Raw genomic sequence first — 144,179 nt, 5'->3', positions numbered from 1 at the left:
CTGCTCTACCTTACTCAGTCCCCTAAGGTACTTCTCAGCAAGGTTCTTCTGTTCAGCTCTCCCTTGCTCAGACCTCTTAGGGAACACTCAGCAAGTATTGTTTTTTGGTTTTTTGTTTTGTTTTTTTCCTGCTCAGTCCCCTAAGGGACATCTTAGCAAGGTTCTTCTTCTCTGCATCAGCAAATGAAGATCTTCACACCAAAGAGTCTTTGGAGGAAGAAATTTATTTGGGAAGGAAGAGTCCAGGAGAGTGGCTGCCTCTGCCAGGATGGGAAAGGACAGTCGGACAACTGACCAGGCAAGGTGGTTTATATAGGATTTCTTAAGGGCAGAGTTTCTCCAGGGAGAAGATTTTCTGTCCAGGGATTGGTTGGGGTTTTTTTTTTTTGCTCAGGGATTGGTTAGTTTCATGTGTCAGGGGCAGAGATGGCTCTGATTTCAGAACCAAACTGTTTCTTTCACTGCCCTTTCTTAGCTTTTTGGCTCTAATTCGAAAGCCAGAGCATATTTCTTTCACTGGCTCTGATTCCAGGGACAAAGTGTGTTTCTTTGTCACTGGTTTCAGAGTCAGGGCGTGTTTCTTAGGTTCTGGGTTCAGGGATAAAGTGTTTCTTTCACTGGCTGGGTTCACAGATCAAGGCTGTGTTTCTTTTACTGGTCCTGGGCTCCAGGGTCAGGGTGGGTTTCTGTAGCTGACCCTTTTCCCCTACAAGTGGGGCAAATCATTACTGCCTTAGAAGTTGAGGGATATTTTGAATATCTTAATGTCTGAACTTCCCCAGGATATGTCTACTGATGGGACACTTTCCATGGGGGAAAGCAATTCTTTTCTCTCTCATTTCCTGATTTAAAGAGAACCAAAATCCCTTGCTCTTCCTCTGTCTCTGGTAATTCTTCAGGCTCTGATACGTGCTGCGTCCTGGCATTTTTCTTCTATCTTCCCACTTGTATTCTACCCATCTAGTACTGATGAGCTGTACCTTTGTGCCAGCTGTTATCTGTACAAACAGCTGGCCAGGAAGAATCTAATCCATCCTAGATCTTTGTCAGGGCAATTCTTTGTAAAGGACAATTTATGAGGAATGAAGAGGGCATCTCTAAGAAAAAGAACAAAGTTTAATCCCAAAGAAAAGAAAATGAGATATACAGTTGCCTTTTGGCTTAAAGGAATTTAATGTGACTCTAACAGTTTCAGTATCACCCTACTTTATGTTCCCCACTTTATGGCATGATGCCTACTTTCTGCTCGGGTGTAGTGAACACTAGTCATGAAATAAAAGGAGAGTGGACTATGTCATGCTTTCCTGATATTTGGATCTTTCCTAAAAGGACAGAAAGATAGAGAGGTAGTGGAAAATGGGGCAGGGGGTTATGAAAATATTGCTACTATAGGGACCACCATTTATTGTCCCAGAGAAAAGGACACAGCCCAACCCAATGTGCAAGACCCAAGCCAGGATAAGATCAGCTGCCTTCTCTGTGGCCTGTCCACGTGGATTTCTGGGACTGGACTGGGTACCAGGAATGGAAAATGCAGTCTCTGCCTGGAAAAGTCAGTCCAGCTCCAGGTAGAAAGTGTTGTTTCAAACACTTATTCAGTTTTCAAGCAGAGTTTTTATTTGTCTTGTTATAGAATGAATTGCATGTTCTTGTGATATATATATATGTGTGTGTGTGTATATATATATATATATATATATATATATATATATATATGTATGTATATATATATATCCCAAGCCCATTACCCAGGGCTGCCTTTCCCACCTCTTACACAACTGCAGCAGCTGGTCCATGGGAGGATTCAAAGCAAAGGAGTCAAAGCTGGGTCACTCATACAGATTCTTCTTAAGACATGTGAATTGTAGGCAACAAATCAAAGTTGAAGAGAGTATCTATCAAAATAGACCTGAATTGAATACACATTTTCCCTGGTTACCATTTGGGGGCTTCTAACCTAATTATTCTGAAACTTAGTTCCCACTTACAAAATAAAGGCAAATGGCGTCTTCAGAGAATGATCTGTCACCCACTTAGCCACCTCATTCCTCTAGAAATGAGTTTCACCATCACAGATTATTATGTCAGTGGAATAAAGATTCACATGGATGTACGTAAGAGTGTCAATAGATGAAAGGGAGGCTTGAAGAACAAAGGGGGGTTATGGGAAGGAGGGAGAAGAGAAAAAAAGAGTGGATGTGGTCAAAGTTCAATAAATGCTTGTGTGAAGATGTCCTTATAAAACCCATCGACATAATGGATACATGACAATAAAAAAGAAAGTCTTTGTTCTTGTTTGGGGGTTTTGTTTCTAGCTTTGGTTTTGCAACCATCCCATGGCTAATTCAATCTGCAGAAGAGAAAAGACTCAAAGGGCTTAAATTCCCTCCTATGTACCCTCAGGATAATGCACAAAGAGAAAAAATACATCTCCGTAGTGCTGACCTCAGTATGCCCTTAGCATTGCCCCTCTACTCTCCTGGGCAAAATATTCTGTAGATGATACCAGTGAGTGCCTCAGAATGCCTGAAGAGGGGAGGAAAACAAGGGAGGCCCCGAATGCTGTGAAGCAAATGGAAGGGGGTATTAGTGTCCATCTTATAGGTTCATGAAAAAAACTGTCGTCCATATATCTATCTATCCATCTATCATCCATCCATCCATCTCTCTGCCTACAATATGTGTTTCATACATAACGTAGAATGATGTATGGATATATATATTTTATGTACAATATTTATAATAATATAGACATGAGTACATAGCAAAAATATTCATTAAACAAATGGTAGTTGTTACATTTTATCATTCTTACCAAGATGGAAGTTAACATTTACAAATGACGGTGTCCTTAGAGGTGGATTCATGTATATTCCGCATTGCTAGTTAATGCTGGCTTTCCCTCTGCTTGCCTTGCAGTTAATCTTCAGTAGAGAACACATAATCTACCTCTCATATCCTCTAACTCTGGAAGCCAACTAATAGGGCTTCTCCAGCCGCCTCTGGGACCTTCCTCATGTGAAACTATTTTTTACTTGGGATATCCTATCTGAGCTATTATTATTACATTTTTCAGTCAAGACAGATAGTTAGCTCTCACTCTCCTTTCAGTTTGGGGTTTTGGTGATTGAGACGCAATCAAACCCAGAGTGAGTCCTTAGTCCATCAAACTGTCAACAACGCCTCCGCAAGAGCTGGAAACAGAGAAAATATTATGCCAATAACGGTATGTATAAAGAAGGGCTCTCTTTATTGGTAACATCTGGCATGCTTTGTCAGAACATTCTAACCATGTGGCCAGGCGAGTATTTACTCTGATAAATGAGAACCAGCGTGACTGTGGGCACACATAGGGGCTCCCCATTCCCCACAAGAATCGTTCCAGCCCTCCATCCAGTAGCTTTCTTCAAGATTTTGTCTTTCTTCTATAATTTCAACCACATGTCTTTCCAGGTTGGGAGCTGCCTACCTCCCTACAAAAATCTACATTCTGACAGAAATCCCAAGGCCTGGGACAGGAAGTGAGTTCAGGATTCTACTTCTCTCTTACAAGCATTGTTCTGACTAATGTCAACTGCCATTCTGTCTCACCTCCAGCCAAACTCCCACAGACTTTGGGCCTGCCTCCTTCCACATCCTCTTCCTCAGGATTCAGCTACCATAATGGATACGTTTAAGAAAGTCTCTATTTTCTCTGTTCATCCCTGGCTGAGGGTCAGAAGATCTGCTTTATGTTTTGAAAGGGTTCATTTTGATGACTAGCTGGAGGATCTGCTGTAAGGAGGTGAGGTGTATGTGTCTGCTGCTTTAAACCAGCAGAGAGACGAGGGGGCTGAGAAATGATCAGAGTCAGGGTGCATTTCTAAGGAAAATTTCTGGTACAATTGAATGGTGAATTGGTTAATGAGTTATAAAACATAAAATAATTATGAATAAGAGATAATTCAAGGATGGGGACTGAACATTTTATTCATGAAAATGTAGAAATGGAGATGAGGGTGATAAGTCAGTGGATAAGAGGGTCTGAGCGTGTGCCTGTCAGCCCAGCACTGGGAAGTGAAGTCAGGCAGATCCCTAGAGTCAGCTAGCCTAACTGAAATGCTGGGTTTGGGGTTCAGTGAAAGACTCTATCTCTGGACAATAAGGCACAGAGCAGTTGAGAAAGAAAGACATCTGACATCCTGCTCTGGCCTCCCCATGCACGCACACAGGTTCACGCATTTGCATACTTGTGTGTATGTGTCACACATCACACACACACACACACACACACACACACACACACACACCATTCAAATGTAGAAGAGAAAATGTCATTTCTCAGAATGGGAGGAATAGAGGGGAAACAAGCGGGAAGGATAATCAGGAGCGAGGCTGAAGTCAGAGATGCTCACAGCACCTGAGACCGAATGATGATAACAAGGCAGCTGGACTGAGCAAAGCCAAGGGCTAGAGTTCAAGTTCAGTGGTTCTTAACATATGAAACATGAGACTAGAGGCTATCACTTAATAGGTGAATGTGGTGATATTGTGTCCCCCAATATATTGTGCACCCTAATAAACTTATCTGGGGTCAGAGAACAGAACAGCCACTAGATATAGAGGCCAGAAAATGGTGGCACACACACCTTTAATCCTAGCATTCTGAAGGCAGAAATTCATCTGAATCTCTGAGTTCAAAGCCACACTGGAAACAGCCAGACATGGTGGCACATGCCTTTAAGCCCAGGAAGTGATGGAAGAAAACAGAAAGGTATATAAGGTGTGAGGACCAGGAACTAGAGGCTGGTTAAGCTTTTAGGCTTTGGAGCAGCAGTTCAGCTGAAATCTATTTGGATGAGGACTCAGAGGCTTCCAGTCTGCAGAAACAGGATCAGCTGAGAAGTTGTCGAGGTGAGATTAGCCATGGCTGGTTCTGTCTCTCTGATCTTTCAGAATTTACCCCAATAGCTGGCACTGAATTTTTTATTAATTAGACCTTCTAACAATTCATGCTACAGGTAAGTAAGGACAGAGCATCGTGCCCTGGGTTACTCTAGAGATGAAAGACCTGTGAGGGGGAAGCAGTGAAGGGAGTGGAACCATATCCAGTGGATTAGGAAGTATGCCAGAAAAGGCGGGGGCAGGGCTAGCACTCAGGAAACCAAACTGAACAAGGGCAGTGACAGTCTGTGTCAAATGCTGCCCTGAGAAGGGCAGAGGAGGACTGGAAATGACATTGAACTTCCTAGAGATGGTCCTGAGTGTTTCTCTGGGACACTTTGGCAAGGAAGTGGAGGCAAAAGCCTGATGGAGGTGTGGGTTGTACTGGTAATAGGAAGGACAATTCTAAGATTTGTGTCATGAGCATGAAAGGTAGGAGACGTTAAGTAGAGAAAGGTGGCAGGTCAAGAGGATATTTTAATCCCCTATATCTTTTGGATATGGAGGGAGTGAAGGGGGTTATGGCATGCTTACCTGTGAATGGATATCAATTAACAAAGAGGGAAATTGGGGTACTGGAGCAAAGATGAGGGAGATCTGATGGGGATGCCATAGCCCTACTTTCTCATTCATTAAATGGTATGTTCTATATTCTAGAGAATTTTGTACACACATACAATGAAATATGGTTATATCTACCCCCCACTTCTCTCCTCAACTCTCCCCTTACTCCCCTCTTGCTAAAATTTCTTCGTAGGGGTATAAACCATGTTCACCCCTTCTCCTAAAGTCCCAATGACCAACCCAGGCACAATTCCACCAAAGTTCACTCCAAGGAACCAATAGGTTTTGTTCTTACAGAGCAATAGGTGAAGAGTTAGAAAATGTGAGCACTCCTCGCCCATCCAGCCAAACCTGAAAGTCTTAGCCAGCATAGATGAGGGGCTCCCTGTAGCCACCTAAAGGGATCCACCACTGTAGTCTTCCCATGGCTTTATACACTCCAGCCCTTCCCCCAAGTCATGTGCTGGGTTGCCAAGTCTTAAGGAGCAGCTGGATATGCAGGAAAAATCTTGTGCCCTGCTTGGTTCCTCTATGGGAAGGGTGATGTGTATACCACCAATAAGCCCAGCTGGCATAATGTTTTGCAAGAGAGCATAGCTGAAAGCCGTAAGATAGCAATTGCTTAATTCAGAGAATAGTCACTCAGAACATCCCCAGCATATCTCCTCCCAATTCCATGTCTTTTTTTTTTCTTTTGATAACCCACTAAATCTGCTATCCATGTGTACATGGTAAGGGACCACCCACTGGGAATCCTACCAAGGGCCATATCTTCCAAAAAGAATGTTTCTCTATTCTCTAGCAACTATGAACTGCCAATAACCCCTCAGTAGGGGGTTGACCTAGAGATCATCTACCACATCTACACTGAAATTTTGGCTGGCTCAGTATTGTACAGGCCTTTTGCAGGTAACCACAGATGCTGTGAGCTCATGAGCACAATCACCAGGCCATGTCCACAAGACAACTTTTCACAGCACTCTTCTCCATCCTCAGACTCTTGCGTTCTTTCTACTTCTTCCAGGTTGTTCCCTGAGCCTAGGTTGTGTGAAGCTTTGTTATTGTTGTTGTTGCTGTTGCTGTTGTTGTTGTTGTTGGGGGTGGGATGTTGATATAGATGTCCAGTTTAGACCTGAGCATCGAGTCTCTTATCCTCACCACTCTGACCACTTACACATATCTCCACTGACTGTGGCCTTTCTGCAAAATGTATCTTTTCTAAGCAGAGTTGAGAAGAGTCTGGGTCTATGTGCATTAACATAAACATTTAGAAAGAAATTTGACAACATGACCATTTCACAAAAGTCATTTTTATATCTAAAAATGTTTAAGTGAACATTTCCAGTACATGAAATTGGGGGGGGGGGAGTTGTAAAATATGCCTATCCCCCTCCTAAAAAAAACCATTTACTGTCTAATAGATATGTCCCCAACACCATAAATGGAGAAAGTATGTGATAAATTTCATAAAAGAGACCCAAGTGTCCCATCATAAGCACTGGGTTCCAAAAAGATGGCTCATGCACTAGGAACAGGTTCTGATCCCACTGCCTGGGGGCCCCCTAAGCAGTTCAAGCCAAACAACCATCTCACCTATCCAGAGGGCCCAGTCTAGTAGTACCCTGGGGGCTCCTCAGCTCTTGGTCCACAGTTCATGCTTCTCCACTAGTTTGGCTGGTTGTTTCTGTACTTATGTGCCACTTCTTATTTGATTTTTCTTTTCCATTGATTTGGGTCATGAACAACAAACTTATTCAAGAAAAATCTGAGACTAGCCATTATTATGTGAGGCATTGATTATTCAGTAACCTTGTTGTAAAATATATATATATATATATATATATATATATATATATATTAGATAGAAATTGTTGCCAAGGACAGAACCCAAATCCAAAAGTAGGAATTATTTTAGGTCACAAATAAGGGGTAGAGATAGAAGAGGGAAATGGGGAAATATTTTCTGAACACATGCCTTCATCAAACTGCAGTCTCAGCCACGTACATGGTAGACTATTTAGTGTCCCTGGAAAGAAAAAGGATATAGGACATTGCAATGTTCCTTGACTCCTTGACTCTCCTCAGCCAGGTGCTGATGAAACATACTTAGAGTGGGCAAGGGCGTCTGTGGGCCACTCATACTTCTGTCCACCTGTGCGACCTTGCTAACTCTCCCAAGCATTCAGCTTAGCATGTGTCTCTTCACCATCTCCGCTCTACACAGCCACATCAGGTGCTTTGTGTCTGGCCACTGTGTCGCAGGAATCTTAAAAGGTCTTGTTAATAAAATCAAACCTGAGCCAGGTATTGGGGTGAATGCTGGAAGATCAGAGAAGCACAACAAGCCACAGCCACCTCACCTCAACAATTCCTCAGCTGATCCTGTGTTCTCAGACTGGTTGCCTCTCAGCCCTCATCCAGAATGAATCTCAGCTGAACCACTGCTCAAAAGCCTGGATGCTTAACCAGCCAAATGCTTCTAGTTTCTGGTCCTCACACCTTATATACCTTTCTGCTCTCTGCCCTTACTCCCTGTGATTAAAGGCTCACTTTTTGGGATTAAAGGTGTGAATCACCATCCCTGGCTGTTTCCAATGTGGCCTTGAACTCACAGAGATCCAGAGGGATTTCTGCCTCTGGACTGCTAGGATTAAAGGCGTGTGCTACCATTGCCTAACCTCTATGTTTAATATTGTGGCTGTTCTGTCTCTGACCCCAGATAAGTTTATTAGGGTTCACAATATTTTGGGGAACACAATACTGCTACACCACTGTTTGGGCTAGAACCCTAGAAGAACCCTCAATAAGTCAGAAGAAGGCTTTACTAATTTCAGGTTTTCTAGAGTCAACGGTTCATTTAAAAATAATATGAATGTGTGGTCATGGCCTAGTGAGCATGGCTTCACTAACCAAACTATGAAGAAGAGATTTCCTTTGTGCAAATTATCTTTAAGATGGAAAGCAGCTATTACAGAACAAATAGAAATTATTATGTATATGTTACAATGCATAAATTAATTCATCCAACCTTGTTTCCTGGGTATGTTTTCCATTGTGACAGGCACCTGTCTCTCAACGTTCTTCATCATCCCACTAGGCAGTCACTTCGCTGTTTTTTGTCCCGGAGTACTTCCAAGTCTTTGTCGGCACCAGCCAATCCTGACAAGTCAGCCCTCTCCAAGGTTAAGATAATTGACTCCCCCATTAGAAAGTTAATCTGGATTGTTAACTGGATGGGATTTAGAATCACCATGGAAACACACCTCTGTATGTGTCTATGAGGGTGCTTCCAGGAACCTTGAACAAATGAGGGAAGATTCACAGTAAACATGGATGGTCCCATTAGTAGGTTGGAGTCCTGGGCTGAATAAAAAGAAGAAAGCCACAGCCCTTGTTACCATCGAGCCTATACAGATGTCTGTGATCTATGCCGCCATCAGAGGCCATGTTGATGTCATGGGTCCTTGCTACCACTGAAGGCCATGTAGATAGATGTCAGTTGTCTGTGCTGCCTCCTGAATCCATGTCGACATCCGTTGGTCTGCCATTGGGGACATGTTGGTGTCTGTGGCCTGTGTTGTCTAGAAGGCTAGTTGACATCTTTAGCCTGTACTGCCACCGAGGGCTATGATGGTACTGTGGCCTGAGCTGTGGCAGAGGACCGTGTTGATGGCCATGGTCTGTACTGCCACCAGAGACCATGCTGAGGTCCATGACACATGCTAATGCTGGAAACCATGTAGATGTCTGTGGTCTGTGCTATCGCCAGAAAACCATGTGTATATGATCCATGATTTGTGCTCCTGCTGACTGCAAAGGACAAAGAAGCTGCTTTTGCGATTTATCCATGATTGTGGACTCACAATTGAGATAGAGGGACATATAAGGCTTCTGTGACAATCCCTACTCCCCCTTCCATCCCCCCCCAAAAGAAACAGTCTAGATAGAAAGCCAAATTACAAATTGTGATAAGGATGCTGAAGTGTAGCTCTACATAATTGATGGATTCTGGCTGGGGTGCTGGTGAAGGACTCAGTTTTCTTTAAGGGACTGGCCATTGGAAGTTTGACCATGCTCCAGTGAGTGTATGGGCAACACAAATTGAACTTGATTTTGGTTTTTTTCCTTCCTTCCTTCCTTTCTTTCTTCCTTCCTTCCTTCCTTTCATTCTTTCTTTCCTTTCTTTTTTCTTTCTTTCTTTCCTTTCTTCTTTCTTTCTTTCCTTTCTTTCTTTCTTTCTTTCTTTCTTTCCTCTTTTTTGGAGAGGAGGTCAGAAGAGTAGGAGGGCAGGTCTGGGAGGGATGGGAAGTAACTGTGATTGGGGTGCATGATGTGAAATTCCCAAAGAGTCAATAAAAATATTATGGTGGTGGGGGGGAGGGGAGAGAAAGCAATTAAGCATTCCATAGAGCATGACCCTGACTCTGCTCTGTGGCTGAAGTGACAGTGTGAGCACCTGCCTCGTGCCCCATTCACCATGACAATTGTTCCTTCAGACTGTGAACAAAAATAAGCTCTCCTCTTCTTCAATCGCTTTTGCCATAACACACCTGGAAAAGTACTTAACACACCTGGAAAAGTACTTAATACACCTGGAAAAGTACTTAACACACCTGGAAAAGTAACTGACACACCTGGGAAAGTACCTAACACACCTGGTAAGGTGACTAGAACACTTGGAAAAGTAACTAACACCCACCAAGCTCAAACATTGACCCTCTTTGTTCTTCTCACCTCCATGCCTCATGAGTCTTAGCAAAGAACACTGGCCTCTTTCTTTTAGGCTGTGAGCCCCATCTCCTAGGTCATCAGCAATAATCGTAAATGGTGCCCGTCATCATCACAATTTAGAAGTCCTATGAGATGGGTGGAGCTTGCATTGTTTCTGATTTACAGACGAGAAAACTAAGCTCAGTCCTGGTTAAACAGCCCATCAAAATTGCCCACAGATAGAAAGTGATAGCTCCCTGGCTGGACCCTAGCTCTTGTCTGTGTCCTGTGTGTTCTCTGGTGCCCCGAGTTCCCTCCACAGAGCACTGCTGAGTGGACAGCTGTCTAAAGATAATAATTGCACACTTCTCAGAGTACCTCCCAAAGCACTTGTGAGGCTGAGGCAGGAGGATTGTCATAAGTTTGGGGCTAACACGTGCTACAGAGGGTTAGGTGATCCAGAGCTATAGACTGAAATCTTGTCTCAAAAACATACTCCAGATTTTAATTTTCTATAACTTCTCCTCTGTTGTTTCTGGCACTCTACTACCACAGAGGAATGTTTTGGAAGAAACGGAGCTTTTCCTCCATCCTTCAGCCTCAGATCTAAATGTACCAGGATAGTGCTGTCACCTCTGAGGACCCTGCAATAACGGAACTAACTCAAACTTGGAAGCCTAACACACCTCTTTCAACACCATTAAGTCGCTTAATGTTTCTATGAAGACGTGAAGTTGTGTTTAGTTGCACACTCATCCACATGTGTGCATGCATGTACACTCGGAGGTGAGAAGACAGTCTCAGTTGTTCTTTCTCAAGTGCTACCCACCTTTGGGTGCAGGGCAGAATCTCCCGTAGGCCTGGAATTTTCCTAGCAGACTATGCTGTCTGGCCAGCAAGCCCCAAGTGTCTGCCTGCCTCCCTCCCTGGTGTTAGACTCTCACAACTAAACCACTATGCCCTGCTTTTCAACCTGTGTGCTGGTGGACCAAACTCAGGTCTTGTGCTTGTGGCAAGCACTTGGCCAACTGATCGATCTCCCGAGCCTGAAAATTGAGTTCTTGGTCTGTAAAATGTGAGTGTTAGGCACATGACACACTTATTGTAAAGATATTTAAATAGTATACATAAAGTACCTAATATATATATATATATATATATATATATATATATATATATATATCTGACAGTTTTTCAAGTACACATAGTTAAATGTGGCATCAGGGTCTTAGGAGTTTAGATTGGATTGTTCTGCCACTCAATAAAAAAGGTAACTGCGCTGCTCATTAATTTTCATATCTATGAAACAGTGTCATAATATTATCAATACTATCCTCACAAACAAGTGCATTAATGCATTAAAATTTGTTCCTAGAGCAGGGAGGGGAAAAAAAAAAACAGCTAGGTGATAGCCTCAATTATTATCATCACTTCTGCCACAGGATGAGCTCAAGGCATTCATCTGTCCAGTATCTCTTGATCCTTCCAAACATCCAGCATCATAGGCTGATAGAACTTCCTCATGATAGAGTGGACCAGGACATCCAGAAGAGAGCCCTGAAGATTAAAAAGAGGGGGGAAAGGGGGGGTATCCAAGAAGTCACAAATGCAAATTCTGTCGCTTCCACACTGTGGTACCCAGAAGATACCCTCTCTCCAGTAGGTGCTGAGGCCCACTCCTGGGAAGGAAGGCTGTGGCTGCCCTCTCCTCCTCCTCAAGGCACTACACAAACCTCCTTTGCCTCACCAAACCATATACCTGCTTGCTGCTGGACCCCGACATCCATCATGGACTGCTGCTCTCTTTCCACCGGTTTCTGTCACTTATTTCCCTCCCAGAGGACACACGGGCTCTGCTCCTCATGTGTGCAAATGCAATCTGGCCTTTCTGATGATTGGAGAAAGAATGGGGGTTCAGGTATGCCCTTATATAAAGTACTAGAACCCCAATACTTTGCAACACTGCACATAATTGCTCCGGGAAGAGTGTTGGGGGAGAGCACTTCAGGCACTGGCAACAGAGAAGCAGCACCCACACACCCCTCCTTCTCAACATAAAAGAGGACAGTCAGGTATCCTTCATGTCCAGAGAACAGAGGTCAGCCCCTGAGTGAGGGAGGTCACTGTCGAAAATGGGCTTCAGGGCCAAATAATGTCCCTCATGACATTGGTTTGTAGTGCAGAACCAATTTGAAAATGTGGCATGATCAGCAGTCTGGCCCCAGGAGAGACCGGGACCAGTGGAGAGGGGTGTCATAAATCAAGGCTCGGTTGCCCTGAGTGGGAGCCCCGGTTGGACCAGGCCAGGCAGCTGTAAGGCAGGATTGAGATGCATTGGCAGAGCTGTGACGGTGACCCCCAGACTGAAATAATTGGGGTTGGGGGAGGTGCATCACGGGTCAGACTGAGGGGTTGTGGAAGAATATAGGGGGGAGGGGGGCCAAGAGCTTTCAAAAGACCGGCTAGACAATGACAGGCTTTGGTCAGAGTAATTATCTGCCATATTCAGAAGCACTGAATTCACTTTTAAAGGAAACACACGCATGAACACACACACACACACACACACACACACACACACACACACACACACACACGAGTCACACAAATACACAAGCACAAAAGGAAGGACAACCCTCTTGAGAGAAAAATCAAGTACTACTACTGTACTGCAAAAACAATAGATCCCTGAGGGAAAGGCTATTGAAACTTAAGAACTTCATTTCAAAGCAAACAGTGCCCTCTAGCGGCACAAAGGCCACATGCAGGTGAAGTCAAACAAAAGAAGTTCCAGAGGATGTGACCCTGGGCTTCGGATGGCAGGTAAAGGGAGATCTCATGTACTTCCTCTTCAACAGGGAGTCCATCATCCTGTTGTCTGTGCGGAGTAACTGCAGATACTATGAGGAAGCCTTTAGCTGAACACAGTTGTCAATGGAATGCTGTCATGGGAAGTTTCAGTAAAAAAATATAAAGAGGAGACTTGGGGACACTTTGTAACATAAGAAATATTTTTGAAGCCTATATTTTGGAGGCATTTGGTCAATTTCCTCAATAAATCCGAATTCAAAAATCATCTCACAAGCACCAGACAAACTATAAAAGGCCGACGGGAGAAACGTCAAAACAGCGCTCCAGTCAGTGAGTTCCTACCATGAGTCTCTCAAGAACCAGGATCCTCTCCTGCTCCTAGCTATAGTGGCCAAAAGTCCCAGACCCCTCCTTACCAATGCCTCCCTCACCACTCACTTCTCCACAGCTCTCCCCCTAGGGCAAGAAAAAGACCACAGCTTCAAAAAACCAGATGTGACCACCTCAAATTCAAATCCACTGGCATCAGGCCACATGCACGGTGATCTGAGCTTCAGCTGTGTTGTCACAGAGAAGTCATGGCTGACGGTGACCTTCTTCCTTCTGCTGGTGGGAGGCGCCAGTGACAGGGTTGTAGGTGTTTTAAGTTTATGTCCAACAAAAGGCACCACCCGCTCTTTCCTTTGCACAGGGAAACAGCAGAGGAAACAGCCAATAATCTTCTCCTGGATCCACACTGCATAGCAGCCACTGCTAAACGATATACCTGAGTCATTATCACTTGGCCATCCCTGAGGGTCACCATCATCATCTGAAGAATAAACCCAAACTTCTCAGACATGTAATGCTCTTTCAATCCATAGACTGCCACACCTTCTATCTCACCCCCTGTCTGGAGCGTTCTGAGCCAGGCTGGCCATTCACTTGCCTCTCCAAACACACCACAGAGGCTTTCTCCCTTACTGCCTCCACTGGGGAGACTATTTCTACTCTTATACTATCTAAAGTTCATATTCTACCATCTTTCTAGGCCACACTCAAGACTCATATTTGCTGTGACTTCTCTAGCTATTCCTAGCCCTTGATGATATCTTGACCAGTTTGGTCTCCGGAGTGTTGTGTAAACCTAGTTTTGAGTGCTATGATTGAACTCAGAGAGCCCAGGACCTCACACATGCTAAGAAAGTGCTCTGTCACTGCTCAGCCTCATTAATTTAAAAATTAAAACTATATGAAGAATGACATACATCTCCAAGTATTGACATGGAGAGAAGACTGCTTCATTGGAGACATAAAGGAATAAATATGATATGTATTTTCTAAGCCATTTCTGTTTTTGAAAAGCAAATATACATATATACATCTACACACATCTATACACACACAGTCAAAATAGACAATGATGGTCAGGAATTTCCACTTTTTAAACATTCTGTGTTGTTTGACTTTTTTCCACTCTGTCTGTATACACTTTTTGATTTCAGGGAAAAAAATGACATTTTTTCAAATAAATCAACAAACATTCACTGCCAAGCATTGATTTCATTGTTAGGAGGGCTCCAGGGTGGTCTCAACTTTCTACAGAATTAACATCTGGGAGACAACCCAACAGAAGACTGAGACAGGAACATGCAAAGAGCTATGAGCTTAGGGGTCAAAGCCAAAGGAACTTTGAGACACAGACAGCCAGCTTTGTTGGAGGCAAAGCAACCAGGCCCAGGCTGAGGAAAACCACAGCAGTCTTGACATGGAAGGGGAGTGGGTGTCTACTGATTGAAAAGTAAATATTGGGCATTCTTGGTGGAGGGAAAACATGCACAAAAACCAAGTGGCGTTTGCGTGTTCCTTGTCTAGAGATAAGCAATTTGTACGTGCAAATACAAAATACAGGGTCAAGGAACGAAACAAGAATCTAGAGTCCAGAGCAGTGGTTCTCAACCTTCCTAACACTGCAACCCTTTAATACAGTTCTTCATGTTGTGGTGATCCTCAGCCATGATTTTTTTTTGCTACTTGATAACCACAATTTTGCTACTGCTATTAATCATAGTGTAAAATGTGATATGCAGGCTATCTGATATGTAACTCCTCGTGAAAGAGTGATTCAACCCAAAGGGTCTCGACCCACAGTTGAGAACCACTGGCCTAGAGTCTCATTTCTCTCACTTTACTATGTTATTCTCGATTGGGGGAGGAGGGATGGTCAAGGACACGACTATCACACGGGCCAGGATCTTAAGGTAAAGACTGCTGTGCCAGGAGATCAGGTGCCTTCCTGGGTCACTGCTCTACCTTATTTCTGAGAGTTCTCTCACTGAACCTGACAGGCTAGCTAGCTCCCAGAATCGATTGTCTCCTCCCACTGGGGAGGAGGCCCTTTTACACAACCTTAGATGGTAACTCCAAGGGCCCAGACTTGCAGTGACCACCTTCCCCAATGAGCCCTCTCTGCAACCCAGAAACTCATTCTTTACACAGCGGCAAACAACAGACAGTGTGAAATGTGTGTGCGATGTGATCATTGATTTCTTGGTACTACTGTTGAATTATTTCGTATGTATGATGGCTTTTCTGCATCTGTTGCATATGCCTCAGTCTCCAAGTGAGCCACAGAGGCAGTTGGAAATCTGTGCTCAGTCAGAGCAGTGGCAGAGACCTGAGCACATTTTTCACGAAAAGAGTGGAAAACTGTGTTGATATGGAGTGTAAATGCTGTAGGCAGCCTGAGCTCAGGACCATAGCATTTATTTCTCAGAGCTATTTTCTGAGTGATCAGTGGAGAAAACTCCACTGCGTTTTACCTTCTTCTTCTTCTTACCCACCCCAGTCCCCAGTGGGACACTCCCCCCTCTCTCCCTCCCCACCCCACCCCACAGTGGCAGCTTTTGTGACTGTGCTGCAGAGATGGCAGCTTGGCCCAGGGAGCATCCACATGGCTCCCGAAGATAATACCTCAAGCAGGAAAAAAGACAAACTGTTTTCCGCTGATGGCAATGTGTACAAGCCGGCTGAGCTGCTTGGCACAGCCCCTGCAGCTGTGTATTCATGATGTTACGCGTAAGCCAAAAAAAAAAAAAAAAAAAAGAGGGGGGGGCTTTGAATGATGTATAATCAATATAGGCTGAAATTTGGTTGACCCACTCAAGTATTTGCCTGTCTCTGCGTATCTGCTCTTAGAGAAGGGGCTGCTGGGCTGTAGACGGAAGCCTCCCCCCTCAAAAAAGTTTAAACACCCACTGTGTAGAAAAACAGCAACAGATTCTGCCACATGTGGTGTCGCTTGGCTGCGTTTCCCATGCGTGCAGGATGATTTCTGCGGCAAACCTTCCCAGTGGGTGGAAGGGAACCAGACATGCCGCTCGCTCCCACTCTAGAGGAGGGTGGTGGGGCAAGTGGGCTCTGGGGTAGAGAGTGGAACTATTCCACGGAGTTGAATTTAGATGAAAACTGGGAGTCGTGGTGCTGATGTAGTCAAAGAAACAACACCTGCCATCACAGAGCGCTGGCCCCTCACCCTCCAGTCTTCTACACTACCAAGAGCCTAAAGCTAAGCCAACCAGACCTCCAATCACTCTGTCCTTCCCTCCTTGGACATTCCCATGAGTGAAGGCCTGTGACGACAGCTAGGCTCTGATTACGTTGTCTTTTTTGCTTCCTTCTTAAGGCACCATGCGATGAATAGCGGAAATTGAACCTAAAGTTAGCACAAAAAAAAAAGGGGGGGGGGCGACCTGGCCATATTTGGCTACTTTGTCTTAAAATGTGGGATGAGGCTGAGTTACACGAAGATGGTTCTAAGGGCTGGAGAAAAAGGCTGAATGGGTGAATGTAAGCATGAGGATTCCACAAAAAACAGGCCAGGTGGGATCATTGCCTATATATAAGCCCAGCACTGTACAGGAGTATCACTGGGACTTGCTGGCCAGCCAAGCTAGCCAATAAAACGTGCTCCCCCGACCTGTGAACGGCCATGCACAGGGGCGGAACCTGTACACACAGGACATGCAAGCTGACCCAACAGCTCGGCATCCTTCTCCTCTACTGCACTCTTCTTTTGCCATCTCTTTATTTAGTCTGCAGGCCTCCAGGAAACATTCAATAGTCAGGACTGGAAAGGAGAATGGAGGTGACGTAGCAGAGCCGTCATCTTTAAGGAAAGTAGATTGTTGAAAAAGTATGGGACTTGAAAAAGCTGCCCAGCTGGTGAGTGGCAGCATGAAGACATGGTTATGAACCATTTCTGTAACGGTATCCATGCCCCGCCCCCATGCCGTCTTTGGGGAATACTTTTGGAAACACGCTTGCTTTCATTGTCTTCTAACAAGTCACTGGATCCATACTTCAGAAAGGAAGTGCTTCCGATATCCCCGTGTGGTGAACAGCTTTCTGCATCTGGAATACTATGGAGTCATTCACTTGGAATGGATTCTGGAATAAATTATCCAATTTTGGTGAAGTGATTCCTCTCTGAGTCTCTTCTGGGGCTCAGATTGGAACATGTATTAATTATTAAATGGTGCAGTTATATCATGGATGTGTTCCCTGGCTCCTAAATATTTCCCTACAAACAAACATCCAAGGTGTTCTTCTAATATAATCATCTCAAAGTTTATTTTTAAAAAATGGTTCATTGATTACAGATAGACTCCTAGAGATCAGCAATCAGGTTAACAATATTTAGCAGAAAGGAATATTTAGCAGAAACAATATTTAGCAGAAAGGAAGGGGCGGAGGCCTGGTGGGAAACAAGGGTCCCTAAGGGCTCCAGTTCCATCAACTTTCACTCTGGAGGTAATTGTAAAGCAAACGAACTCTCCTCTTGTTCCAACTGAGGAGTTAAGTGAGCAAAATTTACATGTAAGAAAAGAGAAAAGGGGGTCACCCAGCAGGAGCCCTTTCTCTGCCCTGAATCCCAGTCAGGGTGTGTGGTTTTTCACTCTGTGCCCACCAGAAGTGTTTGGGGGTGACACACAACTCATCTCTCTAGGTCCCAGGAACTTGGACATGTTAAGCAAACAGAGGAACAAGCTGCAGAAATTAGCCGGTCTTCTGACACCCTTGATGAGTTTGCAGGTGCTAAGGAGACAAGGGCAAACACCCCAGCAAACACAGGCTATGAATTCTTGGTTGATGAGTCGGGGTTCATTTATTTAGCACGGCTGTCCCCGGAGATGAGAACTGTCCCCAAAATGATCCCCAACAGCAACAAACTGAGAGAAAAATCACTGAATCCATTCACTCTTCCCAACCTTGTCTTGGATGACATCAGCAGCCAGGAAAGGGGAAGACTATGGTCACTCAGGATAAGAAATTCAAATGAAAAAGAAAATAAAATCCAACAGGGTCTCAGCAACTAACATAATTAGTCAAGTGTTCACTCAGTGAAAATTCTTGAGTATCTACTAATGTTAAGCAATCATTGGAAATACATTGGTGAACAAACCTAGAAGCATTTGCTAACTAGTGGAGGGGAGAGACCATATAGAATAAATGTAAAATATAAATGTCTGATAGGTAAGTCTGAGTAGGCTGGACCAACGAACTGCAAACTTTCAGCAAGTCAACATGAATATTCCAAGCCCACATCCCATGAAGCCAATCTCCTCCAGCCACAGCTATCCTCCCTATCAAACCTTCATATCATTGTAGAGAAGCAAAAGAGGGCTGAAGGGTGATACTGTTAAGAGTCAGGCCCAGAATGTCTTGAGATGCCTCTGTTTCGTCTCACCAAGCAAACAGCCAGCGCCTGTTAGTCTCTAGAGAGACAGAAAAACAAGAAAATACATGGGCATCTGAGAACTAACGGTCAATGCGTGATTATGGAAACTGGGGCATCAGAGATGATAAAACTTGGGCTTTTTCAGAGGAAAAAAAAGCACAATTAGCTTCTAGAATTCTGCCTATCTTAGCAACAGTGGGTGAGGGAGAGCATCCTGTTTCCTAGTCCACTCATCCTCTGAGTGACAGGGCTACTGAACACTATCCCAACATACATATGCCTTCTGTCAGACTATTCCCATTGAGTAACTCTTTTCTCATGATTTAGATTGAGGTCTCCCTCTGGACCCTAACTCTCTCTCTCTAGTTACCCACTAGATCTATAGATTACTTGCAGATTTTTTTATATTGCACACATTGGCCAGTCTGAACTCAATGCCACTCTACCTAGGGAATGGTGAGCAGAGGACTCAGTTTCCCCTCTTACACTTCAACAAATTCATCTCTGCCTTTTGTTCACACTGTCTCCCTAACCTAAGATGGCCAACTCTCTCTCTCTCTCTCTTTCTCTCTTCTCAAGTCCTACATTAAGGCTGTGAATGTTCGTGCCTACTTACTCATGGCAGATCAACTAATTTATTATGACAATTTTTCCAGAATATTTTGATTTCTTCTTTTACCAGAAAGATGTCAACTCCTTGAAGAAATTGGAACAGACCAGGACTCTCCCTGCTCAGTCCCACATTGCCCTCACTGGGTTTTGTGTGAGGAATCAGCTCTCCTGAGCCTCCAAGGAACTCCAAGTCTCTTCCCTCAAGAGACTCTGGAGAGTGAGATGTGTTGGTATTTTTCCCTTAAACCGAGAAGCTTCAGAATATCCCAAGGTCAAGAGTGGAACAAAAACAGAATCTGATAAAGAAGGATGTTATGAAAAGTTGCCACACCTGAGCTTTGAAACTTGTTAAAACTGGATTCTGACGTGGGCTTTACTTTGCTAGTTGGGTGCTCATGGGTAGCTGATCCTTTTTTTTTTTTTTCTTAGTTTTGATTGTCCCTTTGAAAAGTATAGTGGTAGCATGTGTTGTTTGGGGATATATTGAGGGTTACAGGACATCTGTATGAAGTTTCCAGTACTTTCCTACATGGAGACAAAAACAATGAAGTTGTTCCTTACTCTTCCCGCCTGCCTAATGCCATCACAGCACAGGTCCTGCTTGCTTCCTTTTGTGCCTCTCTGGTTCTGGTGAAGAATGAGAATTCTGAATGCCTGCTGAACTCCCTATGGAAATTCCTCTAGCACAGAAGCTGATGCAATACAAAGCATCTCTCTTGGACAGTGTTTTCCTGTCAGGGGGTCACAAAGGTCAATGGCTTTTCAGTGGCTCAGAGTAAGATCCCCATCTAATCCCTTGTGGCTCCTGTGTCAGATGACAAGATCCAAGCCTCAGTGAAGAGCAGCCACACAGTGTAACCAGAAAGTTCTGAACTACTGGTGTACTTTCTTTCTTTCACTGAGCCTACCAACATTGTTGGGAACACCTGGAAAAAACGTAGCTAGCCCAGTAGTGCTTTGAAAGCATCAGTTCATAGGTAGATCACCTATTAAAACTGCACATTCCAATAGTAGGGAGAGAGACTGGCTTTCTAACAAGTTCCCAGGAGATGCTGAGGGTCCACTCTCTGAGAGACAGGACAGTGGAGGGTACAGTCATTGACATTTCCCCACACTCCTGCCCTGTGATCCACTTGCAAGCTAGTGGCCCTCAGAGACAATGTATTAATGATACTGACAATTTCTCTTTAGGAAGACTGAGATGGACCAAATATCAGACATGGGGAGCTTCACATGCCTCACATCGATACTTTCTGAGTGATGACACTGTCCTCCCCTCTACAACTGTGCCTTCTTTAAAGGCAACTGTATCATCTCCATGATATCACATGTTCATCATTTTTCAAAGTGCCTGTCATATATCTAGTAGATTCTCAGCAAATATTTATCAAACAGAAATGAATTCCTCCTTGGCACGCACTGAAATGCCTAGTGCACACAGCAGGCACTCAATAAAAGCTTGTTGAGTGAATTAATAAAGCTGGAAAGAAGTAATGACTGTGGTGCTGGGTAGAGGAAAATGTTATTTCTCATCAAAATCATCTGAGCAAGATCACCTCTTAGAGCTAGATGGGCACTGAGGGAAATAGCGCTGATGTTAGACAAAGTCCTTGGAAAGCAGTAGGCCTTAGCTGACAATCCAAATTGGTTTGGGTACCATCTGGTGCTATGATTGAAGCATTTTTCATGCTCACTAATAAAGAACTCAGGCTGGCTTTGGGGAGGCCTGGGTCAAACCAGTGACTTCTGAGGTATAAGCGTGGAACTAACTAGCTTGTGGTGGTTGCAGAGGGCTGGGGACCTGGGCTGAAGTTCCACCTGCCCATCTCCAGGAACTTAGTCTGTGAGAAAACAAAGGCGAACCCCAGGGAGTAGCTCCAGAGCCTCAGCTTTGTGTGGAGCCCTCCAGGGAGTACCTGACTGTGAGGCTGGAACCAGTGAAAGGCTCCCTTCTCTATATTTGGCTCATAAAAGAAGCCCCGTGGCTTGAGTCCACCAGCTTCCTACAATCTCCCAGAACAGAACAGCTCCGAGACCTGCAGACAGAGCTGCCAACGCTAAGAACAAAAGATGGCTTGCATTGCTGGAGTTGCACGGGATGTAGCCTAGGAGCTCTGCTTTCATTAAAAAAAGAAAAAAAAGAAAGAGAAGAAAAGAGCATTCGGAGTCTGGGATTCACAGGAATAGAACAGAATTATTATTCTCTATGAGGAAAACCGGGGGGTGCTGGAGGGCAGATCCCAAGCAGAAGTATGTTTAAAGACACAACAGCTTTCAAGTAACAAGGCCTTGGAGGTCTCTATCCGCCTTCCTTCCATCTCCACCCTTGTTTAAAGACATTCCACAGATACCTGCAGAGGTCATCTGGGCTTGTCTGAGCCCTCTTGTTTCCCTGTGTTTTAACTTCTCTCTTTGCTCTTCGTCTGGGGTGAGCTAAGGCAGGGGACTGACTGAAGACAAAGAGATGGATACAGATAAGAGTGAAAGTCATTCTTAAAGTTTAATGAGCAGCCCCAGCTCAAGGTCAATGAACAGCCGTAGCCAGCTCAAGTTGAAGAATCCCCAAATCCTGAATCTAAAAATGGTCCAAAATCTGAAACATTTTGGGTATTGTATGAGAACTTGGAAAGCTTGGGGTTTCAATGTTTGAGATTCCGGAAACTCAACCAGTAAAGTCCATATAAAAATGCCAAAATTTTGGCCAGTGAGGTGGTTAAGCATGTAAAGGTCATTGCCATCAAGCCTGACAATCTGAGTTCTGTCCCCAAGCACTCACATGATGGAAGGAAAGAACTGGCTCCCAAAAGTTGTTCTCTGGCCTCTACATGGACACCAGACTCTGTGACATCATTGTATTTGCACACAAAATACAAAAGTAAGTTAACATGCAATTGTTTTATTTTTTAATCTTCCATTTGAAAAACTCTGAAATCTAAAGCACTTCTGACCCCAAGTACTTCCAATGAGTGCTACTTGGTCTGTGATAACTAATATTAATTACCATGTCTTTGATCACTTACCATGTGCCGGAGTTACTCACAGTGCTTTGCCTGTGTTAAGTAATTGCTATCCACTCCATGGGGGGAAAGGAGGGTGTATGTAAAAACCACTGACATTTTAAAGATGAAGAAATTATGAACTAGAAGGGCAAGTAACTGTCACAGATATTTTTTAAAGTAAACCATAAAGCCAGGATTGAAAGCCAATCACTCTGACTCTAGGATCTGTCCTAAACAATGTGTTGTCTCTGTGATGGAACACCACCCCTAGACACCTACTTCTGCTTTGTGTGTGGAATCCATTTCTCAGGCACATTGCCCCGTGTCTCAAGGGACACCCCACCCAATAGCATTGATCTACCATGAAAAGTTCTGTGCTATAGGGCAGGGAATACAACTTCTCATCTCCTCTCTATGCCCCTACAACCACTCCATCTTATCTCCCATCCAGTCTACACTACCCTCTCCCCTTCCTGGTTCCATATATTTTCTGTACTTCATTTACTCTCCTGGTCATTTTATTTTACTGTCATAAATCTATGTGATTATTCTCACATTTTACTGACACCTAAAATTTCTCAAAAAATAGAGAGCATGTAAATATTTAATCTACATTTCTTTCTACAACATACCAGAGATAATGGATAAGCTTTTTCTATATATTCCTTCTAGTCGCCTGACATCAAGTAAAAAGTGACATCATGTCAGTGGCCTGTGCTGCTGCTGAGGCTATGATGATGTCCATGGTCCATGCTGTGTGATGACTGTGGTCTGTGCTACCACTGGAAGCCATGTGGATGTCCATGGTCTGTGCTCCCACAGGAGGTCACGTTGATGTCCATGGTTTATATTACCACTGAAGGCCATGTAGATGATTGTGGCTGTACTGCCACCTAAAGCCATATTGATGGCCATGACCTATGCTGCCACCAAGGGCTATGATGGTGCCATGGTCCAAGCTTTGGCCAAGGGCTGTATTGATGTCTGAGGTATACACACCTGCAGGGTGTGTAACAGGGTCCCACAACAATTCCACCTAGATTGTGATAACACCACTAAGCTGACATATACCACCCACAGATCAGCTTTGGACAACAAACTTCTCAGGACAATTTAAGATATTTTAATATAAGTTTTTTTATGACTATGAGGTATGTCTACCCCTGGCAGCATCAATCTACTTCAGAGAAGATAATGGGCATTGAAGAAATTCCATATTGAGTTTGCTTTCTTTGTGGCAAAAATTAGGCACTGGGCAAGAAACTGCTCTTGCCTCAACTGCTGATAGTATGCTGTCCAAATTAGAGAAGCAGGACACAAAAGAAGATGCCTGCTGAACTTTGAAAAGAGAAAGTAGGACAGACTTTCAAAATTCCCTGCTTCTCAAAAATGTCTATCAAATATACCAGGCCTGTAGGCCAAAGATGGATGCCCCAACATTACCGAAGAACCTAGGGTTACTGTCCAGGCAGCCAGATGTCTCTGTCATTAGGTAACATTTCATCCTTCTGGGGACTTTGATGGAGTTAAAGAGTAAATAATTAGACTTAAAGTTTTCTGTAGTTACAATAAAAAGGTAAATTAGATATGAAACTTTAGACTTACAAATATAAGAAAGATAATAGAAGATTTTCTTTGCTTTTGCCAAATACAAATGGACTGGATATTGTAACTGTAATTTTTACTTGATAGTTGTTTTGTTGTATATAATTTTACTATTTTAAATTAAAACCTTCCTTTTTATTTAGACAAAAAGTGAGATAAGCTGTGGAATAATCCTTTTGTACATTGTGTAAATTATGCTGTGATTGGTTTAATAAAGAAGTAATAACAATACTGACTGGTCAATATCTGGACAGAATAAGTTTAGGAGAAAAAAAACAGACTAAGGGTACTGGGAAGAAGAAGGAAAGAGTCAGAGGGTCTCCAGCCAGACACAGAGGAAGCAGGATGTGTACAAAATGAAGTAACAAGCCATGGGCCACATGATAGAATTTGGATAAGAAATATGGGTTAATTTAAGTTTTAAGAGCTAGGTAGTAATAAGCCTGAGCTATCAGCCAAGTATTTAAAATTAATACTATCTCTGTGTGGTTATTTGAGAACTGGTGGGTGGGAAAGAAAAGTCCACCTGCAGCTATGTTGATGTCCAGGAGCCTTACAGCTGCAGGGAGCCTATGTTTCCACAAGAGGCCATATTGATGTATCTGCCCTGTGTTGCATCCAAGGACCATATTGATGTCCATAGTCAGTGTTACCACCAAAGACCATGTGGATGTTCATGGCCTGTGCTGCCATCAAGAGCCATGATGGTGTCTGTGGTCTGTACTACCAGTGGAGTCCATACTGAAGTCCATGGTCAATGCTGTCACTGGAGGCCATGTGGATGTCTGTGGTCTGTGCTCTCTCCAGAAACCATGTAGAAGTCCATGATCCATGCTGCTGCTGACTTTAAAGGGCAAAGAAGATTCTTTTTGCAGCGGTATTGATGACTGCAGATTCACAGTGGAGAATGAGAGACATAGAAGGCTTCTGTGACGACCTCTCTCCCAAAAGAAATAGTCTAGATGGGAAGCCATTGAAGACAATTCTTAACAATTGTGATGCTAAAGTGTAGCTCTTCCTAGTTCATTACTTCTGCCAGAGGTGGGAGTGAGGAAGGATTCAGTTTTCTTTGAAGGTCTGACCTCTGGGAGTTTGACTGTCCTCCAGTGAGCACTAGGGCAACAGAAAATGGACTAGGAATTTTGTTTTGTTTTGTTTTTTTCTTTTCTTTCTTTCTTCTTCTTTTTTCTCAGAGGAGGTCACAAGGGTGGGTGGTAGACCTGGGAGGACTGGGAAGTGAGTATCATCAGGATGCATTATGTGAAATTCCCAAATAATCAATAAAAATACTCTGTTAAAAAAGTGACATCATTTAAGCTTCAGGCATCATAGAGGTGCTGGGATGGGTTATGCCATGCATACTAGGAACATAAAAGGGGTCTGAGAGGATCACCAAGACATTGAGGTCCAGGGTGGACTCTAATGTATCCCCATTACCTTGTTGTATAGGAACTCAGGCTTCAGCAACTCTTTTAGGAAAGACATACTACTCTTGATTTTCAAAAGTGAAAAATGTCAACCTGGTGGGATAGAAGAGAAAAGAGAAGAGGGGAGCACTTGGAGCACTATGTCCAGACAAGTACCACTCCTCAGAAATGCATGCAAACCTAGGAAAATGGAAATGGTGAACATGTAGTATTTTAGCTCTATTCCCCAACAGCACAATAGAGATAGTGAAAAGACAAATGAACAAACAAAACTACTTTAGTCTCTTTCAGTTGAATCTCCAACTCTTTCATCTTGCTCAGCCTTCAGGCTCATGCACATCTCCTATGTAAGTGTGTGGTTCATCTCATAGCATTTGGCCTCTTAGGTATCACTAAAATGGGAAAGTGGCCTCCTTGGATGTTTTCCCTGTGTTTGGCTTCTAGCCCAAGTATTCTGCTTTAACTTTAAGACCAGGAAGGTATTCTTGTGTATGTCCCTCTGGCCTCAAACAAGCCCCTCACTTACCCATCCCTGTCTTTGTTCAACCCAGCATCACTAAGAAAGGTGTGATAAAGATGATGTGGTTTCCTTAGTCACTCTTTAGTGGCAAGTTCATTTTTTTATAATTGGTCAACTCTGAGATTTGGGAACTAATGTTTCAATTCTCTTTGCTATCACAGTGATGTAATGATCACAGACAAGGAGTTAATACAGCTCCTGGTCATGTAATTACATTGATGATATTCTCCATGTTTCTTCCAATCCTCCAATTTTCTTCTTTGCACAGGTTGTTTGCTTCTTTAGATTTTCCATTTATAAACCTTTACAATCCCCCTACTGCTTATAACTATTTTCTCCAAATTTTCAGGCTCAGTCCCAGTTCCAACTTAAAGGAAAGGAGAATGGAAACACTGTAAAGGTTAGAAAACACAAATGGAAAGTACCGTAAACCAATGATGGCTTGAAAGCGATTGTGAGTGAGATTCTGTAAGTCTTGTGAGATTCTGTAAGTCTTGGGACACTCTCTAGAACTACAGCTTGACAGGAAACAAATCAAATCAGTGTTGCTTTCACTCAGAAGATCAACTTGCCTCAGGGATCACAGCAACCTTGGGCAATCTCAGACATGGGCCCTGTAGCTGTGCAGTGTATTGGAGAAGAGAGGGGAAATAACCCATAGCACTTGAGTCCTAAATCAATTGCCTCTTTGGGATTTATTGTTGTTGCTCAACATTCAGGTTCATGCAAGACTCCTAAGAAGGTGTGTAGGTGAGCTCATAGCATCTGGTGTCCTGGATGTTGTGGCTATATATATGCTTCAGAAAGGGCTCCTGGGAACTGATTCTGCTGTAAAAATAAAGGAGGAGGGGATAAAGAAAACCAGAACAAACAAAGAAAAAAAGCAAGAACCTACCCTTCAACTTTTGCTGTACTCTGACAACAGGAAAAAGAATTATAAGACAAGATGATATTAGGAAAGGAAGCTAATACAGACACCTACCCTTCAGGGTATCTTGGGTTCAGGAGTCATTCAGTTTAACTCCTTGCAATACCTCTATTTGCATTATTAGATTATTAGAAATTAGAAATGTGAATATGCCATGTAAGACAGAGTAAGATTTGTGCTCAAAGAGAGGTAGATAGGAAAGGAGCCTCCAACAAGTAAAAGATCATTTGTGTATAGCTCTATTCAGCTCTAAAGACTAATCAAATTATGAATCTGGAGGAAGAGAGAAGGAACTGGGAAATGCAATACGAAATGGGGCAACCCAAACCCAGAAAGACAAATGTTTTAGGCTCTCTCACATATGAAGATCCTACCACTGAAGTTTTTGATTTTTGTGTTTAAGTGGGAGTGAGTATCTGTAGAAACCAGGCAACAAGAAAGGAACCATGGGATTGGGGAGGAGAGAGTAGTGAAATAACAGTGATTTTTTTTTAAAAAAGTAGATGGGAAAATACTAGGGGGAGAATAATTTGAATGGGGATAGTGGAGGAGATAAAAGAAATGGAGGGGTTGGATGGAGAATTATCAAATACTCCGGACACATGAAAAAGCTATATGGAAATTAACTTCTTTGTAAGAGAACTAAAAAACATTTAAAGAATTTGAGTGGAAGTACCCTGCAGGAGAGGACTACACTGTTTCCCATAGTCATAGTTTTTTGGTTTTGATTTTATTTTTAATGAAAATCTCAATGCCAGATGAGATACTTTCCCATGTGTTATTGGTCAGGGAGCCAACAGACACTCCCAAAACAATGGCAGTTATTGCCGCTGCTCTTGGTGATCCACCAGAACCAGATGGGAAGACCCTATTGCTGGAGACAACACACACTTGGGATATAGGACAAAGAGAAATCAAACTAGAACTGATCTGGACTTTTCCTCTGTATGTTATAGTTCATGGGCCAGAAAGGGCTATGCATGCAGCTGCAAGGAAGGAAATTCATCAACAATCTTGCCTAGCTGTGGAATGTAAATGCTATGATACTAAGTGGTCAGGCAAGCTCCATCCACTGATGCAATAGGTGCATGATTATTTGGTGGTGGGATGGGGGGCAACCAACTGCATTCTGGTTAGATAAGTTTACTCTGTTGGAAGGAATACATACCTGGTACTTTAAACTTAGTCAAATGCTTGTGGCTGTGGAGGTCACAGCCCCTAGGAGAAGAGGGTTTTAACTAATGATACTTTGCTAAACCTCTCATTCTAATAGAGGAGAAAGAAAAGAAAAAAGAAAAAAAACCCAACAATCTAACTAGTGGGTCAATCAATAAATTTAAAGGAGTTGGTAAACATTTCTCAGTAATAATCTTTAATGGAAATTTCTCAATTTACCAATAAAGAACACGGAGTAGCAGAGTGGATTAAAGAACAAGTTCTGATTGTCTGTTGTCCTCAGGAGACACACTTCATTTGCAAGGATACCTACAGACTGAGGGTCGGGGGATAGAAGTCAGTCTATCAAGCAAAGGGAAACTGGCCTGGCTGGTCTGAAAGCTGATGAAGTGGATTTCAAACCAAACCTAATCAGAAAGATAAATCCACCACACACTGACAGAGGAAATAGACCCTCAAGAAGATATAATAATTATATATGCACAAGAAGCTGAAGCTTTCAATTCCACAAAACAAGTACTAGTGGACATAAAAATGACAGACACTTCCTAACACAATCTTATTGGGTGGTTTCAATACCCCACTCTCATCTCTAGATAACACTTCCAAACTAAAATAATTTAAAAAGAATCCTCAGAATTAAACAACACCAAAGAAGGATCAAATGGACTTATTAGTTACACATAGAATATTCGTTCCAAATGTTACACAATACATGATCTTTTCAGCAGTACATGAAACCTTCTCTAAAACAGACAGCATTCTAGGTACAACCAAGTCTTACCAAAACCAAAAAGGATCATAATAATATCTATTGTATTTTCTCAAATCACCACAGTATAATAAAACTAGAAATCAATACCAATAGAAAGTGTAGATGCTATACAAATCCTTGGACTCTGAATATTCTTGACAGTAGTTCCCCCATGTAAATCATGGAGGAAATTTTAATATTGTTAATCAAATGAAAATGAACACAACAAGTACCTGAACCTTCAGGAGATAGCTAAGGCAATTCTAAGAGGAAAATGTATAGCTCTGCATGCTTACATTAAAAAATGAGATACATCTCCAATAATCTACTGACATGTCTTAAGGTCATAGAATAATAAAAGTAAGCAAAACCTCCATGTGGTAGGAGGCAAAATATAATGAAGATCAGAGCAGGAATTAATAAAATTGAGACTACGAGATCAACACCTAAGATTAATCAAACAAAACATGGCTCCTTTGGAAAGGTAGGTTACAGCAAATCTCCACCCAAGCTAAGCAAAAATGACACAGAAGACTCGGGTTATTAAAGTCAGATGTGAATGGAGGGATGATCCAACCGATTTGAAAGAAATCCAGAGGCTTATTAGAGAACTTTTTGAAAACTTATTTATAAAAGAATTGGGAAATAGAGGAGAAATGGATGGATTCTTAGATACACATCACTTGCCAAAATTAAATCATGAAGATGCAAACTACTTAAGAGCCATAATAAGTAGTGAGATCATTGAAGCATTAATTTAAAAAAGAAAAATCTCTACAGAGAAAAACCTAGGACTTGACATATTCAATGCAAAATTCTACCAAACTTTTAAGGAAAAGTTAACATTAATACTCCTTGAACTTTTCTATATAATAGATGAGGAAAGGACTTTACCAAACCCATTTGCAAAGCCATTCTTGTCCTAATACCAAAGTCAGATAAAGAGTCAGCAAACAACACTGCAGGCCACTTTCCCTGATAGAATAAATGAAAAGTTTTACAATAAAATGTTTGCAAGTTAAATTTAAAACCACATTAACATCATACACTGTAATCAAGTTGATTTCGTCCCAGGGATGCAAAATTGGTTCACCATAGCCTGTTCAAAAAATGCACAGCACACAATAGACTTAAGCAGAGAAATCATATTGTCATCATTGTCGTCATCATCACCATCATCTCAATAGACAGACGAGACCTTTATGAAAATTATTTCTTCATGATAAAAGCCAGGAAAAAACTAGGAATGGAAAGAGCATATCTGATTGTAATAAAGGTTATAGATGACAAATCATAGCAAACATTATCCTAGGACTTGACATATTCAATGCCAAATTCTACCAAACTTTTAAGGATAAGTTAACAACAATACTCCTCAAACTTTTCTATACAACAGACAAGAAAGGGCCTTTACCAAACCCTTCCTGGAAAAAAAAGGAAAACATTTCCAGTTACCGTCACTGCTCTTACTCACGCTAGTACTCAAAGGCTTAGACTGCAAAATCCAACAAGAGAAAGAATGAAAAGGAACATATATGGGACAGAATGCAAACTATTCCTCTTAATAGATAGCATGATCCTGTACCTTAAAATACCATGAAGACTCCACTAGAAAACTCTTAGACCTGAAACTCTTTCAGAAAAGCGTCGGGATGCAAAGTCAATATACAAAAAAAAAAAAAAAAAAAAAAAAGTAGTTTTTCTTTATATCAATAATGAACTTGCTGGGAAATTGGCTTTAAAAAGAGCTAGAGAGAAACCTGACAGAGGAGATGAAAGAGCTCTGCAATGACAATTTTTAAGACAATGACCAAAGAAATGGAGGAAGACACCAGTGTCAGCCATGGCTGATCGTGGTATAAAGGTATAAAGCTCCTCTTCACTTGGGTTGAACAATGACGATTTCTAAAACTATAGTAATTTGGTTGCCAGATCTTAAGTAACTTCTTTCTCTGTATCTTGCCCTCCATTCTCTATTGAAGCCTAGTAATGGCTGCCAGGAAAGGTATTCATCAATGTCTTACATTCTCTAAGTCACCACTCACTTTATTGGCTTAGCTACTCTAGTCACACACAATGGCCAGCTGCATCCAGTCCTCTTCACTCTTTCCCCGTCTTCTTTTTTTGTCCTATAACTTTGCCCAGCCTGTATGAAGATGGTGAGTAGCCTGGTTTCTTGAGCTGGAGAATTCCCTTTTGCATGGAGATCTTAAGTAGGAAGTGATCTTTAGAATATCAATTCACTCACCTATATCTTTACAAAGACTCTTAGAACATTCTAGCATTTCATTTAAGACCCTTCATTTTTTCCTCTTCTCACCCCATCTGTGGTCAGGTGTATCACTGATATCAAAGTCAGAAGGTAACTCAGAATCCTTTAGTTCAATTTCCCATTTGTTGGTAAGGGAACTGAGACATAGCAAGCTCTAGGAGCCAACTCTGGGCCAGCAGAGGCCACACCTGTAAGTCACACTCCAGAACTTCTCATCTCACCAAGATGCTCCTTAAGAAGTGATTTCTTCATTTTTCACCGTTTCCACCCCAGGGCTAGTGTTCTCATCAGCATTGTTAATAAACTTTGGAAGCATGCCTGGCATGCTATGGAGTAATGGCTTTGTGAAGCAGCACCTTCCTTTAAGCCAATTTCCCTTTAAAGAGTAGAAAGTCTACTTGGCTCTCCTCCAAGGATTCTTGGAATATTTAATCCAGTGGGGTACCCAGAAAATAATGTCCAAGCCATGCATTAAGCTTGCTAGCATGTAGAATGAAGGGTGGCTCGCTAATAAATACTAATGATTGTATTGAATGGTCTCCTGTATATGTCTTTGAAAACAGATGAGGTGATGCCAGCCTTTGCCTCCTTGAAGTGGGTTAGATACTAACTGGCTTGGGAAAATAGAAATTACAGTGGTACATTCAAACAAAAAATGTTTTTTTTTTCTCATTTGTGAATGTTAGCTTTGAATCTTTAGATGTGTGTACCTTGCCTGTTACAGACTCTTCTCAGAGCCTAGCCAGGTGTCCCCCTCTACAGTTGTTTCAAGTTACAGCTTTTACTTTTTTATATTCTTATTCCAGAAGCTTCTTACTTTGTCATCTCAGGACTCTCCTGCCTAGGTCAGGAGATCACCAGAGCTAGTCTTCCATGTGATTAACTCAGTTTTCTGATTGGGAATTTGGCTACATTAGCTTAATTCCTTTTGTCATATAAGGTAACCTTTGTGGGAGTGACAGTCCTCCTTATTTACAGGCTCCACTCTACACAGAGAAGAAGTCACACAGAGCATGTACAGCACAGGACAGAATTCTTTGGACCCTCTTTAGAATTGTGCCTATCACAATGCATATGTATCTTAGCTTCCCTTCGAATCTGTAAGATTCTCCATGTCATGGATCAATTAATGAATTAATGAAACACTAATTGAAATGAGTTTTCCCCACTTTTAATGTCTCTAGTTATCAGTTTATATTGAGACACTATGGCACAAACTGTAATTAAGCATAGATCTTCATTTTAAAAAAAAGGTAGAAAAGGTAGTTTGTAACAATGATTTGTCAATATGGCTGACACTTTTAGGAAGTGAAATTATATAAAGCCAGTATAATGACTAATTCTGACTCCAAGATAGCCTATTCACCAAGTATTTATGGGTTAACAACTCTTGCGTGAACTGAGCAACCTCTGAGATTTTTATGGGGCAAAAAGTTAGACACCATTTTTTTTTCCTCAAGAAGCTCACAACATAGTGTTGGAGAAAGCTATAAAACACACGAAAGATTATTATACAATACAAGACATGGTAGTCTTCAGCTACCCTGAGTGATGCAGAAATACAGTGCAAAAACTCAGGAGTTAGAAATCAAGACTGGCTGAATTAAGAACGGGAGTCAGGTAATCTGAAAGTGTGACGTTATGGTAGCTCCTAACAGTGAGTCAGAGGAAATTCAACTTCCTCTGTTAGAAAAGAGTTCTGAAAGGCTTTGATCTGTGACAGGGAGTCATGAAAGCTGCATATAAGGAGCTTGAGTGTGAAAAGTGGCTGCAAGATAGATGGAGAAGATGATGGAGAGAATCTAGAAAGCTGAGGTGGTGAAGGCTTGGACCACATACCAGTATTAGGAATAGAATGAAGACTCACTAAGACACACTTTTAAATAGTAATAGGAATTGATCCAGGGTTTGACCTAATAGATAAAAATGGAGTTGAAATCTATACATTTTTAACAAAGTTAAAATCTATAGTTTTTAATTTAGGGGGCTGCGGTAGAGATTGATAGCTGCATTTCAAAATTCAATACTGTTTCCTCTCTGGTGAAACAGCTGGGTATTCCTCTGCTTTAGTAGAAATTGCATGTAGCCATAACACCAAGACCTAGTGACCAGCTTTCAACCTTTGTGCCATGCCCCTATATGGATGGGATCGTGCAACCGAAGCAGAGTTTTAAAAAAAATGGCAATGGTAAAAGGTTCATGGATGAACAGTAACCATAAGTTAATTGAAAGTCAAGCACCTAATGAATCCAAGGTCTTTCTTGGAGCACTCATCAGTGTTACACCCTGAGATTTCACCAAAGCCTTGGGTCTGAACACAAAAATGCACTTTGCACGGGCGTGCCATTACACCACAGCAATACATGCTTCCCGAAATATATTAGCTCACGTATGGGACAATTATATGTCAGGAACTGCAGCAGCTTTTACTGCTTTTGAATAAGCAGAGTGACTTAATTACAGAAAACAAAGATTTTTAATATTCCCACTGTCATTCCTCAGCAAATAAAGAACAAATTACTATAGCTTTGGGTTGTATCATGTTAGAAGGTTTGATTTTAAAACATCTCTGTTTGGTTTACTGACTTGAATTTCATAAATGTCATTAAATAGATTTTGGCCAGGGAGCGGGACAGAAATTTCTGAAATGGCTTTAAATTTCTGCCATGGCATAATACGTCTTTATGTGAAGCAGCATTAATAACTATAAAATCAAAACTTGATCAACTCTGAAAAATGTTGAAGACACTCTGTATCCTGCAATAGCATCTCTTCAGCCAAGATTTAATGTTTTGTGTGAAACTAGCTAAGCACATCCATCTCATTATTAGCATTCGTTACTTCCCTATTGCTGTGCTAAAACATCACAATCAAGGCAACTTATAAAAGAAAGCATTTAATTTGGCTTACAGTTTCAGGGACTTAGAGTTTATGATGGCACAGAAAAAAAGCATGGTTGCAAGAAAAGCTGAGAGCCCAGGTCTTGATCTACAAGCAGACGGCAGAGAAAGCACACTGGAAACATTATGAGTCTTTTGAAACATTAAAGCCAGTGACACATGTCTTCCAACAGGGACAAACCTCCTTAACCTTTCCAAACAGTTCCACTAACTATTGACCAAGTGTCTCAGTTACTGTTTGATTGCTGTGAAGAGACACCGTGACCACGTCAACACTTATAAAAGAAAGCATTTAATTGGGGCTGGCTTACAGTTTCAGAGGCTTAGTCCATGATCATCATGGCAGGGAGCATGGTGGCATGCAGGCAGACGTGGTGCCAGAGAAGTAGCTGAGAGTTCTACATTTGCACTGTGAGCAGCAGAAAGGTAGGAGCTCATGGGGCCTGGCTTAGGCTTTTGAACTCTCAAAGCCTTCCCTGAGTAACACACTTCAACTAGCAAGGTCATACCTACTTCAACAAGGCCGTGCGTCCTAACACTTGAGTAGCATCATTCCCTCATGATTAGGCATTCAAATGCCGACAGGAGCCTATGGGGGCCATTCTTACTCAAACCTCCACACCACGCATTCAAATATGTAGCTCTGAGGGCCATCCTCACTCCAATCACCACGGGCATGAAAACTTGCTTTTCTCGTTAATAAGTGGTAGCAAGTATACATACCAGATAATTGTTTTAAGATAAATTTCTTGATGATTTATTATCAGTAATTGTTTGACTTGTATGCCTACTTATAAACCAGTCTACCCAGGTCTCTGAAATTTCTTAGATGCAACGGGAGTATAAGAAGAAAAGGATACCAAAGATCTGATCTAGCCAAAAGGGTAAACAGGGACTATGAGCATTCTCAGGCCTGGACAAAAAACTTCCTGCATGTATAGTCCATTCTCTTTCCACTTTCCACCTCCTTAGTTTGGAAGCAACCTTCAAGTCCCCAAAGTGGCATCCATAAGAAGGGCCACAATGCAGCCCTCTCCCACTCTCTGCTATTATGTAAAGTAAAAGCTAACTTCTACCGCATGTGAATCATTATGCATTGTCTGCTTATTTTAAGAAGCCTTACCATAGGCTTCGAAAAGTACCACTAACAGAAATACCAAAGGAGGTAAAATGCTGAAAAATGCTAACAGAAATGAAAGAGAATTTCATTTGGAGAGCACGAAATCTAATATACCTGGAGTCGTAGCAAGTCCAAGCATAAGGAGAGAACTCAGGAAGAAGCATAGATTGGTTCTTTGCAAATTAGTTTGCTAATTCTATGGAACAGGCAAATTCTCAGATTAATAGGATATAAGAATTGTAAGAGTTGAGGACTGGGTCTCAAATACAGGCTTGCATTAGGTAATGGAAAAACGAGGGACAGCTAGTGAAGAATTGAGGGGAGATTCAGGCACACAGGAAAGGAACTATGTTCAAATACAAAATACCATTTCCTAGTTCATGGAGCATCTTCCACTGGTCCACACAAATAAAGTCGGGATGCAGCACCCTCCCTGACCTGGGGCTGTGCTGCAGGGAAAACCAGACACTACTGCTATCTTGCTCAACTCCCTCATGTTCCTTTAACACCTGGAAACACACAAATGAGACTGCCCGGAAAACGGGGAACATTATCATCTCTGTTCTTGTTTTGTTGAAAAATGGATTTATCCACATTTGTATCTTTCATTTCTTTTACGTTGCCGCCAGGATATCTTTTCTTACACAGTACAATGAGATTAGCCTGCCCGTCATTCACTGTCATCTGTGGAAGTTGTGACAGTGTGTGGCTGGATTTTTGTTTCTAGCTTCTATTGGCATTACGTGAGCAAAACTTCAGAGGTGGCCCATGTGCTGGAAGAATTATCTCCTACTCCACCTTCTGTGGCAGTAGAGTGCGCTTTGCTCATAGTTTAAAGAAGCAACTCCATAATGGGTGTGGTTTAGTTCTGGGTTTAGGAAGCCGACCGGTGATTTTGTTGCTGTTGTTGGTAGTTCTCTTGGGGTAATACTTACCTGAAGGGAAAATAAGAAGATGCAAAAACAAAATTATCTTTAAATGCAATGTCGATAACATAGATTATTTTTTTAGAGGATGATTTTGGGAGAAGAGTAAAGAGTATGATTTTTTTATGTATAAATAATAGGAGATTCTGTTCATAGTTCAGAAAATACCAACCAAAGTCACCCAGAGTCTAGAGGGGGAGCAAGAATTAGAGGTCTCCTGGGGTAGTCATGTGGGAATCTTGGCCTGCACACCAGCAATACACATTGAGCCTGCAGGATCCTCCAGCCCATGTCCCACTCCCACTTGTTCCAAGAGCTTAGCATCATATTTCACTTAGGTGGCCTATTAGTTAATTCTTTGTAATTTTTGTAACAAAGCATCTAACAAATGCAATGTAAGGGAGGAAAGGTTTATTTGGGGTTGCTTTGGTGGTCCAGTCTACCATGGCAAAGAAAGCATGGTGATGGGAACTTGAACCAGGTGGCCACATTGCACCTGCTGTCATCAAGCAGGGAGGTGAATGCTGGCACTCAGCACATGTCCTCTACCTGATTCAGTTTGAACCCTCAGGGCCACAAAATGATTGGTCTCACCATGGTGAAAATTCTGAAAATACTCTTACAGTCATGCCCAGAGGCTTGCTTCCTAGGTGATCCCAAATTCTGTCATATTGATAACGAAAATTAGCCATCAGGATCTGGGGAAATGACTTAGTGGGAAATATTGTGGGTTCAAATCCCCAGTACTCACATAAAAGCCAGGGATAGATGCATGTACCTGAAACTTCATATTGAGAGGCAGAGGCAAATCCTAAGAGTTTGGTGGCCAACCAGCCTAGCTGAAACAGCCAGCTTCCAGTTCATCAAGAGACTCTGTATCAAGGCAATAACAAGGTCAGCAGTAGAGAAAAACATCCCATGTTCTGGCATGTACATGCAGAGGTGATACAATCATACTCTCACGCGTGTGCAACATGTACACACCACATGCACATACAAAGGTAAAATGAACCATCACAGGCTGGCAGGTACATAACCTGTCAAAAGGGGTAATTTATTCAAAGCCACTTGTACATGATAACAAAGTAAGGGACCATCACAATTGGCCCAGTCAAAAGAATTACTCAAATTAAGAAAGCTAATAAGTCAAATAAATGATTGATGGATGTTTACAAAACAAGAGAATTATTTGGCGCACTCTATTTTGGTAATTTGTGCATTGTGTGAGGGCATAGAACCTTGACATATAGGAAAGCCCTGCTTATTCTCTTTATCATACAAATCACCGCTCTCCCCTTCTCCCATGTTTTATTGGTGTAACTTCCCCCCACTTTCAGTTAGATGAAATACCAATAGTGGAAATGACTCAATGATCTTTTTTAATTTCCTAAGCTCTTTCAACCTCAATAGACCCTACCTTAATGCAAATGAAACTTGAGTAGATTGTACATTACCTACTGAAAAATAGTTTCAATTAGAAATTTAATTACACTGTCTTGAGGAAATGGAAAGGACACTTTCTTTGAATTTTATACATTATGGAAACCTCCAAAGTGCAATAAATCTGCTAATTGATTTCTGTACCTGCTATGTTTGATTAGGTGTATTTTATTGTCTTCTTGGTTTTAATTAACCCTGGGCTTGTCAAAACGCTTCCAACGACAAAGGATATATGATGAAGTGTGATAAACTCTATTAACACAGGCTGACTTTTGTCAGTAATTGCACTCGAGTACAAGAGTTATTAGAAATTAGCCCACAGGAGGGGGAAAAAAAAAGGAGCTGTACTTTTGGTAACAATATTTACGATCACCATAAATCTGAGGATCGGCCCCTATGTGCAGATGATAAGCAAGTATGAATGACCATAGGGCCCTATAGAAGATCAATCGCTCACTAGGTGTCATATAAATATTAATAGTGACAAAAATAAAGAATTATGAAGTCTGGATGATAAGAACAAAAATTATGACAACATCCCTGACTATTCACATTAAGGAAATAGACCCAGAAAGTGAACATGAGTAGGAAAGCCAAATTGTTATCATTGAGTCTGACCCCAAGGGATCCTCGATAGGAGCTCATGCAATCCACATAAGACCAAACACTTCAGCAAATCCATCAGTTTCCCTGATAATGGGGATAGTTTTTCATATGAAAATCATTCTGACCATTAATGTCCTATCAAGGTGCTAATAATGAAAAGAAACATTTATATTCTTCTATCTACTGCTCTAGATAGAGAAGAGAGAAAAGCCTTGATAATTCATCTGTCATTGCAGTTAACTTGTGTTCTCCTTATAGCCCAGCACCAGCATTGTTTTACAGGCTTTTAATCTTGGAAATCCCATCAGAAGCATGCCTCCAGAAAAAATAACTGTGGGAAATGGCTCTTCTGAAATATTATCATGTCAAAACCCCAAACATCTAAATGTGTGACGTAATTTATTACAATCGGGTGACTTTGCCTAATCAGGTTAAAGAAATGCCTGTGATGCCTGGGCCTTGGAAGCAGCCTCTGGGTTGAAAGTCTACAATATTTGATATCATGAGGTTGGTGGTAATCTGGAGGCAAATGGTCATAAGTGCAGCTAGATTAAAATATAAGCAAAGAGATTGCAGAAATGACTTTGTGACATGGATATAAAAGAGTAAACCTTCTGAGTAGCCAAGGAGAAGGGAATTAGGGAAAGTAATATTGGAAATTTGAGAGGAAATAGTCCCCACACTCAGGGGGCAGAAACAGTAGGGCCATGTCATTGAGGCCAACTTTGACTACATAGCAAGTTCCAAGCCAGCCTGGGCTACACAGCAAGAATATCTCTAGGAAAAGTGATAAGAAGAATAATGCATTCAATGACAGGTGGATGAGCTGAATTTCTGAATGAAAGGAGGGAGGTTAGTAAGTTCCTGTAGACTTGGTGCACATTATTTGTGCTCTACATGCCAAACTCAGAGCGCTGTACCCCACAAATTCCTCAAAATGAGATTTGTTTTCCTGAAGAGTGAATACACAACATAAAGAGAACAGACACCAACAGCTTCTAGGAGCTGCCATAGCACATGGAATCTCAGTTTAAAGAGGACCAACCTTTGAAGCAGAGGTAACCTACTGTCCTATTGGGATAGACATTGCCATCTCATTCCCATCACCAATACTGCCTCCATACCTGAAAGTCCCTTTCCATCATCAGCACTGACTCCATTCATAGAAGTTCATCTCCATCACTGACATACATGGAAGATCTTATCCATCACTGACATACATGGAAGGCCCTCTCCATCTTTTCCTGGTTGTATCTCTTTCATTTCCTTGTCTTACTGTTTTAACTAAGACTTCAAGCACTATAATGAACAGGAGTGGAGAGAGTAGGTACCCTTGTCTTATTCCTGTTCTTAGGAAAAATGTCTTGAGGTTCTCTCCATTTAATGATGTTGGCTATCTGGAGCTGAAAAGAACAGTGTATAGAATCAATCAAACTAAAAGTTGGTTCTTTGGGGGGGGGGAACAATTAAGATTGACAAACCTGTAGTTTTGTTTTTGTTTTTTAAAAGGTATCCAAGGGATGCACATCAACAGAAGTTTCCAGGGAAAAACAAGTAGGAGGATATGTGCAAGACCAAGGAAAAGCGTAAGGTCCCATACTATCTCTTTGTCATTTTAATATTTACACTTACTTCTTTTGACATTTATTTTTATGTAAGGTCTTAGATAGGAATCTTTTTGTCTTCTCAAAATAGGTAAGCAGATCCCAGTATCCATATTGTCTATTCCATATCAGATTTTTAAAAGATTTATTTTATATTTACTTGTGTGTGTGTGTGTGTGTGTGTGTGTGTGTGTGTGTGTGTGCGCGCACACACACGCACCTCTAAAGAATCCAGAAGAGGACACTGGATCCCCTGGAGCAGGAGCTACAAGCAGTTGTGGGCCACTCAACATGAGTTCTGGGAACCAAATTCCAAATTCCTGCATTGGAAAGAACAGCAAGCACTCTCAACGGCTGAGCCATCTCTCCAGCCACTTCATATCAGTTTGAAACACCAGGTTCATCATACAATAAGTTTGAATATTTTATGGAAGTTGTTTATGCTCTGCTACTGATCTGTTTGCTTATTTATGAGCTGGTGAAAATATTCATTTCTGAGAAAATATTTTTGGAGGATTTCAACCTACTGGCTGATGAATCTTATTATGAAACACAAAGGATAAATTATAGGATGTCGATATCATTAAACACACTTCAGTTTTTGGAAGCCAGATGGTCTTCTCCACTAGAGAAATCCTGTGTAGATGCCTGTAAGGAAGCAGATTCCTTCGCTGTTGGCAGGCCCACCACCTGCCTTGTTTTTGAAACTGTTATTAAATGGAAGGAGTAGTTGATCTTAACAGAAAGCTCCATTCTTCCATGTTCACTGACCTAGTTTGGAGCCCAGCAAGTTGTTGCTCAGCTTAAAAAAAAATAAAACCTGGTGACTCCAGAGGGTTTTAAAACACTGGTGCCAGGTGCTACATCCCAGCAAAGGCAAAGCTCAGCGTTTCCAGGCTATTCCATCCCTTCCCCAGGCTGAAGCTAGCAGTTCTGTCAGTCTGTCCCCAAGGTAGCTAGAAATCCCACCAGGAAAGGAGAGTCTTGTTCATCTAATTTCAATTTGCTTTAGAGTGCACATACACACACTTCAGTAAGTGCCTGTGAGAACTCAGCTGTTAACCTAGTAACTATTTCATTGTGCAAATGTATTTGGACATCATCTTTTCCTGTTTCCAAGGAGATAGAGGTGTACCCCCACATAGATAAAATGCATGTAGATAAGAAAGACTCCCATTTATAAATACAATTAGAACTATTTCTGGTTTTGAGCAAGGATGCCTAACCTCTTCCAAAGGAGGACAGGTGCAATTTGGAATTCCGAAAATTTAAAAAGTTGAAACCTGGACCAAGTTAGAGAGGATTTTTTTGTTTGTTTGTTTGTCAGGACTGGAAACCAAACTCAGCAGAATCGGCAAGTGCTCTACTACTGAGCCCCAGCCGCACCCCAGAGCGATCTAAAAGCAGAGAACGGTGCACACCTCTTTCACGGTTGGCACTTGAAAATGTATCACTAGTTCATTTCTACCATTCTGTTCATTTCAGGTCCCCTTCACACACCTTTGGGAATACATCCTGAAGGAAGAGTTGGATTAGTCACCGACATTTTTTAATGGGAGGGGGAAAGGAATCGCCAGTGTCCTTTTGACCGAATTCCAGTTCTACCGAGTGTGACCACACAGGGTTGTGTTCTTCCGTCTCAGATGATGAGTGAGCCTTGTCGTTGGAGAAGGGATAGAAACCAATACTTGTTTTAAATCCCTGTTACACCCAATGGTCTTGGTGCCAGTTCTTCACAGAAAAGACCAAGACTTCGTCCACCAAGATACTGGTGCGAACATGACAGTCAAGGATTCAGTTTGTGTATGTTTTCAGGGCTGACCATGTGACACTGGCTAAGCCAGTGGCATGCTCCTCCCTGGGGAGCACTATTTCTCCCACTCTCGTCAATCCTGGGTTATCTATAGTTCATCGTTTAGGGTGGGGGCCTCATGAGCTTTTCCTCTGTCCACATTAACTCGTCTGTTGGTGTTGTCCTTGTTCACACCCATACACAAGAACAACAATTAAAGAAAAAGAGATCATGAACTTGACCTTGAGCAAGAGAAAAGAGGATGGGGAGATGATGTAATTTTTATACATATCAGGTAAAAACCAGAAGAGGTTTGCAGTCTCCTGGGACATATAGATGAACATCTATAAAGGTAATCTCTTTGAGTGCAGGTATGTTAAACCAAAATAAAATCACAAAATTAAAATAATTGAAAACTTGCAACGTGGTTATCCAAACATAAAAGCCAGAGTCTGGAGCCTGAGTTTTCTATGTGTAGCCACGAGCAAGATATTTAAGTCCTTCAGTCCCCCAACAATATGAAACTCGCCTGGAAAAATTGTTGTGACAATTTACAGGAGGTACTTTAATGAGATTTTTGGTTTTTTAATTGTCGTTGTAGAAATAGAAGTCATTGGTAGCGTGTATTGCTAATATACAGAATACACTAATAAACTTTTTAAAAAAGAAAGAAATTAACATCATACATAAAGAGACCATTGACTCAAGAATAAACACAAAAAAATATCATTCCAACTTCACTTACATGAATAAAAAACAGATTGAGATGAATTTCTTGATCACTTTATGATTTATTCATAATTAATAATTAATTAACCATGGAAACATAGTAGAGAAATGAGCCATCTTATATGACATGCAGTCTTTCTGGAAAAAGAAAACATCAACATTTATCAAAGGTCTTCAAAATGTTGATGTGGACTTTGGCCCAGTAATTATACTTCAAGTTTTAAGAAGCTCATTAAGCTATAGTTCTCTGTAAAGAAAATAAATCTTTATAAATAATGCAGATGTTGAAAAAAAGGTAGTCTTGTGCCATGTTAATAGTTATGAAGAATGTTCATCAATAATTCTTTAAATACTTGGGCTATGATTAAACCACTAAACAAGAAGAAACAGGAAACAATCTTAGGATTGACAGAATCTCTACTACATAAGGATACATATGTATCAGTAAATTAGCTTTGTATAACAAAGAATTGCTCAAAACTTATTAGCTTAAAGCAACTATTTATTAATCTCATAATTCTACAGGCAAAGCTAGGTTGGGCTTAACCAGGCAGGGTTTCTTATTTGGTTGCATCTAGTCAGGCTTACAAAGGACTTTGGTTAGCTGGAATGGTTAAGCAAAGCTTTGGTTGTTATAATTTAACTGTTCCCACTTGGTCTTTCATTCTTCATCAGACAAGCCTAAGGTTGATCCTTTTTGTGTTATATCAGAAGAGAGAGAGAGAGGGGTAGCTAAAAGGCTGAAAACAGCCACCCTATTACTTAGACTATTCTGTTTTCCAAACTGATTTATGAGGCCAACTCATACTAAATGGAAGAAAAATAAAAACTCACATCTTGATGACATAGTACCCACAATTATATTATAAATAGTAAGAAAATCAGAGTAATGTTTATGATCAACCATCCATAGCATATACAGAAAAAAATTGGGAAGCACCAAAATATGTATCGTATTGGTAGAATAATTGGTGATTTTTAGCATATTTTTCCATTTTTTACCTCACCTACAAAAAGCAGTTTTTCTTTTAATTATCAGGTAAAAATAAATATTTTAGAATGCACATCTCCTGTGCATGCCACCTAGTGATACCAACACACCAAAGTGGATTGAGACCACAGGGGAAGAGACTTTGGTCCAGTCTGGGTTGGAAGAGAGGAGGCTAGAAAGGGTGATATTTGATCTGGGTAATGAAAGATACATAGAGAGAACATGGCTAAGTTAGGTAAGATAAGAACATCCTAGGAAGAACAAGGATGTAGGAGACAGTATGCTTTTTAGTAAAATCAGAGGATGAAAATAATAGTAAAAAACATAGCCCAAAAAGGGGCCTGCATGAGACTGCAGGACAGGTTGAGCAGGAAAACCCCATGCAGTTTTAGGAAGAATTCCAAAAGGAGGCAGAAAGCGGAACTCTGTGGTAGAACTCTAGCTTTACTGGCTGAAAGTGGTCACAAAAATTTGAACCCAAAGCTGGGGAAATTTATCAGACCATAAAGTACTTGGTATGAAAGCCTGGAGACTTGAATTCAAACCCCAAACCCATGTAAAAAGTCATGTGTGGCCAGGTGGTGGGGGCACACACCTTCAATCTCAGCACTTGGGAGGCAGAGCCAGGCAGATTTCTGTAAATTCGAGGCCAGCTTGGTCTAGAGAGAGATCCAGGACAGATACCAAAAGTACACAGAGAAACCCTGTCTTGAAAAAACAAATTAAAAAAAGTTTTAAAGTTGTATTTGTCACCCCAGCCTTGGAGAAGCAGAGACAGGTAGACCAAAGGGGCTCAGTGGCCAGCCAGCCTAATATAACCCACTATCCCTGAGTCCTATTGACATACCTTCTCTCTGATGGCTTCTGAGGGGTAATGCCAAAGGTTGGTTTCTGGCTTCCACATGTACCACACACTCAAGTGCTCATCTACCACTCCCTCACATGCTCATTTGTGAACACACACACACAGTCCCTTACTAACTCAGAGCTGGATAATTTTGAAAGGATTCTCTTTCATACAGTTCTAACGGTACACTTAGGATCATGTGGACACTGGCACCAGAGGGGCCCTTGCTTTTAGCCGAGGCAAGAACTTCCAGAAAATTAAGGCACAGTGATCAAAGGCTGGCAGTCTGGTTTCTCTGCTACCCCAGTGCTCTCCTTCAGGGTTCAAAGTCTAGAGAAGCTGGGCAAGTGCTGTGCTATGGGAGACTTTCAGAATGGGATTGATCAGCTCCTGATGATTACATTTGGGGTTATAAAACAGCAATATAGCTGTCACAGTTGCAGTGGCTCTTGCCTGTGTTATGTGTTTTTCAATGAGGTGCTTAATTAAAATGAATGCCTAGATATGTAAATTCCTAGGTTCAATCAATCAGCTGGTTGTTTCTGACGTATGGAAGGTCCTCTTTGTCCTAAGACTGTTCTGGTGTAGAATGTAGTTTGGGGATCCTAACTAAAGAAAAGTAACCAATTCTGAATTGAGTTCACAGCTTCATCAGGACGAGACTGTGCCAAAAAGAGAAACACGGAGTCACAGCTATCTGCCCTGGGGATGGAGATGGGAAGGAAAAAGATGGAGGGTGGGAACCCAGTCACCAGCTTAGGGGTGGGGCTGCCCTCTACCCCAGGAGTGTCTCAGCGTTCTTCCTTAAGAAGATTCTGCCCCTTCATATTTATGTTGAGTGGAAAAGCAATTGGCACTCAGGAAGAGCTGTGAAAACCCACACTCCCTTCCTTCCGCAATGCTCTGTGGCTTTATACAATTATGAGCAGAGAAAACTGAAATAGTATGAAAGATGTGTGTGTCATCCCCAAATCCAATTCCTCTGGATGTCTGCGTTTCATCCGCTAAGCATCATTTTAAGTCTTATCAAGGATTGATTATAGAGTCTTTTTCTTTCTTTCTTTTTTCTTTCTTTCTTTTTTATTTTGTTGTCCTTTGAGACAAAGCCTCATGAAGCCGGTCTCAAACTTAGGATGTAGCCAAGGTTGGTTGGCTTTGAACTCCTCATCTTCCTGCTTTTGTTTCCCAGGTGCAGGGACAGCAGGTGTGTGCCACATGGCCAGCTTATGAATCCCATCTTTAGAAACAACATGGGATGGTGACTAGGCAAAGGAGAAGGTGAAGGGATTTGCCTGCAGCAGACAAAGTTATGTCAGGAAAAAAAAAAAAAGCAAATGGAGCTCTCCCATCCCAGCAGGAGTCTCTCTCGTCACAAACCCCAGCATGCTTAGGGTTGGAAAGTCACTAGATGAATGTCATTATCTTCTCAGGGGTTCCATGGAGTTGTATGTAGTATACCCAGAGAAGAAGAAGATGACTTAATTTGCTAATTAACACACTTGGGCTGTCAGCAGCTACCCAGTCCAAATGTGTCAGTGCTTCTTTAAGAAATAGGAAGTATAAAAAATGACTAACAAAAATTAAAGTGTACTGTCAAGGATGTGACTAAGAAAGAACTCCCGATACATCTACTTGATTGATCATAAAAATAGAGTTTGGAAACTCACCTTCAACACCTTCTCATTAAGGAGTTATTAAACTTGGAGAGGCCAAGAGAGCAATGCCTCTCTTCTAGAAGCAGACAGATTTCTCCTCTTCTGACTAATCCTGTCTAATCGTAGCCACCTGCTCACACATTACATGTCACTCAGACTCTTGCTCTCCTGTTACCTGCTTAGGATGATGCTTCTGTGGACCAGACCAGGGTCCCGTTACTATGTGAAGATCTTCCTTAGAACTCATCAGAAATTGTTCATTTTGTGTTAGCTTTCCTCCCTGAGTGCGTTCCAAGAGTACCCCTCAGGACATCTCTTTCTTCCAGTTCATTCCGCCAAATGTGTGCTAATTACTTCCCACCCTAGGAAGAGCCTCTCTGTTTGTCTGCTTGGTGCCACAACTCTGCCTTGCTGGATTGTTTCCATGCTCAGGCGACAGCAGGGCATTTAGCCATTCTCTCAGGGGGATGTGCTCATTGGAACTGGATTGGAAAATAAATTCCTCACACAGCACTGAAACATTGACTCCCTCTCTCCATTTTTTTTCTTCCACAAATCATTCCCAAACTCCTATTGTGTGCCAGGCACCAGATTTGGCTCCAGGAATAAAAGGCTGAACCAAAGATTTGGCTCCTGTGGAAATTACTAATTCATTCAGCAGTTCCAATAGTGTAGGCTATAAGAGTTATAGAAAATGGCATGTGATGATGTCACAGGTGATCAACATAGACTAGCATAGCAACAGCTTCTAGAGTCTTAAGACAGCTTAAGTATACTTAAGCTACAGAACAGTGAGCAAGATTAAAAGAAAAATGGGAGGGTAGTATATGTGTGTGTGTGTGTGTGTGTGTGTGTGTGTATGTTGTATGCTAGTGTGTGTATGTGTGTATATATATATGTATGTTTGTGTATGTGTGTGGTGTGTTTATGTATGTGTGAGTATGTGTGTGTATATTTGTGTTTGTGATGTCTAAATGTGTGAATGGTATATTTATGTATGTGAACATACATGTGTATGTATTTGATATGTGTGTTTGTATGTGTATGTATGGTATATGAATGTGTGCATATGTATGAGGTATATGTGTGTGTGTGTGTGTATGTATTTATGTATAGTGTATGTGCTCCTGTATGTGAATGTGTATATATGTACCTGTGTATGTGTATGGTGGTCTGAGTAGGAATGGCCCCCACAGACTCATGTGTTTGAGTGCTTGGCCCAAAGGGAGTGGCACTATTAGGAGGTGTGGCTTTGTTGGAAGAAGTGTGTTACTGTGGAGTGTGCTTTGCACTCTCCTATGCTCAAGCTACGCCCAGTGTGATACACAGTCTCCTTCTACTGCCTGTGGATCAAGATGTAGAACTCTCAGCTCCTTCTCCAGCACCATGTCTGCCTGTGTGCTGCCATGGCCTGCCATGATGACAATGGACTGAACCTCTGAAACTGTAAGCCAGCCCAGTTAAATGTTTCTTTTATAAGAGTTGCTATGGTCATGGTGTTTCTTCACAGCAATAGAAACCCTAAGACAATGTGTGTGTGGTGTATGTACGTGTATGTGTGTGTGTGTGTGTGTGTGTGTGTGTGTGTGTGTGTGTGGTGTGCGTGGTTTGTATGCATGTGTATATATGTTTATATGTGCATATGTGTATGGTATGTATGTATGTGTCTATATATGTATGTGCATATGTATGTGGGAGCAATGTGTGCATGTCTGTGAGTGTGTATGTACGTGTGTATATGTTTATGTGTTCATGTGGCTTGTGTATATGTATAAATACATGCATGCAGTATGCATGTATGTATATATGTGTATTTGTATACATGTGTGTATGTGTGTGTGTCTTTGTACAGCTGAAACAACATATACAAAGAACTTAAATAAGAAAGAACATGGTATATTTGTGGAAATGTCCATAGCATAAAGGAGTCTTCAGCTGATTCACAAATACACTGGGGTGCCTGCTCTATGTCAGGACTACCATAGAGCCTGGGGACAGAGACTGGAATATGATACACACAAGGGGAGTTTAATTCTAGTGGAGAAGGACGACAGGAGACGGAAGTGCTAAGATAATCTAAGGTGTTGGTGGGTGTATTGGAACAGCACAGTAACAGAACAGAGACTGAGTGTGGAGTCTGAGCAGGGCTGCTCTGCCTATCTGGTCAAGAAGCTCGTTCTGAGGTAACATTTGTGCTGAGGTCTACAGATTGAGGAGCATCAGCCATATGAAGGTTTGGGGGAGCATGGATATGGTACAAAGATGTCACCAAGGGCCTTTAAAGTACTTAGGAATTCAGGCTGCAGCCTCAGTGGCGACTTAAGGTATGTGTGCTGTGGGTTGTTGTCAAAGTGATGGATCCCATTTTGCTACAAGACAGAGTACCAGGTGGATCTAAGTGATGGGAAAGAGACTGGTTCTGGAAACACTTGGAAAGCAGGGTTGACAGGCTTGTTGGTTGAAATATTGGTGGATGAGGAAGAGAGGGGACAGAGGGAAGGCTTGTTCTTTCACACTTTGTACACTAGGTGGCAGGTGGTATCACTGTCAACCCCGTGAGCTCTTTCTTGGATATGTTGGGTTGGAGGCATCAACAGCGCTTCTAGAAAAAAGCCACAGACAGAAGTCTGACTCTCAGGAGAGAGGTCTGGTTTGGGCATTAGGGCTGGGGATTTCTCTGTACCCGTAACTAAAGCTCAGAGAAAGTGTGAATCATATAAACATGGCCTTGGATACAGCCTGAGGAACGGCGGACTGCAGTTACTTGGGTGATGATGGTTTCCCTTACCCAGTTGTGCCCCCTAGACCTCCTCTAAGATCTCCCATCACAATGCATGCTGAACTTCCATCCTGCAAAAGTTATTGATTACAGCATGAACACGCTCTCTGTTAGGCAGAGTAAAATGCACAGACATACTTTTCGATGTGTTCTGTGTAAGAACCAAAGGTGTGAAGGGTGTCCAAGAAGCCACAGACGGTGTGTTTTCCTCACACAGTAGTTAAATAATAGTGTTATGGTGGTAAGTATTGGCCAAAAATTGGGGAGCAAACTATAAATGGTCTTTCTTTCCTAAGTCTGAGAAGCTCATGTTTCTATCCCCATCGGTCCCCCAGTCCACCCACAAAATTTATTCTGTTTCCCCTTCCCAGGGAGATGCATGAGTGTCCCTCTCTTTGAGCCCCCCTGGTTACTTAGCCTCACTGGGTCTGTGGGTTGTAGCATGATTATCATTTACTTTACAGCTAATATCCACTTAAGTGAGTTCATTTCCACATTTATCTTTCTGGGTTTGGGTTACCTTACTGGGGATGATTTTTTTCTAGTTCCATTCATTTGCCTGCAAATTTCATGATGTCATTGTTTGTAATGACTGAGTAATACTCCATTGTGTAAATGTACCACATTTTCTTTATCCATCTTTGGTTGAGGGACATCTAGGTTGTTTCCAGTTTCTGGCTATTATGAATAGAGCAGCAATGGACATGGTTGAGCAAGTGTTCTTGTGGTAGGATGGAGTGTCCTTTGCATACATGCCCAAGAGTGGTATAGCTGGGTAGATCAATTCCCAATTTTCTGAAGACGCACTACATTGATTTGTTTTCACATATGATTATGCATTTTTAGTATTCAGTTAACTTGTATATTTGAAGATGTCACTTTTTTCATTTGCTATTCCTTGTTCTTTCTACTAGGTCCATTCGTGATTCTTTGTTCCATTTTGTACTTTGTGACTTTGGCTCTGTTGCTCATTTTTCTTATAACAAGATATAACAATCTGAATTTAAAAGTTATGTCATTGTATAGAATAGTACAACTTTCCAGTTACTTAAGAAACCATCATTGAGAACTAATTAAATTCCTCATTAAAGATGAATTTTACTATAAAAGTAGTACAATTTATCTGCAAACCTATTACTTATGTCTGTCAATCCAATGTTTGGGCCACAAATCTCCCCCACCCCCTCAGATAGTCCACTGCACAGAGCATAATTGACCACAGGACCTTCTTGCTCTCTTGAATCCATGACCACATTTTTACTGAAGTCACTCTTCTCACAGATTGCTTTCTTGCTATGTCTGAGCACAATGAGCATGCTAGTGTAGGCCAGCGCACACAGGGCAGAGGGCCCCTTCCATGGGGATCATTAGTCCCGGGATTCTTCACTGTCTTAGGTAAAACCTGCCCAGACTGGTCTTCCTGCCTCCTCCTTGTGATTTGCCTCTCCTTTGTGAGGGTTGGACCTGTATCATCTGAATCTTTCCCTTGCCTTCCACTGCTTCATCTTTTTTGTTTGTTTGTTTGCTTTTCCATACAGAGTTACTGTGTAGTCCTGCTATCCTGAAACTCACTCTGTAGACCAGGCTGGCCTTGAACTCACAGATCTGCCTGCCTCTGCCTCCCAAGCACTGGGATCAAAGGTGTGCACCACCACTACCACCCAGCAAACTGTTTGTCTTTTTTGTTGTTGTTTTTTTGAGACAGGGTTTCTCTGTGTAGCTTTGCGCCTTTCCTGGAACTCACTTGGTAGCCCAGGCTGGCCTCGAACTCACAGAAATCCGCCTGTCTCTGCCTCCCAAGTGCTGGGATTAAAGGTGCACACCACCATCGCCCAGCTAAAGAATGTTTTATACACATTTGATATCGTCATGGCACCCTTTCCTCAGAGGATATGGGTTGCACAGCCCCATATTTTTCTCTTTAAAAATATTTTATGAGTATGTGGTATACACACACACACACACACACACACACACACACACACACATGCTTGGTAACATGTGTGGCTCTTCACTTAACTAAAGAAAATATCTTGTAAAGTTCTACTATTTCCATAAAGGGTATTAATCTATCTCACCCTCCACCCCCCATAAAAAGCAGCTCATGGATGATGGTGGTGTCATAAGGAAAATAATAATGAAACACTGACACGTGGACATCTGTTTAAGAAGACTGAGGACAATTAAGACTGTATTAGACTTTTTGTCCCTGGACAGATACTTGGGAGAAATAATTTAAAAGGAAGAAAGATCTATTCTGACTCCAGTTTCAGTCCATTGATCAGTGGTTGGGTTCTTTTTTCCATGGGGAAAGAAGCAGGAACACATCCCACAGGACCCCCAAGTGGAAGGACTGAACCCTGCTATGGCAGCACCCACCAAGGTGGCCCTGTGGCTATTGCCCAGCAGAGCCTAGAGCCACTGATTTCTTCTACAAAGCTTGGAGCCATCCGGCCTTCCTAGGGAGTGTGCTTGGAGGAGGCAAATACCTAACCTCAGTGCCCAGCTCATTCGGTAAGAGATCCAAACTGGGAAATGGAAATCACCTCAGTTCCCCACAAATGCTAGACTAATTCTTCCAGGGCCCTGCGATAAGGCGTAAGAACACACTTAACCGGTGGCATCATACACTTCCTCTTCTACCTAATCGCTAAGCAATGGGGCAACCGCGCATTTCATCTACTACAAAAAAGAGACTCTAAGGGGTTGGGGATTTAGCTCAGTGGTAGAGCGCTTGCCTAACAAGCACAAGGCCCTGGGTTCGGTCCTCAGCTCCAGGGGAAAAAAATGACTCTAAACGTTTCCATGAAATGGGGGTGAGGGTGGGTTCCTCCCGCCCCTCTGAGGTTGAACACATTGTATAAGGGCTGCAGCCCTACACACTGGGGGCAGGATTCTCTTCTCCTAGCCCAGGCTTTGAAAGTCGGTCGGCACCCTCCCTGCACAAGTCCCTGTCACAATGTACTGCCCAGAGTGAACTTCAAAAATCTGGAGCAAGCCAGTGCAGTCTAGTACATTTTTTAAAAACCCAAATTCATTACCATAAAAATGAGCCTCTCCTCTGTCACAGCCTGCAATTCTCCCTGACACTCAACTGATGGATCAGCGGCCCTGTGCTGTGTCGCCGGAGACCGTTTGCGTTCCTCTTTGATCTGATTTCCCCTATTTAATAGACAATTATAGGCTCTTTAAATCCCAAGGATTCAGAGACAGCAAATAATTACTAGTAGCAATTTTAGGATAAAGCCAATCTAAATGAGTGCAGTTAAATTATGCAACATCAAATATTTTTTTTTATTATTTTAAATAAGGACAGCTAACCAAAACCCCCAAACACTGCTTAAGCTGCCTCCAATCCCCCCTGACAGCCGCCTGTTAAACTTCTGACCTGTTTGTGAAAATCCCACAACTGTCTACCAAATGGGGATGCTCACATGATTGCAAACTTCTGTTCTAAGGACACTAAATAAAGTATTTCTTTAAGATCATATGGCAGATCCATAATTAATTAAACTCACCCTGATATTATCACAAAATAATTTAGCTTTTTCTAAAAAAGGTAAATGTAATTTGCCGATCTGGTATTTGGAAGAATGCTTTGCCCAAAATCAATTCCTTTAGCTTCCAGAGAATAGAAACTAGAGGCAATCTCATTTTAATTATATCTCTTTATTGCTAACAAAGGAATGATTTATGCAATTAAATTAACTGGCTAGAAAATTATTCTCAGCTGGGCTGTCCTAATTCTTTGCTTTCTGAATTGCAGGCTCTTACACTTTCCTGTGTAGATTAATTTTTCCGATATGCAAACAATGCCTCTTGTGTTCGTCTTTTCCATTTTTCTATTCAAGTTCCCTTTTCTTTCTGCCAGCGACATGAGTAATATTTGTTGAACCGCTAGGCTTTCTGACTAGGCTGGTGCTTTTTTTTTTTCCTCTCCTCTTAATGTTAAGAAGATGGAAAAGATCTTTTCTTTTCCAATCTCATTATTCCAGAGCAGAGCAAGATTTGAGGGTTTCTTATCTATAGTGCTGGGACAGCAGCAGGAACATGGAAAAATTACAAAAATGTCAGAGTGCAAACTTGGAAAGCCATTTCAGCAGCCCGAAAAGTTATAAATTAGCCCGCGTCTACAGGGGCGTCTTATTACTTCCCCCTCTTCCCTTGCCTATACCACCATCCCTTCCCACACCTAGTCCCTCTCTGTCTGCCCCAATTATTGCCTACAAAGTACAACCAGGTAAATAACACAGTGTGTTCTCTGAAGCCCTAAGTCAACACTTACAGAGTGACGTCACTGAGTGAGAAAGGTGCAGAGAGGTCACAAAGGAACTCAGAGACAGGTCACGTTCTTGACGATACAGTGGGGAATCTTGGGTAGAATCCCAGCACTGGGGAGGCAGAGGCAGGAGGATCTTGGTGAGTTCAAGGCCAGCCTGGACTAGAGAGTGAGTTCCAGGAAAGGTGCAAAGCTATACAGAGAAACCCTGTCTCAAAAAAACAAAACAACAACAACAAAAAAGGTCTTATAAAATGAGATTCATTTCTATACGTGTGAATTAAATACAGAGTGTTGGCAGTGTTTAGGAATTGATGACACTATCTGTGGCCTGAATTAATTCAAGTTGTTTTTTAATTGTCCTATAGATTTTGTAATTTAGCTAGAATTAAGCGGCGGGGGTGGGGGTGTGGTACAAAAATCAATGGCAAATCTCAAGCAAATGGCAGAAGAGAAATTTGGTGATTTTTTTTTCTTTCTAAGTCATATATATGTGCCCACGGTGCGCTTCCCATTCACCTCTCCTTATCTCCTAGATCATGCATCACAGGCTCCCTCTGCAAAGGGCAGAGCAGTACATACTCCTCAACTTGTGGGCCAGATGGTTCTGTCACAGCTACCCAACTATGCCACTCTGACACGTCACCGCCACAGATGAAAACGTAAGCAATGAGCGTGTCTGTGTTCCAGTAAAATTTCATTTGTAAAGTAGATACCGGGCTGTTTGGCCATGGGACAGAGTTTGTCGTCTTATGTCCTCGCTTCTACCAGCTTTCATGTGGCCTGAAGAAGAGAGACTCAGAAGGCGAACAGCAAAGTAAAGACGGGGGAGTTCATCCAGGAAGGGCAATGCATGGCATGAGGCCCCCAGTCACTAACAACAAATAGTTTGGCTGATGGAGCGCACAATCCAGTGGATATAATATTCTTAGTGATGTATGACTCTGTGTGTGTGTGTGTGTGTGTGTGTGTGTGTGTGTGTGTGTGTGTGTAGAGGTGTGTAGGAAAACTTTCAAGGGTTGGGTCTCCCCTTCCACCATGGACTGAACTTAAGTCGTTAGACTTTACTGAAAGTGCCTTTATCCACTAAGCCATCTTGTTGGCTCCATGTTTTCTTTCTTAAGTTAAGTACTTAATAGGATGTGAATAAGTCACTATCATCCACAATGTAGTAGTCTTGTATATTTCTGAAATATAATTCCTTTTTTTTTTTTTTTTTTGAGATAGGGTTTCTTTTTGTAGCTTTGCGCCTTTCCTGGAACTCGCTTTGTAGATCAGGCTGGCCTCAAACTCACAGAGATCCGCCTGCCTCTGCCTCTGCCTCTGCCTCTGCCTGAGTGCTGGGATTAAAGGCATGCACCACCACCACCCGGCCTGAGGTATAATTCTATTTGTAAAGGAAAATAGAAAAATCTCTTAATTCAATCAATATGTAAAGATTTTGATCACTATGTCAACCAAATTTAAGAAAATCAAACTAAAGACTCTGTTTGACATTCTGGATATTTACTTCCAGGAGAACTATTCAACTAGCCAATCTCAAGTTAAATACATTACCCAGTTTTCATTGCGTTCACACGAGTGCTGGTGGCAGTGGTGTGCCAGAACAGCAATTCACGTGCAGCTTTTAGTTAGATATCAGGGTTTCTAGACAAGGCTGCTATGTACCTGGTTCACATTCTCTAGAAGTTCACCTTTAACCAGAAAAACCATAAAAATGATGGTACACTCTGGAAAAATAGAAAGCAAGGAATTATTATAGGTGGGAGACCTTGGAATAACCTCATGGTAAATACAGAAAGGTCTGGGCTGTGATAGCCAGCCCTCTGCCACCACAACCACAATTCAACAAGGTCCAGCCTCACAGGACAATTACCTGTTGCCAAGACTCTGAGGCTGTGTGTGTCCTGTGTTGATGGAAGCAGGACTATCTTGGAGGGCCAACTTCTTTATGACTATAGTCACCTTTGGGAGGAAAGTCAACTGTTGTAGATATAGTCCACAGATATTAAATTATTGGAACTACTCTGTATTATTCTCGAATCCTTGAAGAAAAGTTGCAGAGAGCCGAGAAATATTGGACGAGGAGATCGGTAGTACTTTCCAGAAAGCCACGGTAGAAACGAAAGTGCCAAAGTTCAAAAGTCAAATCGAACTTTCCAAAACTTTCAGATTTCTATCTCTGGAATTGCACTAGGTTCACTGTGCAAGCAGTGGGCTCCTAAATTCTGAAAACACAATTAGCAAATATCTGTTTGCTTTGTACTAAAAATCAGGAGTAAGATCCTGTTTGGAAGCAACTCACTGGATCCTAAGAAATACTTGACCCAATGATAAAACTATCTCATCCAAGATGAGCAGGTCCAGTTTTATGACGGCTTGAGTGCCAGCTAAGTAGTTCAGAGCAGAACTAACGAGGGCCCTGGCAGTCGTCTTAGTGTTTCAGGCGAGGAAATCAACTGGTTACCACTAAGAGCTTCTTGGAGCCAAAGTTTCCCATCTGTTCCACATGAGATAATGAGTCTTCTAAGCTCCGCTGTGACGGCAGCACACAGGTGTAACATTCCAATCAAGGAGGAGACAGTTTGCAAGGGATACACAGTGCCTTGAGATAAGTAGGCTACACAATGCCTTGGAGTGCTCATCAGGGTAAGGGCCAAACCCCCTGACTCACCATGGCCAGGTTGTGTTCATCTGAACCTTCACTATAGGGATTGGAAAGATGGTAGCCAACCCCACAGGCAGCTCCTAAAGAATTAAGCTTTTAATAACTGCTATGTCTGAGAAATGGCTTGATTGTACCCCTAAGGAGTCAGACTGGAAGTGTGGTCCCCAGTATAGCAATGGTGACAGGTGGAAGGTAATTAGGTTATTTGGGGTACCACCTTTTGGAAAGGATCAATGCAGCTTGCGGGGGGGGGGGGGGGTGTCCTAGTTAGTTCCAGACTGTGTTGTTACAAAACAGCAAACAATTCAACTGGTCCCTCTCCACTCTCAGGTTTCCTAACTTACCACGTAGTTTCTTCTGCATGTGCTTCTGAAGCTGTGATGTCATCTACCATAAGGTCCTCACCGAAAGCCAGGCAGGCAAATGCCAGTGCTATGCAGGCAGAACTCCCAGGACTTTGTGCAAAATTAAACCTCTTTCATTTATAACTCACCAACCCTCAAATATTTTGTTACAGCAACGACAGAAGTAGCCCAATGAAGAAATCCACATCTTTGTGTGGTTCCCTTCCACACTGCACAAGGGATGGGTGTGTGATCAGCAAGAAACTCTATAAGTAATGGCCGGCATGTCACTTCTAAGATCAGGTGACAAGAGGCAGCTGTGTCTTCCTGTTCCACTCTCTCTCTCCTGCTCTTTGCTCTTTTTAAAAACCTCTCTATTTCATATATATATCCAGCCATTTTCCAGAGGATCAGACAGCTGCCATGCCCAGCTCCCCTAGGAAGTCTGAGTGGTAAGTAACTAAGGCTTCCCAGTAATGCTCATAGGAACAGAGATTTTTGCCAAAAGCCACTGGATTGAGTCATCTCAGAAGCAGAGGCCCCAGCTCACAGCAAGCTGTCAGGGACTTGAAACCCTGACAGACAGACTGGCTACCATCTCGTGAAAGTCCCTACACCAGCTAAACTCTACACTGCTAAACCACTCCTGGGTTCTTTTATCCCCCAAGAAATCTGTGCAATAATAAATATATTTTTACTAAGAATTGGAATGGTTTGTTATACAGACATGGATTACTAATACATGGATTTGGGCAGAATGAAGACTGGTGATATTTGGATTCATAGTTTTTGAAGTGTTGACTGTCTGCAGACATGTCTTGACAGAAGGGATTATATCTAGCTATCAATCATCTATCTATCTTCTCTCTATATCAATATATCTGTCAATTAATTTAGTATGCATATGTATTCATGTGGGGTACACGTAAGAATGGTATATACTCACGCATGCCTGTGGCCACACACTGTGCATGATCTGAGGCCAGAGGAGGGACGTCAGTGTCTTCTATTACTTTCCTCTCTATTACTATGATGAAATGTCTCTCTCCAAATCTGGAGCTTGAACCTTTTTTTAAAGTTGGTACCCAGGGAGCTCCAGCAACCCTCTCATCTTCACCTTGCCCAGTGCTGGGGTTACTGGTACATGTGGGGATCTTGCACAGGTAGATACATGGTATTGAGATTCAAACTGCACTCTTAAAGGCTGTGCCATCTCTCTAGACCCAGGATTTATCTTTTGGCCTCAATTTCTAATATATTAGGACTGGCCTTGTGGACAGCAGCATCTTAGTGAATGTCCACCAAGTCATTGAGTGGAGAAGAGCAGGCCTAAATCCTACAGAGGCAAAGGAAGCCCAACCATGGGCATGGGAAGAATGGGGCAAAAGGAGTCTAGTATAAGGTGTCTGTCTAAAAAGGAACCACTGTTCCGGTTCACACTGACAGAAGGTTAGGGTGCCCCGGAAAGGGGAACATTCATGGCTGCAGTCAGGGTAGTGAAGGAAAGAATTCTTTTCAGAAGACTGGAAGAACCCAGGGAGGGGCACCTCATGCATCTTCGATTATGGACGCTTACTTCATTTACCATTTCCTTTGAGCTTTGTTTCTATTACACATTAAGTCCCACCACCCCTGAGAGCAGTGAAAGAAAGTCACCTTGACGACAGGAGGAACTTGACCTCCTGATAAAACTCACTGTTCTCTGAGCACTTTTGTAAACATAATGCCTCTGTAGCTTTCCCTAGAGCGGTAGCCTTAGAGAGCATCGCAGTATCTCCCAAGTTCTTCCTCCTTCGCCTGGTGATAGCCCAGCCAGCCAGCAGTAAAGGAGCATTAGTGGTCCTACAGGTAGGTCACAATCATGTACGCTCTATGATTTTTTTCTGGTTAGATTCTATTTCTTTCATATGTAAAGGCTCACACAACAGCTGCTGCGGCTGTCTTTGTCAGCCCTACTTCTTGGTTTTACTAGCAAAAGCAGCCATTTACAGAGTGCTAGGTACTTCTTTATTATCTGATTTAACCTTTGCAACAGCTTTTCAATGGCAAGAGTACTGAACTCTACAACTGGAAAAAGATGACCTGAGCGGTGTTCTGTTTGGACCTCAGTTCATGAAGCTAATCAGTTTCCTGGTACAGCAGGAGTGTGTCTCAAAAGCCCACTCTCCACTGCTGTACTGGACATCTCATCATAATTGTTCCTGTGATGTTTTACAGGCATCCTTGGTGTTCCAGGGCAAAGAACTTGGAGATGTAAAGGTAGGACCAATGGCAGGAGGTAATGAGGACCACATCATGCTACTCCAAGACAAGGCTGTCTTCTAGCCAGGAACATTTTAGAAATGGGGATTCCAGATCCCAGATGGCTTGGAAGCACAGCAGAGCTTGGGGGTGAGGGGTGGGGGTGTATGTCCCACCATAAATCTGAGATACTTCCACCCCAGCGAGTGTATTTCTCTAGCATGGAGCTGCTCTAATGGTGATCCCCAAGTCATCCGATTCACCTGGGAACAACTTGATTGCAATGCAAACTCTGGAGCCCACCAGAGCCTACTGACTCAGCCCCTCTGGGTCTATCTTCAAGTGATGCTAATGAATTCAAAGGTTTGAAGATTCAAATAGGAAGGCCTTGTAATCCTCACACTTCAGCTCACCTGAAAAAAAGGGAGTCCAAAGTGATGATAGCCTGTGGAGCCAAAGTTTGCTGTCCTGTGAGCTCACATGCACTTGTGAGCTTATCTGCCCTGGTGGAATAAAAAAAAAAAAAAAAATAAAAAAAAAAAATCTGTCCTCTTAGTTCTTTGTATTAAAAATACAAAGCTACCCCTCCCCACCAGGGACCCAAGAATTGGGGTCTATGTCAATGTGGGTTATGCAGACTTGATTTCTTAAGCCAGCACATTTATTCATCCATCTACGACCAGGTGTAAAGGGTTGTGATGGAGGTGGTGCCACAGATACAAATATAAAACTGGCTCCCAGAGATACCTAGTAAATTTAGTTCTAACAGAATTGGCTGCTGTCAGACGTTAGCTGTGTAACCGTTATTTCCCAAAAGCCCCTCAACCCTTAAGTGCTTAGGACATATTTGCTCTTACAGTCTTATTAAAAAAGGAGTGTGAAGACTAGTTTATACTCCTAACCATCTAGGAACTTCTTAAAGCAATCCCTAAGAATCATCATTAAAGCCATGCTGGGGTTGGGGGCATGGCTCAGTCAGTAAAGTGCCCACAGTGAGGACCTGGGTTTGGATCTCTTTAAAAAAAAAAAAAAGGCTTAGGAGCATGTGCTGATCAGCTTCTCAGGAATGACACTGGAGAATGACTGGCTTCCACATGCACATGCACCTGCACAAGCGTGTGAATGCACATGGACATGCTCCCACATACACACTAAAAATAGAATCACTTTAACTCAATAAAGATGCTTTCAATGGGGGAGCTAGACACTATAGAATCCCAGAGACCTGCATCTGAGGGAGGGGCATGTCTAAGAACTGCTTCAAACAGATTTTTCACACACTCATTTTGGGAACTATGGTGCTATCATACTGTACCTCCACAAACTACTGCTCCGTAAGCGATTATAGCTCTTGTCGGGAACAGACTAGCAACAGAGATTTGTGAAGACAGCTATATGGACAGGATAAGGTAGTATTTTAGAGACATTTTTGTGTTGGCAGAAAGAACGGATTTGAAGCAGCTCTTGGTAGTAAAGGTTGATGGTCTTACCGGAAATAAAATAAAAAACAACGGAGATACCACGCTGAGCTGCAGGTGCCAGGTGGTGGTCTATGTTCAGTCCCTCAGACACTTGCCCACTGCGTAGAGAGAGCCTCAAGTTCTTCCCTCGGGCAAATTCAGCCTTTACAGCCCCGTGGAATGTGAGCTGGAAATCTCAGACCAGTTGTAATCGCTTAGTTAATTTTAGAGATAAACATAGGGCCAGAAAGAACACCTTCAAATACTTTACATATTATTTAGAACCTATTTCAACCAGGCAGATTCCAAGTTCTCTCGGGCCACTTTTAGTTTCCGGGTTGTCGCTGTCACTTTAAAATGCTTGGCTTTTGCATTTCCAACCTAAAAATCCACATCTATTTTTGCCTTGGTTATGCAAGCCGCGTTGTGCCCCCTGGTGGCAATCTGGATTGGAAGATGAGAAGCATATTTCAATCAGAGGGAGAGGACCGACTTAATTGAAAAAGGTGGCAGGCCTGAATTTGAAATGGAATTTCATATCAAACTTTTCTGTTCTTACTAAAAATAGGAAACATCCTGTTAAAACTCAAATCCGATGTATTAACTTCAGCCTGCGAGGTGCATATTTCAACTCCCTGGCTTTGTCACAAAATGGATTAGCTTCTTGAAATATGTCAGTTCAACGTGAAATTAAATATTTGCTCTCCATCCAGCTAAGGAGCTGAGCGCAGAGGACTGCAGTCTGGCAGCAAAGCCTTTCCTCCGCCATCAGGGCAGCACGTGCCAGAGACACGTGATGTCACCTGCTCCTTTGGAGTACACAACTTCCCGGATTACAAAGCCAGTTGGACACCAACAATGCCGTTTTTTAAGACAGCTCCAGGAAAATCTCTAAATTTTAGTTTATTCTTCAATCAGAAGACCTAAATGGATTTGAGTAGATTATGATGAGGGCTTTTGATTATATTTTCACTGTTTAGGGGCAAAAAGGGATGATTAAAGATAGTTACTAGAAAATGTATTTGGTAGGAGAAGTGTCAGATACACAGACAGATAAGCCTGCTTCAGTGGCTGTATTATTTGGTCACAAAAACAAAAAATGATTTCTTCCCTAAGTAAACACTCAAGTGATGAGCAAGTACATAAATGGTATAATGCTAAATCTGAAAAGTTAAAACAGAGAAGTCACAAGCCTCCAGAACAGAGTGCAGCCATGTTAAAAATGGGTATAAGACACTACATAGAACAATACACACGTGAGAGAGAATAGAAAGGAAAAATTGAAAGCTGCAAAAACCAAAGTGGGCCAGTGAGATGGCTCAGCATAGAGGGGCTTGCTGCCAAGCCTGATGATCTGAGTTCACTTCCTGGGTCTCACATAGTAGGAAGCAAGAATCAACTCTACTAAGTTGTCCTCTGTCCTTCACATGTGCACTGTGACCCATGCATGACCACCCCCCACTTATCAAATAAATAAATGTAATTAAAGTTTTAGGGACTGGGGGGATGGCTCAGTGGACAAGAGCCCTTACTGCTCTTATGGAGATCCTGAATTTAGTTCCCACCATCCGCAATGGCAGTCCCAGATTATGTGACACCTAAACTCAAATGCACATATTGACATACTTTAAATAATAAACATGCTTTTAAAAAATATTATGTCTCAGTTTGGACTAAGACTGGAAGGTGAGCCTTTCCAGCAGAGCCAAGTAAAGCTGTAATAAACCATGCAGAGAAGCATGCAAGCCCATGGAAGTGTAGACTCAGTGAGCTGGGGGTCCCTGCATTGCCTGAGGACAGTTCAAATAGGATCCGGAAAGACTTCATTTCCAAAGGTCTGGAAGCTCATTCAAGTTTATTTCATGGTATAAGTGAAAGGTTAAAAAAAAAAAATACTTAACAGTTCTCCATATGACATAGCTTCATCCTAAAACCTTAGTTGTCATTTAACAATGTGTGCTTAGGAAAAGTCAGACCAACCAAAAGAATGCCTTCATTTTACCTTTGAATATCAATTACTAGACCTCTTGCCTAGTGGATACTGTACAATTTCTCAAAATTCTATCTATTAACTATTTCTACCTTTATTTGCTGTCCTATTACTTTTGGTACCTAAAATACAAAGAAAAACCACAGGGAGCACACCATCCTATAAAAGCACACCCAAGGCAAACGGGAACCAACGGTGACCAGGTGACAGGAAGTTAGCAGACTGGCTGGTACTTCTATCTGCATCGCTATAACCATGACAAAGGGAAGGGAAGGCGGTGTCCGGAGGGCTGCCCTGTGGATCAAGGCCGCACTCTGAACATCCTCTTCCTCAGCTCGGCAGTCTTCTCTTCCGTTCTAGCGCAGCACTCCTCCCTGGCCTTCTCAATGCTCTCATGGTACTTCTCCAGAGCGCTTTTCAAGTTGACGAAGATTTCCTGAGGACAAATGACAAAGAGTTACTCCAAGTCACAGCCAGGCCTAACACTGAGTTGCAAATGTTTCAACAACCATTCCTATTAGTTCTGACACAAGGCTGGGAGAGGTTACAGCTGAGAGGGAGACTATGAACCATCAAGAAAACCAAAGTTTCCAAAAACTTTATTTCTTAAATCTTGTAAGAAAAATCAGGTGAATTAGTGACTAGCTTGTGTGAGTGCTATTTTAAATAAACAGCCCATTCAATGACTACACATCAACTTAAGTTTCCAGCTCCACTAGGCTATGTGTTTATTTCCATGAACAAGAAAGCTGAGATACCACTTTCAAGAAACCATCAAAACCAAGTGTGGCTAAAATAAAAATAAACAAACACATTCTGCAAATCCACAGCCAAGCATTTCAATACACTAAAGCAATGCTTTTTTCCTGAGAATAAACACACTCCCCTGGAGTAATTAGTCCCATCATAGAGCCACTGTAAAAAGAACAGGAAGCCCTAGTCCAGCAGGACTCCCACCAAAGCAAACACATCGCCAGGGTCCTGAGCATACTGTCAGGTGTTAACGGGGATGGGTTATAGCCTTCTCTATTGCTACGCATTTTAGAATAGCCAATGAAAGTCTATATACACAAGTGGAGATTTATACCAATTCAGGATAGCTCGCAAATAAGAAGTGAAGATGAAATCACTCTTCTCCCACAGCAACACAGACTACACTAAATACTGAGCACTGGAAACATTTAAAGCAGAATCAGTGATAACCAGAGTCTGGCAGCCCTGTGTGAAGGCCACTTTGACAATCTGTCATCTTTCCTCTTTGTGAAGGCTGGCTACGAAAAGAACTAGAGAATCCTTTGCACAGAGGTACTTGAGTTCACCCACGTATTCAGTCATTCTTGGGCTGCTGAGGACCAACTGGACATCTGCAGACTGGGTAAGAGGAGAGTAACATAGCAAGCTGAACGACTGTGTCTGGAGCTCTGATAATAATGCTGCACACTCTGGAGGAGTGTTACAATGCAGCCAGAGTCCAGTTCCACTCAATGCTTTTTTTCATCCTGGGGAAAGGGCATCCTGCTCAAATCTGCCACCAACACCACACAATGAGAAATAATCAGTGTGGATGAGATTTAAACTGATCTTGGCATTTTGACAATCTAGGTTGAAAAGAAACACAATTAAGGCTACAAGATATAACAATAAGATCTTGAAATGAGAGCAATCATTTCATCACAGTATGGTAGAGTGAAAAAAAAAAAAAAACAACTTGGCAGAGCTGCATGTGAAGAAGGTGTAGTCTTTAATTGACCATAATTTGAACATGAACAGAAGGCGAGACACTGCTGCTGACACCCCAGCCCCCAAACAAGGCTTTGTAAACAGAGGCACTGTGCTTCTGGGGCCACGGCAGTGCTTGAGAAGGCCGAGGTAAGTAGTAGCCTCTACACTTTAAAGAAAATAATGACAGGTGAGAAGCATTAACAATCAACAGGATAACAATGAACCTGAAAATTAGGCAGATAAAGAATGGCTGAAGAGCTGAGAGTACTACACCCAGAAGGGAGAAGACTGAAGGACACAGAACTACCTTAAGGGCTAGTCAATAGAACAGGTACAGATTAGTCCAGAGGGAAGAGCCGAGTCCCCCCGAGTACAGACACTGAATACTTTAAATTCAGAATGGGAAATAACATTTTAACAACTGCAGCTGTAGTAGAACAGCTTGTGTGGTTATGAGCTCCATCCACAGAAAACAATCCCAATTACACAGAGCCTGTCAGTGGCTCTCAAATGCCATCCTATTCTAGAGATAAACAGACAATTCAATTAAGAGATGGGACCTATTGTGGAGATTCTAATTCAATGTATTTGGGAGGGGGCTCGGTCATTTCAAAATTCCTCACTGAATTCTAAATACAGCTAGTTTGAGGACACAGTGCTCAGGGCCCTTTCAACATTACAAATATTTATGGAAAGCAGACTATATCCAAGGCTATTGTAGGAATGGTTTCGCACGCCATGCTAAGTGTAAAAGAACAACTGTTATTGGCTGGGAACATCTAATAGTACTGATGAGACACACGTGCACAAAGCCAACAGAAATATAAGGTAGATGGAGCAGCTTTGGTGACTAACAAAGAGTTCAAATTCCAGCCAGTTATCAGCTTCAATCTGCTAATAACTAGTTCATTAACTAGACCTAGAGCATGTGATAGTAGTCGCTAATTTCTTTAAGAACACAGAATGAAGTATCTCAAGTCTCTTTTGTATTAGGATCTTTGCAGACTGTATGGACAGAGAGAATTCAGCTATCACAAACCAGGAAGTTTCAGAAGCAGGAAGATGGACATAAATGAAAAAATCAGCCTAAGATTCTGAAGGAAGAGCTATAGCTATTTTGGGTAGCTTTTGGTAAAATGTTTTTAGAGACATAAAAATCCTGAGTAAAGTCCATCTACTTAGGACTTTACAACTGTTATTAAGCAACTACTTTTACCCCAAGGGATGATATTCTGTGATGTGCTAAAAGCCAAGTGAGAAAAAGGCAGAGGAGACACGTGTCCGCTGATTATGAAATGGTACCCAGAGTGGGGCTACAAATGGACAAAGGCCCGTGGGGTCAAGTTCTGCTCCAGAGAACCCCAAATCCCGTCATGGGTGACATCACTTACATTCTAAACTCATGGACTCTATGCCCTAGGAGCACGCACCTGAGACTTCAGTTTCTCCCTTTTCTCAGCATCTTTTAGTTGCTGAATCCCAGATTTAATCTTCTGGATCTCTTGATTAATGGTGGTTACTTGCTCACAGACAGCATCTCTTTTTTCTTGAACTTTATTGCAATCTCTAAAGGCAAATAGAGACACTTGACGTAACTTCTCTTGAGCATTTAAAAACCAAAGACGCTAACAGTGAACCCAGAGCCATCATCTGTCAGTACCTGCTCAGCAAGCCTAGAACTCTTCTAGATATAAAAGCAAGTAGATAAAACCCACAAAACCCCACACAGTGTGGTGCACCATACTTACCATGGCGTATGAACTACTTCACACAAGAGCCACCCTTTTGCTTTCCTTATTTTGCAGAGCTGCAGATCAAAGCCAGAGCCTGGCAGATGCTGGGCAAGTGCTCCTCCACTAATCGACACTTCAACCCTCACACCCTGTTCTTTAAAATGAAGGCCTGGATACAGCGCCTCAGTGTGCACATCTATGCACTGTCAGTGCGAATGTGGATTAGTACAACTTTTCTGCACATCTGGCAAAAAGTACACAATCTGCAGGTTCTGTCTTTTCCTTTCATCTGCATGAAAATACTCAGTCTCAATGCCATGTGTAAGGACTAAAGGAAATAACACCGTAAACCTACCTGTGGCATGTAATATAAAGGCATAGTCCTAAGACTGACAAGGAGACTCTACCTCAGCATACTAGTAGAAGAACTTAGCATTAATTTTTACCTGGATAGTATTAACATTTCTTTTAAAATATAACTCTAGATCACTATGTCTCACGTGCATTGAAATAAACACTATTACTACAACCCTTTTAAAGATTAATGCAACAGGATTGGAACTGTGTGCCTCAAAAGGCAACAGACAGAAAAACACCCAATAAACAAACGAATGAATGAAACAACCCGAGGTCTTATTTCTACCGACAGAATTATATCTATCTATCTCTCTCAGTCACTAGCGGCAGAACTCTGTCTTGAAGGCACAGGACTTGGAGCCTAGCCGCTCTTCCCAGCACATCCTAACCCACTGGACCAAAACCAAGCTCCTACTCGATCACTGTCCGCTTGTACTGCTTTACGTCCTCCTGCTTCTTGTTCATCCTGAAGCGTGTGGTGGCCAGCTTCTCCTTCTTCACAGTCACCAGCCTTTTGAGGGAGTTCTCTTCCGTCTTCAGTTTCTTCAGCTCTGATGAATCACTTTCAATCTGGTCCTCCAGGTTCAGGCACTGTTTTATGAAGAATATTTAAAGTCATTATCACCCAACAGGACTTATAAACAAAACCAAAGGGCTTTCTAGGGTGAGCTAGAAAAAAACCAGTTTCGAAATGGTAAATCTTCAGGCTCTGAAAGCTCAGTAGAAAACCACAGCTGTCCAAAGGGAAACAGCCCAGTGAGCAGAGAAGATGCCCCTGCTTGTCTGCCAGGACTGATGAGGGACAGGCACACAATAGCCAGGCACTGCAGCTGAGTGCAGGCGTGGGAACATTCTACCTTCAGTACAAAAGAGAAGGGCAGAGGCAGGCCTCAGAACCAAAAGCAGGCCTGTCCTGTGACCCCGGTGGTGGACACACAGGTGCAGCGATGGGAACCAAGTCGGGACTCTGCCACAGATGACAAGTGATTTTATCTGTTAGGACAAGCTAAAACCCCCACTACTGTATTTCAAAATACATACCACCACGTGCCATGTTGATTTATTATTCATTTCATCTGAAGGTTAAAATAAGTCCTGACATCCGATGTTTAGGGGAAGATGGCTTACTCCTCAGCATGTACTACACTACAGAACAAGCCAGTGTTTTAGGGAGGCAGTAACAAAGGGTGAAAGGGAACCCAAAGCTGCTACAGCCCATCACATAATGATGACAGAAACCCCACATAACACAAACCTCCTTCAAGATGCTGCTCAGTTTCTCTCTGTTATCTGCAAGGTCCTGGATTTTCTTTTGATATAACTGCACCTCCAGCTGACAGGAAGGCAGGCAATCCACAGAGTCTCGATAGAGTTCATACTTCTCCATCACTTCTTGCTTTGGTAGGGAAAAAGAAGAACAGCTTGATATTCTCTTTTATGAAACCAAAAGGTCAATTCGTTTGCTCTTTAATAATTTCTGCATTCACTACTGAAAGCTCAAGAATGCAAACAATTAAGTTCCTAGGTCAGTATTAAGGGACTACTACCAACATATGTCAGACACATAACAAGGCCCCTTTTAAACCATTTTACTTATTTCTTTTATGAGAATGGGGGTTTTGCCTGCACGTTTGTCTGTGCATATGTGCATGCCTGGTGCCCAGACTAGACAAGGGCATTGGATCCTCTAGGACTGCAGTTAGAGACAGTTGTGAGCTGCCATGAAAGTGTTGGGAATCAAACCCATCTCCTCTGGAAAAGCAGCCAGTGTTTTTAACCACTGAGCCATCTCTCCACACACCTAAAGATGCTTTTAAAACTCCAAATATCCATAACTAAGAAAACTGGTACTACGTTACTACTGACCACTCCGTGATAATTCTCCAAAGATTCTTTATGTGTGTAGGAAAGAGCTCACTCTGGTTGGGTACAGCTTAACTTGCAAATGCTTGTCTAGTGTCTACAAAGCCCTGTGGTTTGATTCTAAACACCACCAAAATAATCCAAAGGCTCGTTCTGCTAATTCTCAAACTACTTCTGAATACTGCAGGGAAGTCATTATCTATTAATAATCTTCCTGTTTGTTTATATAACTATGACTAGCATTCGATCCTTTAAGAAGATAATCTCCTCTTTAAAACTCAAAAGGAATGTCTATTTGCTCAAACCACACACCACTACAGACACCTTTCCTCCTCCCCAGTAAGCTACTCCCTGCCTTACCTTCTTAACCAGTTACATTTCTCCTCAGAAAAGACCCGATTGTGTTGTTCATCTTTCATTTCTATTTTTTATGAATTTGTAAACAGTCTTTGCAGATAGTGGATCGAATCTTGCCTTCAAGTCTTAGTTTGCTTCCTGTTGGTGTGATAAAGACCATGACTAAAAACTACCTGTCTTAGAGAGATGGCTCGGTGGTGAAGAGCACCAGTTCTTCCAGAGGACCTGTTTTAATTCCCACAGCCACACAGGGAGTCCCAACTGTCTGTAATGTCAATCCCCAGGGATTTGAGGCCCTCCTTTGGCTTCCAAAGACACCAGGCCCACCCAGTCCACAGAGATACATGCAGACACACGAAATAAAAACGAACAATAAATAAATTTTAAATGCAACCTGGGGGAAAAGGGTTTATGTTAGCTTACATCTTACAGTCCACCATGAAGGCAAGTCAGGGCAGGAACTCAAGGCAAGAACCTGGAGGTAGGGACTGAAGGAGAGGCCATGGAACACCGTTTACTGGCTTATTCAGTCTGCTTTCTTATAAAACCCAGGGACTATCTGCCTAGGGCTGGCACAGCCCACAGTGATTTTGGACCCTCCAACATCCATCATTAGTGAAAAAAACGTCCCACAGACTTGCATACAAACCAAGCTGATGGAGACACTTCCTCAATTGAGATTCTTTCTTCCCAAATACATTTAGGTTTTTGTCCAGTTGACAAAAACTAACCAAACACTTCAAAGGCACAGAAAATGTTTTAGTGGGTGTTTTCTCTCTAGGCTTTAGGTTTTCTTGTTAATTTCAAAACAGTTTATAATCTAAGCCCTCAGAAGGCTGAGGCAGGAGAATCAGGAGTTCCAGGTTATTCTGGGCTATAGCGTCAGACTATGGGGATGGGGTGTGTATGTGTTCCATTTGGTCAAAGATTATGTAAATGTTCTAAATCTGTTAAAATTTAAATTTCTAATTCACATAAGGATTTCTTTTTATAAACAACCAGCTGTTTTCTCCTAGAGAACCCTTCCTAATGGAGGGAGAGTGGGGTCACACCCAGAGCCTCCCCATGCTGACTGAGCAAGCACACCCTACCACTTAGTTAAACCCCCAAATCCACCATTTTTTAAATAAGGCAGCCATTCCCCATAAATTTTCAAATCTATTTCTGGGCTCCATTTCTGTATTAATGATATTTCAGGAATTACTTGGATATGGCCAATTAAAAAACTTGATTCAAAAAAGAAGCCAAATTGTCTACTTCCCTCTAATTTTGTTCCTTCTCACCTCACTCCTCCTCTCAAGGTAACCCCTGGCCTTGAACACGTTTCTTCTGCCTTGAATGATCAGATGCTAAGACAAATTCCCACTCCCCTCTCCTACCCGACTCCCACAAATCTAAACTGAGTTCTCTTACTTCCTTATTTCAAAGCACTCTCTATATTTTAATGCTACTTTTAAAACTGATTTAACTTTTTATAGTTTTATGTTTGAAGCAAAAATGATCAGGAGAAACAAAGATTTCTCATATGTCCCCTGTGCTCACTCTGACTCCATAGCTCACACTGTAATTTTGAGTTACTAATTGTTTGTGATTGTTTAGTACCTTTCCTCTAAAATGGAGTGACTAGTTCTCAGAAGAACACAGCATTCCCACTAGACCCACCAGAGCAAAGCCTTGAATGCTGTGGTGGATCAACGGTTACCTTGCGGCTCTATTTCTTTGCTGTCTACTGTCTAGATAACTGGACAATCTGGAAAGTAACACACGAGCCAGGGAGCTCACCCGGGAATTCTGGAGCTTCTGGACAGTGTCTTTCATCTTCTCTTTCAAGTTCTTCACCTTCTCAGGAGAGTCGACAACTTTGCTTTTCAAGCTGTCTTGAACTTCTTTCAAAGAAGCCAATGACAGCTTTAGTTCATTCTGTTGAGAGACATTTTCACCGACCAGGTCAGACAACAAAATTGGTTACTACTGTTTGAATAATACAACAGTGTAGGCTCACATCTGCTGCAACCAGGTAAAACTGAATTCTGAACACTCTGGCCTTTTTTTTGGGGGGGGGGGTGGTTTTGAGACAGGGTTTCTCTGTGTGGGCTTTGCGCCTTTCCTGGAACTCACTCTGTAGTCCAGGCTGGCCTCAAACTCACAGAGATCCACCTGCCTCTGCCTCCCGAGTGATGGGATTAAAGGTGTGCGCCACCACTGCCCAGCCCACCCTGGCCTTCTTAAAAGCTCTGGCTAGAGACCAAGTTCTTTAATGTGACACTTAACACCCTCAGTGCATCTCTGAGATCAGTGTGGTCCTCCTAAGACACCACAGCATCCTGCTCCTAAGATTATCCAAGGATCCTGGAAAACTCTCCTCCTTCTTCCTCTACATAAGCAGCACAAGTACATACAACAGTAAAATTATGTATGTGATGTGTTTTTATATTACCTAATGACCCAGCTGGAGTTCTAAAAAGTTACTTTTGTTCCTCTGGTACTCAAAGTAACGATGCACATGCATGTGTGCGTGTGTTATACAAGAGAACATGAATAAGGTGAGGTCAGGCAACGTGAAGAAAAGTCTTCCTCTACACTTGAAATCTCTCCACATGTGGATTATAGTATTAAACTAACTCAGTAGAAAAGGGTGCTTGCTGCCAAGTCCAGTGACCTACACATATGGGGGAGAAAGAGAAGGAACTCAGCGAGCTCTCTCCAACATCACGTCTTCCCTGCCTCCCTGAATAAATAACACACAAGAGGATGCTAACATTAAAACTGTGACTAAACATTTCAAAATACATATACATAAATACAGAAAACCTACTGCATGGAGATGGTCAAAAATCATTAGAATAGAAGTTGGGGATTTAGCTCAGTGGTAGAGCGCTTGCCTAGCAAGCACAAGGCCCTGGGTTCGGGCCTTAGCTTGGGGGGGGGGGGGGGGGCATCACTAGAATAAAAGAATGTAAATTAAAATTAGGTTTTCCCCATAAAAGAGTGAAAAAAACTTTTTAAAAAAATGAAGAAAGCATTTATTTAGCAAGAGTGTAGGGAGTGGACAAATCTATAATCTCTTGCTAAAAATAGAAATTAGACTCTTTAGTTTGGCAACATGAGCCAATTTTAAATGTGTATTTCCTTTAATTCCCAAATCCTGAATTAGTGTTTTAGGAGAGACTGATGAACGAATGTCCACATTTACAGCACATACACAGATACACAAAATTAACAAAAAATTGGAATATGGAAGTCTATCAAAAAAGAGGGAGGAGATGTATAATACAATACATATATAGATGTCCAACCATATTATCCAGCCGTTGAGATGAGAAGGAGCTACTTGAAGCTCCTGATAACCATCTATCCCACACTACTGCTAAGTGTATGTGTGGCTGGGGTTGAGACTCACTGAGGGTAATATCATTTGTGTAAAATTACACAGGTATATGTATATTAGAAAAATAATAAATTATACAGCACACACACACATATATCAGATCATATGGTTAACTTTGGGTCCTTTATACTTTCTTCATATATTTCCATGTGTTGATGTTGTTTGCTTCTTTTATGATAGTTTCTGTATTTAAGTTGAAAAAAAGGTGCCAGGTGGTGGTGGTGGTGGTGGTGGTGGTGGTGGTGGTGGTGGTGGCGGCGGCGGCTTACACCTTTAACCCTGGCACTTGGGAGGCAGAGGCAAGTGGATCTTTAAGTTAAAGGCAAGTCTGGTCTACAGAGCTAGTTCAAGGACAGCCAGGGCTACAGAGAAAAGCCTGTCTTGGAAAATCTTTGAGGGGAAAGGATGTCAGAACCACTGACAACCACATAGTTAAAACACTGCAGTACACTCATCTTTACATGCAAGGAAACAGAGAAGATACATACCAAACGCTTGGTTTTTTCTGAAATAGCTGATTTCTTTTGGGCAATTCCCTCCTGCAGCACTGCCTAAGAGGAAAAAACAATTATGTTATAATAATTTTAAACATTAAATTTAAACCACTAGCTACTTCTTCATTCAATACATGTAAGAAGAGGAGGAAGTGAGATGATCAGATGGTGTCCAACTGTCTTTATTCAGAAAAAGGGCCTAAGAGCCCTTTCCTCAAGCCTGATGGTGAGTCCAGCTTAAGCACAAATGGATTAAGAAAGCCATGGATTGGGGAAGCCCAAGCGCCTGGCCTGTCAGTGTGCCTGTGAGGGGATTCTGGAGACAGCTATCTCATGAGGACTCTGCCCTAAGCAATAGGCCAACCCACTGAAGGATTGTTAGGGTCCGAGAGAAGGCTCCAAGAAAGACCAACGGTCACGAACAAAATTTAGCAAGAGCGTTCTGCCGTGATAAACCAAACCCTCTGAGACAGTGAGCCAAATCAACCTTCCTCTTGTTTAATGTTAGTACTTTAGTAATGATATTGAAAAGCCAAACGTAATAGAAAAATAAAGAAATAAATAACTCCATAATCCATCCTAGCATCTTTTTAAACAATAACTACTAACTCATTAGGTGTGTGTGGTATCTACTGAGCAGCACCAAAAATTCAGGCAACTTGGAGTCAGCCAAGACCTGAAAATGATCATTTTCTCTCATTGATTTGCACTTGGTTTTTTATCATGACAAATCCCCAAACCCAGCTTTACAGAAATAGAGGAAAAGTCACACAAACTAACACTGAAGGTGGGGACTAAGCACCTGGAGCTAATGCAGGCTGCATGGAGGACACTACAGTCTGTCTTTCCCATACATACAGACATAGAGTGACCCAACACCCCGTGAGTGTTCACTGCAGTGCCCAGGGGACCACAGCCTGACCGCAGAACTAACCCCAAGAGACTACTCGAGAATTCTACGCATCCAGAATGCACAGAGCACTAGCACACAGACAGGCGCAGCCACACATGGCCTCTTCAGTAACCGAAAGCCATGTTTTCCCCGGCTGGGTGCACCCGCAGCCGCATGTTCCAAGGTCCACACATACCGTTTTCTGCCTAAACTCGTGGTTCAGCAAGTGCTGCAGCTCTTGAATGTCATCCATAAGCTGCCTGAACTCTTCCTGCTCTTCAACTGGAACTGACCTAAAACAGATCAAAAGAAGAGTCTGTGCATTCTTCAACTGGAAAGGTACAAATAAATCCTATGCCTTTGATAACTAAGGCTCTGAGTCCTTGTTTCTCGGTTATACATTTCAAGTTAACCATTTAACAGATGACTTATCTTCGACTGAAAAAAAAGTCAGATGAAAGTCATCAGTCCCATGTGCACATACCCATCCACTGTCACGCCCACTAGAAGGACCACAGCATTCCTCTCTTGTCCAATGTTGATCTCCCTAACTTGGCCCTGGCTCTCAGCACCACACACTTTCCATCCTTTCCATCAGCACCTACATATCTGTGCTGAGTGGTCTTGTGTGTCAACTTGACATAAGCTATAAAGTTAGCAGAGGAAGGAGCCTCAGCTGAAGAAATGCCTCCTTGAGATCCAGCTGTAAAGCATTTTCTCATTTAATGATCAATGGGGAGGGCCCAGCCAATGGTGTGTGGTGCCATCCCTAGGCTGCTGGTCCTGGGTTCTAGAAGGCTGAGCAAGCCACAGAAAGCAAGCCAGTAAACAGCACACCTCCACAGCCTCTGCATCAGCTCCTGGCTCCAGGACCCTGCCCTGTTAGAGTTCCGGTCCTGACTTCCTTCAGTGGTGAATAGCAGTACTGAAGTTAAGTCAAATAAACCTTTTCTCCTCCCCAACTTGCTCTTTGGCCATCAAGTTTCTTTCAGCAGTAGAAGCCCTAAAGACGACACCATCCAAAGTCTTCCACACAAAAGTTCAAGTGTACTTTAGACTAAGATATTAGCCATTTATTTTTTTTCATTTTTCTTTATTAAGAAAATTTTCTACTCAGCCCACATTCTATCCACAGAACCCCCTCCTTCCTCCTTCAACCCCCAGTCCTCTTTCCCAAGCCAACCGCATCCCCACATCCCCCCAAATCAAGGTCTCCCATGGGGAGTCAGCAGAGCCCAGCACACCGAGCCTAGGCAGGCCCAAGCCCCTTCCCGCTGTTCTCACCCCCCACTACAGAGCTTAACAGAGAATGCTCAACAGAAGAATCTCAAGTTGCTGAAAGGCATTTAAGGAATTGTTCAACATCCCTAGTCATCAGGGAAATGCAGATCAAAACAACTCTGAGATAACATCTTACACCTGTCAGAATGGCTAGGATCAAAAAAACACTGAAGACAGCTTATGTTGGAAAGGATGTGGAACAAGGGGAACACTCCTCCACTGTTGGTGGGAATACAAACTTGTACAGCCACTCTGGAAATCAGTATGGTGGTTTCTCAGAAAATTGGGGATAAGTCTTTCTCAAGACCCAGCTATACCACTCTGGGGCATATACCCAAAGAATGCTCAAACTTACCACAAGGACACATGCTCAACTATGTTCACATCACCATTATTCGTAAGAGCAAGAACCCAGAAACAACCTCGCTGTCCCTCAACTGAAGAATGGATAAAGAAAATACTCAGCAGTAAAAAACAATGATGTCATGAAATTTGCAGACAAATGGATGGAACTAGAAAATATCATCTTGAGTGAGGTAACCCAGACTCAGAAAGACAAACATAGTATATACTCACTCATAAGTGGATACTAAATGTGAGAGAAGGGATGGCCAGACTGCAACCCACAACTCCAGAGAGGCTAGCTAACAGGGAAAGACCCTAGCCATTTATTTTGATTCGCCTTGGCCTGTGTTTCTATAAAGCTAATGTTTGCTTATCCTCTTGGTCTGTAAGAACTTTTCAGGCACTAACTAGGGCACAACATGAGTTCTGTCATCACCTCAGTGGGGCTTGGCATCATCTGCTGCAGACAGTCTTTCCCAGCTGTCGTTGTTCTTATGATTTAGTTTGTGATTTTTTTTATCGTGCTAAATTGTAATGTATGTCTCTCGCTCTCAGTCTCTTAATTTCCTTTTGTCTACAAAGGCAATTTGACCAGAGACCTTCAACAGACAACCTCAAAAACATCAACAGACTAGAATCAAAGAAACCAAATCTACCTGCTCTCAATCAGTGCAGACAGCCACAGAGCAACTTAACTTTGCAATAGCAAAGATCAGTACACACTGAGGAGAAACTCAACTTCAAATTTTCACCTTTGTTAAAGCGGGCAACAGAGCTAATGCTGGGACTCCCGCTGTAGCTCCTGGGTGGAGAGTGAAGAACCCCTCCCCACAGGACAAAGCAGGACAGAGCTTTGCTGTGCCATCACAGTGGGTGGGGCAGGGGGACAATGTGCTAAGGAGAAAGAAGCAATGATAATTCAGACTTGGGGAAGGAAAACAGAGATCTGTGTTCAGAAACAGGGACTGACATGCCCTCCCATTTCTTCAGGAAGACAGTGAGCCTCGGTGTGGACGGTGGCACTGAAATCAACAACTCACTGCTTGACTTGCGCCTGGCGACTGTGATCATCTTATTTGTAAAGCCCCCACTTACTCGAGTTTCTCCAGCTTCATCGATGCTTCCTGGTGCACACTCCTTAACTGCTGCATTTTGTCTGCAGAGGATTTCTGTGAATGCAGTTTAACCTCATATTAGCATGTTTTAACAGACAAGACTATATTAAAAAAAAAAAAAGGAAAAGAAAGAAAAAAAACTACAAAGACTGCAAATTACTTATTCGCCATTAAAAAAAAAAAAAAAAAAAAAAAGGTTAAGGCCAGGCCCCTAAGAGCATTTGGTTAGCAACCATAAGAGCTTGAGTGTGGATTCTCAGAAACTACATAAAGGCTGGGCACAGTGCATGTGCCTGTAACCTAGCACTAGTGGACATACACAGGTGAGTCTTGAGAGCCCTTGAGTCAGCCAGACTAGCTCAAGTCTTCTTGCTTCTCACCCACAGAGAGACCTTTTGTCAAAGCAATAAGGTAGAGAGGCTAATAGTACAACTGAGAAAGACACTATGTCCTGCTCTGGCCTCTACATGATGGGCATATGCCCACACACTCAAGAGCAAGTACTACACATGCACACCCAGCACCCAACACACAAAATAACAACAATAAGTTTAAGTGGTTAGGCATTTATGACAAACAAAAAGTTGAGAACAGTTTTTCTCTCCTTTTCAAAATGCTGGGGCATAAACTCGGGGTCATGCGCATGTTAGGATAACCTCTGAGCAGAATTCCCAAGAATTTCTTTACCTAACACAAATGTTGCTAGACACATTCTCACCATGGCTAGACATGTGTTAGATGCTGATAATTTTCAAGAAAAGTGTCTTTTTGGTCCTGAGCATATGTCTATCTCTTTGAGTCACAGTCATGAATGAAAAGCTATGAAACAACTAACTAAAGCAGTGAATGTAACAGGAACAGAGAGACCATGACACCCATCCCAACACAGGCAGTGCCAGGAAGGGCAGATACATACAATTCATTCAGGTTCCTTAGAAATGTCAGTGTTGAGTGTCTTTAAAAAATAAGAGTGAATGGGCAAACAAAAGTGTGTGAGTGTGTATACACGGTGTGAGTGTAGGCACAACCGAGTGTATGTAAGCTTTGTAGAGTCTTCAGATTCAGGAATATAAGCTTACCTTGACTTGAACTAAGAAGTTTTTATCCAGTTCCATGTAGCTGAATCTCAGATCTAACTGTTTTATGTTACCCTGGTACTAAGAGTCCAGCACTTGCACATTATGTGCAATGGGAATGAATCCCCCAATAATAGTGCATAATCTTCACAGAGTTTATCAGTTGTACAATGAAAAAAACCCATCTGTTAAAGTGATGGTGTTGAAGGCTAGGCAGGAAGACTAACATACACAGTCCAACTTGGCCTTGCTTAAAAGGCAAAAATATTTCAAATATCTCAGTTATTTGAATAACACCATGCATCTTTGCAAATGTCTGGGAAAAAAAAAACCTATTTTCTTAACATAGGGAGTAATGTCTCAACTACAGCGTTAAAGTAAAATTCTATCTTCTGTGTTATCAAGAATATATCATTTCAAAATATCCCAAAGCTAAAGTCCACTTTGTATAAATATAAAAACATTTAATTCTAACATAATCCAACAATTGGACCTGTGACAAAATTTCAAAGCAGATTAATAATTCATACATGAGACTGCTGATCTGAAGTGTATGTATCTAACAAACATACTTAAATCTTACATTTTCCAAAAGAAATTCTGTATACGTCTCCTGGCATGCTTCTCTGAAGTGAATAAAGTTGATAATGGCGCTCAAAAACCGCATTGTCCGTTTGCCTTCTAAAATAGAAAATAACACTCTAATGCATTCAAACAATAGAATGCAGAAATGAATCATTTTTCACCATATGACTTGGCTCACAGCATATAAAACTTAGGCTTTAATGAGGTGCAAAACATCTGTTTTAACTTAGACTGCAATTACGTTTGTGCTTACAAAGGAGGAGAGCACTTGCCCTTAACAGAGAATGCATGGGTCTTATAGAGGCTAGAAGATAAGGTTTGGAATTAGAGAGGCCAGAACAACTAGAATTGGTGAGACTAAGAAGAACTTCAGGACAGAGGCTGTGGAGAATTAGAGGGTTCTGGAGGTACTTAAAGAAGCTGGTTCTAATCAATCAGTATGTGTACACAAGAAACGACTAGGGCTAAAAGAAGAACCAGAAATAGTTAAAGCAATAAACGAAAGCATCAGTATTGCATAAGATGGTATAAAATTTGTAACCTAAACAAAAATAAAGAGCAAAACCAGAATATAATCAATCTATAAAAAGAAAAAAATATCAAAATACCTTGAAATAGTGCCAATGACAAATACAACAAAATGGGTCATGAAAATGTCTCATTTGTTCAAGAACATAAGTCTTATGAAGATAAGAAACCGTTCCTAAAAATACCCAACTCCAAATCATAGAGACGAAAGAGGAGGTATCTGAACTAAGAACTGTGCCAGAACAGATTAGCAAAGCACATTAGACCTAGAGATGAAAGGTTAGTGGAGCAGAAGAGACGGCCATAGAAGCTCCTGAGATGAAGGCCAGCAAGAAGAGCAGCTGCCGCCACCTATGAGGAGAGGCTGAACAGACAGCATCCCATGACTTTGATGAAATCCCACAGAAAGGAGGAACAAAAGCTACTTCTAGCCTAACAGGAGAGTAATGTCCAAATCTTATGAAAACTATAAACGGTGAATAAGTCTAAGCTGGAAATCAAAACAAAAATTCCCCAGAACCCCATAATACATCCAAGCAGCTAAGTAGTAATAAAATTGAAAAGCAAGGACAAGAAAATAAAACAGACACATTAAATGGAATAATAAGAGTGAATTTGCTTATCAGAAACAAGGGAATCCAGAATATAATGCAGCAATAAATCTTTTCCTTTCCTGTATCTTCAATAGTTTTTTGTTATTGGTCTTCTCTGTAAGTACTGTCTTCAACAGCATCAGCATGCCTTTAAAGCACTGGAAACACTATCAACTTAGAATTCAATAACTAAGAAAATTAGCTTTTAAAACTGAAGGTGAAGCAGGCATGTCAGGACACGCCAGGAATCTAACACTCATGGTACTGAGGCCAGAGGATTTTAATTTCTAGGCTATATAATAAGACATTGTCTATATAAAACAACAAACAAGGAGCCGGACAGATGGCTCAGAAGCCAAGGGCACTTGCTGCTCTTGCAGAGGACCTGAGTTTGGCTCCCAGTGCACCCATATTCTACACACAACCACGTGTAATCCCAGCTCCAGGCCTCCAAGTACACTAGGCATGTACTTGGTATACATCATGCATGAAGGCAAAACACACACCAATACACATAAATCAATCTTTTAAAAGCTATTTTTAAAAAATCCAGTAGCCAAAATAAGGCAAGAAATGGAAAATATAGAAATACATAAATATAAGGAAGAAAAAAAAGATTAAAGGTAAATTTAAGCCTGATCATATCAATAACATTAAATACAAATGAGCTAAATACTCCAATTAAAAGGCAGTGAGGATGAAAAGAGTAAGTTCACACAAGATTTCAATATCTGTCTTAATCATTCAACACAACAACTGAAAGAAAATCTGAAGAACATTAAAACCAACTGGTTCAAACTCGTAGGGTGCTCTACCCAGTGAGGAAATGCAAATGCGCACGCAAGCCATGTGGATGTATATGCAGGTCCCAAGACTTGGAACCCATGCATGCTATTAAATACATTACAGAACTTCCCCGGACACTGGCAGATTATGACACCGTGTCCTCCTGGTATGACATGTGCTGCAGTGAGTAACAAGGGTCAGGATAACAAAGACTAGATTAAGGCAGGCAGATCTCTGTGAGTTTGAGGCCAGCCTGGTCTACAGAGTGAGTTCCAGGATAGGCTCCAAAACTACATAGAGAAACTCTGTCTTGAAAAAAAAAAAAAAGAATAAAAAAGAGAACAAAGACTAGATTATTCCAGAGAGGAGAAGAGCATCAGAACCCACAAAGGAAGCGTCAGAAGGGGAACTGAACAAAAAGTAAACAGCACGGGGCTCCAGCTGCCCAGCTCACACATGCAAACTGAAGGGAGCCAGTCTACATGCACATCAACAGATGAGTGAGTGAAGAAAATGTGGCTGCAGGAACTCGTACCTGACTTCAAGTATACTTGCTGTAAAGACAAACATCTAGATGAATGGTGCCAGGAAAATGGAGATCCATACAGAATGATGCCAGAGCCTACAGAATAGCAACCCCAGAAATGGGGCCAATTGATGTCCCACATACATCTTTATTTTTCACAAGCTTCCCACTCATGGCAAAATCTGAGTAAGGATTAGGTAGTTCTCCAGATGTCTGCCATCAGACTCTCTCTGCCTTCTACATCAGTGGCATTTTTGTTAGGAATGAGGCATCATTATCACCCTGTACTTAGATGTGCTAGCTGCCGCTGTAGTGTCTGCGGGGTGTGACGACTACAGGAAGGCATGCACGTACCACCACTGCAGTAACACACAGAAGCTTTGTTGGCCTAAAAAGCTTGTGTTCTAGCTAACTGTTCTTCTTTCTCCACTGAGCCTCACAATCACTCATTTTTTTCTCTCTTTCTGTCTCCAGTGTTTTGTCTTTTACATGTCCTATAGCTATGTAGCCTTTTCAGATTGGCTCCTTTTACTTTGTAATATACACTTGTGGTTCCTCCATGTTTTCTCACAGGTTGAGAGCTCATTGACACTTAGCAATGAATAACATTCCACTGCCCGGATGTAGTTTATTTACTGACCCACTGAAAGACATGATGGTGTCTGCCAGTTAGAAATGGTGAACAAAGCTGCTACCAGCTTCTCTGTATGTGATTTTACATGAACACAGTTTGAATTCCTTTATGTAGGTACCAAGAAGCCCAACTTCTGGATCATACGGTAAGAACAAGGTTCATTTTGTTAGAAACTGCCAACGTGGCCATGCCTCTGTGCACTGTGGTAGCAAAAACTCTGGAGCCTGCCACCCCGAGACCTTCTCAACACTTCAGACTGCTGGGTTTTGGAGTGTTGTCAGTGTTAATAGGTATGCAGCGTATGTGCATTGATTTTTTTTTTTTTTTTTTTAATAAAAAGTATCAAAGTAATTTAACAGGGAAAGGGTAATGTTTCAACAAGTAGTGCAAGATTAATAATACTCACATACAAAAGGGGAAATAGGAACGGTGACTCACACCATACATAACAATCAAAACATTAAACAAGCAAGACAATACCCACCAAGCACTCAGAGGCAAATCTCAGCAACTTCGATTAAGCTAAGATTTCTCAGAACGACATACAAATTTATTATTTAAAAATCAATTAAAATGTTCAAAACTGAAATTTTGCATGACTATATAATTGAAAAGTAATTGAAAGGCAAATAACCGAGTAGCAGAAAAGATCTGCATAATCAGCTGATAATTTATTTGAAATCAGCTGATAATTTATCTGAAGCGTCTATAAGATAAACAGACAAGGCGCTGGAGGAGCTGTTAGGAGCGCTGCTCTTCCAGACGACTCAGGTTTGATTCCCAGCACCCACATAGCACCTCACAACCACCTGTAAGTCCAGTTCCAAAGATTCTGACACCCTCCTGTGAACTCTGTGGGCAATGTACACATGCAATACACAGGTATACATGCAGGCAAAATACCCATACACATATTTTTTTTTAATTTAAAAAACATTAAAAAATAGACTAATGATTTGAAAAGAACTTTGTCAAAGACAACATATCACCATAAAGATGACATATCACTGTAAATAAGCATATAAAAATATGCTCAGTTTTATTAGTCATCAAGGAAAAGTACACTAAAACCACTACATACCCAGCAAATGGTGAAAATTAAAAACATATACTACTCAAACCACGGGGGGATACAGCACATTGGAAACTATTGTATATTGCCAATGGGGATGCAGCCACTTTGGAAAAGTTTGTTAACTTCTTAAAAAGCGAGACATGCACTTATCACACAGGCTAGATTTTCTACTACTCTTCAGTATTTATACAGAGAAATGAAATCACATCCACACACTTATAAATATGAATATTCACAGCTGCTTTGCCAATAATGGCCAAACATTAGAAACAATTCAAATGCCTACTAATTGGCAGATGGATGGAGAAATTGTGCCATATACTTACATGAGAATACTGCAAAGGCAAAAAAAAAAAACAAAAACAAAGGACTAGTACATTCGGTTAATATGCACAAACTTCAAAAGCACTGTTTAAAGAAGCCAGACAGAAATGACTGTACTCTGCTATGACTCCGTTACATTAAAGCTGATGAAAAGCCAAAGTGAAAGAAACACATGGGTGCGGTCAGAGAACGGTGGCCACAGGGAACTGACTGCAAATGAACAGGACATTTCTGTGGGTCGTGGAAATGTTGTGCATGATCACAGCAGTGTAGCATCAGTGCTACAATACAAGCTTCTCATGGATAAAGTGTAATTGCTAATTTGATAACCTTGGCCAGATTAACTCACTATGCAACATCACACTTGCACATCATTTGTATCTGGACTCCCAATTTTTAACTGTAACCTCATGATTACATTGTCTTCATAACAAAATGGGCTCACAACTGGATCACCTAGCCCTTTTTCTTACCTCTGCTCACATGTCTTCATCACCAGCATCCTCTTAGACCTGCAGCTGGGCTCAGCACTCTCAAGCCTCAGCTCAACCGTCTTGTAGTTTTTAGCCTTCTGAGAAAAATGGGCCTGCTCTGCCCACCATATGCACTGCTTCTCACCATAACTCACCTCCCAAGGCAGGCAGGCAGGCAATCTCTGCCCTTCTTGTACTGTGTCACTTAATGGGGTTGGTGCTTGCCACATTTCTTATACAAAGTCCAGTGAGTTTTAGGAGCATCCATCATGTGTGGCAGAGTGATATCAACACGGAAATAAAGTTATCTTACAAAATTTTAGGAAACTTTAAAAAAATAAGAAGCTTTAAGAAAAATCAATTAAAAAAACAGCTTTCTATAGATCTATAAGGACAAAAAAGCAATACTTTTCTAAAAGATCTTTCATATCGTTTTCTTTTACATTTATTTATTGGCAGAAAGGGAAATGGTGAATTAAATGATTGGAAATGTACTTACTTGGATACAGAAGATCAGAGAACTCAAAGTCATTCACTCGGCAGATGGGCATAAAGGAGGCCCTTTAGGATGCAGAACAGTGAAGAGCAAGGTGTTAGGTACTACACCATGAATAGAAACATCTTCAATTCAAACCTATTTGTCAGTGTTCAAGAGCCAAGTCAGGTCAGAAGTCTATTGCGGTGCAGTCCTGTGGTGTTGAAATCTACTTCTACATTGCATTAGTATTGTTTTTTCTGCATGTTACGTTAACATTCAGGTAGAACCAAGGTAGTTAGACGAATAAACAGCATATATTCTTGGTGATTCTAAGATTCTTCAAGAACGCAAAGCTACCAAACAATTCCAGATTTAGAGCACCTTAGAATGTCATGTGAGAGCATCCTGAAGAGTACCAGAGGGGAAGACTGAATGTATGTGAGAACTCTGAACACACAGGAGATAAAGCAAAGGGAGCAAGCTGTTCTTTCACAAAGATCATACCATTAGTCAATTTAATGTAATGTAGATAAAAAAAGATCACCCTTTACTCACAGATGAGAGTATAAATTGGTGATTGGTAAAAAGCCCTCCATTAGTTGTGGATACATGACTTCTACGTTCATTGGCATCTGAATGAAATAAATCATGAAATCTAAGTCACAAGTCAATTACACGAAATGAGAGGAATCTTCAATTATAAGAAATCTTAATCACAGGAAATGATCAAACAATATTAATTCATTACCGCTAAATCTGAAAACAACACAACTCTTAATGCACAGCTAGAGTTGACAGTAATATATGATGCTCAGTTCCCAGTGGGCACTTAATGAAGACTTTTAAGGGCAGGGAAATAACATCAGACCTTATGCTAGGCACTTGACTTTGTTGTTCTCTTAACTGTTACAACCCTACATTAGAGGGACACCTCATTTTGTAAAGAAACTAAACCTTTGCAAAGTTCCATAGTAAACACAGGGCAAAATCTTTCATCTTTAAAAACATCCAATCATAAGCTAAGAGTGGTAGCATGTGTCTGTAATACAAGTAAGCACACAGGAAGATCATGTGTTCAAGGACAGCCTGGGTTATCAAAACAGTAAAAAAAAATATAGGGCCTGATGAGACCCGCAGACATTACATCTTCATGGATCCTCAGATAAATGCCATGATAATTTCATCACAAACATAGTCAAGAGAAGTATCTTTCTGACTAGAACTACATGGTTTGCCTCATTTCAATTCCTTCAACCTTACTATCTTCTATTTTAATGTTAGAGTAATTTCTACAAAAAATTTGTTTTTCTAAAGACTTGGCAGTTGTTTATTAAAGTTTCTGAAGCCAGAACTACACATCTGTGGACAAACTATATAGAATCAGTAATTTCCAGGTGTCACTGGCTCTTTCATTAGTTTTCATCTTACTAAAGATTCTCATGTAAGTTACCTCTAAAAGTCTTCTCCAAGGGAGAGCAATTTTATGTAAGCCTTTAGATTTGTTGGAAATAAAGTCAAACACTTCTTATCCTTTTAGGCAGAGTGCACTGTGAACAGAACTGCTGTAAACACAAGAACAAACACTTTTATCTCCAACTCACCATGTAGAAGTGCTCCGGCCGGATCCCATACACTATCTGTAAGGCTCTCATGTAGATAGCGTGCAAGACCTCAGGCTACGAGAGAAAAGTACAGTAGTCAATGTCTCAGAGAGCTGTCTCATTACCACCACCACCATCAAAAGCTGCAGTCAATGAATGCAAAAAGAGAAACGGTGAGAAAATCACCCGGTTTCCCTCAAAAAAACCTCATAATTTCTCCAAATTTTTGGATACCCTATGGTTCATACCAATTTGTTCATATGTAGTGAATAAACAAGGAAACTGGTTGCTTATAAACGAGAGTTAGTCTATCCAAATCCAACCCAATCAATTGACCTATCCCAGACAGGGTAGACAGGTGAGAGTCTTCCTGAACTCTGTCAGGAATGAGGAAATGCTGGACCACTCAAGATTTGATTTTTACTTTTTAAAGAAAGATCACTCAGACTAGCCTGTTGCTAAGGATAGAAGGTCAACTCAGATTTCAGTTTAGCTGCAACACTTGGAATAATGGTTATGAAAGTAAATGGAGAAACAGCGGGATTTAAAACCCTTGTCTTCTAAGTCAGTAGATCCCAAATGCTGGCCTGAGAACCTGTCTGCCTTGCACTCAAGTTCCTTAGGTGAACAGAAAGGCCTGAACTATGGTGAGAAGGTGACAATGTTTTCCTAAAGCTGTGCTACTGCCTTAAAGGTCTAGCACTCACTCTGGCCATTCTTTCCATTTCAAAGAACTGAAGAGCACTGAGATAAACTATTTTGTATTCTGTATGATAAAAGAAGCTGTTCCATATTATAACTTCAAGGCCAACACAGGAAACTGGAGGGAGGCTTTGGGATTTTGCTGCGACACATAAATAGCTCATTTTTGTATTTAATAACCAAACATATAAAGAATAACACCTGTCAAAATAAGTCAATTCCCGCCTGGGGCATAATGTAAGAAAATTAATCTGCACGCTTCCAAAGAAGACTGCTTTTAAGCATGCGTGTGTAGGAAACCACTTGGAATAAATCCTGTCAAGCTCTCCAATAAATGATGCCCTCATACCACCACTCCAGTAATATAAAAAATTTAATATACTTTAATATATCTATGTTTTAAAGCCTTTTTTTTTTCTTTAAAGAAAACAGCTGTATTAAAGAACTGAGTTCCCAATGGGATGAAGAAGTTGCCCCACATATAAACTTCATGTTATTTTAAAATTACACCAGGTGAGAGATTTTTCTCTAGATTAAAAATGACTGGCCCACAACAAATATGAGGGCACTCACCTTCCTTCCCACACTACAGACCCAGTAGCTTACTTTATTCATAAATATTAGGATCTCCATGTAAAGACAAGTGCATTTTACCTTTGGGTTTGGATAGAGATCATTCTTAGAGAGGTTTTTGCCATCAGCTCCTGTTAGTATTTTATTTCGAATATGAACCACAATCTCAGTTACATTGTATCTGGGGAATGACAGCGTCTCCATTCTGAGAGTCTCCTCCTAGTTTAAAGAAGAAAAAAAACAAAGATCAGATATGCACAATGAATAGTCTTTATAATCTGCAAGTTAGTACTTAGAGAAAAATGAACAAGCTGTGCTTGAACTGTTCACAGTAGTACTATCATTGAACATCTGAATTAGGTAAAGAATTTTAAGCCAGGCATGGTAATGCATCCTGGTAACCCCCAACACCTAGGAGGTGGAGGCAGGAGGATCAGAAATTCAAGGTAACAATTACAAGTAAAATTCAAGTCTAGACTGATTCTGTCCTGTCTCAAAACAAGATGAATGTTATTCACATATACATACAAACACACACTGAAAGAAAGGTGGTATTTTACCCTAAAGTAATTTTTATCACAAAGTAATAGTCGTTTTCTGTTAATTTTTCTAATGTTCTTTTCCATAAGGGATAGAGGCTTTGAGTTGACACACAATAGGAAAATCATGTTGTTTTCTTTTTACATGAGGGCCAGAGTATTTAACAAGATACCGAGAACTACTTCTCAAAGCATAAGACAGGCAGTGGCAGCAGCAGCTAAATAAAAGCAATGCTAACACAAGGCAGAAAATAAAAATGCACTCTGATTTGAGATCCCACTCAATACACACACAGGAAGATAGCTAATAAGATTTAAGACGCAAGCAGGGGTGAGAGCTGGGGCAGAGGGAAAGGAAGATGTAGAGGGAGAGCGGAAAGAGAGGCTGTAATTTAAGGCAGGAATCCCTTTCACCAGAGCAAGAACTTAAAACACATAAACTAGCAAAAACCCATTTGTCCTAATGTGTGCAGATAATAGATTATTCCTACTGGTGTCCTCTTAAAATAGTACTTGTCATAATTCTGTCTCCCTTACACATCCCAGAGCACAGCTGGCAACGTTTGGAGATATTTTTAGTTGTCAAGACAAGAATGCAATGGCCAGAGGCCAGGCATCCTGCCAAATACTCTCCAATGCTTTGGGTGGCTTCCTCCGTGGTGGTGTCTGTCCAAAAGGCCACTACTTCCCAAAGTGAGCAGAGACCAGAGTGAACATATTCAGTTCTGCAAATGAACTGAAATGGCTTTTTTTTTTTTTTTTGCCAGAGCTGAGGCTCGAACCCAGGGCAAGCGCTCTACCACTGAGCTAAATCCCCAACCCCCAGCTTACAAGTTTTGAAATCGAGTTTAGGCTCTCACTGTTTCTTAGAACAATTATGAATAAAAAAGAAGCTCCAACAACTTGTCTATCATCCCAATAAAAGGAGGATGGCTCCCTAAAACATGGTTGTTAAATAACACCCTGATTCTCACCCTCTCAACATCACAGTCCCCAGGAACTCCAAAGGCTATTTCCTTCTACTCTAGTGTGTCTCTAGTAAGTAGAAGACACTTCCCACACCATTGAGAAATGCTGCTGTAACCTCATTACTGATCCTATTTTTAGACACTGTAACTGCATAGAATGCACTAACCCTTATTTACAGGACACTGCTATTGTAGAATAGTACTTTAAGGTATGTTACTTTTGTTTACATTGCATTTGTTTAACTCTGTGAAGCTGTGTTACTGTGCCTGTCTAAAACACCTGATGCTCTAATAAAGAACTGGCCAATGGCAAGGCAGGAGAAAGGATAGGCAGGTCTGGCAGGCAGAGAGAATATACAGAGGGAGAAATCCGGAAAGGGAGAGCTAGAAGAAGTCAGAGGAGGGGAGGCACCAGGGTCCAGTCACCCAGCTACACAACCAGCAAGCCACAGAGTAAGGGTAAAGTTTACGGAAGTAATAGAATGGGAAAAGCAAAAGTGTGTGGGGGTGGGGGTGGGCCATGGGGGGGGGGGCTAATTTACAGTTAAGGAAATAAGTCCAGCTAAGGCCTGGCATTCATAAGTTAAAAAAAAAAAAAAAGCCTCTGTGTATTCATTTGGGAGCTGGGTGGTGAGCCCCTAAAGAGAGTTAAAAAAAAAACAAACCCAACAACACATTGCTTTCAAAAATATGAAGAAAGCTGTGATGTCCCTTCTAAGTCTTCTCTGCTACAAGATTAAATACTACTTCCTTACATGTGGCCACTCCTTTATGAAACTATTTTGGAAACCTTACCATATTTGAGAGAGAAGAACACACCTTTTCCTACTCCAACAAAAATCAGTACAGACCTGTATCTAAAATGGGAGTAGTTTCTGGCAGTAGTATCAGGCAGGAAATAATTCTGAAGTGGCCATCATGAGGCGTCCCATCATTAAGTTCTGACACTCCCTCCAGGTCAATGATGTCAGAACCCACAGATGAGGGCTTACCCTCCCAAACCCCACCCCCCCCCCGCTCCCACCCCCCACCCCCGTTCCCCTTGGACACAATGGCCACAAGCCCTGGCCACAAGCCCAGGCCGTTTTACTTATGCTTCGGCAGTCCACCCCACACTGCAGTTCCCACCACGCCCCCCTGGGGGCTGATTAATCTCTAGAGCAGCTCAGGCAGAAGGAAAGACAAGGTATTAGGAGGGATGAACAGCAGATGAAGAGACAACTAGAGTCAGGAGGAGGGAAGGACTTGGAACCTCTGGGAACTACAAAGTGTCTGGCTACCCGAGAGTTCCTCAAAATCAGCCCTTTGGGGATTTTACAAAAGTTTTATCATGTAGGTATGACTGATTTTATCAATGCCAACAATATCCAGTCTCTCCCTTCCCCAGGATCGGGGACAGGGGCTGAATGTCCTAACCCCATCGGTTTGCCTTAGCTTTCTGGTAAATCACTCCCCACTGCCCCCTACTCTCTATGCCCAAGGGACCAGAGACTGCCAGGCAACAGCTAACCATGAACATATAAAAATTCACTTATCGCTAGGCAGTGGTGGCGCACGCCTTTAATCCCAGCACTTGGGAGACAGAGCCAGGTGGAATTCTGTGAGTTAGAGGCCAGCCTTGGGCTACAGAGTGAGTTCCAGGAAAGACGAAAAGCTACATAGAGAAACCCTGTCTCAAAAAAAAAAACAAAAAAAAAAAAAAAAAAAAAAAACAAAAAAAAAAAAAAGTTCACTTATCACTGTGACCATTCCCAGGATTTGGGGATCTGTGCACCAAGAACTTTAGACAATAACAAAATGTATATTTCACACCAATACTGTCCTACTTAAATTACCCCTGAAATATTTTGTCAATATTTTTGATAAGTTTTATGCCTCCCTCTCTGCTGTTGCAACAAGCCAAATCAGACCAAATCAGGAAAAGCCCAGGTTTAAGGGGTAAAGCACTCCTGGGTGATTCCCTGGCCCCACAGAAAGAAGGGGAGGAGACCAGAAGAATCACAAGTCTGTTTATATGTCCCCTGTGGATGCTGCTTATATATCCCCAATGGCAGTCATCCTGAGCCTCTCTGGGGGAGGAGCTGTGTTTGGCGGGCTTTGAAGGGGCAGGTTTGGGGAGCAGTGTCTGGGAGGCTCTGAAGCTGTGTGAGATGGAGCTCCTACACAATCTTCCCTTGTGCTGATCTATGTTTGTGTGTGTAGGTCCACGTGGACCAGAGGCAGTCTCTAATTTTGTTTCTCAAATACCATTCCCCTTATTTATTTAGATATGGATTTATTTATTTAAAGATATGGTCTCACAGACCTCCAAGTCACCAAGTAGGTTACATTGACTGACCTGTAATATGAACTTCAAAAGGTCTTATTTAAAAAAACAAACAAACAAACAAACAAACAACAAAAACCAAACAAACCCGGAGCCAGATATAGGGGTGAACACTGAAAGATCAGAGAAACAGAATAAGCCACAGTCAACCTCACCTCGTCTTATTTCCTCAGACTGAAAGCCTCTGAGTCCTCACTGGAATGGATCTCAGCTGAACTGCTGCTAAAAAGCCTCTAGTTCCTGATCCTCACGCCTTATATACCTTTCTGCTTCCTGCCATCACTTCCTGGGACTAAAGGCATGTGTCCTTCCCAAGCAAAAACATGAGATCTCAAGTGTTGGGATTAAAGGTGTGTGCCACCACACCTGACATCTATGTCTAGTTTGATGGCTGGCTCTGTTCTCTGATCCCCAGATAAGTTTTATTGGGCTGCACAAATAAAGTATCACCACACCGACCACCAGACATCTGCCTGTCTCCCTCTCCACAATGTTGAGAACTATTGGACCATGCCTAGAACTTAAAACAAAAGGTCCTGCCTTTCCTAATGGGGCTATTTCCACAGATAGTCAATATCTTCTTAAAACATAATACCAAATGAATTCAACACTCCAGATCCGGTCAATCTAGGGCAGAGTATTAACACAGCAAGGAATTACCTCTACTGATTGTGGGTAACTGTAGCACTCATGTAGAAATGCATTTACAGTCCACTGAAAGAAATGCTAAGAGCGTCAACATGGCCATCCTATGTGAGCCTGGATTTCCCCCACACTCTTCTTATATCAATATTTGAACTTTAAGCTATTTTCATCTTCTACTACTGAATTTCATAAGTGCAAACTTTTGTGTCAGAGATAGGATCATCTCAGATCTAGATTTGGACCCTTCACACATTAGCTATCTATTTCAGTATAAATTACAAATGCACGGGAAAGTAAATTATCCTACCACAAGTATAGTAGTTTGGTGTGTTTCAAGAAACTACATACCTCTGCAGACTCAGGAATGGCTCAGCAAGGTCCTTCTGTAGAAAGAAGTTTACGGATGTTTACATTAGAAAAGTGTAGACCCAGGCAGAGGCTTCTCCACAGTACAGCGCCCTCTCTGCAGAGGAAAGATCTCTGCACAAGAAAGGACTATTTCTGATCCCTGCCCAGGTACAGATGGCGATGGCATGGGAGAAACTTCATCAGTAGAGCAATACAGTCTCCATTCACTGTGCATGCCCTCCGGCCACAGTTCCAAATCCTCAGTCACTTCCTAGCCTCTGACCACTCTCTTTATAATCAGCCAGTCTAGTCCTCCCGTGTGTTAGGCACATATTAGATTCTGGGTTGTCGTCCCCCCCCCCCCCCAATATTCTGAGGTCAGTTTATTTCATAGATTAACATGACGAAGCTTTCAGAGGGAAAAGAGTAAATAAGTATTCAATACGTTTCATCTTAAGTCTTGGTTTTTGAAACTGTTCGTAAAACCATTACTAAGAGGATACTTGATAAAGCAAGCTACACCTGGATTAGAGATTTTAACAAGGCAGTGAGTCTAAAATATCTTCATGATTATTATCACACACACTCCCTCTGCTGATGTGATGTACACTGTTCTAGGGTTAATACTTATAAAGCATCAAATCCTCACAAATGTACAATCGGCTTACCTATCACACAGATTTCAATCTTTTCCCCTCAAGTTTCTAAAGTCTTTAATAATCTAATGCTCTTTCTGGTTCAAGTTAATCCCTTCAAGACTTCTCCTAAACTTCCAATGCCTCATTACACCTGCATGGAAATCTCTGTGCCTCATTACACTTGTCTGGGAATTTCTGACAACCAGTTTCCCAATCTGAAGCTATCAAGAGGCTTACACCTGCAATTAGTGGGCATAATGACCTTGTCTCATATCCGAATTCTCAGTCTTTCAGTGCAATTCCAGTTCCAACTTATTCGTGTGTGTGTGTGTGTGTGTGTGCGCAAGCAGAGGAGGCTTTTACTTTGAGTTCATAGCTCAGACTAAAGTAATTTAGATACAGTAAAATGACTCTGACATGCTAGCTCAAACAGGGCAGATTTCCACTACTGGCTCCTCTTTCACCTTTATCTGTAACACTACAAAGCAAGGCACAGCATGCACTGGAACAGCTGTTAAATTTTATACATTAGGTTTGGCAATGCAAGTAACTCCCAAATTTAATGAATTAAATGAGAAAGTTCCTGAAAATCGTGGGGAGGGCCTATTGTTACACACGAGTAGAGCCATGTACACTCAGCTCCCTTATTTTAGGATTAAGTATGACATTTTCACCTTCTGATTCATGAGTCTGGGTGTAAGAGATGGAGCAATGGGGATACCTAGAGAAGTGACAAGCATTCACCACGAAACAAGTCCCACTGACGCCACTCTTGCGGCTCACACCTGCAATTTCAGCATTCGAGAGTTAGAAGCGAAAGGATTAGGAGTTCAAACAAGCCCCAGGTACCTGGTGAGTTCCAGGACAACTTGGATTCTTTAGACCCTGTCTAAAATCAACACGCAGAAGCTGAAGTCAGCGAACCCAGGCGCCCCGACCCTAGATCTCCTCCCGCTCCTCCGGCGGCCGCTGGCACTCACCTGCGGTCGCAGCAGCTCTCAGAAGACAGGAGACAAGCGAAACAACAAACCCCAAACCCCCAACTGTTGTCACTTTTCAAACCAGCCGCCTTGGAGCACGAAGCCCGCCCCTTTCCGCAGAGCGCGCTTCCTCCGCGACGGGTGCCCGGAGGGCTCAGAAGAAGCACGGTGGGTGGGGCTCGAAGTGCGGCGCGGCAAGCCTGGCCCCAGGCCGGCGGAACCATTGTTCAGGGAGTTGGCTTCTAGTCGGAACTGTGACTCCGCTGGACAGAGGAGCACAGCAGCTAGGGGGCGGAGTTCCGGGCGGTGTTTACTCGGTTGTCAGCGACTTCCTCCGGAACGTTATGGCTGGTGTCCCGTTTAGCGAGCAGACCGTTCCTGCGTCCTTCTATGGGTCTCTGAGAGTACAGTGGGTAAAGGATGTGTTGTCTCTCCTAAATCAAAAACATTGTAGAGAAACCTGCTGTAATAGTAACAGTGTCACTGATAAGCATTGGTGGGGTCAGATTCTGCCTTGCATATTTGTACGCATCATTTCACTTAAGGGTCATGAAAGCTTGGGACGGAAACGCGAGTGGGTGGATACGCATTGTTATTTTGTCTTAGAAAGAACGCTCTACGTTAGAGAGATTGCGTAAGTGACCAAAGCCACCCTCAGGAGTTCAAAAGTAGTCTAGCCGGAATTTGGGTACAAAGGAACTGAGCCCCCTGTAAGCAAGGCTTGTAAAGATGGGAGTTCGAATAGTTCATCTTGTTATGACCAAATCTCAGGGACCCTCAAAAGACCACCATGGACACTGAATCCCGTATGTAAAAGCAAAGAGCCTTTATTTTCAAGCTCTGAACTAGGTCCCTCTGTCCTATGAGGAGGTGAAAGCAGAGTCGTGAGCCCAGCCAGGGTAGGTTTTTTATCATAGCAGAGGTTGGGGTGAGGAGATTGCCAGGGTTCAGGAAACTCGTTGGCTGATATTTGTCTAGGGGTATCTGTAAAACAAAAATAGGTGTGTGCTAGACTCAGGGACATCTGGCCACCTTATCCAATGGTTGGAATTTTGGGGATGTCAGGTACTTTCCCTTAGATGTAGACCTTCCCTGGGTGGGGTCAGCTTATGGGTTTTCCTGGATCTGGTAGTTGCCTGCCAGGAATCCAGAAGCTGTGTCTGGGCCCCTAAGCCTGTCATGGCTGCAGTGTGGTCTAGCTGTTTTGAGGCCTCTCCACACATCTGATCAGGCCTTCTCTCACATTCCAGAACACTGCTCTGAGAGAAGTAATTTGGAATGATCTGGAGTGAAATTAAGTCTCTGAATCATAATTTCTTCCTGTCTCTTATAATACCTCTCCTGGAGCCAGGTACCACATGTGCTTTCTACAGATTAAGATAATAATCCTCTCTGCTTCATAGAGTATCATTAAGATTCAGGGAATTAGTTCGCATAGTATGCTAAAGAAAGTGGCAAAATTGTGAGTGCCCAATAAGTATTATCTGTATTTTGGTTTATTTGTACATGGTTTGTAGTTTTAAAAAAAGTCACAAATGGTAGGTGCTCAACAATATCTAAAACATTGAGCATCTAAACTAAGAACACGTGAACCACTCGAAGACCAAGTGTAGAGAGACTACATGGTCTTTCTCAGAAGAAAACTGAGATGAATGTATGATCAGGAGCTATTTGAGAGATAATTTTTACTATAATTTTAACAGCTGGAAGTATGTTATAATTTAAATTGTTTATAAAATAATGGCTTGTTCACATTTCTTAATTACAAGGATACATTTTGTAATTTGATTTTTTTTCCAAGTTAGTTACCTAATACTAACTCTTTTTAAAATGTGTGTGTGTTTGAATGTAGGCACATGTACATGTGCATGGCAGAAAAAAAACCTTGAGTGAGTGACACCCTTGGAGACACCATATACTTTCTTTGAGATAGGTCCTCTAATTGGCCTGCGCCTCACCAATCAGGCGATACTGAGCTACCCAGTGAACTCTAGGGATGCCTACCTCCTCCTACCCAGTACTGGGAGTACAAGTGCATGTCACCATGACTGGCTGCTGGGGAACTAGGGCAGGCCTCATGCTTGTGAGGCAAGCCCTTTTCACTGTACTGACTTGTAGAGACCCACAGAGGTTTTCTAGCGAGAAATTATTCAGGGTCCGAGAATCTGAGCTTGCTTTACCCAGCTGGGCTGCATAAGGGGATGATTTGGCCACGAGCCAGTTTACAAGGTGTTTGGAAGGGTCTATACTTGGCTGTGTGGTGTGCTTTGATCTAGCAAGGGGGAGGTCTTTTGTTCCGCACCTTGGCATTGGTGTAAAAAGCTCTTTTGAAGAGGCAGAAGGATTCAGTGGGTTTTGATCCACATCGTCTCCAAGCTATCCTGTGTTTCTGTCTTTCTCCTATTCATTATCTTTCTATCTAAAAGTTTCTTATCCCTCTCTCCTTCCCATAGGAACTCTTTAAAAGGTGGGAGCTGGCCTCCCACACTGACTGAACTATCTGCAGACCAACATACTTGGCTTTTTGAGGTGAAAGATGAAACAGCAAGATTCGCATATCTTTCTAGGGTTTGATTGTAACCATAAAGATGCTTACTATGGTGGAGAGTTAAATTACAGCACGGAGATACCCTCAGCAAATGATGGAATCACACCTTGACAAACACATTATAAATCCAAAGTATTCTGTGGAAATGTGTTTGATGCTCTTAACATACCAAGGATCATAATCTAGGAACACACTATCCACACAGTATCAGTTGTTTTCCCCTTGATCATATGATTTGACCGGTCAGGAGCAGTGCTTGTTGTCACACCCCAGCATTTAGAGAAAATATTGTCATGCTTTTTGGTGCCCTTGAGATTTGAAGTAATTTCTATGGAATGGATATTTTTGATATTATTATACAATTGATAAGTCATAAGTGGAAGCCTCATAACTGAGACCAGTTGCATGCTTTCTGACTGGCATGGCATTTTTTCTCTTCCTCTGTGTACACACACACACACACACACACACACACTCAGTCTACTCTTTCATTTTCCCCTTGAGACTTTATTTCTGCCGCTACCTTTCTATACAACATCCTACCTAAAAATCACCTCCACCATAAAGCCCAACTCTATAGCCTGGTATGATAGGATCTCCATGATCCTGACACTATTTACCTATTCATTCTTTTCCAGTCTACTCACCTATTTATGACCCTGTTTTTTTTTTTTTTAATATACTCTGAGACATTTCCTCATTTTTGTTGACTGCCAAGCTCTTCTTCATCCTTACTTAATCTTTTAAAAAAAGATTTATTTGTTTGCTTATTCATTCATTCATTCATTCATTCATTTATGCATGCATGCATGCAGGCAGTGTTCTGCCTACATGCATGCCTGCAGGCCAGAAGAGGGCACCAGATGGTTGCTGGGAATTGAACTCAGAACCTCTGGAAGAAGAGTCAGTGCTCTTAACTGCTGAGCTATCTCTCCAGCCCCAGCCTTACTTAATCTTAAGAGATCTTTAAGAAGCCGTCCTTAGCTTTTATTCTGAATTAGTTGACTTCACCCCTTGTTTTCATGACTTTCATTATTCACTTAAAAATACTAATTGAGTTCCAAATCGTGTGGTAAGAATAGGAGAGAAAAAACAGTTCGGGGATCATTGTAATGATCCACGTACATGAAGATGGCGGCCTACAGTAAGGGGACACTGCCAACATGGCCAGGAGCAAATCTAGAAAAATTTAGGGAGTGGATATGTATGAACTTGATGATTAAATTGTGAACCCAGACTGGAAGTGGGAGAAATAAAGGATGGGGCAGACTGCCCAGTTTGCTATCAGTTGTCTGTAGCTTGGTACAAGACCCCGTACATTATAGATACTTAATAAATACCTAATAAGTGACTGAGTTTTCTTGCTTAAGCACCTTTTCAACCGAGGTGCCATTTTCTGCTTTGGGTAACATAGAGAGGTTCACTTGGGAGGTGACTGGTGGTTTCATTTTCTAGTAGATCTACTTCTGGATTCCTGTGAAACACACCTGATAATATTCAGATAATGACAATCAGTTAAATGATGTGAAACTCAAGGGATATCAGAGGTGGAGTTTTTCCATACAAAACACACCCCAAGCCGGGCGGTGGTGGCGCATGCCTATAATCCCAGCACTCGGGAGGCAGGGGCAGGTGGATCTCTGTGAGTCTGAGGCCAGCCTGGGTCTACAAAGTGAGTTCCAGGACAGCTTCCAAAGGTACAGAGAAACCCTGTCTCGAAAAACAAAACAAAAACAAAAACAACAACAACAAAACAAAACAAAACAAAAAACCACCCCAAACAAACAAAACCCACATCATATCATCTTCTGTTTTGTGTCTGTCTCCTCTCTTCCTGCAGTCTCGTTCCTAATATTCTAGGTTCCCAGCACCTAACATTGCATACACTGATGAGGAGTGTTTGTTAATGAAGTGAATAATTTTCTTAAAAACATCTGTGGAGGGGCCCCAAAACAGCTTGACTACACAGCTTCTATGACAGGCTTCCTGGTGGGCAACACCCAGATCCAGGAAATGCTATAAGCTGACACCACCCAGGGATCTACCAAGGGATGGGGGAGTACCTAAAGCTAATCAGAGTCCTGAACCCTGGAAATCCCCTTACCCCAACCTCTGCTATGATTAAAAAAAAAAAAAAAAAAGCCTACCCTGCCAGAGCTCAGGGCTCTCTGCTCACCGCTGCTTCAGACAGACAAAGGGACCAAGCCCCAGAGCTTAAAATAAAGGCTTTTTGCTTTTACATGTGGGATTTGGTCTCCATGGTAGTCTTTTGGGGGTCCCCAAAATCTGGGCATAACAAACAACAAAGCCTTTTTTCCTTCCTTCCTTCCTTCCTTCCTTCCTTCCTTCCTTCCTTCCTTCTTTCCTTCCTTTAGTGAGTGAGTGAGTGTGTGTGTGTGTGTGTGTGTGTGTGTGTGTGTGTGTAGGTCAGAGGACAGCTTTCAAGAGTTGGTTCTCTCTTCCCACTGTGCGGGGTCCAGGGAGGAAAAGGAAGTCATAGGATTTAGTTAAGTACCTTTATCCATGAAGTCATCTTGTTAGCCCAAGAGTCACTTTTTAAAATGTGGTGTCTCTGACAGGAGAAAGAAATTGTAAATAGCCTCAAAACCATTTTAAAAAATACATGCACTTTGATTCTATTTGCCCTCCCAATTGCATTCATTCATATTTTCTATGAGGAATAAAGGATGACAAAATATCCCATTCAATTTTGTTGTTTTGTTTTGTTTTTCAAGACAGGGTTTCTCTGTGTAGTTTTGCGCCTTTCCTAGAACTTGCTTTGTAGACCAGGCTGGCCTCAAACTCACAGAGATCCGCCTGCCTCTGCCTCCCGAGTGCTGGGATTACAGGCGTGCACCACCACCGCCCGGCTCCCATTCAATATTCACAACCCGAAAACAGTATTCCAATATTTGATATGCAAGAGGCTATTGTAATGCTGCCTGGTCATATTAGCATTTGAACATGTCACATGATGGCTGATTCATAAATTCTGTGGTGGTATCATTGATAACCTCATTCTGTTTACTCATGAATAATATTTACTGCTGTCTTAAAAATGATGACCATCCATGAATAGCAGTCTGAAGTGAAATTATAAAAATTAATTTTATATCAAGGACATCTAACAGAAAACCTTTAAATTACTCATTAAGAGGGATTAATGAATGTAGGAATATATACAAAAGCATAAACATGCAGGAATGTGATTCTACACTTGCTCAACATCTCATATGACAGGAATCACCAGTACCATTTGTGGCTTGCTGCCATTACAGGTAACACAGAAAATACAGAACTCTTTATTCATGGGTGTCATAATATGCTTTGAGTATATTTACTAGTTGATTTGAATAAATAGGTAAGATGTGTAATTTTTTGTTATATTCTCGAATTAGTATTATAGAGCATAATTTCATATAAATAGCTGAGGCGTCCCTACACTGAAAATATAATACAATTTAACATGGAAAATTCCAGTAACATAGTTGTGTGTTCAGTATAGTCACTGGGTGGCGCTGCTGTATCGATTTTAACCTTACTGTGAATTCATTCCAGTTCATTTTACATAAGCAATCCAAACTACAGCGATACACCTAGGACACAATGTTCTAGATTAAAAAAAAAAAAAAAAAAAAAAAAGATTCTAAATGTATAGTCCTTAAAGTACATGTTTAGAGTCCTGTCTCAGGCAGTAAAATAGCAGTGAATTCAAAGCAGTTGTCTGCATTTTATTTCTCTTTAATCATTCCAAGCTTATTAATCTGCTTGCCTCCTTAGCCATGTTCGTCTTTGTTGGAAGTTTTGGAAATTGACTTATACATTTGGGATACTTCAGGCAGTATTTGTGTTAAGGACTATATAATCTGTAGCTGTAAAATACCTAACCTTTGCTGAATGTGATGATCTCTAAATAAATGCACAGATCTGGCATTGTGCTCTCTCTAACCCTAGAATACCTGCCTCAACTTTCACATGAAGTTATATTATTTTAATGTAGCTAATATAGGAACCCTTCTGAATCAGCAGTCAAACAGATTTGATATAGGGAAAATATTTGCTCAATGTGATTATTCAAAGTTTATATTATGGTAAATTTCCAATTTTGACTTTATGACAACCCATGGTGCTGTCATTTCATATTTCAAGGGAGCTGACAAGGATTTCTGAGGAAAATGTTAAAATTAATGTATTCCACCAGCTGTGGTGGTGTTTGCCTGTAATTTCAGGACTCCACAGGGAGAGATAGGCAGATCTCTGTGAGTTTGAGGCTGGTCTGGTCCATGTAGTGCCAGTCTGGTTTACATAGTGAGGTCAAAACCAGCTAGAGCTATACAGTGAGACTCTCAAAAAAGAATAGACATAAATATATACTAATTTTAAAGTTAATTATGTCAAAAGTAGTTACTCATGCCCACAATCCTAGCATCCAGAAGGCAGAAGCTGGGTGATCATTCCACGTTTGAGTTTAATCTGCTTAACAAGTGCCAGAAGACCCTGTCTCAATGTAACAACAAAAAGGGAATCAATTATAACATAAATTTTACAAGTGTGCCTTGTCTGGGCTCTTGTAGCTAGGGTATATTGTATAGCTATAAATTGTGTACTCATAAGTGTAGTGGATAGCCATCCCAGCATTGGTCTTGATCCTCGGTCTTCCACTCCCTCCTCTGCCCCGCCTTGTGGGCGTGATCATTACTGAAGCCTCAATGGGGGTTGGAACTTCCAGACCAATGCTGGGATGACTATCCACTACACATAAGCAAGTGTTATTTATTTGTTACTGTTAGTGTAGCCTCTTAGTCCTGGGCATTAGACAGTCTAAAATCAACATGACAGGAAATCCAGTGTCTGGAGTAGGCTGCTCCCTGGTTCGTAGTTGGTCCTGGGTAGGGGTGTGCTTATGTGGTGGAAGGGTCTTCCCATTCATCTCAATAATGAAGGCTTTACCCTCAGAATATGACTATATTTCAAAGGACACATTTCCAGCTCTGCACGATAACAAAATTCTAGGCTGGGTGTGGAGCTCAGACCAGTCATTCCAGCTCTTGGGAGGCAAAGGCAGGAGGATTGGCAGCCTTTGGTCAATCTTTTGTACCCAGAATGTTTGAGGCCATTCTGTGCTGCATGAGACTATGTCTTTAAAAATAAATTAAAAGGTAGATATGGATCTATTTGTGTTCTGTCACATGTGAACATCCAGTTACGCCAGTACCATTTGTTGAAGAAGCTTTCTTTTTTCCATTGTATGATTTTGACTTCTTTGTTAAAAATCAGGTGTTCATAGGTATGTGAATTTACAACAGGGTCTTCAGTTCAATTGTTTTGATCCACCTGTTTGTTTTCATACAAGTACCATGCAGTTTTTATTACTATAGCACTGAAGTCAGGGATGGTGATACCTCCAGAAGTTCCTTTATTATACAGGATTGTTTTAGCTATACTGGGTTTTTTGTTTTTTGTTTTTTATGAAGTTGAATATTGTTTCTTCAAGGTCTGTGAAGAATTGTGTTGGGATTTTTGAAGGGGATTGCAATGAATCTGTAGATTGCTTTTAGTAAGTTGCCATTTTACTATGTTAATCCTACCAATCCATAAGCATGGGAGATATTTTTATTTTTCTGATATCTTCTCCAATTTCTGTCTTCAAAGACTTCGTTCTTGTCAAATAACTTGGCACAGGAGACAACTTCCTGAATGTAACACCAGTAGCAGAGGCACTGAAATCAGCAATATATTGAACCTCCTAACACCGAAAAGCTTCTGTAAGGCAAAGGACACTGTCAGTAAGACAAAGTGGCAGCTACAGAATGGAAAACGATCTTCACCAACCCCAGATCGATCTGACAGAGGGCTGATCTCCAAAATATATAAAGAACTCAAGAAACTAAACATCAAAATACCTAATAATCCAAATTTTAAAATGGGGTATGGATTTAAATAGAGAATTTTCAACAGAAGAATCTCAAATGATGGAGAAACACTTAAAGAATTGTTCAACATCCTTAGCTAGCAGGGAAATGCAAATCAAAATGATTCTGAGATACCATCTTAAACATGTCAGAATGACTAAGATCAAAAATGTTAATGACAGCTTATGTTAGAGAGGATATGGAGTAAAGGGAACACTCTCCACTGCTGGTGGGAGTCTGCAAACTTGTACAGCCACTTTGGAAATCAGTATAGCGGTTTTTTAGAAAATTGGGAATCAATCTACCTCAAGACCCAGCTTTACCACTCTTGCCATATACCCAAATGATGCTCAACCATACCACAAGGACACTTGCTCAACTGTGTTCATAGCAGCATTATTCGTAATAGACAGAACATGGAAACAACCTAGATGCACCTTAACTGAAGAATGGATAAAGGAAATGTAGTACACTTACACAATGGAGTATTACTCAGAGGTAAAAAAAACAATGACATCATGAAATTTGCAGGCAAATGGATGGAACTAGAAAAAAAATCATCCTGAGTGAGGAAACCCAGACCCAGAAAAACAGAGACAGTATGTACTCACTCATAAGTGAATATTACATGTAAAGTAAAGGATAGCCAGGCTACAATTCACAGCCCCAATTTTCTTGGTTTATCTTAAATACCCTTAATAGCCACTCATTGTCCACCTCAGTACATGACCTAAAAATCTCCATGACTGTCATATAAAACATCCCCTGTAGGACACACCATCACTCTAGAGAGAAAGGATGAGTTATGGGTTCCCTCACTTTCCTCTTCTGTTTTAATCTCATTAACTGTTTGGTGATTGTAGTGCTTCAGGTTCTATTTCTTGCCGACACTCCCTCTACAGCTTTTCTCTTAAAGTATGTGAAAGAAAGACATAGAACACACTTGTTCCACCTTGAAGTTTAATTTCCTAATGCAAACCATTTTCCTTTGAGGAGTTCTTTCTTTATGTTTTAGCTTTAGGAAACTGTCTTGATTTTTGTTTGCTTTATTCCACTGTTCTTTATATGTCTGTCTCTCTGTGTATATGTGCGTGTCCATGGAAGCCAGAAAAGAATATCAGATGCCCTGGGGATGTGTTAAAGGCAGTTGCAAGCTGCCTGACTGTGCTGGGAGCTGAGCTCTGATCGCTTTCAAGAGCAGCACGTGCTTTTCACCACCAGGCATCCCTGCCTGGAATATCTTAGTCCTAGCTAGCATATGGACAGTCATGTGGGGCATGAATATATTTCACCCCTCTTAATGCTGTCATTTTAGATGTTAGCAAACCACACAGATGGAAAACCAAGCTGAGATCTTCAACTAACACTCTAACCAATCAGAAATGGCAGATATCACAAATAGTTTGCATGGTAAATCTAGTGGTTGATTAGGAAAGGTTAGCCAGCCAAGAAAGAAGCCTGGGGGATCTGTGTGTCCTCACCTCCCCAGCGCTGGAACTACAAACATGTGTTACCACACCTGGCTTTTTACGTGGGGGATGGGTGGAACTCATGCCTTCATGCTTATGTGGTGAGCATTTTCCAACTGAGCTGTTTTCCTAGTCCCGTATACAGAACTTCTGAACCCATGCTAAACAGTGCTTGGCTAGGTCTCAATATTGAATCACGTGATATTAACCCACCCTAACTTTTGAAGCCAAGGACATCTCACCTTCCATTAAATTCTAGAAATTTCTTAAGGTGTTTGTGTCTCTTATTCTTCACTGCAAGGGACCAAATGGAAAAGGAGTCACTGAACTGGAAAACAAGCAGGTCCAAACATGGTGATGTATGCCTGCAACCCCAACACTTAAGAAATGGCTGGGCGGCAATGGCACATGCCTTTAATCCCAGCACTCGGGAGGCAGAGCCAGGCGGATCTCTGTGAGTTCGAGGCTAGCCTGGTCTACAGAATGAGATCCAGGACAGGCACCAAAACTACACAGAGAAACCTGCCTCAAAAAAGAAAGAAAGAAAGAAAAGAAATGGAGAGAGGAATGTGGAAGTTCAAGGCTGGCCTAGAATTTCCTGTGTGGCTGAAGTTGGCCTTGAACTTTTAGATTAGGAAAAGGCCATGGCACACCAGTGTTCTAGTCACAGATATCATCTGTTACAATCTAAGTGGCTTAAATAACATGAATTTATTGTCCCACAGCTAGAAGTACCAACTCAAAGTATCAGGAGATAAATTACTCCTGAGAACTATAGGGATGAGTCTTTCCCCTATTTTCCCTCTTCTTGTGAGTTACTGGCAGTCTTAGACATCACGTTGTTGATAGATAACCACCTCAATCACTGCTTTCATCCTCACGTGGTATTCTCTCATTATGTGTGCCCATGTCCAAAGTTCCCCGTTTATAAAGACATCAATCATATTACATATAAACCATCCTAACAACCTCGTTTTACTTTGTGTAGAAATAGCCTAATTCCAAGCATTATCACACGCTGAAGTTTGGAGGTTAGAACCCCAACTTATTTCTTGGAGGAGGGCACAATTCAACCCATAAACATGATTCACAACATCATAAGCCAAAAAGTTTTCTTGGGTTGAATCTTCAAATAGTCAGATGGTTCAAGCCAGGACAAATGTACCAGCTTCCCTCAGAGCAAAACCAGTAGCTTTTTCTCCCTCTTTAATTGAGAACTAATTACTTATTGACATGCTGAGTACATGTGATTCATTTTATGTTTCTTAGAAATTGCTCTTTAAAAACACTGCCTGGTTATGTCCAAAGAGAACAAACAGAAATTAATCGAATTAGTGGCACTTCAGCCCTTCCACATTAACGGTTTCAAGAGAAACAGAGGATCTTCCTAACTTACTTAACCAGCAGTGCCTGTGAATTCGAAAGCTGGCTAGGAACATACACAGATAAAGTGGGAACCAGCATACCAATTAAGAAACAGAAAGATATATGCCCAAGTCTTTCAAGTTTTACAGAAACATTTCACTAATAGGATAAGAATTTGTACTGTATCAAGCTGATGAAAGAAAATGCTGGCCATACTTTCAGGAGGGAAGGCTAAAATCTCTTTAGATTATGTATTAGCCTATAGAAAAATGTCTGCCGTAAATCAAACAGTGAGGGGGAAGAGGAATAGGAATATCACTTACACAATTTAACTAAAACTTAGCTCTCTGAAAAGATTAAGATAGGTCTTTTATGTATCACAGAATCTAATCAACATTTATATGTATAATTCAGCTATCATTTGGCTTAAAAGGGCTTATTGGGAAATGTTATCATTTATACTATTTCCTACAGAGAAAATATTTTACTGTTTAAAATAAAAAATTTAAAAGATATGTGCGCAAGTCTTAAACTGCTGATAATGTAAGAATTATCTTATGGTCAACCATATTTATGGTGTATAACCAGTACTTATTTATTTTGGCTATAGAGTTACTTACATGCCAACACTATGAGGGCCTCATATGCTTCATTGTGGCACCATGCATTGATGAAGAAGGACCAGTATCTACAGTTCTGAACAGATGGTTGAAAGCTAAGTCAAGGAGTCTACTCAAGAGAATCTTACTTAGTAGGTAAGCCAACAAAAGATGTCTCTGTTGCTCTACTCCTTGCTCATCTTCCAGATCTGCAGGCTCACTGCAGAGCTCCTGATGGAGAACAGTAAGGAGTCTGAAGAGGACTTCACAAAGAATGTGGGGGAAGACCAAGTGTGTAAGCATGGGAGGAATGTTCACCCTGCCTTAGATATTCTGATGCAGGAACTTCCCAGTATGGCTTACTTGTTGGGCTTCAAATCATCAAAATAAAGAACAGATGGGCATTGTGTTGTCTACCTTGGAGACATGCAATGTGGCTTATTGGAAAAAATACTTTGAAGAGAACTAATTATTTCTAAGGCTGCATGTGAATGCACGCAATGTTTAGGGTAGGGTGCAGTATCTCTAGAGCAGTTCCTGAAGCCACAGAATCAAGAGAGGGATCCCCCACCCAGAAAAGCACAGAAGCAGGACTGTGGGGAAGGCGGGGCTGGAGTGAAACCACTTTGAGAAGTAAGCATCTCTCCAAGAAACCAAGCTCTCTGTTTTTATAGAGACCAGCCACAAAGGCCCGAACCATCAGAAATGAGTGAAGCCACTGAAAGCTGAAAATGTCATAATAATGCCTCAGAGCAGTGTGTGGATGTTTTCATACAAGCTCTGACTTGAATGCCTCTTGTCCCTGTCCCTAACTTTACAGAAAAAAAAAAAAAAAGGACTGAAAGAGAGCACTGGGCTCTATGCAATACTTGTCTTGTCCCTTTCCACATAGACATGCCTGTGTTGCTCAACTAAAAGTGACCAGAATGTCATGGTATCTGAGAGTCAGAGGTGTAAAGTAGCACAATTGGAGACGGTAATTAGAAGAACCAAAAACTAAAGGTTGGTAACGTTCTGTGCATTGTGAACATTCCCGAAACTGATCATCCTGTTCTCAGGAGAGATAGCTAAGTGAAATGTCAGATATAGTGTTTTTAGAAACAGACTCTGTAACTCAGTCAGGCCTGGAACTCACTATGTAGCCCAGGCTAGCCTCCACTCAGAGCATCCCTCCTGCTTCAGCATCCCAATGGCTGGGATGAACTGCTCTAGCGTCACCATACCCGGTGTTACCAGAGTTGAAAGCTGCTTGTCATCTCAAATATTCTTATTGACTATCCTCAGTGTTTAACTCTCTAATTCTTAAACAATTGTTGCACTCTCTGTTAAATATCCAGGAATTCTCCTATTTAAATAAAACTAGCAGAGCCATTTAACTAATTTATACTCATTTCCTGTTGGGCAGACATTGCAATGGCATTGGCAGAATAAATATAAAAAGGTATTTTGTGTATCGTACAGTTATAATCAGCTGCACATTGCACGATACTAGAGGGTCTATGAAGTGTGGCCACCCACAGGAAGAAGGGGCTGACCTCAAGAAGTCAGTAGAATCTTTACAGAAAACATGAATGGTATTTAATCTAGTCTTTAAAGGAGGACCCCTGAGAACATGCCAGCCTTTAACCTTTTGTTCAGTCTAAGTTCATACGGTTGCTTATGAAAGGATGAGGTTGGAGAAAAGACCTTCACTGAGCATCCTGGGTATGTAGCGGGGATCCAGGGAGAGAAACACTGGTGGAAGTGGAGAACCGAGATAGTGACCAGCGTCCCTTTGCCAAGACTTCCCTCCTGGCTCATCAGCATGCCCCCTGCCTGTCAATACTTGTGTTGTACTTAGTGGGAAAAAGTTAGTGGGGACCAAACAGCTCAGTCACCAACTCTTAAGAGTTTACACTTTGAAACATCATATGCCGTGAGGTACATATGACTTGGTAGGATAAGATTTGATAGAGCTGGCAATGCTGACCTCAAGGTGGGCACATGAGCACACAGAGGTACAATACACTCTCTCATTGTAGCTTCTAGAGCTCTTCTGGCATGCTTACGGTTTTTTTTTTTTAACAGTTCTAGTGGTGATGAGGCTTGTAGCTGCACTGTAGCTAGTTGTGAGGTTTAGAGAAAATCTCTGGAGATCTTTAAAAAAAAATCAGTCCTAAAACTAGCAGTTGGAATGAATTACCATTTTAATTGTACCATCTATAAGTAAGGGTGGTCTCAGGTCACTTCATTCATCAGTGATGATGCCACTGTGCTAGATTGGAAGTACACATCTGAAATGAATTCTTCAAGATATTATAGGTGTGTTGCTGGTTAAAATACGGGACTGGTGAAATTCAATTGCAGATAAAGTATGAAGATTTTTTTCAGTAGGAGTATTTTCCATGTGAGATTTGAATTGTAAAATATTACACTTAAATGCTCTGAATTTTAAATTAAAATTTGACTGTATATTCCTAAAATGTTTTTACTCCAGTATCTTTACTTCCATGTTGGCTTTCCTTTGGAAGGTAGGTACCAGAAAACCAAGCAGTGAGTCAGCCATAGATCTCCAGAGGCAAATGAAACTCACATACAAATAATGACATTGCAGGGTGAAAGTGTTTCCTTGTTAGAAATATACTGAGAGAGTGGTGTGTACCTTCACGGGAAGTTATTCACAGCCACAAAGGCCAGAGGACCCTCTCGCTGGGCTGAGAAAGATGGTGAAGTTAAGGCCTAATGGAGGGGAGCGGGAAGGTCGCCCAGGAGAGTGCACGCCTCGAGAAACAGTGGAGGGGGAGGTGTAAAGTCAGAGGGCAGCTAGTGATCCCTTTGACTGTGGCCTGTGTGTGAGGGAAAGGAACAGTGGCAAAGACTGGAAGCTAAGGCCGGCCCTAACCAAAGGAGCCAGACCAGCTACAAAGGGTGGAGGATGGAAGTCCGGATGGGGTGAGCAGTTTGACTTGGTGCTTTTTTGATCTATGATATATGTCACTGCACAGCAATGTAAGAAGGGTGAGCACCAAGATCTCCCTAACAATTCTCTTCAAAGGAAACCTCAGGCCCTCACTGTTGTCCTTAATATATCTCTTTAGAAATGTATTAAATAGAAAGGAAATATGATGAAGTAAGAAAATCACAAACTTAGATGTAAAAAGATCATGAGTTTAAAATACATACCACCACCCCTTCATGATGTCATTTCCTGTCTCTGTAACTCAGTTAGCCTCATATGTAAAAGTGACTAAGAATGCTCTTGCTATGCCTCAAAATTATGAGTAACTTTTGGCACACAGTGGAAGATCACTATATTACCAAGTAAGTTATCATTTTATTTATTACTCAGTCCCCTTTAGCCACTAAAGAATCTTACTTTATGTGACAAATATACTCTTAGTGGGTAGAAATCTTTGTTTCAAAATAGTCACTTTCCTCTCTATTAAGAAATGGTGTTTAGGGATTGGATATAACTGAGTAGTAGATGTGTGTTCAGCATGCCTGGGTAAAATATCAGCACCATAATGACAAAAACAGATGAAAAGAAGGGGGTAGGGGACAGAGGAAGAGAGAGGAGCTTGTAAATGAAGAATAACATACCTATTTGGATAAAAAAAAAAAAAACAGAAAATAGAAGTAAATATTTACTCCACATAATTGCCTTCATTTGATTTCCTCAACACCAAATACATCTAGATTTCCTTCCTAACCGGAAACCAGCATAGTCAGACTAGAGGTCCCAAGGGGATCTTGTGCCTTTACTTCATTCTGAAAGGAAACTCAGAACTGAAACTTGATTATCTATGGTCTGACTAAGCCATCTGAAAGTTGGAGCCAGTGGGTGAGTCAGGGTCTCAGACAGAGTGAGCATTTGATGAACTTAGCAGAACACTTGGACTTGAGACCTGGGAAAGCCAGAATGATGATAAGAACATACTCACAGGATAGATTATTCTTTATAAAGACTCATTCTGGAATGTGAAGAGCTGGCTCAATGGTTAAGAGCACTTGCTGCTTTTCCAAAGTAGCCAGGTTCGGCTCCCAGAGTGCATATGGTGATTCACAGTCATCCATTACTTGAGCCCCAGGGGATCTGATTGATGCCTTCTTCTGGCCTCTGCAGGCACTAGGCACACACATGGTGCACACAATTCATGCAGACAAAACACCCATATACATCGAACAAAGTACATCTAAAAGAACACCAAAGACTCATTCTGGATAACTGCAAGTGTTCTTGGTTTTAATCCTGCCCCAAACTCCATCCCAGTCACCTCTGTTCATATAAAACAGGCTACAGTAGCTAAAAATGTTGTCCAGTTGTCCAGAATGTTCTGGCCCTAGTCAAAGTCAGAAATCACCTTGGCTTCAACTATGTGTTTGTAGGCAATGTCCCTCGTACTTTGTATTGTTCATTCAAGAATAAATTACTGGTACCCCTCTTTATTCGTCTTTTCTCCTTAACATGTCTTGATGGATGTAGAAAACAGGCTGGCAGCTGAGGAAGAAGTACCCTTCGCCTTGCCTCTCCCACCAGGCTTGAGGTTTGATTATCCCAATGCACAGCAACCTGAGCTGAGTCCTTGCTTTAGCCTCACACTTTGGTTCCAGATCAGTAGGCCTGCTTGGAGCACAGCTGTGACCCAGTAATGTTCTTAGTGCTATGAAGCAGATGTATGGTTCCATCTGTCCCAGAAGACCAGATCTTCAGCCATTTGCTTGGGTCTCATTTTTGCACTGCTTCTTTCTTTATCTTATTAATTCTGGATTTGTGTCTGCAGTGCTTCTAAATCGATTACCAGTCAAATAAAGGTAGCCTTCCCCTCTGCCAATATGAATCTCCTTGAAACTCATGAATCCTGTTGCCGCCTGTCATAGCTGCCACTTGGTAATGGGTAGAGCATCTTCAGTCTTACAGCAGCTGCTAGAAGAGGGAGACTGTAACTCAGAGGAGGAATGGACTGTCCAAGCACAGCACTCGCCGTTTTTATCCAGCAATTTGCTTTATGGCAAATACAATGGGACAGCTGAAGGATGGAAATGCTCAGAGCCTGGAGTTCTCATCAGTTACATTCAAGACAAACATCTCAGGCTCCAGGTCTGGAATCATGGAGAAGATGTCTGCATCAGAACTTGACACTATTCATGAGTGGCCTCTACTGCAAGAGGATTTTCTCTTACCACATGAGAATGACAAGGCCATGCCCTTCAATATGTCTCCAAGCCTTAGACCGCCATGGAACAGAAAACAGAGTCCCATTATTGCAGGGGAGTGGGCAGTCAGTGACCTTCTCCCTTCTCTGTACCTTTCTGCCCTTGTAGAAAAGGGAGACTTTCACTGGCTGCCTTATGAAACGAAGTAATGGAGATGAAGTCAGCATTGAAAGCTAACAATGTGGAAGCAGAACCTAATATTCTAAAGTAAGCTATGATCTTAAAAAAATCATTTCTTAATTAAAACGATAGCATGGTGATTTTTATTCACGATCCATAGTACTGGCCAGGGGAAACAAAGAACAATAATTTTTTTTTTCTTAGAACATGTCGTTCCTTTAACAGTTTTCTTCTATGAGAAACTTCCCAGTTTGTTTCTTTTCAGGTCCCCACAAGCACAGGGCGATATGTCACATGCAAAGATGTGCCTCCAGTTTCACAATGCACTGTTACATACACCCTTCTGTTCTCTGTTGCAGATATCTTTGGATATTGTTGTTATTTTACCAATGAGGCAACTGGGATACTCAGAAACTCAGGATCCTTGATAATACACTTAACTTGAAAGTGTAGAAGTGAAGAAACATCAGTAAGTCCCACTAGAGACCTCACTCATCCCCTGTCAAAGACACCTCTGAGTTCGTTATCTCTCTTTTGCAGTATTGTGGGAACCCTCCAGGTTTACAAAAGATGTGTGAAGATGGGGGTGCTTAGTCTGAGTTTCAGCTGTCTTCTCCATAGTCTTAGCAATTAAAGGAAGAAGGCTGGCATTTTAGACACTGCTTTGACACTCAATAAAAGTTTACCCTTCCTTTTTAATGGTCTATCTGATAGTTCTGATGTTGTAGAACTGAACTTTCCACTGAGATATTTGGTTCAAAAGTCGATACCATATAGTTCATTTTTGCACCTTCCCAGTGCTTCCACAAAAACAAAAGACAAAGCACTATTAATTGGCTTTCTAACTCTTGAGTTTCAGAGCAGAATTAAGGGAAACAACTGGGCATCTCCTCAACTGTGTGTCTCTATCACAAGTTAATTACTTCCTGTGAGGAGCCAGGCAGATAATTACCCACCTAACCAGGCATAGTAGTAATTTGGAATTTAATCATTGTTTTGTATGATTAGTTATCTTTTGAGTTATGTTCAAGCATGCCTTATCATTCTGCTACTCCAAATAAAGGGAGAGACACCAATCTGGATGGTGAATGCAATCCCAGTAGGGAAAGGCTTGGTCCCTAGCACCAAGTTCATCACTTAATGGTGAAAAGCTGAGACAGGAGATTTAATATGGTCATATTGGGAAGAATGCATAAATGGGTTGGCTTTAAACGGAGGCAGACTTGGGGCAGAGGTCAAGAGGTTTGCATGATTAAGCAGTACTGGTCAAGGGCTGGTCGGCTTGAGCACTATCCCAGCTCTGCTTCTTCATGGTGGTCTGAAGAAGTCCTTCTGCACTTGAGAGGGCAGTCTGGCTCCCACAAGAGCAATTCTGCTCCAGCATGCAGGCTGGCCTTCATGAGTAAAGACCCTTGTTTGTTTTTCTGGAACTCCAAGGTGACTCAAGAGGAAAGAGGAAGGACAATGACTTAATCTCCGTAACTTTAGGGAAAACAAAGCAGAGACTGCAAATGAAGGCAGAGATGTCAAACATTGGTGTGCATTCCCCTACCTTGTGGGCCGGTCCAGATGAGGAGTCAATGCCTTTTTTTTTTTTTTTTTTTGGTCTTTTTATTAGTTCTTTGTACAGTGTATTTTGATCATATTTGCTCCCCTTCTCTAGCTCTCTCCAGATTCACCCACGTTTCCATAACTCACCCAACTTCATGTCCTCTTTATTTTGTTAAACCCATCCAATACAGTTCATGCTGGACATATACTCTTTGTGTGTGGCCTTCCACTGGAGCGTCATTGACTTACCAGGGGCTACATTCTTAAAGCAAACTGACTGTCTTATGTAGGACTTAATGCCCTGCTGTGTCTGGAAAACACTGTTTCCCTGTAGTCATCCACCACCTTTGGCTCTTAATAATATTTCCACCCCCATCAATGCTTTCAAAACTTTTTTCAATCCCAATAGCTTTTAGGTGTCTGTTTCAAAATAAGCAATAGGTTTCATACTTGATCCCATTTCCTCTCTAATCTTTGTACTGTGCCTGGCATAATAATGCTCATTAAAAATAATTTCCAAACAATTACAAAAGAAACTAATACTACAAACCTGTCATAGTAAATAGAAGTGGACATAGAGATGTATTTCTCTTCCAGACAAACAAATGAAGTCTCCAAGCAAAGCCAGTATTGGTGATATGGTTGGAAAAAAGATCATTTCAGTGTCCTACAAAGCAATACAGGAGCAAAGCTGAAGCAAGGTCATTTCCCTTTGGAAAAAGGATATGTCAGTCCAAAGCAGGCTAGATTTCTCCTGCAATGGGGCAGCCTTTCAGAGATACTCCTATATGTCTAAAATTCCCCCAAATAGTTCATTTTCATTGGGGTTTATGAAGCATCCAAAACTCTAAAGCTTGTCACTTATGACTTTTTCTTTTGAAAAAAAAAAAAAGCTGCCTTTGTAGTAGGTTATGGCGATCACTTAGTTATTTTGCCCTAACTATTTTACCCTTTTTTTAAAACTGAAAACACAAATGTGAATAGTTGTCTCCTAACGGCTCATCTGAAGTCCTTGCTGTGCCAACAGATGGCCCATGTTCAGTCCCTGGAGGTGACCCTTTAGGGGGACCATTTTTTCATCACTGTGTTTCTAGTTTTAAAGAAAGACAAAGTAGTGGGTAAAAAAACAGTGGGCAAGTGCTCACAAATACCGTTTCTTCCTGCTAAAGTCATGAGAGATGGACTGTAGCGACTGCATGGGACAGCTCCAGTTGATATTTGTGTTTCCCTCTGGCAATAAGCTTGTAGGCAACTTCTGGGTATACTTTTATGCTTCTGTTTATTTTCCACATTACTTTACTTGCTTAGATTACTTTAATAATCAAAGCATTGTTGAAAATGTTTGTGTTTTTTCATGAAGTGTTATTTTAAAAAATTATCCAACTTCATTTTAAATAGAAAAATTAAATTGAAAAAGGAGTATCTGTTTTCCCTTAGACACACTTCCCAGATTACAAATGCCAAAGATTTTGCTGCTAATGTAAAATTAAATGGTAGAAGTTGATGGTAGCAGTATGTATAAAGGTCACTTTCTCTGGACAACCTAGCTAATGAAGCCAGCTTGACCACAGGCCTTATCCCTGTCCTTAACACAGTTTCATCTGCCCCATTAAGAATCTGTGTGTTAGGCTTGCCAGTGAGATGATTATTCTATATTGAACTAAATGACAATTCCCATTTATTTAGAATAATAACAGATGCATTCTGAAATAAGCCCAATGCTAAATATTTCAAAGTCTCAAAACCCTTCCTGTTTGGGTGTGAAAAATATATAAAATATCTACATTAGCACATCTGCATCTTTGACCTTTGGACCACATACATTAAAGGAAATAATGAAGATATGCTAGAACTGCATAATAACGTAGTACTTTCATGATCCTGCACCCCCATTCATAAAGGGTGGGTTTTCCTTTCTCAGAATAGAGGCTCTGAAACTTCCTCCAGTACTGCAGATCTACCTGGTATAGCCATCGATGGCTAAACCTGCCAAGTCCATGGAGTGCAGGAACAGCAAATGATTTGCTCTCTTCTGTTACTTTATTAAACTCCTGTGAAGACTTTTTTTCCTCCCTAACCCTAAATTCAAAGAATTTCACTTGAGTGACATTCCTTATTATCATAGACATTTTTAGGACAGTCCTTAGTTATAAGTAACTGTTTTAGATTGGCTGGTAGCTCAGAATATCAGAGCTAACCTTTGCTCTGTGAAAATATGAGAGAAATAAGGAAGAGCAGCTTTTGTGATACGTGGTCTCTTCAATTATGAAGTCGTGAGGCCTGACATTGTTGAAAATTTCCTTTGTGTGCATATGAACAATAGGTTTCTCAAACTGATTGTCATATGTGGAGTATAATATTAATATAAATTTTTTTCTGTAGGAGAATAAATAAACCTCTGCTGGCAACAAAGAAAGGCATAATTCAATCATTCTAAAGAAACATCTCTATAAATACATCGGGATGTCTGGCTTCATCAACAATAAATTTTATGCAGCTCCTGGCAAACATTGTACAATGTTTTTGAGACAGCTTAGAGTTGCCCCAATCCAGAAGATAATGGAATTACATAATCAGAATTTTATGTCAGGAAGAGTCCTGAAAGATCAATTAGCCCAAACATAGCATCTCACACTATGAAAAATGAGATTCAGTAAGATTATCATTTTAAAGGTCATATTATCCTGAGTCACAGTTGTCAAAGAAAAAAGAAAACAATATTATTTGTTAAAGGGAGATGGTATTTAGGATTGTGGTGATGGACAGAGGGGCTCTTCCAGTGGGTCCTTGCAGTGGGGGAGAATGGACTTAACTCTGAATACACTATAGGTAAGTAGGAATTTATAGTAAGGGTAGAGTGAGGTAGGGTTTGGAAACTTAAGGGGTATGGGAGATTCTGAGTAAACCAACTTAAGTAGAATCTCAACAAACAGTCCAGGGTGATCAGATGATACCCTGGGGCTGGTGAAGGATAGAAATCTAGTTAGATTTCAAAGATGGGATTCCTGGCTAACATGCCTTACCAGGATTCTTCTGCTAAAAGTGGATTTTACAGAGAAGTACATGGATAAGCCTAGTGTCAAGCTGACTAAAATTTGGTCAAGCACAAACTCTTTGACATTGATGAAACTGCAGTTGAGTTCAGAGTTGCAGCAGAGATATATTAGGTACATGCTGGCTAAAGTCACAAAGCTTGGGAACAGTAATAGTACGAGGCAAATCCTGCTTTTGATTTTACCATCTAATGGAAGAGTCTTACATTACAAGTATTCCATAGGTTTAAAGTTTTAGTAAGGAGAAGACAGGGTGAAAAAAGTCATTTAAATAAAATGAGTGCCATATCGTAAGTACTGAGATACATGACTTCCTGTTACGTAGAGACTTTAAAGAGTCTTTGTGGGGGAAGACGGCCCAGGAACTGACCACACTAAGAAATGTATGAAGAGCATTCTAGAGAAAGGGAACTGATGGGTCAAAGCACAGGGTATTATGTGGGTGGGGAGAGCAGGCAAGTGAGCGTGGAGGCAGGAAGTAGCAGGGATTTTGCTAGATGGGGGCGAGGTCTTATAGGCAATATTAGCGGCAATATTAGCAGGCACTTGCGCATTATCTTATAGAAACAGTAAAGAGGGACATGCAAAGGATCTTTAAATCTGAAAATATTGTGTGAATTTATCTGATGCTCTGGTTCCAATGCACAAGAAAAGTGAATAAAACAGTCCAGGTAAATGACATTTAAGCCTCTTGAGCAGAAGTCATACTGAAAGACAGAAGCATCTGAGTGCCAGTGAAGGGCAGATTTCAGAGTACATAGAACTGTCGGGATGAGGAGAGGAGGGCTCACTTTTTCATTTGGTAACTGAATACCTGAAGAGAAGCAATTTAAGGAGATAGAGTATTTTTTTTTCTTACAATCTGAGGCGATACAGCTTATTTTGAAGGGGAAGCCTTGGTGACATGTGGCTCCACAGTGGCAGGATTTTGGCAGCTGAAGAAGGCGTGGTGGCAGGTGAGCTCACAGAAGCAGGGGTGCACAGCAAGGTCTACCTGCCTGTTCACATCCTGGAGAAACAGGCGGAGAGAGCAGATAAGAAGTGTGAGCAGGCAAGGAAACCGAAGGAACATTTCCTATGACCCACTTCCTGCACCAAGGCTCCACTCTCTTAGTGCTCCAGAGTCTTCCAAAACAGCACCAGCAAGTGGGAACTGAATCTTCAGATGGTCTGTTTAAAAATCATAGATGAGCCTAAAGTTTATGACAGAGTCAAACAAGGTTAGTATATATGGGAGTCACCAAGTTTTTTTTTTTTTCTCCTAAAGAGTGGATGAAATAAAGAAACTAAGAATATTGTATAACAAAAAGTATTGACCCCACTAAAAAGCCTACAAAACACAAACAGACATAGCCAGAAATTATCAGAGGGGAATAAGCAACAGTGTTCCTGGATATGCTGACTCAGAGTTGAATTCAATAAGCCAGTCACCAGCAATGCTAAACGTTGAGCAGAGATCTAGCTGGTAAGGTGTAAAAAGCACCCTTGGAGTTGGTGACAGAGTCATGTTGTCATCTTTCCCAGAACTAGAACCATGGCGTTACACTTAGCTTGTGCAAGGGAACAGCATATAAGTGACAACCAGGCTCTTTCTAGCCTATTGTCAAAGGTGAGCCACTGAGTATCTCTATTCTCCCCCTAGAACTAACCTATATTTGCGAGTTTGTTTGCATACTGCTCTTTGTCTGGTGGTGATGTATGCCTTTTTGTTTTTGTTTTTGTGTGTTGTTTTTGTTTTTTTCGAGACAGGGTTTCTCTTGTAGCTTTGGAACCTGTTCTGGGACTCACTCTGTAGCCCAGGCTGGCCTCAAACTCACAGAGATCTATGTGCCTCTGCCTCCCAAGTGCTGGATTTAAAGGTGTGTGCCACACTGCCTGGCTTGGTGCACCACCACTGCCTGGCTTGGTGCACCACCACTGCCTGGCTTGGTGCACCACTTTAATCCCAGCATTCCAGAGGTACAGGCAGAGGCAGGCAGATCTCTGTGAGTTAGAAGCCAGTGTGGACTACAGAGTGAGTTCCAGGACAGGCTCCTGAGAACAGGCTACAGAGAAAAACCCTGTCTTCAAAAACCAAAAAAAGAATAAAAATAAATAAATCAATCAAACTAAGGACAAACATGGTATGTACTCACTCATAAGTGGATACTAGATATAAAGTGAAGAACAATCAGACTGCAACTCACAGATCCAGGGAGGCTACACAGCAGGGGGACCCTAGGATGACTGTGGCTTATAATAAGTTTTGGTTTTACTCAATCACTGGGCAAGCTTCAGTGAAACATTTCACTATTAGGATAAGAATTTGTACTGTATCAAGCTGATAATAGAGAAATATAAAATAAAATAATAAAAAAGAAAAAGAAAGCAGTGAACTAAAAAGAAAAAATAATAAATCAAAGCAGGAGAAAACTGTTGATGGCAACCTCTGAGCTCATGGCCAGTCCTCTCTTGCATCTAAATTTGTGGGTTCTGTGGTATCTGTTATTAGGAAGGAAAATGAATTGAAGGAAGGCCTTAGAAACATGGGGCCTTCAAATCGATCTGATTTCTACAGAAAACTTTAGTAAACTTTCTAGATTTACACTAAATAAATGATATCTACTTACAAGAGTAATCAGAAAACATCAGAGTTCGGTTTGAGGAATTCAAGTTACAGTGAATGTTAGGATCCTGCCCCCACTCCCGCAAATGCGCAGCTTCGGGTCTTCTGTCTTATGTCATGGGGCGCTGCCAACTACGTGGTCCTGCAATCTGCACCTTAAAAAGCTGGACGCAGACCCCCCACCCTCTCTCTGTGCTCTCTCTCTGTTCCCTCTCTGCTCCCTGCCCTCTGCTCCCGCCATGTCTCCCTTCCCCCAGGCTTGGCTCTCTTCCCTTCTATCTCCTCCTTCCTTCTAATAAAGTTCTTTGCAACTCTGGTAGTCATGGCCATGGCCCGGTAATCAGCACCGCCACCAGCGCCGTTTACCTATCAGTGAGAAACTAAAATCTTCCCTTCAGAGAATACACTGACAATAATAAGCTAAGAATTTAGAAGAAACCCCTGCTTTTAATGAACTGAAATCCAAAGAAGCCATGCAAAATCAGTTCACTCAATTCTGTAAGATTTGGGGAAGTTAATGTGAAAGCATGGCGCAATGTCACATGACGATGCATGCAGGGTTGTCCTCAGAGCAGATACAACCAAGACAGTTATCCAGAGAATGAATATTCTGTTAATTAGAATAGCATTAGAGGAGTCGTGTGGGACAGAATACACAATGTCTCTCCCATCCAAAAGGCACGAGAAAGGAATAAGATTGTGGATCTTTGCCCCCAAGGACTTAGAGGGGATTCTCAGAAACCTCACATTTGTAGTCCCCAGCTGTACCGTTTAATCCAGGGACCTGAACCAAACAATTCCATTCCGAAAACCAGAATGGATGGCCATTTTATTTGACACTGTCATGCCCTGATCACAGGGACCCCCAAAAGACAACCACGGAGACCGAATCCCACATGTAAAATCAAAGAGCCTTTCTTTACAAGCTCCAAATTTGGTCCCTCTGTCTGTCCAATGCAGAGGTGAGAGCAGAGAGCCCAGAGCCCAGGCAGGATGGTGTTTTTTATCTTAGCAGAGGTTGGAGTGAGGAGATTTCCAGGGTTCCAGACCCTGATTGGCTGACATTTGTCTAGGGGTATCTGTAAAACAGAAATAGGTGTGTGCTAGACTCAGGGATATTTGGCCACCTTATCTAATGGTTGGATGTTTGGGATGTTAGGTACTTCCCTATCCCTGGGTGGATCCCTGGTTTATGGCTTTCCTGGATCTGGGTGTTGCCTACCAGGTAGCCTGTCACAGAAGCTGTGTCTGGGCCTATCCTGGCTGCTGTGTGGTCAAGCTGCTTTGGGGCCCCTCTACAGACACTTCCCGTTGTATAAAGTTATTTACAAAGTAAAAATCAGGGTCCTGTGATTTCTGTATTCCATGACCCAAGAGAGTAGACAGCATGACAGAAAGCATAAAGGAGGTGGAGGAGGAGCAGGTGGGGCTTGGGAGTGTGTCTACCCAGACCAAATCCCAAACAAGGAATAGGCAGGGAATAAGGCTGAAAGCAGAGACTGTTCTTAGATTTTCTTTGACCCAGCCCTCTTCAGGGAGGAAATGACTGGAGGCAAGGCAGAGGGGAACCTGTGACAGTCACAGTTTCAGTATCAAATATATTATTTTTTCAGTTATCCTAGAGAAAAGAAACAAAAATGATAATGTTATAAGAACAGAGGAACTGAAGACTTTGTGAAAAAGAACTTAGGACAATAGCTCCATTTACCTGAGATAATGCCTCCATTCAGGCCTTCCTCTTCCTCATGGGATCTCATCCCCAATACTTTGCTTTTACAAATAATAGATTTCCTCCTCAAACAAAAAACCCAGTAATAATAGCACAGAGAATGTGTATAATTACTATAGAAATAACAATAAAAGGGACAATGGGTATTCTCCTCAAGAAAGCAGAATCTGTAAAAATTCAATTTGCATGTGGTGCTGCAGATGTGAGCTAAAAATAAAAAGACACTAAAGACAATGGAAACTGGGCTTGCAGAGATTCAAGGACAGAAAAAGAAAGGTGAAAATAAAACCTCATTCCTCAAAAAGTTAAAAATATCTCTACAATGTGTCTGAGTCATTTTTAAAAATTATGATTATCATTACAAAGAGCAGGCTTAGTACAATAATATCTCCCAAAACAAGAAAGAATAAACGGGAAGGTAATTAGAGAGATTATTTAATGATTACATTAATGACAACCAATATGAGTTCTAACTAAGAAGAAAAGAAGAAAAGAAAATGGGACAAAATTAATTAATTAATTTACATAAATAGTTCATTTGAATACAAATATATTCATTTGTGTGTATATGCACAGGTATATGTGTGCAAATATCTTATTAATAATTGTCCTTGGATCTTTTTCAAAGAAAACAAAATACAAAATAACAATGGTGAAATGGTTAAGCTTGAAGGAAAGAAGGGGAGACAAATAGGGAGAGCGACTGAAGAGTGAAATCCGGAATGTGAGCTGTCCATAGGGCCACTGATCAGATTCCCATATTCCAGACTGATCCGAGGAGCCCAGAATCAGTGAGTGGACTGAGATGGGCCCAACCCAATCACACACCACTGATTGACAGAACTAGTCCAGACACACAGAAAGATATGGGAAGGGTTGGCAGTCAGGCAAAGTGAGGCAAGACCTGCAAAGAACCTGCACATGGAGAGCACTTCCTAGCTCTGAGGTGTGATTTCTGACGTGAACCAGTTCTCTGACAAAGCAGATGTGCAACGATTCAACTCAATTCTGACACTATCTAGAAAACCCCAGCCTCAACCTTTACAAATTAAAAGGCTCAGACACACAAGACTATCCCCACTTCAGATTCCAGTTGTGAGTTCCAGACCACCACTACTTCTGATCTACCAGCTATACATTGAGAGTTCCCCAAACCCTTTTTGCATGATTAATATTCTGTTAGGAGGGCCTACAGAACTAGATTTATCTTGCCAGTTTCCTACGAAGGAATCTAAGCACAAAAACTTCTGTACCCAGGGAACTGAGGTGTGCCCCCTCCTGACATATGGGTGCCGTCACCAAGCCAGATCTCTGAATTGCATTATCCAACAAACTTTTAGAGCTAGCTTCAGGCCTCCTGCCCCTCACTCCCTAGGAATGGATGAATGAGACAGTGAGTTCCAGTCTTCAAACTGCTTGTCCTTTGGGGTAACCAACCCTGCCTTAAGGTTGTCTAGGGGCCACATATCACCTCATTAGTGTAAGCTCAGCTGTGATACCCAAGATGGGTTCCTTATGGACAGTGAAGGTACAGTCTATCCTGAATAAATCCAAGTGTGGGTATTCTGTGCCAGGAATTACAGAAAAAACAATTTTTATTATTATCTCTCAACCCATAAATAAATCCACCAGCAAAACTTTGGAAATGTTCTTGGCTTTGGGTATTTAAGTTAATCTTTGGCTCAACACTAAGCGATGTATAGAGAGCGGTAAGTACTAAGAAGACAGGGTTAAATATAAACGCAAGGAAAATAGTAGCACTATTTATGTGAGGTAACCAACTATCTGAGGCCTTCTCACAGGAGGGAATTTCATGACCGGCACCATATAATCCTAAACAAAACCCCATGGCTAGCGGGTAGGTCCTCAGTTAATGCAGGCTATTGCTAATTTGCTCAATGGTCATTCATGTTTACACCCACAGACTTGGCCTGCTCTTGACACGCTCATCACAGGAGCTTCTTTTTGCAGTGGAAAGTAGTTAATACGAACATACATATTTGCTTCAGGTGTTGAGAATAAGAGACAGTTCTCAGCCCTAAATGGAATATTGTCATCAGCCTATACCACTTACCCTACTAGGGATCAAAGGACATCACAGAGGAGGAGGTGGGTTGAATCTAAAGGCCAGCCAGGTGGTGGTGGCACAAGCCTTTAATCCCAGCACTCAGGAGGCAGAGCCAGTCCTGGATCTATACTGGATCCCTGTGAGTTCGAGGCCAGCCTGGTCTACAGAGTGAGATCCAGGATAGGCACCAAAACTACACAGAGAAACCCTGTCTCGAAAAACCAAAATAAATAAACAAATAAAAAAATCTAAGGGCCAGAAGATGTAGAGGAATGCTGGGAAATGCTGTCATCTAGACATGAGATGACTGTTGGACTCTAGAACTCCCAGCAGCTCTGGTGACCTGCACTAGATTAATGTGGCCAAAACTCCTGAATATATGTGGTTGTTGCTCTCCAGATAACTCCTTATTCTGAGACCCTATTGGCAGTGGATAGTTGCCCAAGAAGGGAGAACCATCTTTAATGAGGATGTGGACACTGGTAGGATTCCTGTACTCCGATGGCTAGCCTACACCTATCCACAAAAAGAGGAAGACAGGAAGTTGGGAGAGGGAAGTGCTAGAGGTATATGGAGAGAATTGAAGGAGAGAAATTGTAGGGAGGATATGATCACATTGCACTCTGCATACGTGTGTGAAGTTCTCCAGAATATGGACCATTAGTAATAAATTAGAAGAGTGCTCCAAACAGCACTATAAATCTCAGCATACAACAACAACAACAACAACAACAACAACACTGAAGAAAATGAAAAGTAAAAATCCACAGTGAAGAAACGCTTTCTGGTTACATTTTCAAATGCCCCCATACTCAGCCCACACAGTCTTATAACTCACACCAAGAAGGTAAATAGTTAAAATCTCACATTCGCAAGACACCAGGAACACATCTCCCTGCAGATGACATCAGATAATGTCTTCACATTAATAGTCACTGGGGAAATAGAATAGGATGTGGCTACACAGATGGCTGTAATCGAAAAGGCAAGATGAAGCATTGGTGAGGAATCTGGACACAGGGAATCCACTGGGAGAAATGTAAAATGCTGGGACCACTATGGAAAATAAGAAGCTTCTTAAAACAATTTAATTCCCCATATGACCCAGCAGCAAAACCCTTAGAAATCTACATTTAAAAAACAAAACAAGGGGTTGAGTTCAGTCCTCAGCTCTGGAAAAAAAAATAAATAAAATAAAAAAAATAAAGGGTAGATAAGCACAGAAAGATATACAAATATTAATAGCATTATGGTTTGTAACAGCCTCAAAGTAGTAGTTGTCTAATTGTGCATCAGCTGATATTAAGAAGTGGTATACCCGGGCAGTTGTATTGCATGCCTATTGCATGCCTTTAATCCCAGAACTTAGGAGACAGAGGCTGATCTCTGGGAGTTTGAGACCAGCCTGGGCTACAGAGAGAGTTCCAGCACACCCTGGGCTATACAAAGAAACCCTGTTTTGAAAAGAAAAATTAAGAGTGGTACATACATACAAAGGAATAGCATTCAGTAGTAGAAATGAATGACATGACATCTATCACAATATGAATATCTTTCAATTTGAGCTCTTATAACAAGATAGCATAGACTGGGTGGTTCAAACCATAGACATTTCTTTCCCACAGTCCTGGAGGCAACACAGTCCAAGGAGAGAACATGGACCTTTTTCTTGGATTGTAGAGAACCATTTTCTCAAATCCTAGTGTAGCATGAAGAACATATTCCAGTCTCTTTCTCTTATAAAGATACTAATGCTACAACAGAGACTCTGCCCTCAAAGATCACTTCGAGCTAATTACTTGCCCAAAGTTCTATCTCCCAATATTATTCTATTTTATTTATCTATTTATCTATTTATCTATTCTATTCTTAAACATGAGTTTAAAGGAGATGTTCAGCTCACAACAACGGATTAACCTTAGAAGGACTGGAATGTGCTAGTGGCAAAAGGCTCTTCCATGGTTCCACTTCCATGAGCTGACTAGAGGAAGCCACTTCATGGAGAAACAAAGCAGTGGCTGGCTGCAGCCTGTGGGAATGGGCCCTGGTAGTAAATGGGCTGTGTCTGTTACAGGCGGAATTGAGAGGAAGTTTTGAGCAGTTCTGAAATCGCTGATAACCACAAAACTATAAATCACTGGCTTACACAATTCCAGTGGATACAATGATTATAAGTATTAAGATTCAATCTTTAACCATGTATTATTTTTTAAAGCATTAGCAATCCATGAGGTCTAGGAGAGACCAGAGTCTCCCAAGAAAGTCCGGCTTTGTATATTTGGATAAAGGCAATTCCTTTCCTTTCTCATTGCCTGACTTGATTAACTCTGCTTGCAAAGAATCAAGTTTGTGGGAAATTTAAATGCTTAATTCCCTAGAGGACTTTTGAATTTTCTGTTGTCCCTGGAGGAGATGTCTAAATAGCATGTGTGAATTTCATTAACAAATGAAAACTGAAAACATTTTTTAAAATGTTCTCCTGGGATAATTTAGCAGCAATTCAGTTCATTTTCCCCAACAGTCTGTCTCTCTTCTTAACAGGTATCCATGTTCTGAAACTTCTACAGGGACTATGGGGCTACAAGGGCCTTGTGAATTCCTTTGGCCAAGAGCTGTGCTGAGGGTACAAATGGCGGGGCTGGAGACATGTTCAATACTGCCAGGCTTGCTTAGTGCCTGAGACCTTGCATTTGCTTTTCCCAACACAGAGACTAGACAGCAAATAAGCCTGAAGGAATAAGAGGCAGTAATTCCAAATCCGACCTTTTACATCCACGAAGCCTAAGGTGTCACATAGTAATGGAGTAACTCTTTCGAGTTTACTTAATTAGCTTGAGTATATGTCTCCATTCCAGTTCAGCTTGACAGACTTCTCTTTCACAGACAAGGTCTCACTACTTAGCGCCTGGCTGACCTGGAGCATGCTATGTAGACCAGGCTGGAACTCAACAGAGATTTGCCTGCCTCTGCCTTTGGAGTGCTGAGATTAAAGATGTATGCAATCATGTCCAGCCAATATGAGCGATTTCATGTAATATCAACACATACAGTTTTATTGATTCCATTCATTAAGGGGCCAAAATGATTGTCCTAGAAAAGTGGAGAGTCAAGTCAATTTCATACACATGTAGAGAAGAGATTAAATTGCCTTAAAATTGTACTCCAAAAAAAAAAAAAGAAAAGAAAAGAAACATAGATAAGTGGTAGGTCAGAAAACTATTGAGCTATTTTCTGTTTTATTAGTAAAGATTGGGGTTTCAGGCATTTGAAATCTTCAGTTCTCTCTTCTCCAGACATCGAGTGGACTTAGTAATAACATAGTAGTGACGTGGTAGTGCTGTGCTGAAAAACAAGAAAATTAATATTGTAGTCATCTTAACATCTCAGGTCCTGCAGCAAGTGACATGGATCCAAATGACATGATCTTTACATAAATAATCCACATTTTCCGGCCTTAAAGTCCCAAACTGACTCAGTAAGCCTTCAAAGGGAGCTGAGGAATCCTGTTCTCAGAAGAGCTCAAGGATGAAACATTGCCTGTGGTGGTATTGTGTTCCCCAAAATATTGTGCACCCTAATAAACTTACCTGGGGTCAGAGACAGAACAGCCACAATATTAAACAGAGGATAGGCAGTGGTAGCACACACCTTTAATCATAGCATTCCAGAGGCAGAAATCCATCTGTTCAAGGATACAGCCAAGCATGGTGACTCATGCCTTTAATCCCAGGAAGTGATGGTAGAAAACAGAAAGGTATATAAGGCATGAGGACCAGAAACTAGAAGCATTTGGCTGGTTAAGCTTTTAGGCTTTGAGCAGTACTGTTCAGCTGAGATCCATTTGGATGAGGACTCAGAAACTTCCAGTCTGAGGAAACAGGATCAGCTGAGGAATTGGTAGGTGAGGTAGCTGTGGCTTGTTCTGCTTCTCTGATCTTCCAGCATTCACCCCAATAACTGGCCTCAGTTATTGATTTTATTAATAAGAACTGCTAAGATTCCTGATACAATTGCCTCCTTTTGTCTCTTCTCATTCTTCTCAGAGAAGTCCTCTTCACTGTCTTAACTGGTTTCCTGGATGTTCAAAATCTTGGTTGGACCTTTTATGAGCTAGCTCTAACTTCTTTAGAGCAATGAGAGAGGTGGGTATTCTTTTCACCATCTCTGATCACTTTACCCACTGCACCCTCTAGCAGTCAATTCACACCAGGAATTCAGCATTCTCACAAAGACGGCCATTTAGAGTCCAACGTCTGTGATGTCTGACCATTTAGAACAGATTAGCTGGTCTGGCTAGGAAGCAGATAACCATGTCTCAATTTCCTCAGACATGGAGTATAAAACCTTTCTTAAAGGACACTTCACTGAAGGCACACCAACATGTGCAGGTGGCTCTTTGGCTCTCCTCATTCCCACATGTACATAAGACAAGCAAAGTGACTTCTCATGTCCACTCTGACCCAGCCTGGCTTTCACTCATGTTCTTCCTGCCTCAATACCCCCAATACCAATGCTGGGATTATAATCATTGACCACAAGGCTAAGCATTTCCACTGAATCTCTAATGTTACCCTGCTTAGGCCAAGCTTCCACAGATGCCCATTAGGAAAGCACAAAACCCAGGTGAGCAAACCTTGGATCCTTTCTCTAGCTCCAGCTCAACTTCATGTTAACCTCCTTCCACATGTGAGCATAAGCACATCACCAACAGATATAATGAATATTCCTTTGGATATTTCTGGGAATAGTAATTAACACCATATGTCACTATACATTTGTGCTGTATTTAAATTTTTTCCAGCAGCAGTTATCTTTATGATCTCACTTGGTCCTCTTCAGAGACACATCCCTGGACTTCAGCTCTCTCTGGAGGTGGTTGGTGTTGTATGAGCATGGTAAAAGTAAAAGAAGGAAGGGTTTCCTGTCTGACATTTAGGTACCAGCCCCGTATCTCTTACTACTAACAACTATGTTATTGTTGTAATGTACCTGAACCAGCATGGTCAGAGCAGACACCAAACTGTTTTCAAGCAGAAAGTTTATCTTCCCAGATCGCTAGAAATTCAAGCCACAGTCTGTGGGCCACCTAACCAGTCAGGCAACAGAAGGAAGAAAGTGAAAAATGCTCCAGAGCCTGTGTTGTGGTTATTCCAGGAAGGAACAGGCAGATAGCTTAGGTATAGTACAAAAGTTTAAGATCGTATCCTCTGAATCCATTTTGAAGGCTGTGAGCTGGAACAGTAGTTCTTAGCAGCTACAACCTAGCGCTGAGGAGCCTTACAGGAGTAGTGGTGTAAAGGTCTGATGAAACACAGAGTTGAACTGGTATGCTGGCATATCCTTGTAATCCCAACATGTGAGAAGCAGGGTGATCTCAAGTTCAGTTCCAGACTAATCTAGTTCAGTTCAAGACTATTCTGGGCCCAAACAAACAGATGGTGGTTTGGACTTTCTATACCGAAGTCTGCATATGGGTGCTTTGCTTTCTCTAAGACTTAACTAGTACTGTACAGGGCAGTCTTTCCAGTATCAAAACCTCAAAACCAGGGCATCAAAGACATGGGGAATAAAACACACACATACATTATCAATACTGGCCTAATCAAGTCACTTTAACTCTTGGGACCTCTGTTTCCTTATCCATACAGTGAAGGTACTGTATGATGTAACCCTCAATGTTCTCAACAAACTCTAGTTATAAGGAAAAAGCTGCTTAGCTCTGGTGTTACATGCTTCCAGGTTTTTTTTGTTTTGTTTTGTTTTTTGTTTTAATGATGATGAATAATAACCACAGTTAAACCAAGACTCCCAATTTGAAGGTTATTGTTTATGTCTGGGAGAACCACTGTTTTCTTAAAAAGAGATAAGCCTGACAGTTTTACAACCAAAGCACTTAGTGTCACTTACACATTTTTTTTCCTTAATGGGATTTTAAGAGATAAGAAAATTAAGTTATCTAGAGAACCATAGGAAGTTTAGATGAGGAAGATGTCAGAAATGTCACTCATAACAACGAGGATGAGAACCAGCTTGGTTTTAGTCCAGCCCAGCCCAGGCTCTGAGAGAGAGAGAGAGACAGAGAGAGACAGAGAGAGAGACAGAGAGACAGAGAGATAGGGAGACAGAGACAGAAACAGAAACACAATCAGAGCGGAAGGAAGAAAGAAGGAAGGAATGGGTAAGGAAAGTAAGTAGGTCTTTAAAGACAACAATGAAGGTATAAAATTGCTTTATGGGAATAAATCATCAGATGTAAAAGGAACTAACACTAATCTGGAGAAGAAAAACCTTCCTTCTCCCTCTGTGAGTAGAAACAGTCAGTGGCACGTGGTAGTGTATGCCTGTATTCCAACACTCAGGAAGTTGAGACAGGCAGATCCTGAGTTGGAGGCCAACATGGTTATACAGTGAAGCCCTGTCTCAAGAACACAAAACAATACAAAATATTAACAAAAGCAAAATGAAAAGGGATGTAGAAATTACAGGGATAAATGTGTATTTGAATAAATTGTAAGTCTGTAGGCTTAGAGATAGATGGTACGTTCCCCATAAAGCTAAGGTACCTGTGGGTCATCAGTGATGTTTCAGGGAGTATAGAGTAAGAATTCATCTTTATTCTTAGCAATTTGCATTGTGAGGCATTATGAAATACAAGCCAGCTCCATCTGAGAGATGAGAGAAACCTGAGCAGGGATGAAGATTCGTCAGACCACAAGGGTACACCACTGGGTCAGGAGCCAGATTTCCAACACCCCGGAGGAATGGAAGAATGCACTGCAATTCAAAGGTGTGGGTGAGAAGAAGATGCAGATGGAGTTGTCAGCAGCCATGAAGGGACACGGGAAATCACAGAGGGGTAAAGTCTAGTCTTCAAAGTGCTTGTGAGAGATTCACTGTGGATCCCTGATGGGTAGGAAAAACAGAGAAACTCTGGAACTGTCAGAAGTGTGATGGACTGAGAGGAAAAGAAAAAGCTGAAGAACGAATCCTCCCTTTCTGAACACTCAGTATTTCTTTAATTTGTTTAGCTCTTTATTCACTCTGGTGTTTTTTAAATTCTTATTTGTTATTATTTTTAATTTTTCTTTACTTTGGAGAATTTTATGTATAAAATAAAATATGATCATGTAGTCTCCATCCCTGATCATAATTCCTTCAACATGTTCTTCTCCCAACTCATCCATCTCTACAGGGATGAAGGGCCATCCATCCCCCAGAGCATGAGAGTCCTACCAGTGGCCACATCATCTTACAACTCAAGATGGCTTGCAATTGACTACCTAACCAGGCTGGCCTCAAACTTACATCAATGCTTCTGCCTCAGCGTCCTGATTATTGGGACACTGGGCATGAGCCACCATGCTTGGCTTAAGAACAAAGTTGTAATAAAGTTAAGGAGCCTGGCTGCATTGGGGGACTAGAACCACTTTAAGTAGGGGCTGGGGAGATGGGGATCAGATTGTAGACTATTGGATTTTACTATCACAGAGGTCAGGCTATTCCAAGGCCCAGATTCTGCAACATTGGATTGCTGATGGGGAAGGACTTTGGGTCAAGGAGATGAAGATTAGATTGTTGGGTAGGTATCTGCATTATGCAATCACGGGTGACCTTGGCAAGGTCTGGGGAAAACTGAAGACTGTGAGTCACACAGAGAGTCTAGGAATTACAGATGAACAGTGTAAATAATGAACACATGGGCTTTCGTTTAATTCAGAGATCACAAAGTGTTATTCATAGATGAGATTTCACTTAATCTTTCTAGCTGATGAGGTAGACATGACTATTCATGTAATTTTATATCCCAAGAAAATGAGATTTAAATCAGGATTTGTCACACCAAATCACTGGACCTGAAAGTGAGGGAACTGGAACCCCAGCCCTCATTTCCTGACTATGGATCTTGAGTTCTTGCCAGGATAACACAGTCATTGCTGTGATCAAATTTTACCCCTTGGAAGCATACATGCATTTGAGACCAAGTCTGTAATGCTTAACAAAAAAATGTTTTAATGTGAATTGTAAGATTAGATAAGTTGTTCTTTCTCTGGAGCCACTGGTGGAAACAAAGAATGTACTCCCCTCAGCTTGTGTTAAAGACAACAAAAGGCCTGTGTATATACATCAGGCAGCACTCTCCTCAACTGCTCAATGGTAAATGTAGGAGCTTCTTGACACACTGTCTATCCATTTACTATAATTATTTCTGTTTTGATTTGGAAGTAGGGCTTTGTGTAGCCCAGACTGACCTCAAACTCACTACATAGCGGAGGCTTGCCTTGAACTCCTGATTCTCAAGCCTGTTAGGATCCTGTACATGCGCAGCATCTTACGTCATCAGTGGGCACTGGCAACTACCTACCTGCCATGTGGTCACTCGATCCCTGCCTTAAAAAGCTGGACATAGACCCCCACCCTCTTTTCTGTTTCCTCTATGCTTTGTTCCACACCCTCCCCCATCTTTCTCTCTCACCATGCCTGGTCCCCTTTCCCACACCCATTTTCCCTCCTAATAAAGCTCTGAAAACTAACATTGGGTTCTGCCATGGCCTGTGACTTTTCAGTTGGTAACCAGCGCAACAACCAGCGCCATTTTACTATCAATGCCTATATCTCCTGAGGACTGGGATTACAAATGTGCATCATCATCTGTCTCTTGACATATCTAATTCAGCTCAGTTACACCTGGACAAGAATATTGCACAGCAGAAACTGGAGGTGATGATGGGCCTCCAAGTACCATACCTTCCCACCAGCCCTGTGGTGTTTGAAACAGAGACAACTGTTTGATACCAAAGGCAGAATCCTAGAAAAGCCAAATAGTTAGATACCATCTTATGCTTTCCAATGACAATACTACCTGAGAATTGTTATGCCCAGATCGAGGGGACCCCCACAAAAACCACCACAGAGACCAAATCCCATATGTAAAAGCAAAGATCCTTTATAATCTTCAAGCAGTGAGAGCAGAGCAGAGAGCCCTGGGCCCAGGCAGGGTAGGTTTTGTTGTTGTTGTTGTTGTTTTGTTTTGTTTTGTTTTGTTTTTGTTTTTGTTTTTATCATCGCAGAGGTTTAGGTGAGGGGATTTCCAGGATTTGGGACCTTGATTGGCTGACAATTATCTAGGGGTATCTGTAAAACAAAAATCGTGTATGCTAGACTCAGGTACATCTGGCCACCTTATCTAATAGTTCCAGTGTTTGGGATGTTAGGTAGTTCCCCATCCCTGGGTAGATTCCTGGGTGGTGTCAGTTTATAGCTTTTCCTGGATCTGGATGTTGCCTGCCAGTAAGCCTGTCACAGAAGCTGTGTGGTCAAATTGTTTTGTGCCCCCGTCCCCCAGAACCAGAACGAATACTGACAGGCACACTAATGCACAAGGATTCATGTTCTGTTACCAAGATAACTATTACGACATTGACATTATGTACGGGTGTTAAGAAAATGCCTCAGCAAGATGCCATGGACTCAAGAATTCCCCACCCCACCCTAAACATCCCAGCTTCCATCACTAACCATGTCAACCTCAGCAACTACTGTCAAGTGACCTCAAGATGGCTAGCTCTACTGTGAGTAGTTTGCTGTTTTTATTTGGATTGCTTTGCTTAAGGAGCTTATTTCCCTTGAGACCCTAATTTGAGACAGCCCCAGGTTCTAATCTCTTTTGGAAAGATATCAAATGATTAGATGAGAAATATCTTCTTATCCCACAGGAATGCAAAGATTTACCAAGAAGAAATATGATGAAATGTTTTTGAAGTAGAAATCACCCCACGTGGTCTTCCCATTTTGTTCTTCTATACAAGCTTGTAGTTTCTATTTACCGTTCTGGTGAGGACCAAAATGCCTTGTGAGTCTTTTGATCTTGGATTTGTTTTCCAAAACTTTCTAGAAAGAATCAAAGAAGATGTGAAATAGTTGGAAAGTAGACAAAGTGAGAAGTCAGGTGAGCCTCACCCCATTAACTAGAAAAATACTTCTCCAGGCCTGGGAAGAAAAGGAGATACAGAAGGGAGTTGATGTGAACTTAGTTCTCTGGGCCTTGGAAACAGAAGACCCTCATTCTACATCTCTTATATGGTCCCAGTGTGACATGAATTTTGTCAACTTGACTAGATTATGGAATACCTATTGATGAGGGTGCACCAGTGAGGATTTTTCCAGAGAGGATTGACTGGGGAGTGAAAAACCAACCAGATATGGATGACACAAATCCCACTGGCTGGATTTACCAGTTGAATGAGAGGAGACAGAGGGGAGATGCGACTGGGTATCTGTATTCAATTTTCCCTGATTCTTCATCTGCCCAGATGTGATCAAGGATCCTGACCTTCTGGCACCACGACCACAAGCCGCTCCTGTCATCTTGCTTTCCCTGCAGGACAGATGATGCTCTCAAACCGTGAGCCCAAATCACTCCTTCCTTCCTTATGTCATTTATTTATTTATTTAATTATTAATATGGAACTCTTCACGAATTTGCGAGTCATCCTTGCCCAGGGGCCATGGTAATCTTCTCTGTATTGTTCCAATTTTAGTTTATGTGCTGTGGAAGCGAGCATGCTTATGTCATTTATTGTCAGTCATTTGGTCACAGTATGAGAAAAGTAACTAACACACCTAGGAAGATGGGTCCAGGTCTGCAGGGGCCTGGAGAGTAGAAGATGGACCAACCTTTTAAAACAGAACCTGAGAAACACAAAAGTATCCTATGAGAGAAATGGGTGCCTTAGAGTATCTAGGCAAAGAGGTCCACAGACAGACTTCAAGACAGGGCTGAAAAACTGCACTCAAATTCCTGTACCAATGTGTATATGAAGGATGGACTGACAGAATTCTAAGATCTCGAGAGAAGCCATTATGGAGAGGACCAAAGGACACCACAGTATTGACCGGGATGGATAGATGAATGAAGTCCAAACATCATCCTCAAAGTGCACATTGAGCCTTTGGAAACTCACCATGAAATCTTAGATTCCAGCTTGGGAAGGGAAAGCACACATAATGCTACACACTGGCAAAATATGTGTTTGAATTCCAATGTGAGTTATAGAAGTTAAATTCTGAATTGGAGGATTTAGATTCACATCAACTGAATTGCTGTCCATATCTTTGCCTCCCTCATACGTTCATGTTTAGATACATGTACTGAGACCCACACAGTCTACCCATCATTCTGGCTTTAGTGGTCACTCGGTCCAGTAAACAGATACAGCAGGAAACACCCAGGTTTCTAGGACTACTTACTAGGCTGCATCTGTGAACAAAATTGAGGATATTCATTATCTTATGGGTCTTATGGTTTAGCCCATTGGATGGGCAATATTTAAACCTCATGCTGTAGTCAATAAGGACAACGAAAGATATGCATCCAGGTCAAGAAAACAGTTGGGACTTTTGGTAATTTCAAATGTGTGTTTTCTTAGTGACAATATTGAAGCAGGTTAACTGAAGTCTCGTTCTTTTAAGTATGGGCTATAGTTTCAGTGTAGTAAGGCCATTTTTCTTTTTCTTTTTCCCAAGACAGGGTTTCTCTGTGTAGCCTTGGCTGTCCTGGAACTTGCTCTGTAGACCAGGCTGGTCTCAAGTTCACAGAGATCCGCCTGCCTCTGCCTCCTGAGTGCTGGGATTAAAGGTGTGTGCCATTAGTGCCTGGCTAGGCCTTTTTTCTTCAGAAAGCTAGTGAGAAAAGAGAACATTTATACAGAAGTTATAACTAAAGCAAACCAACCAATGATCCTATAGTAGACTACAAACAAGAGGAAATAGGAAGAAGACATCACAAATAAATGAGCACAGAATTTACTTATATTAATTCAAATCCAAATATGCCTATTTCTGAACTTGGGAAGCTTCAGGACACTATGAAAAACAAAATCATAGCCTCCTAAAAATATAATCTTATAACTGAAAAAATTTTTAGGTGCTTCATGATTTACCTTTTGATTTAAAATAACCTATGAAACTTGCAATTTGTGGTTCTTGGTGCTGAGTGCACAGACAACGTAGGAAGTCTTCAGACCTTTGCCGAATCTCATGATGGGTTATTTGGCCTTTGGCTCATATTTTCCCTTGTCTAGGAGGTAGCAGCGGCAACTGTGCCCACACTCTGGGTGGCTTCTCTTTTGGCACGTGAGCCTGCAGATCTGCCACAACTTCATCCACCTTGGAACACAGAGACCCAGCGTGTGGAGCAGCTCAGAATTGTCCATTCCCAGCAGCATGCCTGTAATCTTTCCCTCCAGATTTGGATACTTGTTTAGATAAGTGGGAATAAGCACTTCCCCCAGTACCTGCTTCGGTCCATGGGTGGGAGCTGCAGCCAGCAGGGAGGCAGTCGGGACACTGTTAAGTTTTACCTTTCTATCTATAAAAGGAGGTTAGAAAATACATTGACTAACTATCACTTAAAATGTAATAATCAGCTGGGCGGTGGTGGCTCATGCCTTTAATCCCAGTACTCGGGAGGCAGAGGCAGGAGGATCTCTGTGAGTGGGAGTCAGTTTGCATTCTTCGGTAGGTAAGCTTTGGTTAGGGACTGTGAGGTCTAAGTCATAGAGAAACATATGAGGGCAGGTCAGAAGTGTCAGTGAGGAGAGAAACGTTTTACAGTTGGGCACCTTGAGCTTTCCTAAACCACATACATATGGACACATTTTCTTCTGTCTTCGTACAATGCCTGCATTGTCTTGGGGACTGAAAGGGAAAGAGCTTTGCCTGCTTAAGCCACTCCCGGAAAGGGCATGCTTTTAATAAGCTGTTTCCTGGAGACCATCTGAAATAGAATCTTGTAGATGGTCAGATTTTCCCAGAATGGTACACTAAGAAACTGATTGGGCTTCTTCTGCAATAACATTCAAAACCGACAATTAATTTTTCTGTGAACAGATTCAAACCGCAATGTTTGTAAATGGCATCAGAAGAAGCCGTGCCGGCTGCAATCGTGAATGTTTTCCTCCGCAAAGAATGAACCTTGCTTGTATTCCAGCTTTTCTAAGATAGCCCAGGGCTGATGGGAATGCAGCCTCTGAGACCACTCATCCCCAGCGTTGCCTCTCCCTGGGGAACACTGTCTTTTAAGGTGCCATGGGGATCAGGCCAGCCTGAGGTCCTCATGTCATGTCTGAAAGAGGAAACAACAAAATCTTCATGGGAAAATGATGTAAAAATGAAAATAGTCTAAATAGACAACATTATCTAGCACCCTGGGGAGAGTGTAAGTATAGCCTGAAAGGGGTGGATTGTGTGTGTGAAGCAAGATAATGGAAAAAGGCAACAAAAACTGGATTCTGAGTTTAGTCCCGGCTGTACAAAGGATGAGTCTGTTCTTACCCCTTTCCCCCCAGACATACTCTCTGAGGTACTTTCCAATGCTCAGATTCTGTGGTGCTGTTTTCAGACAAATCATTCTGTTGACAATAAAATGGATTTTTAAAACATAAAGCAAAAATTTGAATCTTCAATAACCTTGTAATAGGGACCATTTACTTATTTATTTATTGGTGTTTGGTTGCAAATCAGAAGCCTGGGGATGTCTACTTAACTCTACCCCATTCACCTCCTAGTCTCCTCACTCCATCAATACCTTCAAAAGAACAATCTGGTGATACTAGAGCCTCAGAAAGGACTCCTCTTTGACTCTGAAACCTTCTCTAACCTTATCTCCCCCAACAACTACAAATCTCTCATGTGGTTTTTCCATGGGTCCAGGGAGAAATCAACATTCTTCTTTCCAGTTTTCAGTAGTTTCTGCACATGCCTCAGAAACACCGTATCTTGTATCCTTGTCACCACTGTGTGTGTGTGTGTGTGTGTGTGTGTGTGTGTGTGTGTGTGTGTGTGAGAGAGAGAGAGAGAGAGAGAGAGAGAGAGAGAGAGAGAGAGAGAGAGAGAGACTCTCATTCTCTGCCTTACCTCCTCGAAACAGGATCTCTGGATGAGCCCAGAGCTTGTCATTTTTTGACTGCCCAGCAACCCCCTGATACCCCCCAAGGATCCTCCTGTCTCCATCACCCTTGTGCCCAGACACTGGGATTACAGATGTGAATGGCCGTGCCTGGCTGTGACATGGTTGACAGAGACCCAGACTCAAGTCCTTGCACACCGGCAGCAAGAGCTCTTCTTACTGACTGGATTATCTCCCCTGTTCCTTGCCACTGTTTCTCTTGCTGTTCTGACTAGACTTGCAGGTTGGAGATGCCAGCTCTTTCATGAAAGGGATTGTGTCTTAATCATTTTGGGATCCTCAAGATTTGTGGCAAGTCTTGGCCCAGTGTACATGTCAAAGAGTGTGCTGGGCTGAGAATGGGAAGTGGCCACAGAGTCCCATCCTTAACCAAGAAGCTATTTGCAGCTGATCCCTGCCTGGAAAGAGAACTCATTTTTCTCAGAGTGTCTCTCTGGGTCTATCAAGCACATGCCCAGGCAGGCTCTATGCCGACACAAAGCAGACTCCATGTTTTTAATGTGCTTTTTGTTTTGATAATTTTTTTGTCTTATTCATTGTTTGTTTTTTCCTGGTTTTTGTTTTGTCTTAGAGAAAGTGAGAGAGAGAGAGAAAACATGAAGTTAGGTGGGGTAGGGAGGTTAGAAAAGAAAGAAAATGGTCAAAAATGAATAATTGGTTATATTGTGCACAAAAAATAAAAATAAAAATAAAAATAAAGAAGAGTTGGCCAGAGGGTCACCTTCAAATCCTCTCCAAATCTGAGATGGTTAAATGGTTTTAATATATGAGCTACCTATTCAATTTATTAAAATATTTAATAGACATAATACTAAACTAATGCTCCAAACTTGGGCTGTCCGTGGAAAGATAGTACAAGAAGAGAAGAGGCTGCGGTGCACTAGAGTACGGATTCCTTCCACAGATGTGGAGAAACAGAGAAATCCAGTTTTCTAAAAGACAGTTCACTGCACACACTCACTGGGTTTGTACACTGTTTTCATGTGAATGGGACCCACTGTTCTGCTTGAACCATTTCTAACCAAATTAAAGTAACCGAGTACAAAAATGCTAAAATCCCAGTTTAAAGATGCAAAAACACAGCCAGGCGCTGGTGGCCCACGCCTTTAATCCCAGCACTCGGGAGACAGAGCCAGGCGGATCTCTGTGAGTTCGCGGTCAGCCTGGTCTACAGAGCGAGATCTAGGACAGGTACCAAAGCTACACAGAGAAACCCAGTCTTGGAAAAACAAAAACAAAAAACAAAAACCCAAAACAAAACAAAAAAAAGATGCAAGAACAGGTGTACCAATTCTAGTTAGGGATGTAATTATGGTGTTGCATTTTTTTTTTAATACTCCACAATTATGTTTAGGAAATCACACAAATAGATCACTGATTTGAATGAAATGCATAGATTTGTAGCAAAGCTTTGCACTCACAAAAACCTGTCACAGAATGCACATATTTAATGTTTATTCCACCTTTCTGTTATAATCCTGGATCCCCCACAAGTGTTACATGAGGAAAAAATATCAAAACAAAAGTAAAAATTGAAATCAGAATCACTGATGTTATCGAGGAGGGAGCAAATTATAACTAAGCAGCCATCAGCAAGACTACAGCCAGGGAAAATGCTGTGAAAGGTGGTGTGAGGCATTCACCAAAGAAGACCACTCAGACACAAGTTCAAGCCAATAGAAAGTCTTTAACTAGCTGGTCAACAACTATGCTAGATGTTCAGGACCCGAGTCCCGTCCTGAGCTTTTCTCAGGGTGGGCTTTTAAGCACAAAAAACATATCCTGGTTTGACACACCTCAGCTAATAAGTAAGAACAGTTAGCTAGAATTGGAATCACAGAAGCAAAAAAGCAAGGTTGGTACATTTAGAGATTTTCCCAGATCTATGGACGTTGATGGATTAGGTCTTTGTTCTTATTGCCTGTGTGCTGGGTTCCAAGGCCTTGAATGGAATAACATCATGGTGTCAGTTGTGATAACATCTGGGGGCCTATTAAGGTCTAGGGGCCTGTTACAAAGGAAACAGATTGTTAGAAAACTGTATTCATGTATTCACCACCAAAAATTGCTTCCGAATAGAGTAGAACAGAAACGGGTCTTTTCCTGCTGTGGTAATAAAAATGTAAGTGCTTTTTCCAGTATTGTGGGAAGGCAAACATGTGTAATGTTAATTCTAGTCTGCTGTTGCCAAGTGGACCAGGAACACATTTGTGGATTCTGGGGATGACGTGTACTGTAATTCTTTGACTGGGATAATGGACATTCAAGAAGAAAAGAATGGACACAGACATATAAGACAAAGTTGAATGAGACGTCTCTTATGTCTTCACCACATTGAGATGGAATCAAACTTCAATGCAGTTCACTCTGCTTTGATGAGAGTTTGGTTCAGTTCCCAAATTTTGACCAGTGTCCTATGAGAATACTCTGGAAGTGTTCTCTTAGACAACAGACCTATTTTTAATAGTGGGCCCACTCTTTGAGTGTGCATGGGGCTGATGACCGATAGCTGTGTTTGGAGGCAGTCCCTACCTTTCCTTGTATACCCTCCCTATGTGTGTGACTACTTCTCTATTTTCACATTCCATGGTCCAAGTCACTGTCTTATCATCTCTAGCTGTAGCATTAACAACAGCTCTGCATACATCGTCACTATAGTCATCAAAAGATTTTCCCATTAGGCACTGCAGGGTCTCTAGCCAAAGTGGCTGAGGTCAGTTTGTCTCTGCTGTTTGTTCAATGTAATCAGCCATCATCTTCCAAGTTTGTTTTTTCATCTTCTCATTAAAGCTCAATGCCATCCTTCAGAAGTGGGTAGTCAGAGCCAGACATTAAATTACTAAACCACTGGATACAGTTGTACAGAGCCCAAAAGTCTCCAAATGTATTAAACTTAGGGATCAATTAAAGGTTTGTTTGCCAACTTCTGCTTTTATTCTCCTTTAAAAAATAAACAAAAAACAAACAGAGCATCCAACTGTTCCATGGAGGATGTTTAACACAGTGTTCTGGGTTAGCAACCCCCTGATTAAATTGTATTTTCACCCTTTCCTGTAGGGGTGATCTCCAGTTCCACAACCTGCATCTTGGATTGATCTACTCCCACACCCGGTTAAATGTTTGGGTCCAATTAACCAACTACTTTTCTAAGTATCAGTTTGATTATGTGTGTGAGTGTGTCTGAACATGTGTGTGTTGGGTGGTAAGGATTCATACATGAAAACCAAAGAAAGACTTATTCCCTTTCGACAGGTTTTCTTACTAAAGCTGAAATTCATAATTTTGGCTCTGCTGGCTGGGCAGGGAGCTTCCAGGCTCCATTTGTCTCCACTGCACAATTACAGGTGCATGCAACCAGGCCTGTGCTATTTTTATGTGGAGGATGGGAGCTCTAAACTCCCAGCACACAGCACAGCAAACACTCTTACCCATTGGACCATCTCTCCAACTGCTCAACACAATTTGATGACCATGTTCCTCCATGCTCCCACTCACGATCCGGAGAGAGGCTGTCTCTACCCCATCTCCTCCAGCAGCAGCTATTTGCATTCTTACCCTTCTCTTCCCTCCTTATATGCACAGACTCCTTTGTTTCCTAATCTTACAGTGACAGGTTGGAAGAAAAACATTTTCAAAACTGATTTCCAAATTGCCTTGGAGATGTACTTCTCTTTGTGAAGTTCTCTTGGAGCAAAGATGCTATTAAAATTCATTAGGAGCCAAGCCTGGGTATTTTTCTTACTGCATGGCTTTGCATCTGTTTCTTCCTCCCTTTCCACTCCTGCCCCTCATGTCCCTTAACCCAGATTTACAATAAAAAATGGTGCTATTTTGTCTAATTTAAATCTTACCACTCATTTTCAGTATGGGTTGAGATTAGAATTAATAAATTTCAGAGTACTGCAATACAGAAATCCCAGAGATGTAGAGGATTGATGAAACACTAAATTCTAGAAGGAATGAGAAGAATCTGGTGTCTTCATTATGATTGTCCTACCCAAAACCAAACAAACAAGAAAACTTTCTCTAGAGTCATTGGGCTGGCCACCTCATCCCTCTTTGCATGCTCCCAATCAGGATTGTGCAGCACTTTTCTCACAGGTAAGACCCCTGTCTGCAACTGGGTGATATGTCACCATGACTTATAGTTGTAGAATATTAAATTTGCTGCAACCCTTACAGACAAGGAAGATCCTCTAGAGACACAGAAACATGTATTGGTAAATCCAGGATTCAAATCTGTTTCTGGGTTATAATCGAAATAACTTCTCTAAACAGCTGCTATGTAGATGACAATCGCCACTCTTCATGTCACTTGTTTGTTTTAAGTTTGTCCCCAAAAAGCTCTTGAGAAACATCAATCAGCCCTTCGGGAGGTTGGTGCATTATTATAGCATCCAATTTGCTATGAACTGCCCTACGTTTGATTCCAGTTTGGTTCTTTGTCTCTAGTAGAAAGAACTGAAAGAAAATTAGGTTCAATAGACAGAAACAGGTATGTTTGGATGGTGTGAAAAGAAGTCAGGAAGTGGCTGGAACAGCATTCTAAGTGCATTTTGTAGAATATTTGTGATCTGTAAAATTATAACTATGGAGCAAAAAGATAATTCTCACTAACTGAGAAACTGGAACAACCACAGTTAAATGAATTTTTAGTTTTTCTCTGCAGACCACACTATAAAGACCATGAAAAGACAACCAGGTATGATGACGTCTATACTCTCAGGATAGCAGGCACAAAGCCAGCTTAGAAAGATCCCGTCTCAACAAAGAAGAAAGACAAACTGCAGAGAATGAATTTGCAAAGCATATCTCTGACAGGAGTCACATAGAATATTCAAGAAACTCAATAAAAGATTGAAAAATACAAATGGACAATGAACAAATAAATGAAAGGACAATTGGTGAAAAGCAAGTGTAGGGAGTAGAGACATGGAAAGATGTTTGCCATCATTCATCACTAGGGAAGTAATGAGATCCCAGTCCACACACTGAAGAGGGCCATCTTTGTAGACTCCTTACAGCGACTGCTGGCAGGGAAGTGCACAAACAGGTTCCTCCCACATGGCTGACGGGAAAGTAAAGCAATGGAGCTACTCTAGGAAATGATTTGACAGTTCCTCAGAAAACTAAATATAAACAAGTTCTGACCCATCAGTTACACTCCTGAATATCTATTCTAGAAAAATGAAAGCATGTGTGTACTAAAAATGTATATTAATTTCTTTAGAAAGTTTATTTGTAAGAGCCATAAGTTGAAAATAACTCCAGTATCTCTCAACAGATGAACTTTTAAATAAAGAGTGGTGGGAATGTGTAATGGAAATGAATGGCCATTGACATGTGTAATATCTAATCTCTCAGCAAAAGTATGCTGAGTGAAAACAAGTCAATCTTGAAAGTCTACATTCTATATGGTACTATTTTACATCACTCAGAAAAAGACACATTTACACAGCAGGAGATAGTGGTTGCTGAGAGATGAGGTGAGTACACTCAAAAGTGTAGTCAAAAGTTTTCTCCAGTCCCACCTGGCCCCACGGTCCTGCAGCCCACTTATAAAATAATCACTCAGAATCTTATATTAATTATAACTGCTTGGCCATTAGCTCAGGCTTATTACTGACTAGCTCTTATACTTAAATTAACCCATAATTCTTATTTGTGTTTAGCCTCATGGCTTGGTGCCTTTTCTCAGTTCTGTTTTGTCATCTTGCTTCCTCTGTGGCTACCTGGCAACTCCTGACTCCGCCCTTCCTCTTCCCAGCATTCTCCTACTCTGCTCACCCCACCTATACTTCCTGCCTTGCTACTGGCCAACCAGCATTTTATTAAACCAGTGTATAAGAGCATCATCTCACAGCACAAAAGATACAGCAAGTTATCTAGGCTGTAGCCTTAAAGTGAGGAGCTGTCAACAAACAGATGACACTGATAGACATGAGATTTTATAAAACCCCTTTGGAACAAAGGAAGACAGAAACAAGTACAAGGACCAAGCCTTGCATCCTGAAACATACACTTAAAATCTTTAAGAAAAGTACAAGTTGATGAGAAAGGTTGGAGCACAGGCAAAGAGCACCTTAGAGTCTTAAAAGATACAAAGCTAGGTGTGTTCTTGTTTCAACTCCACCACTTGGATTTCATGGTGGATATATGTGAACACAACTTTCTGTGCATTGAAGAACTGAGGATGAGTTTTGTATCCCCAAAGAAACCAATATGTGCTGTTAATTTGAGCCAGTGACTGTAAAAGTTGGGATCTCTCTTTAGTTCTGCTGACCATCAGTACAAAGACAGACAGAACTAGTCATTGAGCACCTTAATCACAATAGCCCATTTAGAAAATGTGATTTAAAATAAATTTGTCCTCGGAGACAGGTTTTATAACCTGAAAAATGTCTCCTTTTATTCTGTCTAAAACCACATCAAATAATTCTATTATAGTGTTATTCAATATGTAAATTGTATTCTATATATAAACTGTGGGTTTTTTTTTAAATAAGAAAAGTATGGATCAGTGGAAAAGAAAAAGGTAAGACCAGATTGTACTGGAGTCATAGGGCATGGGATAATTCATCTCCATGTTTAATATTTTCTAGATTGTGGTTTTAGAAGTCTAAAAAATGAAAATAAAAATATTTTTATGTTTACAAGATTTCTCAAGATAGTAAGTATATGGTGTACTCATGTTCTGTAATCCTGTATGTATGCCAGCTCTAGTGAGACGTCATCACCCATCACAAAGAAAGAACTGTTCATTCAAAGAGAATGCAAAGTCATTTCAGGCATGACAGAGGATTGAGTTGATCTCCTCTATGCTGTTCCCCTCTTTGGTTTTTAGTATTTATGCTTTATTTTCTACTTTCTTAAGATGTTAAAAATTAAAAGCTTAGGATTTCCACTCAAAATTATCAATGTGAAAAACCTCTGCCATAAATGTCATCAGGTGGGTCTTAAGAAATCACTTAGAGCATCAAAAGTAATAAGCTATAAATATTTAAAAATATATAGCATTAAATTCTTACAGAAAGATAGATAGATATAGCTATAGATAGCTATAGATAGATAGATGATAGATAGATAGATGATAGATATATAGATGATAGATAGATAGATAGATAGATAGATAGATAGATAGATAGATAGATATAGTATGACAATAGTTGAGTTTACATATATTTTCTTTCCTCTTTTCAGTTTTCTAAGGTTTTTTACAGTATGGAATCATTAACTAAGGCTAGCCTGGAACTGATTTTTTTCACCCTTACCTCCCAAGAACTTCAATTTCAGGCATACACCACTATGCCAGGCTAAGTATACATTTTAAACACAAAATCTGTTGTAACATCATATACTGTCATTTGGTTAAAATGGATCTTGTTGACTTCAGTTTCTTCCTTCCCCCTTTCACGTAAGACTATTCACACTTCCTTGCTAGAGACTAGAACATAAACATTAAAATTGATTTCAGATTTCCTTTGGTGTCCTTGTTTTGTTCCCTTCTTTATCTTTTTTACATAGAATAGAAATTGGTTATCTTGTCTAACCATGATGAATATACAACATATACAATATACACAGCATCACCAATGTGCACATGGAGCTCATCCACCACGTACTCAGCCTGTGTCTCTTTTATCTGTCAATGGCGAATGGAGACTGTTCTTTATGGTTACGTGTCTAAGAACCTCAAGAGTGTAAAAGCAGATCTAAACCATCATAACGAAAACAGTTCTTGAATGCAACATAACAAAGGCAATTGTATAAGACTGTAATATATTTTTTCTCCATCAAACATTGACAATTTCCCCCCAGTCCTTCAAGTAGCATTTCAAATGGTACAAGTGAATGGTCCCTCTTCTATTCATAAAATTATGTGGTGTTTGAATGATTTACATATCTAATAACTGAGACATCTAACATTCTTTATATTAGCAATTCCTCCAAAACGAATAAGATCCAAAAACGAAGTGTGGTTGACTTGCAAATGTCTAATTAAACTGCCATTGAAGGTACTTAGACTCCCATTAGGCAGTAAATGGTAAAGCAAACAGAACACAGGCCTCCTTTGTGAGCTACAAAATGGATATACATGTCTTCTTGTCTCACCAAGTTTTTGCAGTGGCCCAAAATTACTCATGTACTTCTTAGAAGTTCCTACGTTCATTTTGTGTCTCTGAAGCAAACCAGAGCCCTAGTACATGTAGTATAGCTCTGATATACCAATTCTATTCTTTTGGCTGTGTCAGTTGCTGGCACTCCCTCTGAAGGGAGGTTTGCCTGTCAAAATGGACGTGCTCATTTTTTGTTCTTTGCACTGGTCTCAATACAGGGCTGGCAGAACATGTGGCCACAGCTTATCTGGACCAGCTGGTGCAGAACTTCCCAGCACTCAGAGGATCGAATGAGATGATGGACAGGTAATTGAACTTCAGAGTCTACAGGGTGGAAGAGGCAGCATGGACTTGTCCTTGTCACTGCTTATAAGGGCACTCCTCTTGTTTGCTTGCCTCCTACATGAGTGTGGTGAGGGCCATAGCAGTATATAGCAGGTGACAACTAGTTTTTGACAAGTCAACCCACCAGATGCATAACTGCCTGATGGGGAACACCACCTGGCAAAGTTCTAGAAACTGGTTGTCTTCTGTGTGTAACTTTCTCATGTGCTACTGTTATACCTCCCTAAAAAGAACAGCTGTGGGATTCCTTCCACAGCCCATTGGTAGTGTGTTTTCCATCTTTGGACACACTCATAGATGTGGATGGTCAGGAAGATGATTTCTGTTTAATCTGTATAATTCTGATGTATAAAAATAATATCAGAATATTTTTCTTAACTGACACAGGAAAGTAACAGTATTCTCAGTCTCAAATACAGCTAATTTTAGAACAAATTCAAAACAGACTAAGCTGGCTCTGCAGAAAATACACAAAGACAAGATCCCAGGTGTTTTTTGTTGATGAATCAAGGTCAGAACAGAAGCAACTTTGGTAGACATAACTCCCAATAATTCTCTTTCTGCACATACCCCTACCACTCAGGGTTCAGCCTGCTACTGCTATTGTAAGTCTTATATTTCCATGTCATTCTCTGTCTGGGGAAAAAGTTACATGCAAGGCTAAGTGTTTACTCACTGGCTGGTCTTTGTGACCTAACTAGCCTGAGAAAAACTGTGTGAATTATCATGTGTTATGGCCATGGGTCAGACCCTGAAAATGTAACACACACTTGCCCAGAGTTTGACTAAGAGAGAGCAGTGGCAATGTAGAGGAGGAAACTGTGCAGAATGTGAGTGAAGTGTGTGTGTGCTGAGTGAGAGGTGAAGAAGAAGCAATAGAGAGGGCGAGAGAAATGTAAGAGAATGAATGAATGAGAGAGTGAGTGAAAACAGATGTAACTGTGTATAGACATGTACAGCGGTATGTATGGAAAGAAAGAATGTAGCTGTATGTATAATACATAGCAGTGTAGAGACAGAAGGAATCGGAGACCATTTTTTAAAGATGAAGTAAAAGAGAAAGTTATCATCAGAAAGTGTGTGTTTCCTTCTTTTACCCCTCGGATAGATAGAAACTTATTTCTAAAGACTCTCAGATTAAAGAAGTCTAGTCCTCAGATAAATAAGAATGTTTTCTAAGGCCTTGCCACCTTCATGGAATTATTTGCATACCCTGGTGGTAGCTGGAGGCTGATACCTCAAGCTTGATTGTAACTGAGGAAAATCAATCCTATCAGTGAAAACTTCCAGTGTTGAACGCCCCTCTCCCATAGAACCTACGCTTCTTAAATCAGAACTATATCTATCCAGTCCTTTGAGCAGTACCTCCTATGCAGTAGGGGTCTGTAACATTTGAAATACTTAAGTCTACTAAAACATCTAAACCATGTATTTATGGAAATTTTCCCCTCTCTTGGTAGAATTTTATAGATCATAAATTTAAATGGTCAGAGACATTTAAAAGTTATTTATTCTTACTACCTCAACCAGTCCTCTGGCACTGAACTATTGACTCAACGGAGCTTAGCTGAAACTGGCACTAATCTAAGTAATAATATTTTCTATTTTTTCCAGGACCTTTCTGCCAAGAGCTTTAAACAGTGATGAGGTAAGCAGTAAAAGGCCAAATCCTGAACTTTGCCCTTGGGTCTGGCTACTGCAAGGTTTTCTCCACTCCAGGTTAAACCTCAGTTCTGTTGAATCTTTGGTCCACAATAACTCAGCCACAATGGTGTATCATTACAGAATCCTGTCCTCATGCATGTACAGCATGAATACTTGAGACAACATTCATAAAGATGGTCAAATTATATTGAAGGATAAAGGCCACGACCACAATTATAGACACTCTTTTTGTGTTTGGCTTTGTCTTTCTTATTTTACTTATAGTTAGTGCAGTGACTAGGGCTTCCAGAAGATAGAAATTGCATCTTGAGTCTCAAGTGATTCTCACTAGCATGTCATCTGGCAATGAAAGTGGCCCAAGCTTCAGTTGTAGACATCCATAAGACTCAACCGGAAAAGCCAATGGTCTTCTTTAAGGAGTCTCTTGTCCTAGATCCTCCAAGATTCATTAGATGGATAGATTAAAGACTTCTGGAGGGAGTCCTGCCTCAGTACTTGATTGGATCTGTTGCAGAATGGTACCTAGTAAGAGGAATTC

At 41.5% G+C, this 144,179-nt stretch overlaps 1 protein-coding gene, 1 non-coding gene and 1 pseudogene across 3 annotated transcripts; all 3 read right to left on the bottom strand.

Moving 5' to 3' along the window:
* Positions 1–61,250: 61,250 nt before the first annotated feature.
* Nuf2 (NUF2 component of NDC80 kinetochore complex) lies at positions 61,251–91,512 on the bottom strand. 2 transcript variants are annotated; one of them, XM_036202494.1, is made up of 15 exons: positions 91,337–91,512; positions 89,719–89,753; positions 84,974–85,111; positions 83,618–83,692; positions 82,572–82,648; positions 82,038–82,099; positions 76,598–76,695; positions 74,919–74,992; positions 72,394–72,490; positions 71,300–71,362; positions 69,206–69,343; positions 66,459–66,599; positions 65,619–65,794; positions 64,544–64,679; positions 61,251–61,827 (listed from the first exon to the last, which is right to left on the bottom strand). In XM_036202494.1, exons 3-15 carry the CDS (start codon positions 85,094–85,096, stop codon positions 61,693–61,695), a joined length of 1,395 nt encoding a protein of 464 aa, XP_036058387.1. In that variant the 5' UTR covers positions 85,097–85,111; positions 89,719–89,753; positions 91,337–91,512; the 3' UTR covers positions 61,251–61,692. The 2 variants fall into 2 exon arrangements, with proteins under 2 accessions (XP_036058387.1, XP_036058388.1); XM_036202495.1 differs by lacking the exons at positions 89,719–89,753; positions 91,337–91,512 and adding an exon at positions 87,251–87,363.
* A 38,491-nt stretch (positions 91,513–130,003) lies between these two features.
* Positions 130,004–130,110, bottom strand: LOC118593607. Its single transcript, XR_004946275.1, has one exon. It is a non-coding gene; the product is annotated as a U6 spliceosomal RNA (small nuclear RNA).
* A 5,845-nt stretch (positions 130,111–135,955) lies between these two features.
* On the bottom strand, positions 135,956–137,063 carry LOC118593311 (annotated as a pseudogene).
* Between the last annotated feature and the right edge of the window lie 7,116 nt (positions 137,064–144,179).

The sequence above is a fragment of the Onychomys torridus genome, chromosome 11 (assembly GCF_903995425.1).
Source record: "Onychomys torridus chromosome 11, mOncTor1.1, whole genome shotgun sequence".
Classification (NCBI taxonomy): Eukaryota; Metazoa; Chordata; class Mammalia; order Rodentia; family Cricetidae; genus Onychomys; species Onychomys torridus.
This window is presented reverse-complemented; position numbering and strand designations above follow the sequence as displayed.

Coding starts and splice junctions, on each gene's coding strand:
- Nuf2 (XM_036202494.1), bottom strand. CDS start 85,096: ATGGAGACGCTGTCATTCCCCAGATACAATGTAACTGAGATTGTGGTT. Junction 74,993..76,597: donor CAGAATTTCTTTTGGAAAAT/GTAAGATTTAAG, acceptor CTGCATTCACAG/AAATCCTCTGCAGACAAAAT. Junction 71,363..72,393: donor ACGAGTTTAGGCAGAAAACG/GTATGTGTGGAC, acceptor TTTTCCTCTTAG/GCAGTGCTGCAGGAGGGAAT.